Genomic DNA, 121,896 nt, shown 5'->3' on the forward strand with positions numbered 1-121,896 from the left:
TACGCGTAGCTGCAGCAGAAGACAAAGAAATGTGCTGTTTTTCATAATTACTGGATGAGAAACAGATGTGCAGGACACAACTTTGTGGAGCTGCAGCCCTCAAAGTCTCAGCTAGACGGGAGAGGATCCACTGTTTATTGTTTTATTTTTTAATGTATCATTATATTCTCCTCTGCAACGATGAAACTTCACTTTGGGATTCTGCACTTAAATATTGCTTTTTTCTGTCATTTCTCTCTCATCAAATGTGCCATTAACTATCTAAACTAGTTCAGCAGCAGTCCTGGTTGTGAGTTTTTCAGGGCCAAACTGGTAATCCCAGTTTTTTTTTCAATCTGGACTCATTGTGTATTTCTCTTTAACACAGAGGAGGGTTTTCTGTCTAGGATTCTGTCTAATTTAGCTTTTCTGTCTGAAAATTCTTCAATGTCTCTTTTAAAAGTTTTCATGAATCAGTAACTTTTTTTTCTTGAATATTCATCCTCTGTAAAATATCTGCAGCGGATTTAAACTTTGTTCACTTGATTTTGTGTTGGATGCATTAAAATGTAATCAAGATGTTCCAATGAAAGTTTATTTTTACCCATAATTAAAAATGACATCAAATTCATAATGTATAATTCACTTGACAATGTGATGATGTCATTTGAAAATGCATTTACAATGTAGGAATAAAGATGAAGAAATACAAGTTTATATAAAGTATTTCCAATACAATTTAATCTGATATTTTTGAAATCAAAGCTTTAAATCGAAGCAAACTCAATTAGATTTTAAATTGTTGTGTTTTTTGCTTCCATGATTTAAATGAAAATTAATTTAACAATTGTCAGTTCCACTTCATTTAAAGTCATTTAAAATCTTTTGTATTTTCATTTACCTTCAAGTCTTTGGGTAAAAGTCCAAAAGAAATTCCTAAACAGCCCCACCCCCAAACATAATGCATTTTTCATTGCGGTTTTTCAGCCCAATATTTCACCTGACATTGTCATCTGTCAGTGTCTCATCAGGGCGGTTCCCACCTGACTGAATGGACCAAGTTCCTGCACGTCCAGCTGCATCACTGCTCCTGAACACACTTTTCTGTCTGATTGCAGGTTGGAGAGCTGCAGTTTGTCAAAGATCAGCTGTGAAGATCTGGTCTCAGCTCTGAAGAAAAACTCGTCTAATCTGACAGAACTGGACCTCAGCGTGAACAACCTGCAGGATTCAGGAGTTCGTCATCTCTGTGGTTTTCTGGAGAGTCCAGACTGCAGACTGCAGACTCTGAGGTCAGACTCCATGTTTCAGTTTTGTTCAGATCAATATGATGACAACAGATGACTGAATGATGACTGCAGAAAGATGACTGCCCCCCCATTCCCACATTACCGTATGCTGCTGCTGACTGCACTCACTGTGATTCTTAATTATTTTTTCATAGAGGTATTCACATCTATAAGATGTGCACAATTCATGTGATATTTGCATGTCCAGCTGTCGTGTCAGGACTTTAATACACAGATAACTAGCTGGGACAGACTACATTCACACTGCAGGGCTTAATGCTCAATTCCAATTTTTTGAAAAAATTAGATTTTTTTGCAAGGCTGTTCACAGTTCTAATTAAATGTGAAATTTTGTGATATCCTGTGTGACCGTGAAATGACCCAGAAGTGACCCGCATGCACAGAAGAGTACTCAACGGGGAACGACGTCCCTCATTGTTTAACGTTAACAATGGATGTCAACAACAGTGTTGTCAACAGCGGAGCTCTTTTTGCATTATTACATTTATTTTCTCAAAGGATCCAGCACAATAACAATCTTCTCCTTTTAAGAAGTAAAATTAAAAAGGAGGATAGCAAGGTTGTTGGCCATGGCATTTTGTGGAGCAGTGTTAGCAACGTCGGCACAGAGAAACATGTGGGTGCGGAGTCGCTGCAGGACCTGGACTCTCCTCCTCAGGCTCCTCTTGGCCAAAGCAGCTGTCCAACAGTTCTAGTGGCTGAACGCTGGGCTTATCCCCAAAATGCGGTCCAGCTCTTCGTAAAATGGACAGGTGATACGTTGATGGCCACTTCGTTTGTTCCAGTCTTTAACTCCTTGTATTTGGCTCGGAGGGTTTTTATTTTTTGCTGGCATTGGAGCCAGAATTATGTCTTTTCGTTTTGCTGCTCCAAATGATTGGAACTTTGTCAAAACATACTGCATACGGAAACTCTGATTCTCTGAAACATGATTTACAATTGTCGATTCAATTTTCTGCAAGAACCTGCGTGACTCAGGATTTCATCTGTGTGGTTTTCTGGAGAGTCCAGACTGACATGACCACATAATGATGACCGAACACACACACACACACACACTCCCACATTACCGCATACTGCTGCTGACTTCATTTGCTGTGACTCTGAGGCTCCGTTTGTTTTGTTTCTTTCACTCACGTATATCAGGTTTGCGCAAATCATGTGATATTTTTATTAGAAATGAGAAGGAGCTTGTCAGAGCCTTTATGTGAAGAGTGAAACTCAGGCATGGGAAGAAAAAAAGAACAAAATATGGTTCACAGACAATCGCCACTCGATTCCTATTGTTTTATGTTAATAATCCGTTGAAAAGCTTCCATTTGTTCTCTACAAAACATCTGTGTAAGATTAGGAATGTCAGTGAACTCTGAATCTGTCTCCTACAAAAAGGACTGAAACTGCTGGTGATTCAAACCTTTAGCTTAGATCAAGTTTCCAGTTTGTGTTCCAGAGCTCATTCTATTGTCCATATAGTGCTCCCTGGTGGAAGATGTAGTGATCTGCTGTTAACTCACCTGGGGGGTATTCCAGAAAGCAGCTTGTGCTAGTTACCGCAGTAAGTTTGAGTCTAAGGAAGTGGATAACCTCAGCTTTCGGTTCCAAATATGGAGGTATGTTTCAGGGTAGGTCAAGTTGCCATAGCAACTCATGCTCTGAACATAACCTGGTCTGGAGCAGGTTTAGTTGAAGGTTAGTTTGTTTACAGAGAGGTGAAGCAGCATGGCGTGTCCATTTGAAGATGATTTAGTGGATAAAGAAGCTCAGATAATACTTTTTCCACCATGAGAGGGTGATAAGACCACGTTTGGATGTTATAAAGAAACATTTTAACTTTGATCTAACTTAATTATTTACTTCAGTTAAGATAAATCATTTTTTTTAGTTAGGTCAGCTTAAAATAACACGTAGTTTTCAGACAGTTATTTTACTTTCATTCAAATTAGTTCAATTAAGTAGATGTAACTTTGGTGCTGCTTTTAGATCGTCACTGCAAGGGTTTTGTGGGATACCATTCCCTTTGCTTGTCTGGATGAATTTGGGTTTAAATGTGAGTTTTTGACCAAATGTGTTTAGTTGTTTAGCTGTTTTACTGTGTATTGTGTATAGTAAAACAGCTGTGTACAGCTGTTTTATTGTGTACTGTGTGTTATTTTGTCCTGTTGTGTTGAATTATTTCTGCACCATGAGTGAGAGGGAGGGAGAGGAGGATGACTTTATTTAGCACCCCTACTGGTTAGTTTTGCAACATTAAGGTCAGAGAAAATGTACGAGACATTGAGTTTCATATTGCAAATCCATATTGTTTCATTCATTTCATTGTTATAAAAATGAGAATATCTGCAGGCTAGAACTTAGACATATGAGAGTTCAAGAAGTACAATAAATTAAGATGGAAAAACATTTAATTGAATTGGAGTAATATGACATTTAGTTAGATAAATGTGTAAATTTGTGTTGTATAAAAAAATATTGAGTTGGATAGACATAAGAAAGACATTGAAGTAACTTTTCTGACGAAAAAGTGAAGTACATTAATTGGTAACAAGTAATTGAGTTAAATTTATTCAACCCAATTTTTTATGTTCAAGAAGGCAACTTCTTGAACATGGCACTAACATGTCAGAGATGTACTTTGGTGCTCGGCCATGGAGAGACTTGTACAGACTTGGAGAGCAGCTTTGAAGTCTATTCTTTGTGGTACAGGGAGCCAGTGCAGAGACCTGAGCACAGGACTAATGTGATCATACTTCCTGGTTCTGATCAACACTCGAGCAGCAGCAATCTGGATGTACTGAAGCTGTTTTACAGCTCGTTTGGAGAGGCCGGTGAGCAGGCCGTTACAGTAGTCTAACTTACTGGAGACAAATGCATGAATAAGTATCTCCAGGTCTGGCTTTGACACTATGTTTTTGATTTTGGCAATGTTTTTCAGATGGTAAAATGCTGCTGATGTTACTGACTTGATATGGCTGTTAAAGTTCAGGTCAGAGTCCATGATTACCCCTAGATTTCTGACTTGATTTGAGGGTTTAAGAGAAGTTTCCGGTTCCGGGGTTAAGGCAGGACGCGTGGTCGCGGCTCTCTGCGGATACTATCTTCAAATTACTTAAGAAGTTGATTTTCTCCAAAAAGAGAGCTGACCATGCCCCCGAAGAAACCCCAGGAATATGAAGAGCTCAAAAAATCTCTTGACATTATTCAAGAAACGCTGAAAAGTTTTATGGATCAAGTGTCGGCTAAACTAACGCCACTATGGGAGATGATGGAAGAGTTCCGAAGATTTCGGGCTCAAAACGAGCAGGGAGAAAACCGGGTCGAGATTCTGGAGAAAAGACTGGACGATGTGGAACAGCAAGTAAGGATGAATAATGTCATTCTCACTGGAGTACCAATCAAGCCTCGAGCGAAGCTGAATTCAGCTGGAGCTAGCGCTGCTAATACGGAGATCGACGCGTCGCTGGAGCAGCAAATACATTCATTTCTCACATCTAAAGGGATTTCCCTGGATCTCAATACCATCGAGACCTGCCACCTGCTCCCCAGGAGAAAGGAGACGGATAAACCAGCGATCCTCATCAGGTTTGTGAATCACAAACACAAGCTAGCTCTGATGAATCAACGCAAAAACCTGAAAGGTTCGGCTGCTTATCTGAACGACCATCTGACCAGGAGGAATGCTGAAATCTCAAAACATGCACGGCTTCTCAGGAAGCGTAAGCAGATTGAGAACACTTGGGTTAAAGGCTGCAGGATTTATGTCAAACCGCTCGGTCCAGAGGACCGCACCAAGGTTATGGTTGTGAACACCATGAAGGACTTTGAGAAGTGTTTGATCACGGTCGTCTGAATCAACGTGGAGTAATAAATCAAAGAGCCAAATAATTTCAAGAAATATGACACCTGGAATCTTCACTTTCTCCATAAGTCTGACGTCACCTGAATAACAGCAGAGAGTTCTGACCTGCAGACAATTTGACCTCAACTTTCACCGTCGCTGATATCAGCTGAAGAAGGATATGGACCTGAATCTAATGTCTGCAGTCATAACATCGAAGAGAACTATTAACTGTTTTGAACCCAGAAGATCAGCTGTTATCAGTAAAAGAAGAAATACCAACCTTGGACAATCGACAGATTGTGGACCCTTTTTATTTTTTTCCTTTCAGCATTACCTTATTATTAAAAAAAAAAAAAAAAAAAAAAAATTTAAAAAAGTAAAACAAATGATTAATCACTTATTGAAAATTGTTAAATTGATTGACTTTTGATGATATTACTTCACTAGCTCCTAAAATTGATAAAATGATTCAAAAATCTTTCCTAATGTAGCATAATTTTGCACATGTTTTTAACTTTTGATACTTGATGAAATTTTGCTATGATAACTCCTGAAACAGTGTTGTGTCTATTTTACTGGTATAGTATTATGTTTTAAAGCATATGAATGACTTTTAAAAGTAACATAATTTGCATATATTTCAAATGCTGCATTTGCCATGTTGATTTCTAAAGTTATTTTTGACGTAGTACTTAAGTAATTTCATCTTTGGCACGTGCTTTATTGATACCTTATGATTCTTAATTCTGTCTGATTCTGTCTTCTGTCTTCAAGCAATTTTTATTAATTATGTCTAATTATCCTAAGTTTGATTAGTTACTGTATGAATGTATAACTGATGATTATATTGCTTTTGTGTGTATTACTCCTATTTGATTGCTTGAAATAAACCATTTCAAACCAAATTTCAAACCAAGAGACAGAGAATGAAGGTAGCTGCTGACACTTTCTCTTTGTTTCTGTGGGCCAAAAGTAATAACTCCGGTCTTGTTTGAGTTTAACTGGAGAAAGTTGTTCTGCATCCACGTGCTGATCTGTTGGAGGCAGTGGCTGAGTGAATCCACCGGCCCATATTCACCTGTTGTCAGTAACACATAGATCTGAGTATCATCTGCATAGTTATGAACATAAAGTTTTTTATTTCCTTATCATTTAACAATGTTTTTTAACAAAATATTTTACTTTATACATTTACAACTTGAAAAGTAAAATACATGAAAAAAGAAGTTATTTAAAGAAAACTAAACAGCAATGTTTTGACATATTGTGTCATGATGTAAATATAAAACAAAGTAAGTAAATGTTTGAGTTCATAGAATCATCCCACAGAAATTATCTGCGTCAACTCCTGCAGTGAAAGCTGCGTCTAAATCTGACACCCGTGTTTCCATCTTTGACAGATTTTTAAATCAAAGCCCCTCCCCCGCCTCTCTACCTGCTTTTCCACTCTACCTGTTCACCTGTTAGCATCCTCTGCAGCTGAGAGTCGTTTTTTCTCGTGCCCCTCCAGTGTACAGAGAGTATACAAATACGGTCATCATAGCAGCAGGTTGACACAATAGTCAGGGTTATTAATCTTCAGACAAACCAGAGGTATGTCTGAATAAACCCCTTTTGTAATTGAGGCCAAACTTTATTCATTTTAATCATATTTGAAAATCTGTCTTGTTGGACCGGACAACAAGACAGTTAACTGTCAAATGTACAGTTAACTATTTGAACTAGTTCAGATTGTGGTTCCTTAATTTAGATGAAACTTCATTTTACAACTGTAAATTCTTCAATGTCTCAATTAAAAGTTTTCATGAATCAGCAAATATGTTTTGTTGAATCTTCATCCTCAAAAATATCTGCAGGAGGTTTGAACTTTCTTTGTTCATTTAATTGTGTTACATTTTTAATTTAAAGGTCATAACTATTTTTTAGCCCAAAATTTCACCTGAAATTATCATCTGTCAGTCTGTCATCACGGCGGGTCCCACCTGACTGAATGGACCAAGTTCCTGGACCTCCAGCTGCATCACTGCTCCTGAACATACTTTTCTGTCTGATCGCAGATTGCAGAACTGCAGTTTGTCAAAGATCAGCTGTAAAGTTCTGGTCTCAGCTCTGAAGAAAAACCCGTCCAATCTGACAGAACTGGACCTGAGCGTGAACCAGAACCTGCAGGATTCAGGAGTTCGTCATCTGTGTGGTTTTCTGGAGAGTCCAGACTGCAGACTGCAGACTCTGAGGTCAGACTCCATGTTTCAGTTGTGTTCAGATTAATATGATGACAAAGTTGTGTTGACCCACAGTGAGCAGAAATGTCCAGATTCTGATCTGCTGCAGCATCTTCCTGCAGCTGCTTGTTCTCTTCAAAGTTCTGCAGAACAACTTCTTCTTGTCTTCCTGCAGCTGCTTGTTTCAAAGCTGTCTGCTGACATTTGTGCTCCACAAAGTTCTGCTTGCAGCCATCAGCTCTTCTTTGTGTCTTTGCTCCAACAGACTCCTTTAAAGCCTGTGCAGAAGAAGCAGCCGTGCACGCTCACATGCACTCTGAGTCCTGCTGCTGTGTTTCAGCAGATGCAGCTGAGAGTCCAGCGGCTGATGTTTGTGAGCAGACAGTGACAGAGTCCTGCTGCAGCTGGATGCTGCTCTGACAGACACATCCTCCACAAACATCCTCACCTTTTCATCCACAAACATCATCACATCATCCATCAAAGCTCCCAGCAGCTTCTGACTCTTCATTCAGAGCTGAAGTCATGCTTGATCAGGGATCAATGTCCAACATTTGCTGGTGACTCTTCCTCATCACTTCCTTCTTCTCTCTGCTTTGATCTGTTGGATCTGAAAGTCTCTGCTTGAAGGGCTGCAGCAGAGAAGGACTGGAAGATCATCTCCTGAAAACTGGGATGAAGACTTTCCAGCATCCTGCTGCTGAAATTCTCCCATGATTCAGTGCTGTTTGGAGTAGAGCTGAGCAGAAAGAGGAAGTGGACTTTTTCTGCTGTTGCTGCAGAAACATCAGTTGGTTTGGATGCAGCCACAGGCTGATGTTTGACTTTCTCACATGGGGAGGCCGTAATGCAGCAGTAGGGTGGTCGACCCATGATTGTAAGATTGCAGGTTCGATTCCCGCCTTGCACACCCATGAGTCATTGTGTCCATGGGTAAGACACTGAACCCCACCTTGCCTCTGGTTGGCACCAGTGTTCAGCAGCAGAGTGTGTGAATGTGTGTGTGCATGGGTGAATAGGTTAAAAGCGATTTGGGCCTTGTAGGTGGAAAAGCGCTAAATAAGTATACGCCATTTACGCCACATCTGGACTTCTTTCCTGAAGCAGCTGCATGTTGTCCTGAATGTTCCTGAATGTTTTTCTTCTCTTCTTCTGCTGGACTCTTCTGATCTGCTGCTGTTGCTTCACATATTTGGACTTTGAAATGAAAAACATGAACTTTGTCTTTAAACTCAACTCTTTGTTCTGGATTCAGGTTTAGGAGCTGCAGTTTGTCAAAGACCAGCTGTGCTGCTCTGGTCTCAGCTCTGAAGTCCAACCCGTCCCACCTGTCAGAACTGGACCTGAGCTTCAACAACCTTCAGTCTTCAGATGTTCAGCAGCTCCAGGATCTGGTGAAGAGTCCCAACTCCAAACTACAGACTCTGAGGTCAGTAGAGGGTTGGAGTCAGTCCAGCTGCTTCCAGATGTTTGGTCCTAAAGTTAGTCTGAGAGCAAAGATGCAGAGTTTCCTGTGAAGCTGCAGCTTCTCAGTGAAGCTCTGAGGAGAATGATGACAGGCTTCAGGACAACAGTCAGCCAATCAGAGCAGCAGAAGCTCCAACAGGTGAAGATGACAGGAAGCTGCTGCTCTGAACAGGACTGAAGCTCCTGCTGCTCTTTCTGCTGCTGTGCTGCATCACTGACTGACAGACCAGTATCAGGAGACACTCCATCTATGTTTTTTTCTCTTTGCAGGTGGAAGGACTATAGAGTCTGATGTTCCTCCTGGAGGAGCAGAGAGGAGCAGCAGCAGCTGGTCTGCAGAGATGTTGTGACTGGACGGTGTTCCTGGGAGGTGGAGAGCAGAGTGATGGAGGAATCAGAGGAAGTGGAGATGAGTGTCAGAGCTGCAGCAGGAACTGATCTGATATCAGCTTCACTGTCTCTCTCAGCATCAAGTGAACAGTTATTGTGCCGCAGCTCCCCCGGTGGACTGATGGAGAACTACACTTCCTCTTCTCATTCTAACTTGGAGTGTTGATCAGTTGGATTCAGATGTTCAACAGTTCCAGAATCTGGATTAGTCATGAATCGATTGGAAAATTTAAATACATGCTTAAACATCTACATCCACATAAATATTTCATTTGTAATAACTCACAATCAACAGACATTTAACACTTAACATTTAACACACTAGATTTAAGACACATTTAAGACATTAAACATCAGGTTTGTCAAAAGGATAAATAATTGCTTCAAAAAGAAGGGAGAAAGCAAACACATAATCCCAATCCCATCATGCTCAACTGAACTTTGTATTTTATATTTTTCCATTTGGATCCGGTTCTTAACATCTGATAAGTTATTTATATTTTACCATCACAAACGCAGATCATAAAAAATAATAATAATAAAATCAAATGACAAAAATTAAATGCATATAATTATGTCAGAAGGCCTAACATTACTTCAGAAATCACAACATATTACAAATTACGTAATAAAATGATTAATATTTGGGAAATTATTACTTAAGTAAATTGTATTAATCAGTAATCCATTTTATTATAGAGTATGACTTACCATAGAGTGAGCAGTGTCTCAGTTTTTAAAGCTGGGAAAAATAATTAACATCTTGATTTCAAAACCATCAATAACATTCCAGGCTACCACTTCCTGTAAACAAATCTACCAACAAGCATTTGCTCTAAATCACTGTTCAATGACTCACCGTCACAGCTGAACCAGAAAACCCAAGAAAACCAGAACCAGACTAAACCAAAACCATTTCCATCCCATTTGTGGTCAGCTTACATTGACTTCGCCCCCCCTCCCTGACACCCGGAAAAATGTTTTTTCTTGCCCATACGTGTCGACATGTGTCGAGTAGTTTGTCCTGTTCTCTTTTCTCATTAAAAACTTTACCAATCAGGCCCTATCTCCTCTCCTTCCACACTGAGACCTTGTAAAATACATGTTTTATGTAATGGATGGTGTTTTGTTTTTGTACCTCAAAAAGTAAAAGTAAATTGTCGTAGTTTGTGGGGAAGATGGACTTCGGTATCATCTCTGGTACCAATGTAAGCTGTCACGTGGACACATCACTTTGAATACAAAATAAGTTTTATTTTGAAGCAGCTGCTGGTCAGAGAACCGCCTTCAAACTACAGACCTACAGTTCTTCATCAGGGTCTTTCAGGAGCAGCAGCAACACTTTCCTGAAGATCTGATCAACCAGACAGGTCTCTCCCACACCAACATCAATGCTCCAAGTCCTCTGAGAGCAAACCCTAAAGCCTGATGCTGAGACTCAACTTTAGTCTGAGAGAAATGGCATTGAAGGAGACTTTACCACAGAGGACGAACTTATTGGACCAGGATCAAAGAGAAACAAGGAGACAGGTCAATGGACAAATTAGAGACATTTCAGGGGGAAAACTACACCTGAAGTCATTATCGAAGTTCAATTTAAGCAAGAACATTGCAAAAAATTCATGTAAATGAACATTATTAAAACGCATAAAACAGAGTAAAAAGAGGCACAGCAGCCAGAAAGAAAGGCAAAAACCTCCCCCCCCAAAAGTCTAAGTCACGGCACGGCGGCCTAGAATGAAACAAACAGCAAAACTTAACGGCACATGCATTTGGAAGACAATGATGACATGATCCACCCAAATGAAATATGGGTGTGAGCATCTTGAAGATTCTTCTTCCTCTTTCGGCTTCTCCCATCAGGGGTCGCCACAGCGTACAAGTCGCATGGTATATTTGGCAATGTTTTACGCCGGATGCCCTTCCTGACGCAACCTTCTCAAACCGGGCTTGGAACCGGCACAAAGGTAGAGAAGGGAACAGGGAGCAGCCCGGAGTCGAACCCTGGTTTCACGGATGGAAGGCGCCGCAAACCAGCACGAGCTAAACCGGCTCCCGAGCATCTTGAAGATCAGGACGTAAATGAAATTTCCAAAATGGTGGAAAAAATGTTAAATGAAGGAAGCGAGAGCGCTAAATGATGACGGGCTGGTTCACTCTGGAAGAAAATTCTGGAACTTGTGGAATATAACCGCATTTGAACTACCATTTTAATAAAATCTTTTATTTACAGATTGCTCTAATACAGGGGCCTCAGTAGTTCTCAGAGTAGTAAGCTACTCGCCGTCTGTCTGTCAGGGGAGGGGGAGTCTCGTATGGCGTGCGCTATGTTCCTGCGGTCAGTAGAGGAGCATGAGAACAATTCAACAAAAGGAACAGAATATTTCTCAAAGTCAACATGAATGTATTATTACATCATACAATGATTATTTGCTGTGAGGTTCTGAATCAAATGCATGTTGTCATCAAAAAGTAGGCGTTGACAGCTTCACCTATAGGGGATGAATTTTCACAGGCTACTTTGAGGCCCCTGTAATAAACCCAGGAATTCTGAGATACAATCTGGATGCAGATTGGTTCTGAATTTTGGACTGAGGTTGTTTTTCTCAACACTATAGGTTGCAGCCATTTTTTTTAAGTTGAAAATATCAAACTGTAATACAAAACAATGATGTAGGAACTGTTCAGTGTTTTAACCTTGTTCAGCCGCATGTTTCTGAACCCCATAGAGGATCCCCAAGTCCACACTACAAATTCTGTTTTATCCCACGGCCACTTAACGCAACTTTGATGAAGGAGCTAAACCTCCATGAAAGGATGTCAGAAAGGAAGAAGAGAGAAACTAAAGTTGAAGCCATTTCAGCTGAAAAGTCCTGGAACAATAAGTTCAAGCCTCGTTGTGAAAAAAGGGAAGAAAAACAGAGCAGAGCGTTCACTGCTGCACAAAACCAACTCAACTCAACGTCCATGAAGGACATTCAATGCTCACCAAGCTTAGAGAGAAACAGGAGCAAACGCCAAAGAAGACTTTAGAGACAAAGGTCGGCCAAACAAAGACATGAAGGACTTACTGGTTGAAGATCTTCCTGAGAAGAAAAACTAAAGTTCTTTACAAGTCGACTCAATTCCAGCATGAAGGTTGTTTTCTGAGAGTTCTCTGTCTTCAAAGATGGAGGCTGAAGACATTTAGAGGCAAAGCTCTCAAGGTGGCAGAGCCGGATCTTCAAAGCCTCCATGGTCGGCCCTATGGGCTGACAACTTAACCGACTCCACGACTGTCTGAATAAACCCCTTTTTTAATCGAAGCCAAACTTTATTCATCTTAATCATGTATGAAAATCTTTTGTGTTGGACCGGACGGAAAGGAGGGAAGAAGAGAGAGGGATGTGAGGGATGTTAGAAAGGGGGGAGGGGGTGTAAGAGAGTGATTAAGAAGGTTAGAAGGGGGGGTCAGCATAAAGCAACAAGTTGCTGGATGGTTTTAATCATTACAGGTAAGTTCAGATGTACTACAAGTCTATAAGGGCGGGGCCTGTCCACACACACACTCAAAATGTTATAAACATCCAAAAATGTTCACATGTCAACATGTACACAAATAGTGTTCACACACGCATACCTATGCATTCAAACCAACTGGTGTGAAATATTTCATTCAATCACACAAACTATTAGTGTAAAGGTGAGCTAACACCTGTGCTCAGGTGAGTGTTTATGTTCTTCTAAAATGGATGAAGGAATGTGAAAAGAAGGAGGAGGAGTTCCCAGCCATCCCCACACCAAGACCCCCGCCACAGCAGTAGCGGCAGCCAGAAACCCCCCCCCAACACCTGCACGGTAGCAGATAGAGATCAACCGCTCCCTGGGTGATCACATTCGCCACCCAGGCCAGGGCCAGTAGGACCGTCACGGGACCAGCCACAGAGCAGGGAGGCATGGGGGGACAGAGAGTGCAGCTCCAGCCCAACCAGGAGAGCAGCCCCCCCACCGCGCCTGGAGGGCCAAGCGCCGGACCCTAACCCAGAAGAGCACCCACAGCCCCAAACAAGCACCTTACCACCACCCAGGAGTTCCGGGCATCCCCCCACCCCAACCCCAGGTACATGCCAGGACCTCCCAAGCGAAACCCGCCCCACGCTCCAGCCACCCACCCACCTGGCCCACGGTTGGTCCAGGAAGGAGCAAGGCAGGGGCCAGCTGCCCCCACCCAGGAGGAGGACACCCAGGGGAAGAGGGGGTCCACGTAAACATGGCCAGACCAGGCTTGTCCACAGTTGGAAATTTGGCGAGGCCCAGCGCTCAGGGGCAAAGACCAGAACCCACACCACAGGAAATGGACACCCACACAGCCCATTAGACCTCCAGTCAGCTGGAACAAAACGTTCCATTAGACCCTAAAGTTCCAGTTCTAAAGCAGAATTTGACAAACTAAGGAGCAGAATGAAGAATCACTGATCTGAACTCATCCCGCAGAACCGAACCGCACAGCCTCACCGGGAAACTATTAGCTTAATGAGCTGTTTGCCACCTCTAGTAGGAGTGGACACGTGACCAGCCGCTCTTCCGGAATAACGACCAATCTCTTTGCATCTCAGATAGTGGCGCCAAAATGCAACTTTTTTTCTTTCTGTATTGTCAAATGATGAGCGGACAAAGTGTTTGAATGAGTCAGAGCGACATTTAACTGAAAGAAAAAGAAAAGTAACACATGACTAAATAACATCATATAAAAAAATACAAGTATATTTATTTACTCATATCAACCTGACGGTGAAAAAGAAGCACAAAAAGGTCCGGTGTTGCGCTGAAAAAAGCCCCCCTGCACACTTCCACCCTCGGAAAAAATGTCATAGCGCCGCTTGTAGTCTGGACCAGCTGTTGTGTTTTTTTTTAATAAAATCAAATCGTCTGAAAGTCCAAGAAAAACAAGAATGTTCTGGACTTTCTGCATTCTCTCATCCACTGTCTGACACGATGGGGCGCTCTTTCATTATTTATTTATTTTTAGAGAACTTTAAGTTTAACAAAACTTCATATCCAGACATAGTAGAAGAAGAACACAACAGAATGAACTTGGGGCCAATAAATAAGTAAAGTTCAGTAAATGAGAAATAAAATGATGATCAAAGAGAAAATTTGTGAGAATCACAACATCATTAAAATGGGGAAAAGTTCAGTGGTTCACCTGTTATTTAGATGATATTTTTTAAATAAATTTTACGTTTTTACTGCTTTCAAATTCTGGTTTTAATTCGAGGGTTTCATGTGGGCATATTTACATTTATGAACATGGGATTTTTCCAGAAGAAAAATTAACTGGAAGAAATGGACCTCGTTGTTTCATAATAAGTACATAAGTACACATTGTAAACTTAAAGAAAATATAATGAATTTGAACATTTGAACAATAGAATCGTACATTTGTTAAAATTTTAAACTTGAAAGAAATATTGAAAATTTGAGAAAAGAAAACAGTAAATTTGATACTTCAATTAAATAAATATGAACTAAAACTGTTCCCAAATAAAAAGATGTTGTTATAAATGGTGTTTTGTATTTTCAGTTCAGAGCAGAATCAGTCCTGTATGTCACATCAGTTGTACAATGTCTGTTTTTCATATTTAAAATCTGTTTTTTTCATCCACTTTCAGATGGACCTTATTTGACCTCATACAATAATCCAGGATTACAGTGATAGTGGATTTTAGACTATTCGAGTTTATATTGTACCATTCAACATTATTTCTAAACATAAAAAAAAATGTTGGTTTCATTTAACTTCAAAAAGGAAACCCAATTTCCTTCTAAGATACATTTGTGACTCTTAGAAACTCTGTCTTAAAGTGTCACTATGTTGGAAACTGACATGAAAACAGAACTTTAGTCTCCATAAATCTTTATTTCACAGGAATTGGTGGGATCAGGATGTTTGGTCAGTGTTACAAATGATTGATAATAGTGGGAACATTTTGCTTTTTGACCTTTTTTGTAGTGGATTGAAGTGAAATGATAGAAAACTATCTGATAGTTTGATCATCAGTCAATCTTTGCTCCAAATGTTCTCCAGTCTGATAAACAATAATGTTTAAACGTTGCTTCATTCTCGCTTTCTTTATGGTTAATTCATAGTTCATCCACAATTGTCCAGTTCCTTCATACAGTTTTCTTTGTTTTGTTAGAGAATTTTTTCCAACGTCCTCCAAAAATAATGCAATGTTACAAAATGACACTTAAAAAAATTGGGCAAATTCATATTCGATGAGTCAAATTTCCTGTTGATCCAATAAACGAAGAAATTCTTTTGAAAATAGTTCAGGATGTTTACTCGTACAAGGAGCTGTTACGTTTGCTTTTTAGGAAAACAACAGCTCTTCAGCTGTGGAACCAGCTCAGTGGCCTTGTGGTAGAGCGTCTTTCCTGAGACTGGAGGGTTGTGAGTTTAACTCCGGGGCCACACTAAAGGGTGTAAAAAAGGGGACCTCCCTCCATGCTGGACAGTCTGCATTTAGGAGTTGGACCACCAAAGGGTTTCTGAGTGCAGCTGTGTCTGCAGTTCACCTCTCCCCCAGGGGATCCATCAAATGCAGAGACTACAAAGCTCGGTTGGTCAGGTGAAAGATTACCACACAGGAAACCAGGGTTTGATTAAACAATGGTAAAAGCAATTACCATAAGTAAGTAACATCACCCAGTGAGGGCCTCCTAAGTGCGGGTCACCTGCAGCCCACTGCTCCCCCAGGGGATGGGTCAAATGCAGAGACTACATAGCTCGGTTGGTCAGGTGAAAGATTACCACACAGGAAACCAGGGTTTGATTAAACAATGGTAAAAGCAATTACCATAAGTAAGTAACATCACCCAGTGAGGGCCTCCTAAGTGCGGGTCACCTGCAGCTCACTGCTCCCCCAGGGGATGGGTCAAATGCGGAGGACAAATTTTGCACACCTAGGTAAGTGACAGATAGTGAGACTTTATACATCTAGGTGATTTTATACATCAAGCTGCTACAATGTTCATGAATACAATGATCTTATCACACATGACATACTGTCTCACTACCTGGTCACAGGCAATTAAATCAGCATTAAAACCTCTTTTAAAACCACTTTACAAACAATTAAAATACTGGATAAAAAAACCATTAAGATATCATCACTGTGAGATTTCACAAAAACACAAACCGTTAAGCTGGGAAAAAAATCATTAAGTATACAAAACTATGCTTGTTGTATAAAATCATCAATGGTCTGTCATCCCCTCCACTCAGTCAGTTTGTTAAAATAAGATCATTCTCCCAAAGACACACGAGGGTCGGTTTATCAAGACTGCATAGTTCCTCTGTGGAGAAGTGCCTTCAGGCTGAGCGCCTTCTCCGTAACGGCAGCACAAGAATGTTCCTCACGTTATTAGAGACCTCACCACATACACTCTGTCTAAAAAGCACCTAAAGTCTGGTTTATATGACAACAAACATGTTGTGATAAACATTGAACTATATTCATGACTGCCTCTCCTTGTCTGATCTGTCACCTTTGTGTCTTTTGTATTTGTTTATGTTTCTCACTGTTTGCATGTTTTTATGTATTTAAAATGATTGTTTACTGTACATGGATATTTTCTATTAATATAATTATTTGATGCTTTGAGGATTTTAGGTTGACAATTTTAACACCTGTCTGGGGACTACAGATGAAAAACAGCCTTTGGGATAATTCTGGCTCAGTGCAGTCATGCTTTTAATGTGCACTGTCTCTGTTAAATAAATGAATAAATACATTTTATTGATTCTTTTTCACATTTTGATCATTTTGAAGGATAAAAATTGAGTTGAACCCTTGTGTTATCCTAGGCACTTTAACATTGGGAGTGGGGTCATCTAGACCCACTAGACAGTGCTCTGAACCTTTTTTCTTCAATGATTTGTGATCTTCACTGGTGTCCATGGATTACATGAAATCTTTCCACCTTTATCCACCTTTGTCATGGTAGGGAGAACACGTCAATGGAAGGGGGGGGGGGGTCATCTAAGATAGCACAAGGGTTAACTAAAGTCTTAAAAGTGAAAAGATGATCAGGATGATGATTTTAAATGATGGTTTGGTTCTGATTTTCAGAATAATGTTAGAACAACAATAGAAAAGAACAACTGAGAAAACAGTTTTCTGGTTTATTTGTTATCTTTCCTTAAATAAGTCAAAAAACATGCAAACAAAAATCAAAGTTAGCTGTTAGATGTTACCTCTGGTGATAATTCATTCATTCATAATTCATTTATTTTACTTTCAAATGCATTTTTAAAAGTTGAGTCAATAGAACTGAGAGAAGTGATGGATTTGTGACAAATAACCGTTTCCTCCACATGTTCTCAACATTTATTCTACTCCTCAACAAAACCTGGGTTGTTGTCTGGAAGATTTCCATTTCCATTACGAAATCCAAACCAGCAAAATGTTTCCAATAGTGGAATCATCCAAAACTTTGACAGGTACATTTGTTCACCAGATGTCCCTGTTCTTTGTTGGACTAAAGCCTGAAAATCTTCATGTTTTTTGGTCCAATCAGAGCTGAAAGTTCCAGAGATGGTTCTGATTTTCACTCCTTCCTGTTTCTCCATCTCTACTTCTTCTTCTTCCTCCAGTAAATCTGGGAACTTCTCTGTTCTTCAAGAGGCTTGTCTAATGTCAGACGGCGTTCATTTAAACCCATTTAGAGTTGAAAGTTCTCCTCTATGCTGATGACTCTATGCTGTCTTCATCAGATTATCAGAGCATAACCCTTGTGCTATCTTAGATGACCCCACCCTTCCATTGAGGTGTTCTCCCTACCATGACAAAGGTGGATAAAGGTGGAAAGATTTCATGTAATCCATGGACACCAGTGAAGATCACAAATCATTGAAGAAAAAAGGTTCAGAGCACTGTGTGGGTCTAGATGACCCAACTCCCAACGTTAAAGTGGCTAGGATAGCACAAGGGTTAAAGACGCATTCACGTATGGAAGATAAGGAGTTTCTTACAGATAACTGGAAAGCTGCAGCTAAAGTCATCATGGAGACTGGGAGAAGGTCCTCAGTCTTTCATCTGGAATGAGGAGATCAGGAGACTTGGTGATGGATTGAAGACTTTCAGGAGTGAGAAAACGTGGGACTCTGAGAGGAAGGAAGACACGTGTCCTCTTTACAAGCAAACTCCGTCTTGAAGCTCAAACTCTCACAGATCAGATGTTTCTTCTAGTCGTCCTTCAGGTTTACTCACATCTCAGGAGGATCTTCTTCTTCATCATTCTTCTCCGTGGTTTTATGGATACTGTGATCAGATGGGTGGAGAAAGTCCTCTCCACACACCTGGAGGAGAAGCTGCAGTTTCTGCAGAACCTCCAACAGACTCCCAGCTGATGAAGCGGCCTCTTTAGCAGAGAGCAGAGAGTTGATCTGGGGCCTGTTTCAGAAAGGAAGTTAAGTGTAAACTCTGAGTGCGTTAACCCTAAATTCAGGGAAACCCTGGGTTTTCCGTTTCAGAATGGGAGGTTTGTTAAACCAGAGAAAGCAGAGTAAGTCAAACCCGAGAGGTAACTTATACTCGGAGTCAGTGTCCATGGTTACTTATGCTGTGAACCTAACCTGGTCGGGAGCAGGTTTTATTCTCTAAACTCAAGGTTTCTGCCGGTCCCCTCCCCTTTTTAAAGACGAAGCACTATTTTTCGCTTTAACCTTCATTGTCCACATTTCCGTCACACAGAGACGGTCTAAGTGACAAGAATGGCTTGTCCTTTTGTGGAGGACCCAATAGACGAGGAGGCTGCATTAATTCATAGAGAATTATATTTACCTCGTACGAGGATTTTGAGACCTAGACTCATTTTTTTGTCATTTCCCCATACGTTTTTGTTTGAGCGTTACCGTTTTTTGTTGCAGTCAATTACATATATACTATGAAAACAACATTAGGTCTTGCTATGTAGATGTTTCATATATCAAATATTGTCAACAAAGCCTACATCCATGACATGCTCACATTTGATCTGATTGAATTATGTTTTTATACTTCATTTTTAGCTGCTGCCATGTTCTTTTAATTCCTGCAGGATTGCATCTACATGAAAATGAAATCAGGGATATTGAATTAGATTAATGTAACAATTACTCTTTGGAAACACAATTTGCTAGCACTGCTTACTTTCTTAATCCCATATAGACCTATACCACTTGATCAATACAAGGGTAGACATAAGTTCACTTTTAAAAACACAATTCTGTAGCAGCCCATGCAGTGTCTCATGTTCATGCATTTACTACTGCAGTTACGGTAGTGGGACTGTAGGGGGCATGTGTTCTGCTGTGCAAGATTTATAATAAATAGACCTGTGGAGTGAACAGACGTGTGTGTCTGAGCGCCATAATTTCATTCACATCTACCGACACCGAACCCTGTGAGGCAGTAGCGGTTTTAGGCACGGGCCATACGGGCGATCGCCCGGGGCGGAAAAATGACGGAGGGGCGGCGCCAGCGGCTCAGCCCTTGTAAAATACTTTATGCACCACTATTGGTTTTTTTATATCACAGAGTTTGTAACAGCCTGAAACCTGGCGGCGCCCCCGCCCCGCCCTGCGCTCCCTCCTGTCTTTGAGAAGTAGACGCAAATGTGTGTGAGAAGGAGAAGGGAGGGGGCGCGGGGTGAAGAGGGAGAAGGGAGGGGGCGCGGGGTGAAGAAGGAGAAGGGAGGGGGCGCGGGGTGAAGGGTGCAGGTTGAGAGGCGAGCAGGGAGGGGGCGCGGGGTGAAGGGTGCAGGTTGAGAGGCGAGCAGGGAGGGGGCGCGGGGTGAAGGGTGCAGGTTGAGAGGCGAGCAGGGAGGGGGCGCGGGGTGAAGGGTGCAGGTTGAGAGGCGAGCACGGAGCGCAAAACGCATGCGCAAAACCTGGCTGGATCTTCTTCCAGGGGGGCGACGGTCACAGGCCAGGGCTCAGTGCTTGCTGAAAACATAAAAACTGCGCCGCCATGTAGCGAATTGGCGCCCCTGGGTGCAGCTGCACGCGCTCCTGCTGGAAATGTGTGACGAAGGGGGGGGGGCTTCGGGCATAAAAAAGGTATAAAAAAATCATGCTTTTTTGGTTATTTTTGTGTGAAATGCCCAAATAAAAATGGGAAAACAAAACAATGTTTTCACTAAGGTGACAGTTGGTTTAGTCGACAGACTTGATGCCTTTGTGAGGACATTTATGCTAAATGCAAAAAAACATCTGAAATATGGAGAAAAAAGGTCAAAGCTGGTGCCCAATTTAGAAAGAAAAGAGAAGAAGAGGAGAAAAGAGACAAAGAAAAGGGTATTATCGCATAGCTAGATGCACGTTTTCTAAATTCGAATGCTACCTGCCCTACAACAACAACAACGTTGCAGAGGAAAAATCTCTTGTTTGGTCTATCATGACCAAAACTGAAGTAGGCCCACATATTGTAAATAACGTCATTTTTAAGATTTTCTTCTTAAGTGTTTGCTCTGCCTTAACTTGTAACATTAGTTATGATTCGTGTGTCTGTCTGCTCTGCTGTAACACAAAGTTTTTGTTGTGTTTTACTGTTGTATATTAGTTCATAATGTTAAATAAGCTGTGATGGTAGCATGCTGCTGCTGCTGCTGCTGCTGCTGCTGCTGCTGCTGCTGCTGCTGATGCTGCTGCTGCTGCTGCTGCTGCAGCTGCTGCTGCTGTTACCTTTTCAAAACTCCAGTTGATCAAGTCATACCTGAGGTCACCAAAGTGTCAGGAGCAACTCACTAACCTGCTGTTGTTAGTATCAATCATTCAGGGGGGGGGGGCAGATTTCATATGATGACGTCATTGACAAGCTTGCATCAAGGAAGGCCACAAAGGTTAGGTTTTAGTTAGTGTTTTCCGTTCTTAGTGCTGCAGTTACATTTATTCTAGTGTATTATTAGTGTGATTTGTAGTTTATAATATTTATTTTAGATTATTTGTGCTTGATTAAATATTTCCTAACTGTATTTTTGCCATGCTGATAGCCTTTTTTTTTATTTTTATGTTCCGATAACTGTTATAATGCAGTGCAGAATTCTGATAAACATCTTTTTTTTATATCAATTTCTTAGTTTCAGTTACAATAAACGGACAAAGTGACTCTATTGGGGGGGGGGGGGGGGGGGGGGAGAGGAGGGTCTCGCCCGGGGAGTAATTCAGGGTAGAACCGCCACTGCTGTGAGGCCGGCTACAATGCATGTAATAATATTAAAATGACCAACGTTTGCAAGGGGGGAAGGTTAACAAAAAAGTCCTCTAAACATTATCAATGTTAAATGCATTTTCCCCCCAGATTGGTTCTGTACACTATGCAGCATTTCATGCAATTACACCAGGAATAACACTTCAAAAGTACATCTAAATATCGCCATTTTTATTTCACTCCTTACGCTATTTAAAAAGTTATTACAGCCAATATTTTATAACAATGATTTAAATGCAAACTTCCGCATTAACTTGAGCAGCTATGTTTTCCCACGCTAACTGTCTCTGTTTTGCAGATGCAGCGGTGTTGCTTTTCTTCTGGAATATGTGCTCATATTCACTGTAACTCTGCAGCAGCACGTCAAGTTCAGCTGGAGAAAAATACGCAGACCTCTTTTTTTCACGGTTGCCATGGTGACTCGTGATATCTGCGCTCCATTGATAATGGCTTCTTATAGTCGCGGTGCGGACGCTCACCTCCGAATCAGTCCACTCAGAGTTGATTGATCTTACTCAGATCAGCTTCTCTGAAACAGAAAACTCAGAGTTGTCAATCTCCCGATTGACCAACTCAGAGTTCAAGTTCAACCTCAGAGTTGGTTGATCCTCCTTTCTGAAACAGGCCCCTGGTCTTTTGGAACCGACTCCATCCTGATGCTTCACAGCTGAGTTCCTGTCCACCAGGGGGCAGCACTCCTTCAATCCAGCTGCAGGAAACCTTGATCTTTTGAAGAATCTGAAGCCGTTCAGACACGCCCTGTTACTGAGGAACAAGGAAGTCCTTCAGGAATGTGGTTCTGCTGCAGAACATTCTTCCAAACTCAAGCTGCTCCTCCTTCAGCGGCAGAGAAAAAGTCCTACAAATCATCTGAAAGATCCACATTCTTTCAGTCAGAGCTGGGGCCTGTTTCACAAAGGAGGTTAAGTGTAAACTCTGAGTTCATAAACCCGGAAATCAGGGAAACCCTGGGTTTTCCGTTTCAGAATCGGAGGTTTGTCAAACCAGAGAAAGCAGAGTAAGTCAAACCCGTTTCTGAAAGAGAGTTAACTTTTACTCGGAGTCAGTATCCATGGTTACTTATGCTGTGAACCTAACCTGGTCGGGAGCAGGTTTTATTCTCCAAACTCGAAGTTTTTGCCGGTCCCCTCCCCTTTTTAAAGACGAAGCACTATATTTCGCTTCAACCTTCATTGCCCACATTTCCGTCACGCGATCTAAGTGACAAGAATGGCTTGTCCTTTTTTGGAGGACCCAATAGACGAGGAGGCTGCATTAATTCGTAGAGAATTACATTTACGTCGTACGAGGATTTTGAGACCTCGACTCGATGTTTTGTCATTTCCCCATACGTTTTTGTTTGAGCGTTACCGTTTTTCGTTGCAGTCAATTACATATACAAAATGAAAACAACATTAGGTCTTGCTATGTAGATGTTTCATATGTCAAATATTGTCAACAAAGCCTACATCCATGACATGCTCACATTTGACCTGATTGAATTCTGTTTTTATACTTCATTTTTAGCTGCTGCCATGTTTCTTTTAATTCCTGCAGGATTGCATCTACATGAAAATGAAATCAGGGACATTGAATTAGATTAATGTAACAATTACTTTTTGGAAACACAATTTTCTAGCACTGCTTACTTTCTTAATCCCATATAAACCTATACCACTTGATCAATACAGGGGTAGTGTTGCAGCGTGTGTGTGCTGAGCGGGGTGCAATCCACGAGAGACAAGGGGAGGGGCGATTGCAGGTGCAGATGGGGGGGGGTGGGGTGAGCACGGATGAGGAGGACGGAGAAGGTGTCATTCCCAGAATAACTGTTTTGGAGTCATTCTTATTCCGCTCTGGAGGTTGAGGGTTTCCAACGGGAAGTGAACCCCGAAGGAGAATTCCCTTCAGCCCTGAAGGAAATCTCCCCTGCGCTTCTGACCACGGTCGATCGGAAAGACGAGAGAAAAGAAGGAAGTCTTTGCGCAGCGAAAGGTTCAACAGTAGACAAAAGTTCACTTTTAAAAACACAATTGCATGTATTAATATTAAACTGACCAACGTTTGCTAGAGGGGAAGGTTAACAAAAAAGTCCTCTAAACATTACCGACGTTAAATGCATTTTCCCCCAGATTGGTTCTGTACACTATGCAGCATTTCATGCAATTACACCAGGAATAACACTTCAAAAGTACGCCTAAATATCACCATTTTTTATTTCACACCTTACGCTATTTAAAAAGTTATTACATCCAATATTTTATAACAATGATTTAAATGCAAACTTAGGCATTAACTTGAGCAGCTATGTTTTCCACGCTAACTGTCTCTGTTTTCCAGATGCAGCGGTGTTGCTTTTCTTCTGGAATATGTTCTCATATTCACTGTAACTCTGCAGCAGCACGTCAAGTTCAGCTGGAGAAAAATACGCAGACCTCTTTGTTTTCACGGTTGCCATGGTGACTCGTGATATCTGCGCTCCATTGATAATGGCTTCTTATAGACGCGGTGCGCACGCTCACCTCCGAATCAGTCCACTCAGAGTTGATTGATCTAACGCGGATCAGCTGCTCTGAAACTGAAAACTCAGAGTTGTCAATCTCTCGATTGACCAACTCAGAGTTCAGGTTTGACCTCAGAGTTGGTTGAACCTCCTTTGTGAAACAGGCCCCAGCTCTCAGGTTCAGAATCTTGTTCCAAACAGTCTGAATGTTGATGTTTCTGTCAGCAGTAAAGAGGTCAGAGGTCAGAGCTTTCAGTCACCAATGTGATCAGAAACATTCACAGAGAAACTAGGAATGTTCCCTAAAATCAGAACAATGTTGATGTTTGCAGATCAATTCCTTAAAGCTGATGATGTGTTTGAGCTCAAAGGAACATTTCTGCTTTGAACAGACGACCACCACGACCATGAAGGCATCACAGCTCCTGCTCCAAACTCCAACATGTCGGCTGTGATGCAACAACCTGACAGTTGATCTGACAGCAAAGGAATGGATGAGGAAGACAGACGAGAAGGAAAGTCTCTGCAGAGAGTTGAGAGACGACAGGAACAGAAAACAGACTCAGGTGGTTGGAGGAAGATCAGCAGGTATGAGGTGGAGAAGAGAAACACCTGAAGATCCTTTGAGGGAAAACAGAGATTTGGATGTTTGGAAAGATCAATGGGACTCTTTTTCTGGACTTTGTCTAAACTTCCTGCATTGATCAAAGTGTCAAACTAAAGGGTTTTTCTGCTCCTCACATCTTTCTCTGTTGGAATCTGTCAGAGTTTTTCCTGGAAGCTCTGACAGATCTGGAAGATCCACATTCTTTCAGTTTGATGTTTTCTTTGTCATCAAATCTCTTCCTCAAACGGCTTTTCTGACTTGTTCACATTCAGACTTCAATCTGTTCAGTTCTGAGTTTTAGCAGAGGAGAGCCATCATCTAAATCCTAAAAGCATCTCAATCCTAAAAAGAATCTGACAAAATTCCTCTAAAAATCCAATAGAATCTGTAATCAAACTAATGACTATTCATCACCAAATCCACGTCAAGTCATTTTGCTTCAGTTTTAGGATCTTGTGGATTTGAAACGTTGTGATTCTAACAGACATGGAAAGAAAAGCTTCTCAGCTTCACTGTCAGCCATTTTCCTGAGCTGCATGTGAACAAACTCTCTGTTCCTCTGAGTCTGACTGATGATCAGAAGGAGCTGTTTCCAGGAAATAGTCAGGCCCCTCCCTTCAGCTCCATCAGAGTTTCTGCTTCAGTGTCAGTAGATGACAGATGAGGGGGGGTCATGCACGTCTGGATGGAGGAGAAAAGAAAGCAGAAGGTCACATGACCTTCACTGAGGTCAAGTATCTGTCAATCTGACACCTTGAAGCTCCGCCCCTCCTCCCAGTGACTGTCAGGTTTCTGGTTGAACTTGTTCTCTGTCTTTAGTTTCTCTAAACGTCCTGCTGTGTTCATGGGATGTTTCTTCCTCCATCTTCATCTCAAATTCTCAGGTCACTTTACAAACATTGATTAGCTTGATTAGCGTCAGGAAAAAACTTGGGGGGTATTCCAGAAAGCAGGTTATGCTAGCCCGCACGGTTTGTTTGAGGCTAAGGAAGTTGATAACCTCAGCTTTCGGTTCTAGAAATGGAGGTATGTTTCAGGGTAGGTCAAGTTGCCATAGCAACTCATGCTCTGAACATAACCTGGTCTGGAGCAGGTTTAGTTGAAGCTTAGTTTGTTTACAGAGAGGTGAAGCAGCATGGCGTGTCCATTTGAAGATGATTTAGTGGATGAAGAAGCTCAGATAATACTTTATCCACCATGAGAGGATGATAAGACCACATATGGATGTTGGAAAGATAAACTTTTTTATTTTGATCTAACTTAATTATTTGCTTCAGTTAAGATAAATTATTTACTTTTTTGTTAAGTCAGCTTTAAAATAACACGTAGTTTTCAGACAGTTATTTTACTTTCATTCAAATTAATTCAATTAATTAGGTGTAACTTTGGACCTGCTGTTAGAGCGGCACCGCAAGGGATTGTGGGATATCATTCCCTTTGTCTGTCTGGACGGATTTGAGTTTAAGTGTGGGTTTTTGACCAAATGTGTTTAGTTGTTCAGCTGTTTTACTGTGTCTCACTGTGTTTTGCCGAGTTATTTTGTCCTACTCTGCTTACGTCTCTGCACCATGAGTGAGACGGAGGGAGAGGATGATAAGTTTATATAGCACCCCTAGTGTCTAACAATGTAATGGAAAAATCAGAGAAATAGATAAAGGCATTGAGTTCATTATGTAAATCCATTTAGTTTCATTCATTATATTTTTTATAAAAATGAGTATATGTGCCGGCTTAAACTTAGAAATATGACAGTTCAAGAAATATAAGTAATTAAAATGGAAAAAGGATTAATGGAGTAATGTGACATTTAGTTAAATAAATTTGTAAATTTGAGCTGTAAAAAAATATGGAATTGGATAGACTTAATAAATAAGGTTGAAAAATGTAACTCAATTACTTGTTACCAATTGAATTAATTCATTGTAGTTGGATAAGTTATATATATGTGTCACAATGAAAATAAACATGAGATAGAAACTTGTGTGTTTACTTTGTCTGTTCTACTACTACAGGCAGAAACTCTTTCTTTTGCTGATGATGCAGCCGTGTTACTTTTTTGATGGGCGTATCATCTTCATACGCCGTCATTAAAAGCTCAGACTCCGTCTCATGGAAGTATAGCACTCTCTTTTTGTTCTCCACACGTTTCCATGGTGACTAAGGAAATTGACGATCTATTGAGAATGTCTTTATGTACTCACTGTGCACGTGCATTAACCCAGGGTTACCAAGTCGAGCGTAATAACGCCAACTCATATCCGGTCTTTTGGAACCGACATACCCAGAGTAAGCAAGTTCAGGCGGATTTCAGCCAGAGTTCAGGGTTAAAGTCAGGGTAGTTTAAACATGCTTCCTGGAATACCCCCCTGATCAAATCCTGATCCTCTGACTGTGGTGCAGTGGGCGTTGACATAAAAATTTCCTCTTCAGCTGCTCCACCTGCTGCCCCGCCCACCTGTGCTGCCCCGCCCACCTGTGCTGCCCCGCCTCCATCCAGGTGGACTCTTCCTGGTTGTGAGTCAGTGATCTGTGCTGCAGCTGCGTTGACACGGTGAGGGAGACTCTTCTTCCTCTTCATCTCTTTGCAGAAACTGAAGTGAGTTTGTTTCTGGAACTTTGTCTTCACTAACTTGACTGTTTGTTTCTGAATGTTTGGAGAAGATCTTCTTCTTTCTCTGCAAACTCTCATCCCTCTGCTGTTTCCAAAGCTTCATCATTGTTGGATCAACAACATGGAGGACTCTTCTTCATCACCTCAACAACAATCAGCTGATGCTTGTTGTGTTTTTTCATTTCTGACTCCAAACCTTCCTGTTCTCCTCCATCCAAGTCTGTGTGAGAACTCATTACTAAAGTAATAGATTACAGTTCCAGGTAACTGTGTGCTGGAACACAGTAGAGTAATATTTCCTCATTCCATGTTCAGGAACTCTCAGATTCCATCAGACAAACAACCTAGAATAGAAATGTTTGTAGCAGAGAGACTATGAGGCCTTAGTGGATGAAAACAAAGATTTATCTGCTTTTCTTCTCCAACTATGATTTCTATTTTTCATATCATCTTAAATGACTCTGTTAGTCTTCATTGACGCTAAACTTTAGTTGTGTTTTGTCTGTTTTTGACACAGAGTTGTTTGTCTAGTTTTTCTAGTTCTGTCGTTTGTACTTTATGACAGAGTATTGGAGCCTCCATCAAAATAAAAATTGAAATACATCTACTAGAATAAAGTAGTACAATTATGAGAAAAAGGTTGTAATTTTATGAGAACAAACTCGTAGGATTATGGGTAAAAGAGTCAATATTTTACAAAAATAAAGTTATATTTTTATAAGTTCTGAGTTGAGAATGAAAGTCTTCAATTTATAAATCAATAGTCTGTTCACTAAGAAAAGTCTAGGAAACAAACAGGAACCAGTATGGTGAGAGACATAGAGAACATCGTCTTTCATTCAGAAACGCTTTCTCTAACAAGGAAATATTTAGTCTTTTAGTAAGTCAACATTGTTTTAGTATATGTTTAAAGACATTGAAGAGAATTTCAGGACACTGGACGTCTTCATAATAAGATTCTTGACCCACAGAAAGTGGATTTCTGGCAGAACCGTTTACACCGTCTGCAGTATGGCTGTAGAGGTCCAAAGGTGTTATGCTAGGGTTACACAATCAACTCTATTTTTAAAAAGCAATTATTATTATTATTATTCCAATAATTCTACTACTTTATCTTTGTAGTATTTCTAATTTTTCTCATGAATTTATAACTTTATTTTTAAGGTGGTCCTAGTACTCCGTGGTAGAACCTGATTTAATAAAAATGTTTTTTTTTCTGAGGTTCAAAGTCCTGTAGTTCTGTTTGTACTTTTTTTTTAAGCATGTTTTCAGTCTGGAAAAGTTTGTTACGTAAAATAAACGTAACAAATAAAAAGTTGGACCTTGTTTACTGTCTGATAACACAGACAGTTTCTTTGTATTTGTCTGCGATCATTGGTTCCTTCATTCCTGAAAACAGAGATTTGGATGTTTGGAAAGATCAATGGGACTCTTTTTCTGGACTTTTTCTAAACTTCCTGCATTGATCAAAGTGTCAAACTAAAGGGTTTTTCTGCTCCTCACATCTTTCCCATCTGGCCCAGTCACAAAGACAAAAAATGATAAAGATGTTTAAAAGAAAAGTCAGGTTTCTAGTCCATTCCTCTGGCGAATTATGATTTTTTCAAAGAAATAACTGAAATGTGCAATTCCGCCACTAGGGAAAGCAAAGGAAAAGGAAGACAGATGAAACAGCAAATCTCTGCATGTGCCAAAAGCAAAATCTAACAGCTCTGCATCTGGGTAGGATGTAGTTTGGTTCCTCCTGAGCCTCACCGCTGTTGTATTATAAGAATGATCAGTAGTGACACAATAATGACAAAAATGTTGTCAAAAGAAGGTTGAAGTAGAGTGCTGATCTTTATTTGGTGCAGTTGTATTTGTTCACTGAGCTGAATGCCATACCTGCATGCTTGGTATGTCATCAACAGGTCCCAGTGCTCAACGAATATAACATTCAGCACCACTATGAGACTCACCATGAAGAAAGGTTTTACCATTTGGAGTTCAGAAAAGACAGGATTTACCGACTATTAGCTGGACTGACAAAATAACCGTCGGCATTTACTGCAGCATGACGTCATTGATGGAGCAGTGACAGACACCTGATTGCAGACAAGTTGGAGAAAACATTTATGAGTCTGTCAAGATTACGATTGCAGATCCAACATCTCTGAGGAGATTTGGACGCCAAATGAAGGAATCCAGTCATTTATTGTATTTGCGGTCGCTATTGATGAAAGCACAGACATCACCGATAAATGTAACTGTGCACATTTATTAGAGGTGTTGAAGAGACCGTCACAGCTGAGTTTCTAGAGTTGATGGACACAACAGCTGAGGACATAGTCAGCTCTCTAGTTTTAGTGCTGGACAATGGTGGAGTGAACTGGTCACGTGATGTCAGTCTGGTCACTGATGACACCCATTAAAAGTTTGGAAGAAGGCAGGAAACCAGGAAAAGACTATTGGACATGTCATTGGGTTTTGCTCACTTAAATGACAGTAAATGTGTTTCTGCAGAGGATCTGAATCCTGATATTGATGACGTTTCAGGAGAGAAAGGAGGTTAATTCCAAATTCTTATGTTTACAAAAGTTTGCAAGTTTCATTTAATTTAATTTTTCACTGATTTGCACAATTACATTTTGGGCAGGTGTTTCATTTTTTCCGTAGCCCCTCTTGTGTTTATTATCAGATTGATTCAGTGTCAGATGTAAAATATTCAGTCTGTGTAAAATTGAATAAACCAATTTCTTTTAAAGTTAAATGCCCTTTCTTTGAGATCCATTGGCCTCTGTGAATGAATGTGTCATAATAACTGATTACGCTACCAAAAAAAGAGCTGTTTTTTGCTTTTAGGTTACTGGTACATACAGGTTGAATGTGGCCCCCAAACCAAAATGACTTTGACACCCCTGGTCTAAATCCTAAAAACACCAAAATCATAGAAACATGTAATCCTAAACATGTGACCACCGGCTTCCACTGAACCAAAACTCAGTGAATCTCAGAGTACTGAAGTTCAGTCCAATTGAAAACAAACTGAGACTACTTCCAAAAATGGATCAGAGAGCAGTTCCTGGTCCCGGACCAGAATCCACTTGGGTTTATTAAGACTGAATATTTGTGGAAACAAAGTCTGGTTCACTTAAACCAAATGTGTCCAGTCTGAACACTCTACGTTTTCCTCTTATGGACTAAACTCACTGAAGCTGACATCTGATCCTCTGATTGTGTTTACATTGTTTTCACTTTACCAGAAATAAACTTTATTATCAGAAATCTTCATGAAACCAAATCCTCCTTCATAGAAATGAGAACAACTTGGTGGTAAATTTGTCTCGTCAGAAGTTTTTCTTCTGCAGCTGTTCTAAAGGAAAGAACTAAAAACTAATTCAGGACTCATGATACAGTTTTCAGAGAGTAATATTGTAATGGATTACTTTAGAACAAGTAACCTGGAATGTTTTCCAGTTTAGAGGTTCAACAGTGGAATCAAAGTCTCTGTTGGAGCTTTGAGAGGAAGAATTTGATTTCTGTCTGTTTTTATTGATGCTTCATGTTTCCTGAAGTGTAGAAACAGGAAGTTTGTTGTTTCTTTGTCAAAGTGACTGACTGGAAATGTTGCTGCTGCAGCTCCATGTCTCCACCTGGTGGAGGGAGAGCAGAAGTGCAGCAGCTGATGGCAGCTTCCTCTGATGATGATGAGGGTTTCCTCTGCAGGTGAAGGTGGGAGGTGTGTGTGAGCTGATGTGGATCCAGTGAATCCAGCAGCATGGATCAGGGGGAGGACACACAGGAGGGAGCCCCTTCCCCTCTAAGCAGAGATGGTAACCATGGCAACCAGAGCAAAGCTGATAGGTGAGATAAACATCTCCAACTGTCCATTATCTTCTCCATGTCAGAGCTCAAGACTCAGACCAGCAACCTTCATTCTTCACAGGAACCAACCTGGACCTGAACCTGGATCTGTATCCAGCTGTGTGTCCAAAAGGAGTGACGAGTCAGATGATTATTTAACTAAATCCCAAAACAGTCAATCAAGAGTGAAAGAGTAAGTGTTTTTGTCAGGTGCATGTTTTGAATTCAACAGAAAAAACTCCATGTGCTCATCATAGTTTGTCCATAACAAACACCATGTTCGAGTACAAAGGTGTCCATCAATACATGTGGCATCAGGACATCCTATTTAGGAGATTGATCATTGACATTGTAGTTGTTTCAGGCGACCCTCAGCCTTGTTTCTTGGACAATCTGGTAAATAGTGTTCTTTGGAGATTTCACTTGAATTTAATTTAATTTCACTTTAACCTTAATCATCCACAGTTGGTACTTCTCCTTGAAAAGACATTTGTTGTTAAAGCTACATTTCCAGCGTTTTGGAGCTTTTCTCAATCCATGAATAGAAAGTAGAAACTGAACTGATGACAATTCCAGCTGCTGTACGACAACCTGAACTCTCATCACCGATAGCAACAGGTTGAACTTCTGCCACAATTTAAATTCAAATTTCATTTTGAACTAGTTTATTTTTAGGTTTTTGCATCCAAAATATTAAAATTTCATGACTTTACAAAAAATACAGAAGATTTCCTTTTCCACAAACTTTACAAAGACATAGAAATTGCATTTTCCAAACCAGGTTTTTCATGACCGTATGAACCCTGTTTAAAGCTGAACTTTAGACTATATTTGTCCATCAATGACATAAAGGTCAACAGATTTCCATTGCAGTCTAATAAATCTGTTAGTCTTAGTTCAACATAGCGGCTGAGTAGCTCGGTTGGTAAGGTAAGCGGCTACCATGCAGGAATCCAGGGTTCGATTCCCGGAGGGGAAGAAACAATGCTACTGGGGGCAATTACCATATCAATGACGAGCAGTTAACATCACTCAGTGAGGGTCCTTAGGCCCTTAACGCTGCTGCCTCCCGAGCAGCTCACCGCTCCCCCAGGGGATGGGTCAAATGCGGAGAAGAATTTCCCCATTGAGGGATAAATAAAGTATACAAAAAAAAAAAAAAAATGATTTTCTACTCATCAATGTTGTTCTATGAATACAAAGAGTTGATCCACGAGGACAGAAACTGAGGCTGAAAATGAATTAGTAAATCTGAAGAATGACTTGATGGAAATTGGACAAAACAAGCAGAATCCTGCTGATCTGAAAGTCTGTCCTTCAAAATAAAGTCCCTGGAAATGTCCCCTACTGTGGTTAATGCTTCTTTCTCATTCCCATCTCTAATCAGACAGTGACTAAGTCATTGGAGATTTCACTTTCTTTCACTTCATTGACTGCCTGATGGAATTCAGAGATTGATGACATGTAGAAATGTCACATCATTTTAAATATTAAGGTTGATGCCTTTGAAAACAATCATGTTTTTAAATAATATAGTATAATTTGAAACTAATTTTACAGTTAAGATTTATGTTTTTGTCCACAAACAAATCCGTTATTTCAGTAACAATACCTGCATGCAGTTTCACACAGTTGTCGTTTTAACAGACTGTCTCACTGCAGATCAGTCTGTTCATGATCTGAGTTCAATAGTTTAACATGGAAGATAATCTGATCAACCTCCAGAACACAAAAAATGAGTTTCTAATAAAACAATTGTTTTCCCATCAGGATTCTACAGAGATTTGGATCTAAATCCAGCAGTGTTTCCCCAAGGAGTGACAAGTCAACAAGTCATATTTCAGACTGCAAAGACATCAGTCCAGCAGTGGAACAGTGAGTGTTTGTCAGAGTTTTTGGAGGCTGGATTCTAGTTCAGATGATCAACAGTTTCCAGATGAAGGACTTGAGGTCTGGTTCAGTTCTGGATCTCTCTGATCAGACTCACTTGGAGCATCATGTGTGTGATGAGATCTTTTCAGTTGAGTCTTCTGAGAGTCTCTGAGAGACATCAGAGATGTTGGAGAAGAAAACATGTTGACTGCTGACTCTGACTGACAGCAGCTCCAGTCTGATTCCAACCAAATCAGGAGAAAAGTTCCAGTTTTCTCTGGAATTTGGAGATTTTCACGTTGAAAATGTCTGAGTTTGGTTTCATAGTGTGGCTGATTTCTCCAAGTCTGATAAAGTTGACCACGCCCACAATGTGATCGTCCAGCAGGTCATCCACAGACTTTGCTGCTTTGTGCCCAACATTGTCGTCTGGATTGAGTCCCAAATAAATAAACGGTTCATTCTGGTCAATATTTAATACTTCTCCAAAGTTTTTCTCTGTAATGTTTGTGGATAAAGTAGGAAGAACTAAACAGACTGGAGATATTGTGAAGAACACAGTTGTTGATGATGTCATTCTCATGTATTTCTGTGTGACCAGCACAAAAAGTGACGGAAATTCACGTTGACCACACGTAATACCTGCAGCAAAGATGCACATTGCTGCAGGTATTTTAACGTCGTCCCAGGCTAAATGTTGTCTGTACTGTATTCAAAGTTCAAGTCCCGTCAGCGTTCACTCCTAGGTGTGTGAAATGTGTTCCTCTGTTGGCCCCTCCCCCGGGGGAGCAGTGAGCTGCAGACACAGCCACTCAGGAACCATTTGGTGTTTGAACCCTGACCTTCATCATCCACAGTTGGTACTTCTCCTTGAAAAGACATTTGTTGTTAAAGCTACATTTCCAGCATTTTGGAGCTTTTCTCAATCCATGAATAGAAAGTAGAAACTGAACTGATGACAATTCCAGCTGCTGTACGACAACCTGAACTCTCATCACCGATAGCAACAGGTTGAACTTCTGCCACAATTTCGATTCAAATATCATGATAAACTAGTTTATTTTCATGTTTTTGCATCCAAAATATTAAAACTGCACGACTTTTCCAAAACTTTACAGAGTATTTATTTTTTCACTAACTTTTTAGAAATTACATTTTCATTTTCCAAAACTTTTCCAGGTTTTCCATGACAGTATGAATTCTCTTTAAAGCTGAACTTCAGATTCTATTTGTCCATTAATGACATAAAGGTCAACAGATTTCCATTTTAGTCTAATAAATCTGTTAGAATTTAGTTCAACATAAATTTTCTTCTCATCAATGTTGTTCTATGAATACAAAGAGTTGATCCACGAGGACAGAAACTGAGGCTGAAAATGAATTAGTAAATCTGAAGAATGACTTGATGGAAATTGGAGAAAACAAGCAGAATCCTGCTGATCTGAAAGTCTGTCCTTCAAAATAAAGTCCCTGGAAATGTCCCCTGCTGTGGTTAATGCTTCTTTCTCATTCCCATCTCTAATCATGTTTAATGTCGCTTTCCCTGCACAAACCCCACTGCAGACAATGTCTATTTTACCCTTGTCCAGGGGATGTTTTAATAAAGTCCTTGCTTCGACATTACAGGTATACACACTCCACTTCCGGTGTTCCACTCTCAACTCTCAGGTCGGAACCCAAAACTAAACAAGCAATTCCTATTGCTACAAATCAGACAGTGACTAAGTCATTGAAGATTTCACTTTGTTTCACTTCATTTACAGCCTGATGGAATCCATAGATTGATGACATGTAGAAATGTCACATCATTTAAAGATTTAGGATTCAGCCTGATGCTTTTGAGAACAATAAAAATGAAACAGTATCTGAAAACAAATTTAAATATTAGATTCGTGTCTTTGTCCATACACAAATCCATGATTCCAGTAACAATACCTGCATGCAGTGTCACACAGCTGTCAGAAGGGGGCGTTTTATCAGACTGTCTAACTGCAGATCAGTCTGTCCATGATCTGAGTTCAATAGTTCAACATGGAAGAGAATCTGATGAACCTTCATAACAGAAGACATTAGTTTGTGATAAAGCATTTGTTTTCCCCCATCAGGAATCAACAGAGACCTGGATCCAGCTGTGGGTCCCCCAGGACAGACGTGTCAACGGATTTTAATCCAGACTCCAACGACGTCAGTTCAGGAGTGGAACAGTAAGTGTTTGTCAGAGATTCCATAATTTAGGAGCCAACACAGCAAACGTACAGCCTCCATGAAACGTACATTTGGTTCTAAGAACCATTAACACAAACTGGTGAGAGGAACATAAGGACTTTAGGGGGGAATATTTCAAAGGCAGACTGGAGAGGTAAAAAGGTGCCGTACCTGCAAAGGATATTAATGTAAGTACCAGAATAAAAACGAAGTATTGCACTGGCAGCCAGGTCAAAGAGACCAAGATCGGTGTTCTGTGGTCAAACTTCTTTGCCCCACAAATAAATCTGGCTGCTGTGTTTTGGACCAGCTGCAGTCTGGCTATTACAACCTTGGGTAATCCAGTTTTTGAAAAGCTGCAATAATTTAGTCTGGACAACATGAAGGCATGAGTGACAATATCACAGTTTGTTGTTAACATGAAAGACTTAATTCTAACCAGACGTCACATCTAAAAGAAGCAGGACCTGGTCCCAGCATTTATTTCGAGGTGGAGCTTCAGAGCTGCATCAAGTTTCACACCTAGGTTTGTGACCACAGACTGTTCAAAAGGGGCAAGAGAGAGGAGATCAATGCCACGATTTTTTTGACCACAACGGTAAACACAGCTACCTCAGTTTTGCTTTCATTCAGGCCAAAAAGGTTAACCAACATCCACGCCCTAACTTCAATAAGGCAGTCAATTATTGAGTTAATCATGCGGTCGGGTCCCTCACATATAGGGACATAAATTTGGCAGTTGTCTGCATAAAGGTTAAAGTTCACCTTATGCTTCCAAAACCGCATTCCCTGTGGCAGCAAGTAGATGGAAAACAACAATGGGCAGAATTCAAAGGGCAAGTCTGATGGTCTGAGAGCACCATCAGCAGGATCAGTTGGGAAACATTCACTTTTCTGTAAATGTTATTTTTACCCTGATGGAACAGAATTACACTAAAAAACTCCAAACCGAAGAAAGTGAATTTATGGGATCAGTTACATATAATATCAAATCATCGGCATATTACGACAGTCTGTGTTCAATCCCTTCACGAGTAATCCATCTAAACAATGGGGCAGGCCTTAAAATAATAGACAATGGCTCAACTGCAATGGGAAAAACAAAGGCGATAAGGGACAGCCCTGTTGAATACCGCGTTCAAGAGTGAAAAACTCAGAGTGAGTGTCATTGATATGCATACTGGCTTTGGGAAATGTGTTATGAAGGCGAATCCAGGCAATTAATTTATCACCAAAACCTAATTTTTTTAGTACAGCAAACATATACTTACACTCCACTCTATCAATGCTTTTTTAACATCTGGGGAAATATTAATCTCAGGAAGTTCAGCTGAGTGTTTGGAATAGATTAAATTCAAAAGTGTGCGGGTGTTAAAAAACCATCAATGCCCTTTTATGAAGCCATTTTGCTCTTTGGACATTATAATAATTAGAAAAATAGTGGATTGGATTTATCTGTGCTTTTCCAGACACTTATAGGGCTTACAATGTGTCCATTTTTCATTCACACTTGGTGATGGTAAGCTACTGATGTAGCCACAGCTGCCCTGGGGCAGACTGACAGAGGCGTGGCTGCCAGAGGCATGGCTGCCAGTGTGCCCCTCTGACCATCACCATGACATTCATGTGGATTCACAGGCCAGTGGAGCCGACCTTCTCAGCCACCTGAGACATTGCTGCCCATAGACAACAGCACGTTCTCTCCAGACGAGATGCTATAATATCTGGACCTGAAATTAATTTCAGTTGAATTCACACGCCTAGTGATAGAGACTAGGCGTGTGAATTCGTAAGAGTCTGGCGATACGATAAGTATCCCGACAAGTGCCCCACGATACAATACTTACCCCGATCTTATACACATTTTCTTTCTTTTTTTCAAAGTATGACTTGAGAAAAACTCCACCTGAATTTCAATACGTCATACATTGTAAGAACATTTTCAGAATCTGTTTATTTAATGATCACAATGTTTGGCACTGCAACTGCTTCTCATATATAAGCTGCTTTTACTCAAGCAAACTCATAGTGCGTTTATTTTGGTAACTTCCAATATAGAAAGTCAACAGTCAACATTGTCTGATTTCCACAACAAAATATTTCTCAGTATAATAAAAACAATGCAATGAATGTGCCTTAACCAGGTAGCTGAACTAGAATCTATTGCTGGGAGGTTCTGCAGAACTTTGGCCCGTTTTGCCGACAGCATTTTGGTTGATGCTAAGTCCTTTAGCCGCTAAAAAGCCCCACAAGCCACGATTTTATATGATACTGGCAGCAACATGGCACAGAGTTTCAGTTCAGTACCCATCCTAAGTAAAAACTAAGTAGTTCATGTCTCATAACAACAGAACAAGCTGCATCTAGCTGAGATCTATGGAGTGATATTTCTGCCACCATGTTGCACACAAAACTTTCTAAGTTGAACACAAAACTTTCTAATTTTTTTGCTCAAAAAAAAATTTTTTTTTGCACAAAAATTTTTTTTTTTTGCTTTCAAAAACGTTTATTGCGTTTGCAAAACACATTTCTTTACGTGCGTTGTGTCAAATCTCGCTTTTGTCTTATCTTTGATTTTGCTGACTACTTTGAGCGCGACTTAGCGTGATATGACTGCCACTGGCATCGCCAAAAAGAAATTTGCATGCGTTGCGTGTCATCTCACTTTTTTCCCATCTTTGTTGAGTTAAGTTTCAGTTTGATGTGACAAGCTGCCATCAAACAGCTGCTGATTGCTCAGCTGTATTCCAACCAATCAAGTGTCTCTGTCTCATATCGACGGTACTCCGAGGCAGACATTGACTTTGTGTCGGTTCTGTTCGTACGGGGTTCTGCCGTTTTCAACCACTCTGGCCCGTTTGTCTCAGAATAAAGCCCAGAAGGAGCAGCTAAGCAGCTAAAATAAAACAGAGTTTTGTATTTATTCCTGTCTGTGTAGAGACCAACGTGTTTAAAACGTCTGCTGCAAAAAAGAAAAAAACGTCCGAGCTCCGACTCCATCCAGCCGGAAGAAGTTAAACTTTTGAAGATTTGTATCTGAACTATTGTTTTATTTTAATAAATAATTGTTGAAATATTAAAAGAAAATAGCATTTTTGATGACTAATATTTTTAAACTTTGGACAAACGCTCACAAGTTCTAAAACATGAGACACTGGTGAAAATTTACATCAAAGTTAAAAATGCTTCTTCTGATAAATGCATTGAGTTTCCTGTGGTGAGCCATCATTCTTTTGCTTATTACTGCTGTTCATCTGATCTTAAACACGTGTGCAGCATAAAATAATATGTGCTTTAATTTTTTTATTGTTTTGTTTTAACAAACAGACCTTAAAGAAAATCACACTTTTCACTAATATTTTGCTCTGCAGGATTCACAGATCAAACAGACCTGTTGATGTAATGTCAGCAGATAAACTTTACAGTTTCAGGAGATCCTCAGCCATAAATTCACAATATCTGACTTAATAAAAATGAACGAATACTAAAAAAAAGAAAGTATGAATTATGTCGAAATTATATTTAAAAATATGAAAACGTCTTCATCCAAAAATGAGGGTAAAAAGAGCTGCTTCAGCCTCTGAGCCTCGGTAGCAGACACCATGTTAGATTCATATGGCAATGTGATTGGTTAGAATACAGCTGCCCAATCAGCAGCTGTTAGATGGCAGCTTGGTCATGTCAAACCGAAACTTAACTCAGCAAAGATGGGAAAAAAGTGAGATGACACACAACGCATGCAAATTTCTTTTTGGCGATGCCAGTGGCAGTCATATCACGCTAAATCGCGCTCAAAGTAGTCAGCAAAATCAAAGATAAAACAAAAGCGAGATTTGACACAACGCACGTAAAAAAATGTGTTTTGCAAACGCAAAAAAAAGTTTTTGAAAGCAAAAAAAAAAATTTTTGTGCAAAAAACTTTTTGAGCAAAAAACTTAGAAAGTTTGGTGTTCAACTTAGAAAGTTTTGTGTGCAACATGGTGGCAGAAATATCACTCCATAGAGATCTTCCTGTTTGTGTGTGCAGAGCTGCTCAAAGAGGCTCCGTGTTCTCTGCTGCCAACTAGTGGTCGGAGGTTAAAGTGGAAAACAAGAGTCGGACACTGAAAGACACTCATAAATAATTTAATCATCCTGACTGCATTTTGAATGGATACAAGTATTGGCAAATGAACTATCACAATATGTCACCAAAACAATTTTGTCCAACATCACTAGTAGAGACCCCCATGCAAAGGATTCATTAAACATTGATAAAAAATAATGGTGCCAATTTTTCAATAAATTTCTTATAGAATTTAGCCGGAAACCGTCTGGACCTGGAGCTTTCTTGAATATTTCTGCAATATCTTTCTGCAGTGCTGTAAGAAGTTTAACCTTAATGGCTGCAATGTCAAGGTTTGCCTGTGTTAGGATTGGGTCAGGTGTGGCCTGTGGCTCCCATGGAGTCATGGTTGTGACTTGAAGGCTGGTCTTCAGTTGTGTTTGAACATCATTGAAAGACTTTGCATTCATTCCAGACAATTTAGCTAACTTAATAAAACACTCATGGAAAACTAAAGCTTCAAAGTGGTTTGAAGCTTTAGTTTTTAAACCACAGCCGGATGGAAGTAATAGTTTGATGACATGTAGAAATGTCACAGATTTTTAAAAATGAGTTTTAGTAAAACAATTGTTTTTCCAACAGGATTCAACTGGAACCTGGACCTGGACCTGAACCTGGACGTGAACCTGAACCTGGACCTGGACCTGGCAATGAACCTAAACCTGAACCTGGATGTGAACCTGAAACTGGACCTGAACCTGGACGTGAACCTGAAACTGGACCTGAACCTGGCAATGAACCTAAACCTGAACCTGAAACTGGACCTGAACGTGGACGTGAACCTGAAACTGGACCTGAACCTGGCAATGAACCTAAACCTGAACCTGGACGTGAACCTGAAACTGGACCTGAACCTGGCAATGAACCGGAACCTGAAACTGGACCTGGACCTGGACCTGGACCTGGACCTGAACCTAGAACTAGACCTGAACCTGGATCTGGATCCATCAGTGTTTCCCCCAGGAGTGACGAGTCAACAAGTCATATTCCAGAGTCCAAATACATCAGTCCAGGAGTGGAACAGTAAGTTTGTCAGATGCTTGTTTAGAATTTAACTGAAATACCTGCATGCAGTGTCACACAGCTGTCAGAAGGGGGCGTTTAGACAGACTGTTTTACTGCAGATCAGTCTGTTCCTGATCTGAGTTCAATAGTTCAACATGGAAGATAATCTGATCAACCTCCAGAACACAAAAAACGAGTTTCTAATAAAACTAATGTTTTTTTTGTTAGGATTCAACCTGGACCTGCATCTAGATCCAGTTGTGGGTCCTTCAGGAGCGAAGTGTCAAAGGGTCATAGTCCAGACTTCAAAGATATCCATCCAGGAGTGGAACAGTGAGTGTTTGTCAGAGTTTTTGGAGGCTGGATTCTAGTTCAGATGATCAACAGTTTTCAGATGAAGGACTTGAGGTCTGGTTCAGTTCTGGATCTCTCTGATCAGACTCACTTGGAGCATCATGTGTGTGATGAGATCTTTTCAGTTGAGTCTTCTGAGAGTCTCTGAGAGACATCAGAGATGTTGGAGAAGAAAACATGTTGACTGCTGACTCTGACTGACAGCAGCTCCAGTCTGATTCCAACCAAATCAGGAGAAAAGTTCCAGTTTTCTCTGGATTTGGGAGATTTTCACGTTGAAAATGTCTGAGTTTGGTTTCATAGTGTGGCTGATTTCTCCAAGTCTGATAAAGTTGACCACACCCACAATGTGATTGTCCAGCAGGTCTCCCACAGACTTTGCTGCTTTGTGCTCAATATTGTCGTCTGGATTGAGTCCCAAATAAATAAACGGTTCAAACTGGTCAATATTTAATACTTCTCCAAAGTTTTTCTCTGTAATGTTTGTGGATAAAGTAGGAAGAACTAAACAGACTGGAGATATCGTGAAGAACACAGTTGTTGATGATGTCATTCTCATGGATTTCTGTGTGACCAGCACAAAAAGTGACGGAAATTCACGTTGACCACACGTAATACATGCAGCAAAGATGAACATTGCTGCTGGTATTTTAAGGTCGTCCCAGGCTAAAAGTTGTCTGTCATGTATATAAAGTTCAAGTCCCGTTAGCGTTCACTCTCCTAGGAGTGGTAAATGTGTTCCTCTGTTGGCCCCTCCCCCGGAGGAGCAGTGATCTGCAGACACAGCCACGTTCAGGAACCATTTGGTGGTTGAACCCTGACCTTAATCATCCACAGTTGGTACTTCTCCTTGAAAACACATTTTTTATTTAAGCTACATTTCCAGCATTTTGGATCTTGTCTCAATCCATGAATATAAAGTAGAAACTGAACTGATGACAATTCCAGCTGCTGTTCGCCAACGTGAACTCTCATCACCGAAAGCAACAGGTTGAACTTCTGCCACAATTTTAATGAAAATATGATGATAAACTAGTTTATTTTTATGTTTTTGCATCCAAAATGTTAAAACTTCACGACTTTCCCAAAACTTTACAGAATATTTCATTTTTCACAAACTTTTTAGAAATTACATTTTCATTTTCTAAACTTTTCCCGGTTTTTCATGACCGTATGAACCCTTCCATTTCCATTACAGTTTAATAAATCTGTTTGAATTTCATTCTTCATCCAGTCTTACTCCAACATAGATTTTCTACTCATCAATATTGTTCTATGAGTACAAAGAGTTGATCCACGAGGACAGAAACTGAGGCTGAAAGTTCAATAGTTCAACATGGAAGATAATCTGATGAACCTCGAGAAAAGAAGAAATGAGTTTCTAATAAAAAAAAATGTTTTTTTCCATCAGGATTCTACAGAGACCTGGATCAGGATCCAGCTGGGGGTCCAACAGGAGTGACGTGTCAAAGGATTATAATCCAGACTTCAAAGTCATCACCTCAAGAGTGGAACAGTGAGTGATTGTCAGAGTTTTTGGAGGCTGGATTCTAGTTCAGATGATCAACAGTTTTCAGATGAAGGACTTGAGGTCTGGTTCAGTTCTGGATCTCTCTGATCAGACTCACTTGGAGCATCATGTGTGTGATGAGATCTTTTCAGTTGAGTCTTCTGAGAGTCTCTGAGAGACATCAGAGATGCTGGAGAAGAAAACATGTTGACTGCTGACTCTGACTGACAGCAGCTCCAGTCTGATTCCAACCAAATCAGGAGAAAAGTTCCAGTTTTCTCTGGAATTTGGAGATTTTCACGTTGAAAATGTCTGAGTTTGGTTTCATAGTGTGGCTGATTTCTCCAAGTCTGACAAATTTGACCACAATCACAACGTGATTGTCCAGCTGGTCACCCACAGATTATGCTTATTTGTGCTCAATATTGTCGTCTGGACTGAGTCACAAATAAATAAACTGTTCATAGTGGTCAATACTTAATAATTCTGCAACGTTTTCTCTGTAATGTTTGTGGATAAAGTAGGAAGAACTAAACAGACTGGAGATATCGTGAAGAACACAGTTGTTGATGATGTCATTCTCATGGATTTCTGTGTGACCAGCACAGAAAGTGATGGAAATTCACGTTGACCACATGTAATACCTGCAGCAAAGATGAACATTGCTGCAGGTATGTTAAGCTAATTCCAGGCTAAATGATGTATTTCACATGTATTTAAAGTTCAAGTCCCGTTAGCGTTCACGCTCCTAGGAGTGTTAAATGTGTTCCCACTGTTGGCCCCTCCCCCGGGGGAGAAGTGAGCTGCAGACACAGCCACATTCAGGAACCATTTGGTGGTTGAACCCTGACCTTAATTATCCACAGTTGGTACTTCTCCTTGAAAACACATTTTTTATTTAAGCTACATTTCCAGCATTTTGGATCTTGTCTCAATCCATGAATAGAAAGTAGAAACTGAACTGATGACAATTCCAGCTGCTGTACGACAACGTGAACTCTCATCACCGATAGCAACAGGTTGAACTTCTGCCACAATTTAGATTCAAATCTCATGATAAACTAGTTTATTTTTATGTTTTTGCATCCAAAATATTAAAATTTCAAGACTTTACCAAAACTTTAAAGACGATTTCATTTTTCACAATTTTTTTAGAAACTACATTTTCATTTTCCAAAACTTTTCTAGGTTTTCCATGACCGTATGAACCCTGTTTAAAGCTGAACTTCAGATTCTATGTGTCCATAAATGACATACAGGTCTATATATTTCCATTGCAGTCTAATAAATCAGTTAGGATTTCAATCTTCATCCAGTCTTAGTCCAAAATAGATTTTCTACTCATCAATATTGTTCTATGAATACAAAGAGATATTTGGGGTTTAACCTGATATCTTTAAATACAGTCTTGTTTTTAACAAATTAATAATCTATTATCATAAAACTAATTTGACATTTCAGATTTGTGTCTTTGTCCTCAAACAAACAAATTATACCAGTAACAGTACCTGCATGCAGTGTCACCCAGTTGTCAGAAGGGGGCGTTTTATCAGACTGTCTCACTGCAGATCAGTCTGTTCCTGATCTGAGTTCAATAGTTCAACATGGAAGATAATCTGATCAACCTCCAGAACACAAGAAATGAGTTTCTAATAAAACTAATGTTTTTTTTGTCAGGATTCAACCTGGACCTGCATCTGGATCAAGTTGTGGGTCCTTCAGGAGCGAAGTGTCAAAGGGTCATAGTCCAGACTTCAAAGATATCCATCCAGGAGTGGAACAGTGAGTGTTTGTCAGAGTTTTTGGAGGCTGGATTCTAGTTCAGATGATCAACAGTTTTCAGATGAAGGACTTGAGGTCTGGTTCAGTTCTGGATCTCTCTGATCAGACTCACTTGGAGCATCATGTGTGTGATGAGATCTTTTCAGTTGAGTCTTCTGAGAGTCTCTGAGAGACATCAGAGATGTTGGAGAAGAAAACATGTTGACTGCTGACTCTGACTGACAGCAGCTCCAGTCTGATTCCAACCAAATCAGGAGAAAAGTTCCAGTTTTCTCTGGATTTGGGAGATTTTCATGTTGAAAATGTCTGAGTTTGGTTTCATAGTGTGGCTGATTTCTCCAAGTCTGACAATTCCACTTGTTTCTCCTCCAGTCAGTCAGGATTTTTTTCTGTCTTTTTTCTAGAAACTTCCTCTCTGTAGAAAAACATCATCCAGAAATGTAGCTGCTGTGCTCTAACAGCTAAACCATGTAGATCCACATGAATTAGATCAGGTTTTAATATGCTTCAAACTAAATCTAATATTTCTGGATCTAGATTTAGTCTGCTTGAGAAAACCTACATTTTATAATTAACTATATAAAATTATAAAATAAATAACATTTCTGAAAGTGAATTCAACATTAAATCCTTTCATGCCGGACATTATTTCTATTTACTGCATTTTCACAACCATAGGGTTTTGTGTCAGTTATGGGTGATTTTTTGTTTTTTTACACACAAAAGGTCCACCGGGTGTTCGGAGGGCACGTTAACAAAACTGTGTTGGTTGTGATTATTTTTCACTTTTTTCAGTCATCAATCAGCATCCAAAGATCCATCAAAGTCCTCATCTTCTGTATGTGAAATAAATAGCTGAGCCAAATTTCTATCAAACACGCCAGGTTCCCTTTGGTCATCGTCAGAGTCTGTCTTGTTGCCAGGTGGCTCCTCATGAATAAAGCCGGCTTTTGGGCCAAGCTGGAACAACGATTCAAGCATATTATATTATCCCAAGAATCTGTAACTCTCCCGGCATCATATCGTTACCATGGTGCTCCTTGTCTTCTTGACATTGTGACTCACCGGGATGTCAAAAGTCAGCGTCACCTCGTCCATGTTGGTGATGTAGCTTGATGTGTTTGTCTGCGATCTTTTCACTGCAGTAGAAGTGGATAATTAACAGCTTTTCCTTGTAATCTGCTGGAAGTTGTTAGTCCTTGCCCAGATGGAAAGATGACAGCGTTTCATAAATTGAAAGCACCAAGACGGACCTCCTTGAAAATGTTCCATTTCTATTTCCTCTTCAGGCGTTCCTGCCTTTTATGGAAGCGATTCTGTAGCATAATTAAAAAAAAAAAGTCAATACCAGAAATGCTTTTTCATTTTCAAAATGAAGCTGCATTTCTCCCCCAGAGGGAATCAGCCCCCACCACTGCAATGTCATCTGTAAATTTAATCCGTTAAATCTGTTCTTGGGTGTGACTAAATTGAGGGTAAAAGAGTCTATTCGGCTTCTGAGCCTCGGTAACAGACACGTTTGATAAATATGGCATAAATGGCGTATACTTATATAGCCTTTTTCTACCTACAAGGCCCAAAGCACTTCACAGTCACCGACCCATTCACCAAGTCACACAGACACATTCACACACTGCTGGCGGCTACGCTGACAACCTCCCACCAGAGGCAAGGTGGGATTCAGTGTCTTGCCCAAGGACACATTGACTCATGGGCGTGCAAGGCGGGACTCAAACCTGCAATATTATGATCATGGGTCAACCGCCCTACCGCTGCACCACGGCCGCCCCTGAATATGTTGAATTGATTGGATAGAATCTAGACCAATCACCATGAACCCTCTTGATTGTGATTGGCCGTTTGGTGGAACAAACTTCACACTAAACTCTGAGAAGTGAAGATAAAATTAAATATAGGGAGAAAGATGTGAGACAACGCATTTGAAAAAAGTTGTGTCGTAAACGGAAAAATGTTTCTTAAAAGCAAAGAAAAAGATTTTGAAGCAAATATTTAATATTTTTGTTTGCAACTTAGAAAGTTTTTTTCTTAAAACGGAACATTTTGATTGCAGTTTGGGACATTTTTATCTCTAAACTGTGACTTTTGTTCTCAATATGGAGGCTCAAATATCAATGCATATCCAAAGACCCTAAAGGCTTTATCAGATCATAACAAATGTTTTTATTTTATTTCTTCTAAATACAAGAGTGACTTCATAGACAGTAATATGCATTTGAATGCATGTAAAAACGTGTGAATCCTATCGGCCTTATTTTCTTGGCATGATTTTTTACACGGCTTCACAGGATACTTCACTGGAGACATCATTCCTGCATTCCAAAGTCGCCTCCGGAGCTTATACACCGTCCAGACTCGCTCCTCTGTCATCCTGGGAGAGAGTTCTCTGTAGTCAGACAACTCACTCATGTGTTGATCAGCCATGAGTCTCCAAGTGTCTCTATTGGTTTGTTAGGGAGGATGGTGTTAAACGCTGATCCACAGTCCACAAAGAGCATCCCTGTTAGCTCTCCTCTTGCTCTAGGTGGAACAGAGCATCATGGAGGGCTGTGGTCACAGAGTCCTCTGTGGATGTACTGCCTCTTTAGGCAAACTGGTCAGAATCCAGACATGGGGGCAGCAGAGACATTAATGCAGCCTTTGACTCAAAGACAGTAGAGACACTTCAGTGACTCCATAGACATGGACAGAGAACGTGTTGATATGATCTATTGGTTTGCTGTTCTACATCTGAACTGTGAAAGGAGAATCAAATGACAATTTGTAATTTCATTATTTATTTAGATTGTATAAAATATAAATTAATAAGATGTATTTAAGAAGTCCCAAGGTAACTTTATGAATCAGAAATGTAAACACACACGAAAAATACTGTAAATATTCTTACCTGTGTTGTTCAATTGGACCATTTTACACTGGAGTGAATGTAAACTGACTTGTTTGTAGAACATTCTAGCTGTGACATGACTCTAGTTAGTTTGGGTTAAATCCACCAGTACAGACAGAATGGATCTGATTGTTGCTGATTCTCCACAGACTGGACCAGCAGAGCTCAGAGACTCCCAGTGGTCCGTCTGTCCAGCAGCATCAAACACAGCTGGACTCCATCTTTCTGGTCTGTACATGAACAACAACTACTTTCCCGTCATTCTGTCCACAGTCGTCTCCATGCTGCACTTTGGACACCAGTGGACTGTCAGTGTGTCCAACATGGAGCTGATGTTTGGCTCCATGACTTCACTCTGATTGGCTCATTCATCTGGAATTCTGTTGCAGCTGCTGGAGGACAACATTGTCACTTTTGTCAAGAAGGAGCTGAAGAAGATCCAGAAGCTTCTGAGTCACAGGGAGGATGAGGAGGAGCTGGAGGATGAAGATGAAGAGCAGAGGAGCAGCAGAGAGTCACTGATGAAGATCACAGTGAACTTCCTGAGGAGAATGAAGCAGGAGGATCTGGCTGATGGACTGCAGAGCAGTAAGAGGATTTCTCTGAAGGTGTCAGCTGCTGAGAAATTAAGATTTACTGATGTCTGAACACATGGAACCACAGGGATTCAAACCCTCATCATTCAGGGCTGCAGAGAGTTGATTTACTGTTTGTTGTTTTCAATCAGAATCTGCTGCAGTTTGTCGACATGAAGTCCAATCTGGTCTGAAGAAGAAGTTCCAGTGTGTGTTTGAGGGGATGGCTAAAGCAGGAAACCCAACCCTTCTGAATGAGATCTACACAGAGCTCTTCATCACAGAGGGAGGAAGAGGAGAGCTGAATGAAGAACATGAGGTCAGACAGATTGAAGCAGCATCCAGGAAAGCAGACAGAGCAGAAACAAGCATCAGACAAGAAGAGCTCTTCCAACTCCCAGCTGGAAGACCAGAACCAATCAGAACCGTGATGACTAAGGGAGTGGCTGGCATCGGGAAAACAGTCTTAACACAGAAGTTCACTCTGGACTGGGCTGAAGGCAAAGCCCACCAGAACCTCCACTTCACATTTCCATTCACTTTCAGAGAGCTGAATGTGCTGAAAGAGGAGAAGTTCAGCTTGGTGGAACTTGTTCATCACTTCTTCCCTGAAACCAAACAAGCAGGAATCTGCAGCTTTGAAGACTTCCAGGTCCTCTTCATCTTTGATGGTCTGGATGAGTGGCGACTTCCTCTGGACTTCCACAAGACTCGGATTCTGAAGGACCCTAGAAAGTCCACCTCAGTGGCTGATCTGCTGACAAACCTCATCAGGGGGAACCTGCTTCCCTCTGCTCTCCTCTGGATAACCACACGACCTGCAGCAGCCAATCAGATCCCTCCAGGATATGTTGACATGGAGACAGAGGTCAGAGGGTTCAATGATCCACAGAAGGAGGAGTACTTCAGGAAGAGGTTCAGAGATGAAGAGCAGGCCAGCAGGATCATCTCCCACATCCAGAGATCCCGAAGCCTCCACATCATGTGCCACATCCCAGTCTTCTGCTGGATCACTGCTACAGTTCTGGAGGATCTGCTGAAGAGCAGAGGAAGAGTAGAGCTGCCCAAGAGCCTGACTGAGATGTACATCCACTTCCTGGTGGTTCAGGCCAAAGTCAAGAAGGTCAAGTATGATGGAGGAGATGAGACAGATCCTCACTGGAGTCCAGAGAGCAGGAAGATGATGGAGTCTCTGGGAAAACTGGCTTTTGAGCAGCTGCAGAAAGGAAACCTGATCTTCTATGAATCCGACCTGACAGAGTGTGGCATCGATATCAGAGCAGCCTCAGTGTACTCAGGAGTGTTCACACAGGTCTTTAGAGAGGAGAGAGGCCTGTACCAGGACAAGGTCTTCTGCTTCATCCATCTGAGTGTTCAGGAGTTTCTGGCTGCTCTTCATGTCCACCTGACCTTCATCACCTCTGGACTCAACCTCATGGAGGAAGAACAATCACAGATCTCTCAGCCTGAACAGAGCAGTCCAGTCCAGTTGTACCAGAGTGCTGTGGAGAAGGCCTTACAGAGTCCAAACGGACACCTGGACTTGTTCCTCCGCTTCCTCCTGGGTCTTTCACTGCAGACCAATCAGAGTCTCCTACGAGGTCTGCTGACTCAGACAGGAAGTAGCTCACAGACCAATCAGGAAACAGTCCAGTTCATCAAGGAGAAGATCAGTGAGGATCTTTCTGCAGAGAAAAGCATCAACCTGTTCCACTGTCTGAATGAACTGAATGATGGTTCTCTAGTGGAGGAGATCCAACAGTTCCTGATGTCAGGACGTCTCTCCACAGAGAAACTGTCTCCTGCTCAGTGGTCTGCTCTGGTCTTCATCTTACTGTCATCAGAAGAAGATCTGGAAGAGTTTAACCTCAAGAACTACTCTGGTTCAGAGGAGGCTCTTCTGAGGCTGCTGCCAGTGATCAAAGCCTCCAACAAAGCTCTGTAAGAACTCTCAGGAAAATCACCTTCAGTCAACAAATGAATCTGATGGAAACATGAAAGATTCAATAACTGCTGTCTGTCTTTGTTTTCTTCAGACTTGATGACTGTAATCTGTCAGAGAGAAGCTGTGCAGCTCTGTCCTCAGTTCTCAGCACTCAGTCCTCCAGACTCAGACATCTGGACCTGAGTAACAACAACCTTCAAGATTCAGGAGTGAAGCTACTGTCAGCTGGACTGGAGAGTCCAGACTGTAAACTGGAGACTCTCAGGTCAGTTTCATTTAAATGTTGATTCTCTACAAGAAGTTCTGTCTGGTTTTCTCTGATTTAGGAGAAAGTGTCAGATAGACGTTACTAAAAAAGAAACAGCTGTAGGTAGAAAAAAAGCATCAGTTCAATTCAAAACTCCAGCTGGATGCAATCTGATTACCTTTTTTCCTTGCATGTTTTTCCACACCAGACTGTAATGGTGCTTTTATTGCATGTAAAATTAAATGTTTTTACTTTTTCCTTAGTTTGCTACTGTTCTCAGCACTGTTGTCACTTTAAACTGCCACTTTAACCATCTCATTGCTCCCTGCACTGTTTAGACTACTGTTATTCTTCTTATTATTGCTGTCTTTTTATCTATTTTTTAAGTCGTTTATTTATTTATTTTTTATATGCTGCTTGCACTGTGGGGTGAGAGGAAAGCAATTTCATCTGTGCTGTATGTCTTTATGGATGCAGTACATTTGACAATAAAGCCGACTTTGACTTTGACTTTGACTTTGACTACTTATAGTTATTTATGTTTTCCACAAATAAACAGCATCATTTAAAAATAAATCTGTGTCCATGTTAACATTTGTCAGAACAGAAAGAAATTCTGGATTTGATTTGACCTTGTTTGGTTGTTCTTCAACAAACTGAACTCATAACTTCATAAATATCAGCTGCTGTGAAGTCAAAAACATGATCAAAAAACTCACTAACCTGATTTTAGGTTTAAAACAAACTAACCAACCTGTATTGATGTTTTAGGAGAGATATTTTGGGGATTCAGGAAGAGATTATTAAATAATGCATTTTCATTTAGAGGTGTTCACAATCTTCCCGCCCAAAATTTCACCTGGAAATGTCATCTGTCAGTCTGTCATCAGGGCGGGTCCCACCTGACTGAATGGACCAAGTTCCTGGACCTCCAGCTGCATCACTGCTCCTGAACACACTTTTCTGTCTCATTGCAGGTTGGAGAACTGCAGTTTGTCAGAGATCAGCTGTGAAGTTCTGTTCTCTGCTTTGAAGAAAAACCCGTCTAATCTGACAGAACTGGACCTGAGCAAGAACCAGAACCTGCAAGATTCAGGAGTTCTTCATCTGTGTGGTTTTCTGGAGAGTCCAGACTGCAGACTGCAGACTCTGAGGTCAGACTCCATGTTTCAGTTGTGTTCAGATCAATATGATGAGTACAGATGACTGACTGATGACATCACTACACAATGATGACCCCCCCCCCCCATTCCCATATTACTGTATACTGCTGACTGCACTCACTGTGACTCTGAGACTCCTTTTCCTTTTTAATTGTTTCACAGAGATTTTCACGTATATCAGCTTTGCACAACTTATGTGATATTTATTCTGTTAACTTATTCCCCCAAACTTCATTACATTAGGTGAGGTAGGGGGAACAATAATTTAAATAATCTCTGAATACTAACTAGTCTGACAATAAGCCTGTCCAAAGAGGAATTTTTTCAGTCTAACTTTGAATGTAGAAACTGAGTCGGCCTCTCTTCCATGAGCTGGGAGTTTATTCCATAAAACAGGGCCTTGGTGGCTAAACGCTCTACCTCCAACCGTACTTTTACTAATTCTAGGAATCACAAGCAGTCCTGCATTTTGCAAGCAAAGTGTTCTATTTGGGTGGTTCTGGTTCTGCGTTCTGAACAAGCTGGAGACTTCTTAAGGAACTCTTAGGACACGCTGCTAACAAGGAGTTACAGTAATCCAGCCTCGACGTAACAAATGCATGGATGAGTTTTTCAGCATCACTCTTAGAAAGTATATCTCTGATCTTAGCAATATTCCGCAGGTGAAAAAAAATGCAGTTTTACACAAATGAGATATGCGAGCCTTAAATGATAAATCCTGGTCAAATAAAAAAAGCTCTCTAAAAGTTCTCCCTCAGGCTGCAGGGTGGCACAGTGGTTAGCGCTCTTGCCTCCATGCAAGAAGGTCCACGGCTGGGGGACTTGGACCAGAACATTAATGGGGGGCCTTTCTGTGTGGAGTTTGCATGTTCTACCTGTGCATGTCTGGGTTTTCTCCGGGGACTCCGGCTTCCTCCAACCACCCAAAAACATGCTTCATAGGTTAATTTGTTAATCTAAATCAGGAGTGGGGAAACTACGGCCCGTGGGCTGGATCCGGCCCGCCTCCATGTTTGGTACGGTCCACTAAACAATATCAGAGACCCATGCTTTTTATTTTTATCTGGCAACAAGATCAAGACCCGCATAGAACGTGACATTTTATTCCGCCCCTTCTGCAGTCTGTGCTCCAACCTGAAACCCTTAAATCTTTGTCAAACAGACAGTTTTCCCTTTCCACAGCAGTTCATCTTTCCCGGTTTAGCTCGTTCTTTGAGAGCAGGGGTGTCCAAAGTTTTTTTGGTGAGGGCAAAATAACGAAAAAAGAGCAAAGGTCCGGGCCGCACACAAGAGGTGACATATTGACACATGATTACTGTGTATTTTTAACTCACCTATAATGTGAAAAACATTGCTCTCTGTGCCACATAAAACAAGCGCACGTCAAAATGAAACATTCACTCAGACAATGAAACCTCATTCCAACCAGGCAGTTCAGAACGGGTTTATTGAGCAGCTGAAGCCAGCAGATCTTTACATACGTAGCCGTTAGTGTGGTTGACTGGCAGAGTGCACGATTTTGTAGATTATAAAGAGTCGACTGTTTTCTCAGAAAAGTAGACCAAAACAAAGGGCTTATGGGTGACCAACGAGGACAATTTTAACATTAAACGCACACAATTTAAAAAGCTTCATTTTACAATTACATTCTGTGACAAAATATGCAGCTATGAACAAAGCAAAATCCAAAAACAAAACAAGTTATTTTTTACATAAAGGGAATACTTTTTCACAGTTCAGAATGCATTTTCTTCACCTTTTAGGTTCACTATCTCTGTGAAGCGTGCAAACATGGCCTTGCGAACAGCATCCTTGTAGGTGTCAGATGGAGACAGCTCATAGGAGCTTCCTTTACTCCTAAACCTTTGCCCTTTGCTCTTATGAAGCCTGTGGGGAGACGTGAATGTCATTATTAGGAGAGACAGGCAGGCGGCAACCCCTCGTGTAACGCTGCTAATTACACAAGGAAAATAGTGAAGGAGGCCTGAATGGACGGCGTGTGTTGACTCACCGCGATGGGAGTCATGATTGGTGGCGCCCCAAACCCCTGCCTTCCTGCCAGCCCATTGCCTGTAACATTTTACTCCCAATATTGTTGCTCTTCAAGCCATCTGTTGTGGGCTGTTCGTAGTTTCTGTTGATTAGAAATGACAGGATGAGATCAAAGCTCTCAGATGACGCTCGCAGTGACACTCCCCAGTTTTAACTTACACAACTGCACCTGAAGCTTGATAGAATTTCCTTTTCGGTGCAGGAGGTTCAGTGACACCATATTTCCCCCTCCTTTCTGCAGCTCTGTCTCTGTATTTCAGGTGTGGACAAAAACCTGCATTACACACATTCCTGCAGTGAAACATATGCACACGTTCTGGTTCTGTGCAAAGGCCCGGGCCGCACACAAGAGGTGACATGTTGACACATGACTACTGTGTGTATTTCTAACTCACCCATAGTGTGAAGAACATTGCTCTCAGTCGGCGCAGTGATGCTGTACTTTGGATTGAAGTATGGCTGGGATGTCAGGAGAAAGTTTGGTGGTTGAGATACGAAGGACTCCACAGAGATGGCTATCAGTTATTCTGGACTTCAGTCTGCTTTTGTTCTCATTTAACAGAGAAAATGTTTGTTCGGATGTAGCCCGGTCTTAAAAGAAGAAAAGACATTAGTTGTTCATTTAAATAGTATTTTCCATAAAAAATATCTATATTTGTTTAAGTTCTCTTTAGATAAACAGTGAAGTTATTTATGTTAAGTTAAACTGTTGGTAAGGAATTTAACTGAGGTATTATCAGTGTTTTATTATTTGTTTTATTATTTTTCTTAAGTTACTGTGAGTGTATAAAGTGTGCTCAATGTGTAGGCTAACCTAATTGGATGTCAGATTGTCTATCAACGGATTCTGTGAGTGTTATTGGTTTTTGGATTTTAATCCAATCACAACATCGGAGGGCGAGACAACTGGAAAAAGTGTGTGCGTGTCAAACAGACTACGTACAGAAGCTGGAAGCGTGGTTCAAGTTTTGGTGGCAAAACTGTTGTTGGGCTTGCAGGCTAGCTGCCATCTGTTTGAATTTCTGTGCTCGTTCGGCACCTGTGTATGAAGCGTAGCTGCTCTGATGCTTGGTGTCATAGTGCTGACAGACATTATATTCTTTCATCACGGCAACATCTTCAGTGCAAATCAAACAGACACACTTTCCGTTGATATCCTTGACTATTCACTCCCTTGCTATCTTGCCTTTTTTCGGCGCTGCCATTTCTTATAACTCGTGGTAAGCAGGTCCTTCACTTACAGCGGGTAGTATGTGACCTGTTAAGCTGTCAATCAATCTAGCTGAGCTGGACACTGTCCATGTCCCATTCACTGCAGGATTCCAAACAGTCTCAGTGAGCAGGAGGCAGTAAGACAAGCTACGGGTGCAGTATCCTTTCCAGCACAAGTCCATTTGGTTTGATAATGCCAGCATTGAACTTTGCACAGCGGTCATCAACATCTACCCCTTCCACACTTAAGGCCCGTTCACACCGGAACGAATTTCGCGCGCGATATTCGCCGACGTTTAACGCCTCGTGACTAAACAAAGGGCACCAATGTGAATGTGCACACCGACGCGAAAAAACTCCACGCGTCAAAGCGTCACTTTTTAAAAAACGCCTCGGGTTCGTTTTTTGTTTTTTTTGACGCGCCGCGTCGAAATCCATTCGACCAATGAGAATGGCGCTTTTGCACACACGTCTGGAGCTTCTGAAGTTACAGTAAAACACAACTTGGGGGCGCTCAAACAAAAAACTGCCTTGCTGAGCACACATACCAGCGAAGAAGATAGACGCCAAGTAGCGTCTACACTGCCGCGAAGAAATAATAATGGAAATTCTAAAATATCCCCGAACCAAGCACCAGTTGGAGCTACTGGTGCTTGAAATATTCATGTTTTCTTTGTATGATTCTGACAAGCGCGTAAATACTTGCTCTCTTCGTCTGAGTGAAAAGCGACTTTAAGAAGCGTAAAGTTGTGCAGAGCCACCTTGTGTACAGGAGTATTTCTGTTTACATTTAGTGCCATCTAATGTCAGGGAAGGAAATTGCATGTTCGCTCGGCTCATCGTCAGCGAAAATCGCCTGGGTGTGAACACAAAAAACGTGGCGAAAAACGCTGGCGAATAACGCCTGGCGAATATTCGTCCCGGTGTGTACGGGCCTTTAGGGTGCAACAACAAGAAACAAACATAACAGGAAGAATGAACTAAGGTGAAACTACAAAACCGCCATTTGCAAAAAACGTGGGCAAACAGAAACGCTCATGGTGAGCCCTAACTAGATCAAGGGATCGATTCCCACAATCCCCTGCTGCTACAGACCTAAAATGCACATTTGCTTAATTTTGCTTAGTGGAGAAGCACCTTTCTGTGACTGACTCCATCAAGTGTTGAAACTGAGAAGTGCAACTGAGTTGAGCTCAAGCGCCATGTGCGCAGTGGCGCCACCAGGTGTCGGACATCCGACGGTCACTATAAGCTGATAAGCAGTGGTAGCATCAATTGTGCGTTTCATCCCAAATGTACGACGGAGTTTTAGGGCCACGGTGAGGAAAAAAAATTCTGGCCAACGTGGCGAGATTAAAGTCGTCATGTCGACTTTAATCTCGTCATGACGAGAAAAAACTCGACACAAAGTTTCGAGAAAAAACTCGTCGTGTCGAGATAAAAGTCGCAATGTTGCGCGAGAGCAGTGAAGCTGAGTCTTTCAGGAGTATTCAGTGTTATGGCTAATGTTAGTGAGCTAGTGGCTTTGTATTTAAGAGTTTACGACAGAGTTTTATGGCCACAAAAAAAAGTAATTTTATTAGGAGATAAAAACTCGTAAATTTACGGGAAAAAAGTCATAGATTAACAAGGAGAAAACCCCGAAGTTGTCTGTTTATCGGAGCCTATCTTGAAGATGAAAGATGTGGAGCCTTTTGTGAAGCTTTATTTTCGGATTATAGGTTTAAAACAAAGAGATTCTGAACCTTTTGGCGACTCAAAATCAGATTATTGTTAGTGGAGCCGTCTTTCCGGGTCTTTGTAAAATAAGGAGCTCAGAGACACGTTTGGGTGTAGAGGACCGCTGCAGCCTTTATTCTCCTTTTCATTCATGCGTCACGAATCTGTCATCCGATCACCAATGCGGAAGTAAACAGTGTTACATACGCCCACTCCTGCAGATGAAGCGACCCGTTTGATCATTAAAAAACAAAGATGAATGAAAATAGTCTGTTATATTAGCATTACAACGTTGAAAAAGGCAAAAAGTGCTTCTCCTCCTCAGACGGAAGCATCACACAAACATAGAGATCTGGTCTTTGGAGGAGGAAGAAAGGATTCAAGCAAACAGCTGCAGGGACACCCGATGCCGGCTTCATCATTGGGCTCAGTGGCGGTTTTTGATATGGGCGATGTGGGCGGTCGCCCAGGGCGGCACTTCATAGGGGGCGGCATTTGCCGTGCCCAATGTGCTACTATATTCAAAGAGGAAGCTTTGCGCTTTTAATTTGAAATTGCTTCAGCTGCCGACACTTAACACTTTTATTTTAGCACATCAGACTCTTAAGAATGTCTTCATCCTGTTTCCTCTTCACACTTATGGTGCAAAAAAAAATGAAAATAAAAAAAGATGAAATAACTCAGAGTGAAACAACATAGAACAGGCACATTAAAAGGAATTAGGCAGAACAATCATCCGTGCTCAACCCAATTTTGACAAAAGCAGGCAATGGGGATTATTTCCCACAATTACTTGCTCCGACACAGTAGACCCGACGCGCACGTGACCACCGCCCTCTGCTGCAAGACGCTTGCGGCCACACCTCTTTGCGGTAGTCTTTGGAACATTAGTCAAAAAACTCGAGAGGGGGGCGCAACTCGCCGGTGGCTGGCTGAATCACACTAACAGGTGATTGGGAGTCTTTTTCTATCTGACAATCAACTCTGGGCCGCAGCTGTGCCTCCCGTCATAGAGACGGAGCCGCGTGTGTCAGAGGGAAGGGGAGGGGGAGGGATTGTTACGGGGGGAGAAGGGAGGAAGCACCCAGGCGCAGAGAGCGAGAGGAGGCAGGAGGTTGCAGGGGAACGGGGGCTTTAATAAACAAAACTAAGGACACAAAACTAAAACCACTGCAGACGGCAGGCTAGAAACTCGAAACACTCGAAACGGGGAGAGCAGACTAACGTACTAACTAACAAACTATGGACCAGCCCAGGAGGAAGGGAATGACAAGACTTAAATTCATACAGACAACCGAGACACTGGTGAACACAATCAGGAAGGATGGGGAACCAAAGTAAAACTCACAACAAAAACGAAACAGGAAACCCTACAAAATAAAACAGGAAGTTAAACTCAAAACATGCCAGAACACAAAGGAAACAAACCACAAGGGCAAAGAAACAGAAACCGTAACAGGGGTGGTGGGCGCAGACCATTTTTTATGGATTGAGTTTTTTTGGAGGATTTCTCCTGTTGGTGTTGCACAAATTTAGGGAAATGCCAAATATTTTTGGAGTAATCCCACTGATGAGTTCTATGATTTAGTCTTTAATGTTTTATAAGACATAAAAATATTAATCACAATAAGTTTTTTTTTTAGATCTAATCCCTCTGATATGTTTCACAAAGACATACATGACGTCACACATTAAGAAATTATTGCTAAAAATGAAGCAGGAGTCCAGCTCTAAAATAAATGCTCTAAAAAATGATAAAAGAGCAAAAAAAAAAACGGAAATATTTGTTATTTAGGGTTTAAGTTAACTTGTGTTCCTGTTTTTATTCATATTTATGTTAAAAAAGTTCAGTTTAAAAGGTTTAAAAGTTTAGCTTTAGTGTGTTCAGTAAATGTCTATCTTCTTCGGCCCAAAACCTTAAGCATGTTTATAACTTAGGCCCCCTGTGTGACTGAGTTTGACCCCCCTGTAATACGAGTCTAGAAAATGCATGCATTTTTTGTGTAAATTGGCTAAATAGAAGATAGGGAACACAACAGGATGTTGTCAAATTTTGTATGTGTGTGTGTGGGGGGGGGGGGGGGGGGGGGGGCGCCTGTGGGGTTACTCGCCCAGGGAGTAAGTTAGTGTAGAACCGCCACTGATTGGGCTGCAGAGTATGGAGGCAGAGATCCTGCAAACCAACCATCAATAAATAAAACTTTAATAACTTGTAAATCAAACAGATGAGCTTCCAGACGTTTGGAACGTTATCAATAAACATTCAGCTCACCTTCAACTACGTTTAGTCGGTCTGATCTGCTGCTGCACGGCGTTCACCTGCTTCTCTGCATTCTCACTTCCACAATAATCTCGTAAATTTACGAGTTTTTTTCTCTCTCGCGCGCAACATTGCGACTTTAATCTCGAAACTTTATTTCGCCTTTTATCTCGACAAGACGAGTTTTTTCTCGAAACTTTGTGTCGAGTTTTTTCTCGTCATGACGAGATTAAAGTCGACATGACGACTTTAATCTCGCCACGTTGGCCAGAATTTTTTTTCCTCACCGTGGCCCTAAAACTCCGTCGTACAAATGCACAGCCAGCAAGCGGGCAAGTCGCTCTGATCACCTAAATCGGCCCACACCCCCTCCCTTCCCTGTTGTCTTTGAGTGCGCAGACATCTAAAGACGTGCCGCTAGACGCAGAACACGAATACAACGCGGGGTTCACTTCTGCGTTCGAACCCTCAGAACCGCCGAACCGGTTAGACACAGGAGCCAGCAGTAGTTGCTAAAGATGAACTTTCTTTATTACTTTTTCCTTAAGTCCAAAACGGCGACTGAACCGCGCGTGTATGCGCTCCACACACTCACACGCGCTCTCCCCCCTCTCTTTCTGCATCGCGTGAGCACCGGTTTCAGCACGAATGCAAGCACGCACACATGCGCGCGCACACCCGCACACAATCACACATACCAAAACACTACATTTCTTTTCATGCCTGTGACCTATTTTCTGTGGGTCTTTTAACAATCTGATTACTGTTCTGTAGATCACCTGATCTGTATTGTGTGCAAATACTTGTTGCAAATACGCCACATCATTAGCAGTGGTGGATGTGCAAAAAAGGATGTCCCTGTCCCATGCGCCTCTCATTTCATGGCACTATTGGTTGTTGTTGTGTTACCGCAACCTTTTGATGTGTGTTTGTCCTGTTTCCACATAGTTACCTACAGTCATTAGTTGATGCTTGTGTAAGTCAATTTTCAGAGAATGAAGAGAAATTCAACATATATTCTTATTTTAAGAAGAAAAGTACAGCAGAAGGAGGGAAAGAGATTGTAGGGTAGAGACAGAGGTGTAGTGAGGAGGAGCAAGATGAGACAGAGCAGCATGATCCTCAGCCAGCATGAATTTGATTTGATTTGAAATGGTTTATTCCAAGCAATCGAATAGAAATAATGCACAAAAGCAATACAATCATCAGTTATACATTCATACAGTAATGAATCAAACTTTGGATAATTAGGCATATTAATAAATATTACTTGAAAGGGAGTGGAAGGTAGCGACTTATATAATCCCACCCCGTTATACTGTAACCATTTTATAACATGATTTATCAATGAATGACAGAAGAGAATGAGGAAGACAAAGATGAGACGAGGGACTGTCCCTCAGACGAGGGACAGTCAGCATCACTGTTCAGAGAAACAAGGCAGAACTAAACTAAAGGGGCTCCACCTGTTCCTGGACCAACTGGTGAAGTTAGAATCATGTTGCCCTATTAATAAAACTGTTTTATGTTTATTAGCCTGAATAGAAATGTCTACAGAAAGAATTAATAATTAGCATGGAAGGGTATTGTTATTTTTATTTCAGAACAACTGATTTAACTTTTTGTTCACTATAGATTTCTCCCAGTCAGGAGTCGAACAGCCCAAGCAGACACACCTAAGCATGAAATAGAAACAAAACAAATAAAAATATATCAGTAAAGTAGTATCTACTAATGATGTGTTTTTCAACCAGTGTGGTCAGGTGTGCCTTGGGAGATTGCCCTCATTAGCTGATCTAAAAACATTTTCCATCTCCAGGATTTCAGCTCTGTGTTCATCCAAACAGGCCCTGATAAAACACTAAGAAGTAAGGAATATGAGAGATCGTAAAATATTTTTTTTTAGTGTTTATTTGATTCTATTAAAGACATTTTGATGAGAATGACGGTGCCTCGATTTAGCTGCAGTATTAACTGTTTTCTGAAATGTCCAGCCCCTTCAACTGTCTCCAACAATCATTCTTGGAGGCTTAATCACACGTTATCAGTCTGACCAATCAGAAGTGGTTACATTCTTCACTTACTTGATTCAAATAAGCTCATAAGTCTCTCAGTTCTAACAGAAATACCAGCTAAAGCTCGTCTTTAGCGCGGTGTAGCTTTCCACAGAATCCGGTGTCAGACCGTGGAACAAGTGAAGAAAACAATGAAGCTCAGAGACGCGAGTCTGTCTGCCTTCACTACATCTCCCATGATGCATTGGGTTAAAGTGACAGCATCTCTGTGCACAATGAGTCTCTCCTTAACATCTTGAAACAACAACAAACACACATCAAACCGTTTTGAAATCTTCTAACTTAACTTTTATTCCATCTTTTAAAAAAACAGCTGCAACTTCCAGCTTTTTCTGCCACAATTATCACAAAAATGCATGTGAGATTGTGGAGGGGCTGTAGCTCATACAGACTATGATTTTCTTCTTTTTTTTTTTTTTTGGATGCTGGTGTGCCGCAGGATTTTTGTCAAGGTTAAAGTGTGCCGTGGCTCAAAAAGGTTGAAAAACACTGATCTGATGATGTCTACTAGAATCTATAGTAGTATCTACTAAAAGTTAATGTTCTACAAAATATCAGTAGGCATTTAAGTTTCTGTTGGTTTTCTAAAGGTTGTTTTACTACGTTTAGTACAATGAATTTTAAAAAATATGGCTTATGGTTTTTGTTTGCCACCCAAAGATTTAATGTGCCCCCCTACCGGCCACCCCCATGAAAATTTTCTGGAGGCGCCATATTCAATTATATTTTCAGAAATGGCTGCGGACAAATAAAAAGAGACCCGCGGGCCACAGTGTGCCCACAGTGTTTTCCCTGTTTTCCCGCAGTGTTTTCCCTGTTTTCCCGCAGTGTTTTCCCTGGAAAACATAAAACATCTTTCGAGATATTGCCTCCCAGACAACAAGTTTTTTTTTATTTGTAAGATGATTGTAGTCAAAATGACATTAATTTGAATTTTCCTTTTTATCTTGAGTGACTTTGAACTGAGCTAATGAGGCACAAGACAAGGTGCCTTTAGCAACTGGCGTCAAGCCAGCCCTTTCTCGTCGAACGGCTGTCAAGTGAGCCCTCTATTAAAAACAGTGTACATGAGAAGTACATGGGGAGTTTTATCGACTGGTACAAGAGCTGAAAATGTATCATGAGCGTTTTCGGGGATAATTTAGAATGTCCGTCATTATTTCTTCGCGACAGTGTAGACGCTACTTGGCGTCTATCTTCTTCGCTGGTATGTGTGCTCAGCAAGGCAGTTTTGTGTTTTAGCGCCCCCAAGTTGTGTTTTACTGTAACTTCAGAAGCTCCAGACATGTGTGCAAAAGCACCATTCTCATTGGTTGTATAATTTTTGACGCGGAGCGTCAAACCAATGAAACGAACCCGAGCCGTTTTTAAAAAAATGATGCTTTTACGCATGGCGTTTTCCGCGTCGGTGTGCACACTCACATTGGTGCCCTTTGTTTAGTCACGAGGCTTTAAACATCGGCGAATATCGCGCGCAAAATTCGTCCCGGTGTGTACGGGCCTTAAGAACTGTCATTACATTTATATGTATATACAAACACGCCCCCCGCGTAAATATATATCTATACATATATTTAAAAGTCTGATCAGTTAATTTCAAAATAAAACACAATTAAAATCATGAATTGAGGAGTACTTATAATGTTCACAGATGTATAAAAAAACTGCTAGTTTTCAGTGAGTCATTTTACTTCTCACTGATAGTGTCTTACCTGGGGATGTCGCATAATAAGTTTTAGACAGAACTGATGTGGAATTTCAAAATAAAACCCATTGAAATCTGCTATAAATGTGTTTTCGCCATATGTTCACATATTTCAAAAATTAAAACTGCTAGTTTTCAGAAAATCATTTCACTTCTCACTGATAGTGTCCCGCCTGGTGATGTCACATAATAAGTTGCAGACAGATCTGATGTGGAATTTCAAAATAAAACCCAATTGAAATCTGCTAAAAATGTGTTTTAGTTATGTTTTTTTTTGTGTGTTCTGTTAGTTTTTTTAACTAGCAGTTTTCTTTACACAACTGCCAACATTATAGTAAGTACTCCTAAATTCATGTGTGTGTGTGTGCGTGTGTGGGTGAGTGCGTGCGTGCATGCCTGTGTATGTGCGGGGGGTGTATATACATATAAATGTAATGACAGGTCTTACATTATGCTTTTACCTTTAAAAAATAGTACTTTTTGCTGTTACTGTGATGCACAGAAGAAAGCGAAGTGCTATGACTGAACTGTATATATATATTTATTTATATATATTTTATTTTGTATTGCACTTTTGACAGGTCAGGTTTTTTTTCCGTTTGTGTGAATTCACAACCGTCGCAAGACGGCTAGCTGCCATTTTAATGTCTGTTTGTTATGACAGGTGGGCAGACAGAAATTTAATTCTTCAGACACTTGTGTCTGTGACCTTCAGACACACTCAAATATTGAATTGTTCTGTCATTTCTCTCCCATCAAATGTGTCGTTAACTATGCGATCTAGTGCAGTAAAAGTGACATTAAATTCACAATGAATAATTCATTTTACAATGTGATGATTTCATTTGAAAATGCATTTTACAATTTAGGATACAAGATTGAAAAATAGTGTATATAAAGATGAAAAAAAACAAGTTTATATAAAGTGTTACCAATACAATTTAATCTGAAATTTTTGAAATCAAGGCTTTAAATCAAAGCAAACTCTATTATATTTTAAACTGTTGTGTTTTTTTGCTTTCATTATTCAAATGAAAATTCATTTAACAATTGTTGGTTCCACTTCATTTTAAAGTCATTTCAAATCTATTGTATTTTCATTTACCTTCATGTCTTTGAGTAAAGTCCAAAAGAAATTGCTAAACAGCCCCACCCCCAAACATAATGCATTTTTAAATACAGGTCATAGCGGTTTTTCAGCCCAAGATCTCAACTGAAAATTGTCATCTGTCAGTCTGTCATCAGTTAGAGTCCCACCTGACTGAATGGACCAAGTTCCTGGACCTCCAGCTGCATCACTGCTCCTGAACACACTTTTCTGTCTGATTGCAGGTTAGAGAACTGCAGTTTGTCAGAGATCAGCTGTGAAGTTCTGGTCGCAGCTCTGAAGAAAAACCCGTCTAATCTGACAGAACTGGACCTGAGCTGGAACCAGAACCTGCAGGATTCAGGAGTTCTTCATCTGTGTGGTTTTCTGGAGAGTCCAGACTGCAGACTGCAGACTCTGAGGTCAGACTCCATGTTTCAGTTGTGTTCATATCAATATGATGAGTACAGACGACTGACTGATGACATCACTACATAACGATAACCCCCCATTCCCACCTCACCGTATGCTGCTGACTGCACTTACTGTGATTGTAATTTCTTTTTTCACAGAGGTATTCACGTATATCAGATGTGCACAATTCATTTGATGTTAGCATGTCCAGCTGTGCAGTATCTTTATGTCGGGACTTTCTTCCACAGATAACTAGCTGGGACACTAATACTACGTTCACACGTCAGATCTTAATGCTCAATTCCGATTTTTTCAAAAACTTCGATTTTTTTGCAACGCTGTTCACATTTCCAATTAAATTCGAGCTTTTGATCTCCTGTGGGACCGTGAAATGACCCAGAAGTGACCCGCATGCGCAGAATCGTACTCAACGGTGAACGACGTCACTTATTTGTTGAAGTAGCTAACGTTAACAGTGGATGTCAATAACAGTGTTGTTAACAGCGGAGCTCTTTTTGCATTATTAAATTCATTTTCACGAAGGAGCTACCACAATTACAATCTTCTCTTTTTAAAAAGAAAATTAAAATGAGAATAGCAAGGTTGTTGGCCATGGCGTTTTGTGGAGCAGTGTTAGCAACGTCAGTACAGAGAAACGGGTGGGTGCTAAGTCGCAACCAGGAGTGGTGGGATACTGATGTGAGAGGCTTCGCTGATACAGAATTTATCAGTAACTTTCAAATGACCAGATCCATCTTCGATTATGTTTGTAAGTGCCTTGGATTAACTCTGTCTTGAGAAGAGCGTGACAGAGCCAGGCCTAGCCAGGCTGGCCACTACAACTGCAGGACCTGGACTCTCCTTCTCAGGCTCCTCTTGGCCAAAGCAGCTGTCCAACAGTTCTAGTGGCTGAATGCTGGGCATATCCCCCAAAATGCTATCCAGCTCTTCGTAAAATGGACAGGTGATATGTTGACGGCCACTTTGTTTGTTCCAGTCTTTAACCTCCTTATATTTGGCTCAGAGGCTTCTTATTTTTTGCTGGCATTGGAGCCAGGATTGTCTGTATCCAGGCTCTGCTATTTCACTGGAGAGTATTTCAAAATCCGCACGGTTGTGATAAGAGCCGGAGTTTGGCCTGAATAGAGCTGTCACCCCAAATATGAATCCAATCGTTGACCTCGCTTCCCTTCCACTGACTGGTCTCAGCAGCATCGTCCGCCATTTATGTTTATGTTGTCGTTCCCGCCTACTTCAACGCCGAATGATGTCGTCTGTAGTGTATCAATGACGTACGGGTCGGATACATTTGGCCTGGCCGTTCAGACGGAGGTCGCATTTCAAAAGATTGCATCTGTGTCGTTCAGATTGTCATGAAAAGATCCGATACAGGTCACATAGGGGCAAAAAAATCCAAATTGGGTCGTTTCAGCCTGCAGTGTAAACATACCACAAGTGTAATGAACAGTGAATCGAACAATTATGTGACAACCATCATAAAAAGTGCAATAATGCAAAGGTTGGGACACTGTCCTCTCAGGTTAACTGGCCTTCTTTGGAGTCCTGTCGCAACAGTCACAGACTTATGTTTATTTACAATACTTTGCTTGGTCTGTTACCTCCATATCTGAAACATTTACTAGAATTAGAGTATCGTTCAAGATACAAAACTCGTTCTTCACAACTCCTCGAATTGAAAGTTCCAAAAACACGGTCTTCCTAAAATCTTATGTCTTTTCGTTTTGCTGCTCCAAATAAATGGAACTCTATCAAAACATACTGCATTTGGAAACTCTGATTCCACTCTATGCTATTAAACGCAGAGTAAAGGACAACAAACATATTTTAGACTTAATCATTAATTTAATAAGTCTAAAATATGTTTGTTGTTTTCTTCCCTCTCCTCTAAGTGTTTTTAGCATCACATTCATTTTTACAATTGTCGCTTCAATTTTATACAAGAAACTGTAGGATTCAGGATTTCATCTTAGTGGTTTTCTGGAGAGTCCAGACTGCAGACTGACATGACTACATAATGATGACTGCCCCCCCCACCCCCACCACCACCACCACCACCACCACCACCACACACACACCCACATTACCACATGCTGCTGCTGACTTCACTTGCTGCGACTCTGAGGCTCAGTTTTAATTTTTTCACGGAGGTATTTACGTTTTTAAGTTTTGCACAAATCATGTAATATTTTTATTAGAAATGAGGAGGAACTTGTCTGAGCATTTATATGAATGAGTGAAACTCAGGCATGGAAGGAAAAGAAGAACAAAATATGGTTCCCAGACAATCGCCACGCGATTCCTATCATTTAATGATAATGATCCGTTGAAAAGCTTCCATTTGTTCCTGAACGTCACGTCTCTACAACACATCTGTGTAAGTTCAGTGAACTCTGAATCTGTCTCCTGAATAAAGGACTGGAACTGCCAGTGATTTAAACCTTTAGCTTAGATCAAGTTTCCAGTTTGTGTTCCAGAGTTCATTCCATTGTCCATCTTTAGGACTTTGCCACATAGTGCTGCCTGGTGGATGATGCAGTGATCTGCTGTCAACTCACCAGGGGGGTATTCCAGAAAGCAGGTTATGCTAGCTCCCACGGTAAGTTTGAGGCTAAGGAAGTTGATAACCTCAGCTTTCAGTTCCAGAAATGGAGGTATGTTTCAGGGTATGTCAAGTTGCCATAGCAACTCATGCTCTGAACATAACCTGGTCTGAAGCAGGTTTAGTTGATGGTTAGTTTGTTTTCAGAGAGGTGAAGCAGCATGGTGTGTCCATTTGAAGATGATTTAGTGGATGAAGAAGCTCAGATAATACTTTTTCCACCGTGAGAGGGTGATAAGACCACATATGGATGTTGGAAAGAGAAACTTTATACTTTGATCTAACTTAATTATTTGCTTTAGTTGAGATAAATCATTTTTTTAGTTAAGTCAGCTTAAAAATAACACGCAGTTTTCAGACAATTATTTTCCTTTCATTCAAATTAATTCAATTAAGTAGGTGTAACTTTGGTGCTGCTGTTAGATTGGCACCGCAAGGGATTGTGGAATACCATTCTCTTTGCCTGTCTGGACGGATTTGGGTTTAAGTGTGGGTTTTTGACCAAATGTGTTTAGTTGTTTAGCTGTTTTACTGTGTTTTGTCTAGTTAGTTAATTATTTCTGCACCATGAGTGAGAGGGAGGGTGAGGATGATGAGTTTATTTAGCACCACTAGTTGTTTGAAATGTATTGTTAAAGTCAGAAAAATGGTAAATAATGTTTTACGTTGTATATTCATTTTGTTTCATTCATTTTATTGTTATAAAAATGAGAATATCTGCAGGCTCAAAATTAGACATATGAGAGTTCAAGAGGTGCAATACATTAAGATGGAAAAACTAATTGAATTGTAGTAAAATGACATTTAGTTAGATAAATATGTAAATTTAAGTTGTAAAAAAATATTGAGTTAGATAGACGTAATGAATTAGGTTGAATAAATTTAACTCAATTACTTTTTACCAAATGAATTAATACATTTAAGTTGGATAAGTTATATATATGTATATGCGTCACAATGAAAATAGTAATGAGATAGAAACTCGTGCGTTTACTTTGTCTGTTCTTTTTCTCCAAGCAGAAACTCTTTGTTTTGCTGATGATGCAGCCATGTAACTTTTATGATGGGCGTATAATCTTCATAAACCGTCTATAAAATCTCAGACTCCGTCTCACTGAAGTGTAGCGCTCTCTTTTTTTTCTCCACCCGTTTCCATGGTGACTCCGGAAATCGGCGATCCATTGAGAATGTCTTTATGTAAATGGTAAACGGCGTATTCTTATTTATCGCTTGCACACACAAATTCATTCATATTCACACACTGGTGGCGGCTCCGCTGCCGAACACTGGCCCCAACCTCCCACCAGAGTCAAGGTGGGGTTCAGTGTCTTGCCCAAGGACACTTCGACACATGGGCGTGCAAGGCGGGAAGCGCCCTACCGCTGCTCCACGCCGTGTACTTGCTGTGCACGCGCATTAACCCAGGGTTACCAAGTCAAGCGTAATTACGCTAACTCATCTCCGGTCTTTTGGAACCGACATACCCAGAGTAAGCAAGTTCAGGCGGATTTCAGCCAGAGTTCAGGGTTAAAGTCAGGGTAGTTTAAACATGCTTCCTGGAATACCCCCCTGTAAAGTTCTCCTCCTGCATATTTACACACTTCCTTCCCACCAGTCTACTTTTCTCACCACGCATAGCTGCTGCTCCATCAGTTGTTACTGCAACCAGTTTGTTTTTGATTACTTTTCCACAGGCTAGATGAAGATGTCCAGCTGTGCAGTATCAGTTATGTCATGACTTTCATCCACAGTCAGAGAGTCTGCAATCAGGCGCACTAACTTATTTCATTGTTTTCTCATTTCTCTCCTATCAAATGTGTGGTTAACTATCTGAACTAGTTCAGATTGTGGTTCCTTAATTCAGATGAAACTTCATTTTACAACTGTAAATTCTTCAATGTCTCTTTTACAGGTTTTCATGATTGAGCAACTATGTTTTGTTGAATCTTCATATCTGCAGGAGGTGTGAACTGTCTTTGTTCAGTTGATTGTGTTAGAGTTTTTATTTACAGGTCATACCTATTTTTCAGCACAAAATCTCACCTGAAAATGTCAGTGTCCCACTGACTGAATGGACCAAGTTCCTGGACCTCCAGCTGCATCACTGCTCCTGAACACACTTTTCTGTCTGATTGCAGGTTAGAGAACTGCAGTTTGTCAGAGATCAGCTGTGAAGTTCTGGTCGCAGTTCTGAAGAAAAACCCGTCTAATCTGACAGAACTGGACCTGAGCTGGAACCAGAACCTGCAGGATTCAGGAGTTCTTCATCTGTGTGGTTTTCTGGAGAGTCCAGACTGCAGACTGCAGACTCTGAGGTCAGACTCCATGTTTCAGTTGTGTTCATATCAATATGATGAGTACAGACGACTGACTGATGACATCACTACATAACGATAACCCCCCATTCCCACCTCACCGTATGCTGCTGACTGCACTTACTGTGATTGTAATTTCTTTTTTCACAGAGGTATTCACGTATATCAGATGTGCACAATTCATTTGATGTTAGCATGTCCAGCTGTGCAGTATCTTTATGTCGGGACTTTCTTCCACAGATAACTAGCTGGGACACTAATACTACGTTCACACGTCAGATCTTAATGCTCAATTCCGATTTTTTCAAAAACTTCGATTTTTTTGCAACGCTGTTCACATTTCCAATTAAATTCGAGCTTTTGATCTCCTGTGGGACCGTGAAATGACCCAGAAGTGACCCGCATGCGCAGAATCGTACTCAACGGTGAACGACGTCACTTATTTGTTGAAGTAGCTAACGTTAACAGTGGATGTCAATAACAGTGTTGTTAACAGCGGAGCTCTTTTTGCATTATTAAATTCATTTTCACGAAGGAGCTACCACAATTACAATCTTCTCTTTTTAAAAAGAAAATTAAAATGAGAATAGCAAGGTTGTTGGCCATGGCGTTTTGTGGAGCAGTGTTAGCAACGTCAGTACAGAGAAACGGGTGGGTGCTAAGTCGCAACCAGGAGTGGTGGGATACTGATGTGAGAGGCTTCGCTGATACAGAATTTATCAGTAACTTTCAAATGACCAGATCCATCTTCGATTATGTTTGTAAGTGCCTTGGATTAACTCTGTCTTGAGAAGAGCGTGACAGAGCCAGGCCTAGCCAGGCTGGCCGCTACAACTGCAGGACCTGGACTCTCCTTCTCAGGCTCCTCTTGGCCAAAGCAGCTGTCCAACAGTTCTAGTGGCTGAATGCTGGGCTTATCCCCCAAAATGCTATCCAGCTCTTCGTAAAATGGACAGGTGATATGTTGACGGCCACTTTGTTTGTTCCAGTCTTTAACCTCCTTATATTTGGCTCAGAGGCTTCTTATTTTTTGCTGGCATTGGAGCCAGGATTGTCTGTATCCAGGTTCTGCTATTTCACTGGAGAGTATTTCAAAATCCGCACGGTTGTGATAAAAGCCCCGGAGTTTGGCCTGAATAGAGCTGTCACCCCAAATATGAATCCAATCGTTGACCTCGCTTCCCTTCCACTGACTGGTCTCAGCAGCATCGTCCGCCATTTATGTTTATGTTGTCGTTCCCGCCTACTTCATAGTTATGTACAAACCTCCTCAGCACATCCAAAGTTTCATTGATGATTTCACTGAAATGCTCTCAGTTGTGTGCACAGACTTTGATGGTCTAGTCATTACAGGTGATTTTAATGTTCATGTTGACAATGTCAATGACAAAAATGCAAAAGAGCTCAATGGTGTCCTTGAAACCTTTGATCTAATTCAGCATGTGAGTTGCCCCACCCACAACAGAGGGCACACTCTGGACCTGCTCATCACAAAGGGGGTTAATATTCACAATGTCAGTGTGGTTGATGTCGCCCTCTCTGATCATTTCTGTGTATTCTTTGACCTGTCTGTTTCTCCCAAACCACCGCCTGGCCCTGCAGTTGTCCAAAGGAGACAAATAAATGAGAGCACTAGGGCACAGTTTGTAGAAATGGTAGACCTTGAAAACCCCTCTGGTGCCAATGTTGATGAAATGCTGAATTCTGTTACTTCTAGCATCTTGAATGTTCTGGATGCCATTGCCCCTATGAAGGTTAAATTGAGAAAACATAGACAGAAAGCTCCCTGGAGGAACGATGATCTAGTCAGGGCACAGAAACAACAGTGCCGCAGAGCTGAACGACAGTGGCGCAAGTCAAAACTCCAGGTTCATTATGAAATGTATAAGGGGGAGTTGTACGCTTACAACCAGATCTTATGCAGAACAAGGGAAAGGTACTTCTCTGAAATCATTGGAAGTTGCAGCAGCAACTCTCGTGTCCTGTTCACAACAGTAAACAGATTAACTAACCCTCCAACCCAGCTACCAATAGAACTAGTTTGCACACCTAAATGTAATGAGTTTGCTGTATTTTTTAATGACAAGGTTCAGGGCATTAAAAAAGCCATCAACTCCACAACACATATAACTATCGAACGGCCACCTACTCACTCTAAGCTGACTCACTTTGTACCTGTCACTGACCAAACTGTCCAAGAGACCATCACCCGTCTGAGCTTGTCTACATGCTGCCTTGATGTGTTACCCACTAGATTTCTAAAGTCTGTCCTGAACAGTGTGTTGCCATCAATTACTCAAATAGTTAACATGTCTCTTCAATCTGGAATATTTCCAGAGGCCTTAAAAACTGCAGTCATTAAACCTCTCTTGAAGAAGAGCGGTCTTGATCCCACTGTACTGAATAATTACAGACCTATCTCTAATCTGCCATTTTTAGGAAAAGTCCTTGAAAAAGTTGTCTACCAACAGCTCACTGATTTTCTCTTATTAAACAATTCATTTGATGTTTTCCAGTCAGGTTTTAGACCCCATCATAGCACAGAAACTGCTCTTATCAAGGTAACCAACGACATCCGCCTGAACACTGATGATGGCAAAGTCTCTGTCTTAATCCTGCTAGACCTGAGTGCTGCCTTTGATACTGTTGATCATGGGATCCTTTTGCACAGACTCCAAGACTGGGTTGGCATCTCTGGATCTGCCCTAAGTTGGCTCAAGTCTTATCTAGAAGACAGGAAATATTTTGTTGAAATTGGGAGTTGTGTCTCAGACTACATGGCCTTGACTTGTGGTGTGCCCCAGGGATCGATCCTGGGACCCCTTCTGTTCAACCTCTACATGCTGCCACTAGGGCAGTTAATACGCAGTAATAACATATCTTATCACAACTATGCAGATGATACTCAGATCTATGTGTCACTGACAACAGGTGAATATGGGCCGGTGGATTCACTCAGCCACTGCCTCCAACAGATCAGTGCGTGGATGCAGAACAACTTTCTCCAGCTAAACTCAAACAAGACCGAAGTTATTATTTTTGGCCCACAGAAACAAAGAGAAAGAGTCAGTAGCTACCTTCATTCTCTGTCTCTTAAACCCTCAAATCAAGTCAGAAACCTAGGGGTAATCATGGACTCTGACCTGAACTTTAACAGCCATATCAAGTCAGTAACATCAGCGGCATTTTACCATCTGAAAAACATTGCCAAAATCAAAAATATAGTGTCAAAACCAGACCTGGAGATACTTATTCATGCATTTGTCTCCAGTAGGTTAGACTACTGTAACGGCCTGCTCACCGGCCTCTCCAAACGAGGTGTAAAACAGCTTCAGTACATCCAGAATGCTGCTGCTCGAGTCCTGACCAGAACCAGGAAGTATGATCACATTAGTCCTGTGCTCAGGTCTCTGCACTGGCTCCCTGTACCTCAAAGAATAGACTTCAAAGCAGCTCTGCTTGTGTACAAGTCTCTCCATGGCCGAGCACCAAAGTACATCTCTGACATGTTAGTGCCATATGAACCATCTCGTACTCTGAGGACCTCAGGGGCCGGCCTCCTGTTGATTCCCAGAGTCAGAACTAAACAAGGGGAATCAGCGTTTCAATATTCTGCAGCTAAAATCTGGAACAGCCTCCCTGAAGGCGTAAGACAGGCCTCTTCTGTGTTCATGTTCAAATCTAGACTTAAAACATTTCTGTTTAGCCGTGTATATGACTGAAAGGTCCTATCTGCACTTTTCTTTCCTTTCCTTCCTTTATTTTTAAATCATTTTTCAAATTTTTTCTTTTCTTTTAAAGTAAATTTTACGTTGATTATTTCAATGATGTATTGTGATTTTAATGCATTTTTCTGTTTTGTGAAGCACCTTGAATTACTTTGTGTACGAATTGTGCTATACAAATAAACTTGCCTTGCCTTGCCTTACTTCAACGCCGAATGATGTCGTCTGTAGTGTATCAATGACGTACGGGTCGGATACATGTGGCCTGGCCGTTCAGACGGAGGTCGCATTTCAAAAGATTGCATCTGTGTCGTTCAGATTGTCATGAAAAGATCCGATACAGGTCACATAGGGGCAAAAAAAATCCAAATTGGGTCGTTTCAGCCTGCAGTGTAAACGTACCACAAGTGTAATGAACAGTGAATCGAACAATTATGTGACAACCATCATAAAAAGTGCAATAATGCAAAGGTTGGGACACTGTCCTCTCAGGTTAACTGGCCTTCTTTGGAGTCCTGTCGCAACAGTCACAGACTTATGTTTATTTACAATACTTTGCTTGGTCTGTTACCTCCATATCTGAAACATTTACTAGAATTAGAGTATCGTTCAAGATACAAAACTCGTTCTTCACAACTCCTCGAATTGAAAGTTCCAAAAACACGGTCTTCCTAAAATCTTATGTCTTTTCGTTTTGCTGCTCCAAATAAATGGAACTCTATCAAAACATACTGCATTTGGAAACTCTGATTCCACTCTATGCTATTAAACGCAGAGTAAAGGACAACAAACATATTTTAGACTTAATCATTAATTTAATAAGTCTAAAATATGTTTGTTGTTTTCTTCCCTCTCCTTTAAGTGTTTTTAGCATCACATTCATTTTTACAATTGTCGCTTCAATTTTATACAAGAACCTGTAGGATTCAGGATTTCATCTTAGTGGTTTTCTGGAGAGTCCAGACTGCAGACTGACATGACTACATAATGATGACTGCCCCCCCCCCCACCACCACCACCACCACCACCACACACACACCCACATTACCACATGCTGCTGCTGACTTCACTTGCTGCGACTCTGAGGCTCAGTTTTTATTTTTTCACGGAGGTATTTACGTATATAAGTTTTGCACAAATCATGTAATATTTTTATTAGAAATGAGGAGGAACTTGTCTGAGCATTTATATGAATGAGTGAAACTCAGGCATGGAAGGAAAAGAAGAACAAAATATGGTTCCCAGACAATCGCCACGCGATTCCTATCATTTAATGATAATGATCCGTTGAAAAGCTTCCATTTGTTCCTGAACGTCACGTCTCTACAACACATCTGTGTAAGTTCAGTGAACTCTGAATCTGTCTCCTGCATAAAGGACTGGAACTGCCAGTGATTTAAACCTTTAGCTTAGATCAAGTTTCCAGTTTGTGTTCCAGAGTTCATTCCATTGTCCATCTTTAGGACTTTGCCACATAGTGCTGCCTGGTGGATGATGCAGTGATCTGCTGTCAACTCACCAGGGGGGTATTCCAGAAAGCAGGTTATGCTAGCTCCCACGGTAAGTTTGAGGCTAAGGAAGTTGATAACCTCAGCTTTCGGTTCCAGAAATGGAGGTATGTTTCAGGGTATGTCAAGTTGCCATAGCAACTCATGCTCTGAACATAACCTGGTCTGAAGCAGGTTTAGTTGATGGTTAGTTTGTTTTCAGAGAGGTGAAGCAGCATGGTGTGTCCATTTGAAGATGATTTAGTGGATGAAGAAGCTCAGATAATACTTTTTCCACCGTGAGAGGGTGATAAGACCACATATGGATGTTGGAAAGAGAAACTTTATACTTTGATCTAACTTAATTATTTGCTTTAGTTGAGATAAATCATTTTTTTAGTTAAGTCAGCTTAAAAATAACACGCAGTTTTCAGACAATTATTTTCCTTTCATTCAAATTAATTCAATTAAGTAGGTGTAACTTTGGTGCTGCTGTTAGATTGGCACCGCAAGGGATTGTGGAATACCATTCTCTTTGCCTGTCTGGACGGATTTGGGTTTAAGTGTGGGTTTTTGACCAAATGTGTTTTAGTTGTTTAGCTGTTTTACTGTGTTTTGTCTAGTTAGTTAATTATTTCTGCACCATGAGTGAGAGGGAGGGTGAGGATGATGAGTTTATTAAGCACCACTAGTTGTTTGAAATGTATTGTTAAAGTCAGAAAAATGGTAAATAATGTTTTACGTTGTATATTCATTTTGTTTCATTTATTTTATTGTTATAAAAATGAGAATATCTGCAGGCTCAAAATTAGACATATGAGAGTTCAAGAGGTGCAATACATTAAGATGGAAAAACTTATTGAATTGGAGTAAAATGACATTTAGTTAGATAAATATGTAAATTTAAGTTGTAAAAAAATATTGAGTTAGATAGACGTAATGAATTAGGTTGAATAAATTTAACTCAATTACTTTTTACCACATGAATTAATACATTTAAGTTGGATAAGTTATATATATGTATATGCGTCACAATGAAAATAGTAATGAGATAGAAACTCGTGCGTTTACTTTGTCTGTTCTTTTTCTCCAAGCAGAAACTCTTTGTTTTGCTGATGATGCAGCCATGTTACTTTTATGATGGGCGTATAATCTTCATAAACCGTCTATAAAATCTCAGACTCCGTCTCACTGAAGTGTAGCGCTCTCTTTTTTTTCTCCACCCGTTTCCATGGTGACTCCGGAAATCGGCGATCCATTGAGAATGTCTTTATGTAAATGGTAAACGGCGTATTCTTATTTATCGCTTGCACACACAAATTCATTCATATTCACACACTGGTGGCAGCTCCGCTGCCGAACACTGGCCCCAACCTCCCACCAGAGTCAAGGTGGGGTTCAGTGTCTTGCCCAAGGACACTTCGACACATGGGAGTGCAAGGCGGGAAGCGCCCTACCGCTGCTCCACGCCGTGTACTTGCTGTGCACGCGCATTAACCCAGGGTTACCAAGTCAAGCGTAGTTACGCTAACTCATCTCCGGTCTTTTGGAACCGACATACCCAGAGTAAGCAAGTTCAGGTGGATTTCAGCCAGAGTTCAGGGTTAAAGTCAGGGTAGTTTAAACATGCTTCCTGGAATACCCCCCTGTAAAGTTCTCCTCCTGCATATTTACACACTTCCTTCCCACCAGTCTACTTTTCTCACCACGCATAGCCGCTGCTCCATCAGTTGTTACTGCAACCAGTTTGTTTTTGATTACTTTTCCACAGGCTAGATGAAGATGTCCAGCTGTGCAGTATCAGTTATGTCATGACTTTCATCCACAGTCAGAGAGTCTGCAATCAGGCGCACTAACTTATTTCATTGTTTTCTCATTTCTCTCCTATCAAATGTGTGGTTAACTATCTGAACTAGTTCAGATTGTGGTTCCTTAATTCAGATTAAACTTCATTTTACAACTGTAAATTCTTCAATGTCTCTTTTACAGGTTTTCATGATTGAGCAACTATGTTTTGTTGAATCTTCATATCTGCAGGAGGTGTGAACTGTCTTTGTTCAGTTGATTGTGTTAGAGTTTTTATTTACAGGTCATACCATTTTTCAGCACAAAATCTCACCTGAAAATGTCAGTGTCCCACTGACTGAATGGACCAAGTTCCTGGACCTCCAGCTGCATCACTGCTCCTGAACACACTTTTCTGTCTCATTTCAGGTTGGAGAACTGCAGTTTTTCAGAGATCAGCTGTAAAGTTCTGATCTCAGCTCTGAAGAAAAACCCGTCCAATCTGACAGAACTGGACCTGAGCGGGAACCAGAACCTGCAGGATTCAGGAGTTAATCATCTGTGTGGTTTTCTGGAGAGTCCAGACTGCAGACTGCAGACTCTGAGGTCAGACTCCATGTTTCAGTTGTGTTCAGATCAATATGATGACAAAGTTGTGTTGACCCACAGTGAGCAGAAATGTCCAAATTCTGATCTGCAGCAGCATCTTCCTGCAGCTGCTTGTTCTCTTCAAAGATCTGCTGAAGAACTTCTTGTCTTCCTGCAGCTGCTTGTTCTCTTCAAAGATCTGCAGAAGAACTTCTTCTTGTCTTCCTGCAGCTGCTTGTTCTCTTCAAAGATCTGCAGAAGAACTTCTTCTTGTCTTCCTGCAGCTGCTTGTTCTCTTCAAAGATCTGCAGAAGAACTTCTTCTTGTCTTCCTGCAGCTGCTTGTTCTCTTCAAAGATCTGCAGAAGAACTTCTTCTTGTCTTCCTGCAGCTGCTTGTTCTCTTCAAAGATCTGCAGAAGAACTTCTTCTTTTCTGCCTGCAGCTGCTTATTCTCTTCAAAGATCTGCAGAAGAACTTCTTCTTGTCTTCTTGCAGCTGCTTGTTCTCTTCAAAGATCTGCAGAAGAACTTCTTCTTTTCTGCCTGCAGCTGCTTATTATCTTCAAAGATCTGCAGAAGAACTTCTTCTTGTCTTCCTGCAGCTGCTTGTTCTCTTCAAAGATCTGCAGAAGAACTTCTTCTTTTCTTCCTGCAGCTGCTTATTTCAAAGCTGACAGCTGACATTTGTGCTCCACAAAGTTCTGCTTGCAGCCATCTGCTCTTCTTTGTGTCTTTGCTCCAACAGAGTTCTTTAAAGCATGTGTAGAAGAAGCAGCCATGCACGCTCACATGCACTCTGAGTCCTGCTGCTGTGTTTCAGCAGATGCAGCTGAGAGTCCAGCGGCTGATGTTTGTGAGCAGACAGTGACAGAGTCCTGCTGCAGCTGGATGCTGCTCTGACAGACACATCCTCCACAAACGTCATGTCACGCTCCAGTCCGGAGTGAAACCAACAGGTCCGAGGCAAAACTAGTAAAAACCACTCCACAAGGTTTTTGTGAATGGGAAATATGGCTGCTATTTTTATTTTACAGCAGGTAACCAGCAGCAATGTCAATACATGCTCTGAAACCCAAACTCCCCTCCCATGAACCAAAATTCACACTGTTTTATAAGACATGGCCCCTCCCCTGGGCCAGGTGGATTCAGTTGAGGTTATTTGTTGATTTTTGGTCAGGCCCTACAAAAGCCTACCAAACCCAGAGATCGGGTCCTTTGACCCAGGAAGTGAAACTGAAAAAAGGTAAGACACAAGTCAGCAAGACATACAAAATACATATACATAATACACCCAAACAAAGCACCCAAGATAATAAACGAATAAAGTAGTTAACAGTGTGTATATCAGTGTGTGTTGTTATCAGGAACTTGCTCAGATGTTTTAAATGGTTGAATGTGTGCACCCACCCAACCAGCATTAGCTTAGTCCCCGAGTATATGATGTGTATGTGTCTGTATGTTTGAGTTCCTGTGTGGAGTTTCAGTCAGGGGAAACTGCCACATTACCTCCCCCCTCTCCAGGCACCGCCGTGGTGGCCCACCGAGACAGGTAGTCTGCCATCAGATTGGTTTTGCCAGATTTGTGCCATATTTTGAAACAGAAAGGTTGCAGATCAAGCGACCAACGGGTCACCCTGGCATTTCTGTCCTTCATGGTTCCAATCCAGGACAAGGCTTTGTGGTCTGTTTCCAGGTCAAACTCACGCCCCAGGAGATATTAGCGAAGACTTTTCAGGGCCCACTTGATGGCTAAGGCCTCCTTTTCTATGGTGGAATACCTCACTTCTCTGGGCACCAGTTTTCGGCTGAGGTACAAGGGCCTCTCTTTCCCCTGATCCCTTTGAGTCAACACAGCTCCAATGCCAACATAGGAAGCGTCTGCTTTGACTGTGAAACGTTTCTGGAAGTCAGGACTACAGAGAACAGGTGAAGAGCACATTGCAGTCTTTAATGCAATAAAAGATTGTTCACAGTCAGTAGTCCAATTTGACAGTGTTAGGAGCCCCCTTCTTTGTGAGATTGGTTAAGGAGGTGGCGAGAGTGGAGCAGTGAGGGATGAAGTTGGAATACCACCCCACAAGGCCGATAAAAGACCTCACTTGCTTCTTGGTGCGTGGGCGTTGGGCATTACGAATGGCATCGACCTTGTCCACAAGAAGGCGGATTCGCATCCGCCTTCCCCCTCCCCCCTCCAAGCTGGAACCCCAGGTACTGGACCTCTCCCTTGGCCCACTCGCACTTTTGAGCATTTAGAGTCAAACCAGCCCCTTCAATCGCACTCAGAACAACTCTTAAATGCATGAGATGGTCCTCCCAGGACTGGCTGAAGATGACGACGTCATCCAGATAAGCCGCACTGAAGGCTTCAAACCCCCTCAGGACAGCATCCATCAAATGCTGGAATGTTGCTGGAGCACCATGGAGACCAAATGGCATTACTGTGAAATGGTAGAGTCCTGTTGGGGCACAAAAGGCGGTGTACTGCTTTGACATCTCATCCAGTGGGATCTCCCAATACCCCTTACAGAGGTCCAGTGTCGTTATATATTTGGCAGTCCCAACACACTCCACCAGGTCATCTATGTGGGGCATAGGAAAGGCATCAAAACAGGAGAAAGCATTCACCTTTCGGAAGTCGATGCAGGGCCTCTGAGAGCCATCCTTTTTGGGCACCATCACCATTGGGCTGGACCACTCACTCCTTGATGGCTCGATAACCCCAAGATCCAGCATCCGCTGGATTTCATCTTTCAGGACCCCCACCAAGCGTTCTGGGATGCGGTATGGCCTCTGACGTATTGGAGGAGGCTAACAGTTTGTTGCTGCTTGTGGGAAGCAGAATCAGGACCGTCTCACCTGGTTTAAACTCTCTTTGTTGAGCCCGTTTGTCATACCAGTACTTCTGGTCTTGCTAAGCCCGCTCCAGATTGACTTGGACCTCATCCTGGTACCTCTCAAGGCGTTCACGCATCTGGAGGACATAAGACAAGATACCTTCTGGTACTGGTTTCTTGGTTGCCTCCCACTCTTTCTTCAGAAGATCCAGTGGCCCTTGGACTGGCCACCCGTAGAGCAGCTCGAACGGGGAGAAGCCAGTTGATGCTTGAGGCACCTCTCTGTAAGAAAACAAGGCAACCACTTGTCCCAATCACGGCCTGTATCAGCCACAAACTTGCGCAGCATTTGTTGGAGTGTTTGGTTGAATATCTCAACCAAGCCATCAGTCTGTGGATGGTAGGGAGTTGTCCTTATGCCTTTGATGCCAAGTTCCTTCTGTAGTTGCTTCATGGTGCCAGAGGTAAAGTTGGTGGCCTGGTCCGTGATGATCTCATCTGGCACCCCAACTCGAGAGAAAAGCTTGACAAGGCACTGATTATTTTTGGTGTCTTTATGCTTCGAAGGGGAAAAGCTTCTGGAAAACGTGTGGCGTAGTCACAGATTGCTAAAATGTATTTATAACCAGAGCTACTCTTCTCTAATGGCCCAACCACATCCATGGCTATGCGCCGAAAGGGGGTACCAATTACCGGTAATGGGTGTAACGGTGCCTGTCTGACTTTGATGTGTGAAGTGACCTGACACTCTGGGCATGTAGAGCAATACTGTTTGACATCTTTGAACATTGTAGGCCAGAAAAACCGTGAACCCAACCTCATGTATGTTTTCCACTGTCCCAGATGTCCTGCCCATGGTATTGTGTATGCTAGATGTAGAACGAGAGGCCTACAACTAACTGGAACGACTAACCATTTACCTGCCTCCCCTGTAGCTTACAAATTGTCATTTTCAACCAAAAACCAAGATCCAGATCCTCGTTTTCCCTCCCCATTCTCCACCTGCTCATATAACCAAGACAGAGAAGGATCAGACATTTGCAAAAAACTTATATCGTTTGGAATATCCCAGTCAACACTCACAGGTTCAGAATAGACTTTTACATCAGCATTTGTTCCTGTAATTTTGTCAATGCGACGCTGGCATCGGGATTTCCTGGGGCCTTTGGAACCACCCTCACACAGATCACTGTGAAGATCTGGCAGGGGCTCCAAGCCAGCTTTTGTTTGAGACCTTGTAACCACTGCACATATTTCAGGTTCAGTTTGTGTGATCAGATCATGGAGAACCGGCAAATCTCTTCCCAAAACACACTCTACAGACAGTTGGTCAAAACCCCCACCTGTAACAAAAATGCATGGCCGTCAACAGCTATAGTAACCTCTGCTGTAGGATACGATCTCTGATCCCCATGAACACACTTAATTAGGGCCCGAGCACGGAGTGCAAGGACCCTATTGTATCTGTAAGGATTATTATTAGGGCCCAAGCACGGAGTGCAAGGACCCTATTGTAATTCGAATGTTTATTAGGGCCCGAGCACGTAGTGCAAGGACCCTATTGTAATTCGAATGTTTATTAGGGCCCGAGTACGCAGTGCAAGGACTCTATTGTATTTACTCGGATTATTAGGGCCTGAGCAATGAGTGCAAGTACCCTATTGTAATTCAAATGTTTATTATTAGGGCCCGAGCACGTAGTGCAAGGACCCTATTGTATTTACTCGGATTATTATTAGGGCCCGAGCACGGAGTGCAAGGACCTTATTGTATCTGTAAGGATTATTAGGGCCCAAGCACGTAGTGCAAGGACCCTATTGTATCTGTTAGGTTTATTATTAGGGCCCGAGCATGGAGTGCAAGGACCCTATTGTATCTGTTAGGATTATTAGGGCCCGAGCAATTAGTGCAAGGACCCTTTGTATTTACTCGGATTATTAGGGCCCGAGCATGGAGTGCAAGGACCCTATTGTATTTGCTCGGATTATTATCAGGGCCCGAGCACGGAGTGCAAGGACCCTATTGTATCTGTTAGGTTTATTATTATTATTAGGGCCCGAGTACGGAGTGCAAAAGGACCCTATTGTATCTGTTAGGTTTATTAGGGCCCGAGCACGGAGTGCAAGGACCCTATTGTATCTGTAAGGATTATTATTAGGGCCCGAGCAGGGAGTGCAAGGACCCTATTGTATCTGTTAGGTTTATTAGGGCCCGAGCACGTAGTGCAAGGACCTTATTGTAATTCCAATGTTTATTATTATTATTATTAGGGCCCGAGTACGCAGTGCAAGGACCCTATTTTATTTACTCGGATTATTAGGGCCTGAGCAAGGAGTGCAAGTACCCTATTGTAATTCGAATGTTTATTATTAGGGCCCGAGCACGTAGTGCAAGGACCCTATTGTATTTACTCGGATTATTATTAGGGCCCGAGAACGGAGTGCAAGGACCCTATTATATCTGTTAGGTTTATTAGGGCCCGAGCACGTAGTGCAAGGACCCTATTGTAATTCGAATGTTTATTATTATTATTATTAGGGCCCGAGCACGGAGTGCAAGGACCCTATTATATCTGTTAGGTTTATTATTATTATTTTTCTTCTGCCGGAAGAATTGCATCAGCACACACATCTCAGGAGTCGCGAAAAATTTCATATTTTGTGGGAAATTGGCATGGGTGCGCAAAAATGGCTCGACAGCGCAACCTACAATGACTTTTGTCCCGAGCCCTTCCATATGCTTTAACGTACAAGATTGATTTTTTCAGGACATGTTCATCAGATAGAAACCTACAAAAAAGTCTCTTGGTACCAAGCTGTCAGTCGCACAGGAAGTCTGCTATATTGATGTCAATATGTCTTTTTTGCTGCATTTTGGTCAGTTGCAGGCCTCATTCTAGAACGAACTCCTCCAATAGATTCATGAATAATGACTCGAAACTTTGTTTTTGTAAACTAGACCCATGTCCAATGTTAAATTGTGAAGCTTTTAAGTTTTTACGGATGTTTGTGACCGTGGCGGCGCGTCGAACTTGGAGGTCATTACGAAAACACGCCATGAAAAGAAAAATGGCCATTACTCAGCCAGGCATAATCCAATCTGATCCAAAATTGATGTGCATGATTGCAATCTGACTCTGAACACATCTGCAATGAAAGAATCCGGAAAAAGTGTAGCGCCACTTGCTGGCAAAAGGAAATGACATGTTTGACTTGGAGCATCACTGCTCCAAGTCGGATGAGCCGACACACCTGAAAATGACGTCCACCTGTTGAAAAGCCATTGAAGTTTACTCTGATAAAAAACCATAACTTTCAACGCAGGGGTGTGGTCGTGACAGAGCGGCAAAGTTGGGCGTCTCTCCATGCACACAAAAGTTGCTCTCACGTGCACATTCCTTGTCCAATCTCACTGAAATTCAATGGATATAATGAAGCTTCCATTTTGAACCCATGGATATGACAATTTTGGACGAGCTCCATAGCGCCACCTAGTTATTGAAAAACACAGTTTTTGTCGCATTCTTCCCTATCTTTTCTCTGCGCTTCGTCCGACGTGCATGAAATTAAAACTGGAGATACTCAGAAGGGTCCTCTCTCATCATCTAAAATTTCATGGGTGTACATCTGACGGTGCCTTCATAAGGCCCCCCCAAACAGGAAGTGGTCAATTGCACTTACTCATAAAACAAAGCTTCATAGCAAATCAGCCGTTTGTCTCAGGAAGCTGAGATTTCAGAGTTAGATGCCTCTTACAAATCTCCAACTTTGATAAACAGCACTATAGGGTCTACGAGAAACTTCATAACTTTGTTTTTCCTATGTAATTTTGGACTGAACAACTATTTTTAGCATAAATTCTGTTTAGGTTATCAGCACCAAAGACTCCACTTTAATAGGCATTTATGTGCTACTGCTTCCTAAAATTTTTCAGAATTATTGAAGTTACAGGTGACCTCTGCGAGAGCTTTACATCCAAAAAGGTCTGAAAACGTATTTTTAGGCAAAACTACAAACACCTATCATTTTTCATAACTTATCCTTCAAATATCAACACAAAAAAATTTAAAAAACGGTAGGGATCTGTGTTTGCTGCCTTCCATATTTTTTTCAGACTTCTAGGTGAAACAGATGCATTTTATATAAATATTTTACATCACAAAATCTGTGCTTTTTCTGTCTGGACTCCAAACAAGTGTGTTTTATTATAACCTATGTTTCAACTATCCACACCAAGTTTCACAGGCATATAGCTGAACATGTCTAAATGCTCCCTGAATATTTTTTACAGATATAAAATGAACTGTTCAGTCCTAAGATCTTTTTAAGATCTTACATGTCAAAGCCTCTCTCAGTCTGCCCCTGCAGCAGGAGTCCTGTTACAACCCCGCCCCCTCCTGCTGGGACCCCTGCTCTTATGTAAATCAGCAAGCAGTGAGCAGCAGATGAGGAGTAAAAACGTGGGCAAAGACAGCCAGTTCAACACTCAAAGACTTCTTCTTTTATACATCTTTAGTATTAATCATTGTTTTTTTATTTATCCAAAATGCAGTAAACTTTAAATTTTAACTTTTTTTTATAAACAAAACATAGCCAACTTCAATACACTGAAGCAACATAGGATAATAAATATCTCTTATATCCTTTTTTATCAGTGCTGCAACTTATTTTCCTTTCTATACATCCAATGAAATTTAACTACAGCAGCAACAAAAAACACAACTGATAACAAATTTCTCTAAACAATGTTGTGTATATATATAGCACCTTTAAACACCAAACAAATAACAAATCCTCCCAATAAAAGCACAAAAAAATGGAACACAAAATGTGAAACACACACACTCAAATGTTAAAAACACACCTGTTAGCTGCAAAAATGTCCACAAGTCAACATGTACGCAATACAGACAGTGTTCACACATCCACACTTGTGGCTTTAAACCAACTAGTGTGAAATATTTCATTCATTCACAAAAACTATTAGTGCAAAGGTGAGCTAGCACCTGTGCTCAGGTGAGTGTTTATGTTCTTCTAAAATGGATGGTGGAATGTGAAAAGAAGGAGGGAGAGTGACCAGCCATCCCCACACCAAGACCCCCGCCGCAGCAGCCGCGGCAGCCAGAATCCCCCCAACACCACACGGCAGCAGGTAGAGAACATCCAAAGTGGAATTCTAACGATTGCCAGTACAACCTTTAACAAAAGAAGCGTCAGCAACTTCTCTGCATTGCAGAACATTTAACAATGCATTGAAAGTGTCTTTGGACACTGACGATGGGTCATCAGACATACAGGAGCAATGCCCTCATACTTTTCAAAATCACCCTTGTATCCAAAATATCCCACAGAAATTGTGGCTGTGCTGAAACGAATCTATATGATCGTCTATATGATCTTAACCAATATTTATGAATAAAATAATCATTATGCAAAATGCAATTAACTTTAAATTTTATCTTTTTTTTTACAAACACAACAAAAACCAACCTCAGTACACTCCTACAGATGTGACATAGGATGATAAATATCTCTTACATCCTTTTTTATAATCAATGCTGCAACTTCTTTTCCTTTCTATACATCCAATGAAATGAAACTACAAATCAACAAACACAACTGATAACAAATGTCTTTAAAAATAGATATGTATATTTGTAGCACCTTAAAAACACCAAACAAATAACAAATGTTTCCCAATTAAAGCACAAAAAATGGAAGAATTAATGCAAAACCCATATTAGAAATTGCAATTTTGAAAATATACTTTTTTCAGCAGTTTTTAAAAATAAGTCACCACTTCAAACAACTGCTTGGTTGCTTAGAGCTCTAAATATAAAAACAATGCTTTTAAATCACTTAGACACAGATGGAGAACCATATCAACTGGATTGGTAACAGGGTGGCATGTGTAGCTTTAACTAGGTTAAAAACTTACATCACTAGACAACATGCACACAAAAGTTGCTCTCACGTGCACATTCCTTGTCCAATCTCACTGAAATTCAATGGACGTGATGACGCTTCCATTCTGAACCCATGGATATGATAATCTTGGACGAGCTCCATAGTGCCACCTAGATATTGACAAATACATTTTATGTCACAATCTGACCTATCTTTTCTCTGTGCTTTGTCCGATATTCATAAAATTAAAACAGGAGATACTCATAAGTGTGTTCTCTCATCGTTTAAAGTTTCATGGGTGTACACCTGACGGTGCTTGCGCAAGCCACCGCCAAACAGGAAGTGGTTGATTGCGTTGGAGTCAGATAATTATAAATTCATAAAAAATCAGCCGTTTGTATCACGAGGCTGAGAAATCAGAATGAGATGCCTCTTACATATCTCTACCTTAGATATACAGCACTCGCATGGGTGCACAAAAACGGCTCAATAGCGCCACCTACAATGTTTGTTTTCGCGAGCCCCGCCATGTTCTTTAACATACAAGCTTGATTTTAGCAGGACATGTTCATCAGATGGAAACCTACAAAAAAGTCTCTGGTACCAAGCTGTCACTCACACAGGAAGTTTGTTATATTGATGTCAATTTGTCATTTTTGCTGTATTTTGGTCGTTTGCAGGCCTCGTTCTAGAACGAACTCCTCCTAGAGATTTGTGAAAAATGACTCCAAACTTTGGTTTTGTAAACTAGACACATGTTCAATGTTAAATTGCGAAGCTTTTAAGTTTTTACGGTTGTTTGTGACTGTGGCGGCGTGTCGAAATTGGAGGTCGTTTCGAAAACACGCCATGAAAAGAAAAATGGCCACTACTCAGCCATGCAAAATCTAATCTGATCCAAAATTGATATGCATGATTGTAGTCTGACTCTGAACACATCTGCATTGGAAGAATCCGGAAAAGGTGTGAGCATCACTGCTCCAAGTAGGATGAGCAGACACACCTCAAAATGACGTCCACCTGTTGAAAAACCATTGAAGTTTACTCTGATAAAAAACATATCTTTGGGCGTCTCGCCATGCACACAAAAGTTGCTCTCACATGCACATTCCTTGTCCAATCTCACTGAAATTCAATGGATTCATATAAGTCAGCCGTTTTTCTCAGGAAGCTGAAATTTCAGAGTTAGATGCGTCGTACAAAGCTCCACGTTTGATAAGCAGCATTATAGGGTCTACGAGAAACATTTAACCACCTTAATCCCCCTATTGTACTGAAAGCAACTTTTTGGACATTTTGACTTAAACAAATATTTTTATCATAACTTCTGTTTAGTTTATCAGCACCAAAATAAAAAATATATATATATACATATATATGAAATGAACTGGTCAACTCTAGGATTTTATTTAATCTTACATCCTCCAGCCTTTCCTCAGTCTCCCCAGCTGCAGGAGTGGAGTCCCCCCCGGCTGTGTGCTCACATGTAAATTAGCCAGGAGTGGCACACAAGAATGAGAAGTTAGAAAGCCCAGTTCAACACTGAAAGACTGCATTTTCCTTTGTTTTGTTTGTCTTTTATACATCTTTAGCACTAATCATTGTTTTTTATTCATCCAAAATACAATTAACTTTATATTTTATCTTTATTTTTTTACAAACAAAACATATGAATGTGCTCCAAAACAAAACCCAGCCTCAGTACACTCCTACAGATGTAACATCAGACAGTAAATGTCTCTTTTATGCTTTTTTTAATCAATGCTGCAACTTCTTTTCCTTTCTATACATCCAATGAAATTAAACTACGACGACAAACACAACATATAGCAAATGTCTCTAAAAAGATTGTGTATATACAAAATGTACCACCTCTAACACCAAAGAAATAACAAATGCTTCCCAATTAAAGCACAAAAAAGGAAACACAAAATGTAAAACCCAAGTTAGAAATTCCAATTTGAAAAAGATACTTTTTTCGGCAGCTTTTCAAAATCAATCACCAATTCTACTCTTCTGTGGATGAAACAAAGAACTCCAAAACAATGAAGACATTTCTCTAAGTCTCTGTCCCCTTCAGTTTTAAACAAGGTCTGTGAAAATCCACCATACATTGGTTACATGTACTCAGAGACGTGCTAAAAGTGCACAATTGTGCACTTTTAGCAGGTGCACAAAAGTGCACAAGCTCTTTTATATAGACAAATGTTTGTTTACTTAGAGCTCTAAATATAAAAAAAAATGCTTTTCTATCACCTAGACACAGATGGAGAACCATCATGAAGCTGTTCATCACATTTTTGACCTAAACATGTAAACATATGCTTGGCTCTGCGGTTAGGAAATGGTATTTGGGAATCTCCTCATACCAGGAGCCAGCCTGAACATTGGAACATCGCCACAGTGCCCATCCAGACTGGGACAGCAACGGGGTGCACTTCACAGCCGTGAGGCTGCTGTGTTTAACTCCAGCGTCCCAGCAAGGGAGACAACTGCAGCAACATCCACTGACCAAGCTGACAAGCCCTGGCAGAAAAGATCCCCACAAGAAAAACACTGGCTCAGGCAGGCTGGTCAAAAAATATATAGTTTTGCCATAGTCTTGCAGCTCGCAGATCAAGTGGTTTAGTTTTCCAGTAATGTCAGTCAAAAATGCAAGTTCAGATTCACAATGTTCATATTCACCATATTCAACAGACATCTCCTCCAATAGCACCTTAAAAATCCTGTGCTGTTTTGCTTTGCAGCTGAGGTTGTATATGATTTTCACAATAGGAGTCATTATATGTCCAGAGCCAATCACTTCTGCACACCAGGCCTACTGGTGAATGACGCAGCAGTAATGCAGACATTTTGGAAAGTCTGGGTCAGCTTTACAGTGAGTGATGAAACCTGTTTGTCTATTGATCATAGCAGGAGTCCCATCTGCAGTCACTTCTACCAGCTTTTCTAATGGTACCTTTTTCTGCACAAAAACTCCTTCACCGTGTTATACATTTCGACTCCTCTTGTAGTTGTCTGTTAGGGCAGATGTGTCAGGAGTTCTTCTCTTGTGGAAACCAAAAGCTATGCTGTACTGTTGCCGTCCACAGACTCATCACACTGGACGTTAAACCACCTGCACTTTGGAAGATCCCGGTCCAGCTAATTGGCCAAGTTATCAGACATAGCTGACACTCATCTAGACATTGTAGTGGAAATTAGATGAGTTCTATTGTTGTCATCCTTAGGGACAGTGATAGCAATTATCATCATTGCTTGTTTCTCAATCTGAAAAAACCTTTTCTACTTAATGAGAAAATGAGCAGGTCTAAATTAAGGCTTAGATTTAAGAATTTTTTTCATGCTATATGCAAAAGTCTTTGTCCCTTAAGGCAACAGATTACAGTCCCCCCCACCACCCCCCACAGGCTGCTGTCATGTTAACATTAGCTTGGAGCTCCAGAATGGACAAGAAAGAACGACGAGAATAGCTCGAGCAGGGCGTTGCTCACAGGGCACTCCCCGATGTCCTCCACACTGCACTGGTCTGGCTTAATCCAACGTCGATATAAACCTTTCAGGCGCTGGTAGGTCTCTGGGTCATGATCCCACTTCTGACACCAAATGTCAGAAGTCATGTGAGTTAACAGTGTGTATGTCAGTGTGTGTTATTAACAGGAACTTGCTCAGATGTTTTAAATGGTTGAATGTGTGCACCCACCCAACCAGCATTAGCTCAGTCCCCAAGTATATGATGTGTATGTGTGTATGTTTCTGAGTTCCTGTGTGGAGTTTCAGTCAGGGGAAACTGCCACACATCATCACATCATCCACAAACATCATCACATCATCCATCAAAGCTCCCAGCAGCTTCTGACTCTTCATTCAGAGCTGAAGTCATGGATCAGGGATCAATGTCCAACATTTGCTGCTGACTCTTCCTCATCACTTCCTTCTTCTACCTGCTTTGATATGTTGGAGCTGAAAGTCTCTGCTTGAAGGGCTGCAGCAGAGAAGGACTGGAAGATCATCTCCTGAAAACTGGGAGGAAGACTTTCCAGCATCCTGCTGCTGAAATTCTCCCATGATTCAGTGCTGTTTGGAGAAGAGCTGAGCAGAAAGAGGAAGTGGACTTTTTCTGCTGTTGCTGCAGAAACATCAGTTGGTTTGGATGCAGCCACAGGCTGATGTTTGACTTTCACACATCTGGACTTCTTTCCTGAAGCAGCTGCATGTTGTCCGGAATGTTCCTGAATGTTCTTCTTCTCTGCTTCTGCTGGACTCTTCTGATCTGCTGCTGTTGCTTCACATCTTTGGACTTTTTCTAAACTTTCTGATCTTCTTCAGCTCTGAACTCTTTAGAAGAAGTGAAGGATGAAAAACATGAACTTTGTCTTTAAACTCAACTCTTTGTTCTGGATTCAGGTTGAGGAACTGCAGTTTGTCAAAGACCAGCTGTGCTGTTCTGGTCTCAGTTCTGAAGTCCAACCCGTCCCACCTGACAAAACTGGACTTGGATTACAACTTCCTTCAGTCTTCAGATGTTCGGCAGCTCCAGAATCTGGTGGAGAGTCCAAACTCCAAACTGCAGACTCTGAGGTCAGTAGAGGGTTGGAGTCAGTCCAGCTGCTTCCAGATGTTTGGTCCTAAAGTTAGTCTGAGAGCAAAGATGCAGAGTTTCCTGTGAAGCTGCAGCTTCTCAGTGAAGCTCTGAGGAGAATGATGACAGGCTTCAGGACAACAGTCAGCCAATCAGAGCAGCAGAAGCTCCAACAGGTGAAGATGACAGGAAGCTGCTGCTCTGAACAGGACTGAAGCTCCTTCTGCTCTTTCTGCTGCTGTGCTGCATCACTGACTGACAGACCAGGATCAGGAGACACTCCTTCATTTATGTCTTTCTACTTTCTCTGCAGGTGGGAGGGGTGGAACTGATGTTCCTCCTGGAGGAGCAGAGAGGAGCAGCAGCAGCAGCTGGTCTGCAGAGATGTTGTGACTGGACGGTGTTCCTGGGAGGTGGAGAGCAGAGTGATGGAGGAATGAGAGGAAGTGGAGATGAGTGTCAGAGCTGCAGCAGGAACTGATCTGAGATCAGCTCCACTGTCTCTCTCAGCATCAAGTGGACAGTGCACTTCCTCTTCTCATTCTTTTTTATTTTATTTTTTTATTTTATTTTTGTTTTAACTTGTCCTGTCCAACAGCTAGGCAGACAGATGAGAGCTGAGGGCCTCTTGTGTTGGACATATTTTACTTTAACAAGAGGGGTTATTAATCTTCAGACAAACCAAAGGTATGTCTGAATAAACCCCTTTTGTAATTGAGGCCAAACTTTATTAATTTCAATCATGTCTGAAAATCTTTGGTGTTGGACCGGACGGAAAAGGAAAGAGGGGAAGAAGAGAGAGGGACGTTAGAGAAGGGGGGGGGGGGGGTGATAAAAGGAGGGGAAGGGGGGTAAGACCATGAAGCAGCATAAAGCAACAAGTTTACTGGTTGTTAATCATTATGGTAAAAATAAAAAGGTGAACCCCTTAGTGCTTGGATGACATGAGCGCCAAGCGTCGCAGAGACCCAGATCATTCATGTACTGCTGTAGGATACATGCAGAGCGCCATGTACGCTGGTTTGCTGCTGTGCTGAGTCTGTCAAGTTCAGGGTCCAAAACAAGGTTGACGTCTCCTCCTATAATGATTGTGGAGTCAGAGTGAGCTGAGAGTGAGGTGAAGAATCTGTGAAAGAAGGAGGAGTCGTCAACATTCGGGCCATAGACACTCGCTATACAAAAGTCCTTATTCTGAATGGATATATTAATGATTACAAATCTGCCTTCTGGGTCAGTAACTGTATCTTTATGAGTAAATGTAACATTTTTATTAATCAAAACTGCAACCCCTCTTTGTTTGGAGTTGAAACTGGCAGAATACATAACTGGATACTGGGAACAGCACAGGAGTTGACCAGCTGATAAAGATAAATGGGTCTCCTGCAGCAGAGCTATATCTGCATTAAGATCATTCAGGTGATTTAACACTTTCAATCTCTTTGGCCCAGAACCAAGTCCACGCACATTCCAGCTAACGATGTTAAGACTGCTCATAGCTGTTCTAACCGGGAGAGTGCAAGGCTAAATAGTGCGCGTGCCCGCTGTGCGTTCCTGCTACACTGACAAGCGCTATGCGTTGTGGGTGAACGTGTCTTGGCTATGAGCTGCATGTTACGTGCGTCCTGTGTGAGCCTGAGTGAGGTTTTTGCAGTTTATCAACGAGTGTGTGCGGGATCGCGTGTGCATGCTCTTATGCGCGCTAGTATGCGCGCGCGCCCGTTCCGTGCATAAATAAATACTCACCATGGTTGCGTTGACTTTACCTGATTCACATATGAGGACATGGGTAGGGGGGGGGGACAAGAGAAAAGAGAGAGGAAAAAAGAAAGAACAAAAAACAAAAACAACGAAACAACAACAGAAACATGAATGTGAGAGAAAGAAAAAACACTTTTCCTGAGAGGTGTGGATTATTGATGATCCGATTATTTCCTAGTTAAATAAGTTTGCTGGTTTCTTCTGGGCAGCGCAGATGTCAGTGCGCCTCTGAAAGCCTTCAGCACAGCCAGGGTGTTACCTCTGGGTCCCGGAACAGCTTGCCGTTCACAAAACGTTTATCAACGGCAACCACCGCACGGGCTCCAGCAGACAGGTGCTTCCTCCTCAGCGGGAAGAGGATTTTCCGCCGGCGGAGGATCTCGCCTGGAAACTGATCATTCACGCTGTATTGTGTGTCTTTCAGCTCTCGTCCTCTGCTTTTTACCTGCACCTTTTGTTTATAATGTTCAAATTTAGCAACAATAGGACGGGGACGCTGATTGTCCGGCCTCTTTCCTCCGAGCCGGTGAACCCTGTGAAAGGAGATCTTCTGGACCTCTTCCTTGGGGAGCTTCAGGTGGACCTCTATGAAGGACTTAACAATGTTCTCCGGGACTTCTCCTGCCTCTTCTGGAATCCCTGCGAACACTAGATTGTCCCTCATGCTCCTCGCCTGAAGATCCAGGAGGGTTTCCTTGATGGATCGGTTTTCCTCAGAGAGACGGGCGGTGTCGTTGCTCAGGGTCTTCACGGTCTCTCTGAGGGCCTGGTTCTCCGCTGCGAGCTCCTGCACCTGCTGTTGGCTGAACTCCAGAGACTCTCGCAGACCTTGGAATTCCTTATGGAGGATCTCCAGCAGATTTAAACGGCAATCAAGGCTGGAGAGCTTTTTATCAATTTAATCCAGGACAAGCAGCATGTAGCATGTTTTTGGACAGTGGGAGGAAGCTGGAGATCCCGGAAAGAACCCAGGCATGTACAGGGAGAACATGTGAACTCCACACGAGGTCCCCCATTGATGTTGTGTTTTTCATGTCCCCCAGCTGGGACTTGAACCAGAGGCCTTCATGCTGTGAGCAAGATCGCTAACCACTGCGCCACTGTGCAGCCCGGCTTCACATTTAACAGTAATAAACTAATTCTATTTACACAGTAATAAACTAATTCTACTTATTGTTGGGTTTTTCTAAATATTTTAAGGTCTAAAACTTCTAAATGGTTAGAAATTATTTTTAAAAATTCTTTGTAATCATTTTTTTTGTAAGAAGTCCTGCAACAATACATTTTCATTAAAGTTTAAGCTTTTAAAGCTGACTTTTTCTCTTCTTTATCAACAACAAATGATGTATCTATAAATATATTATATATATAAAATATAAAATATTTATATATATGTATAAATATATATAAATGTAATAATATATATAGTGTATAAAAGCTACTTAGACACCTCTAAAAGCAATAGAAATCATTGTCATGTGGGCGTCGTCGACCTCACCAAGATGGCGTCGCACTCCGCCACCGTTGGCCAGGCTTCTAAAGCGGGCGTGTCTCCTCTAGTGATATAACTTATTGGCCGAAACGCTCTATTTCATGAAAGTGAAACGCGCACTGAAGCGTCGTGTCAAACGGGCCATCCCTAAATATTACACTCAATAGGGATGGGAATAGAAGCCCCATGAAGCTTACAAAGGGGTTCATGTAATTGTGCTGGAAAAATGAATGAACCATTTGGGGCTTTGAAACCATACAAAACAGCGGCATCTGGTGGCGGACTGGACATATATAAATGCTTCAACTAAGCTCATTGAAACACTTCAATGTGGAAATGATAATATAAAGAAACGTAAAACAACAAGTGTCACAAGTTGTGACGATTTCTGTGAGAAGTGCTTGTGTTCCATTGTGAATGCTAACTATAGAGTGAGTGCTTGTGAACCAGGGCCTAGCTAAAATGATTGGGTGGGATATATTTCATGGATTTTTATTTAAAAACAGAATATTTTCTTCTGTTCTGGATTTCAGCCTGTTTTGTCTTTGGCTGATGACTTGGCCAGCCTTGGAGAAAATCCTCTCAGCAACACAGAGGAAGCTGGTTTCATTGTCAGCTTGTAGACTATAAAACTTTGTGGGTAACCCAGAATCTCAGTGGGTCCTCAGTTCTTGGGATTTTGTGTTCTTTTAAGAACCTAGAAAGGAATTAATATCCTGTTGTCATGCAGCAGTTTAAAATGATCATAAATGATGATGAGGATGATAGTGTTTACTGCACCTCTGAACCTCAGTTGTGCTGGTCACCTGCTGTTGAGTCCCCACATGCCTGTCCAGCAGGAACCAGAGACCACCACCCTCCTGCTGATATGAAGGACCTTCTCTGGGTGGTGACTGTGACTGTGGCTCTGCTGGAAGTATCTGCTGCATTGTTGCAGACACTCTTTAGAGAGCCGCTCTATGGCAGTGTGGGCAGAGCCTTGGCTGCAGAACCACAGCTCTTTAAATCTAGGGTCCAACAAGGTTGCCATTGATATGGGGGGGGGATGACCATCTCAGAGCTGAAAACTCACAAAGATTGTTCTTCAAGTTAGTGGCCAGTTTCTCACCCAGTGGGTGTGTGATCTGACCACATCTGCTAGAGATGTAATGTTTCAGCATTTTAACAGTTTGAATGACTTTGGAATGACACCCTTTTTTCTGCAGAAAACTCAACTGTGGCCTGTTGAAAAAGTGAAAGAACGCTCAAGCAGTGGTATATGGCCTGGTATTCCTCTGAGGTGAATAACAGCAAGCACGTTTTCTGGAGAGAAAATAACACAGTAAAACAATAACTACAACAAAAGTAAAATCTTAGTAAAAAATCAGTAATCACCTCTTAAATTCATTTATGCTCTGGCCTGGCCAGCTGTCCCTGCATCTCTGACAGCTTCTCCTTCACTGTGGTGCTGGATTTAAAAAGACCAACTGTCAGAATTACAAACTACTGTCCACACAAAGAGTCAAGGTGCTCTCAATCTTTATGTAGTTGTAAGGCAGAATGTGGGGAAAAATGCACCCATTGAAAATAATGTGGCAAGTCTGCAGCCTACAGTGCAGCAGCATGGCAGCCAGACATCACCAGAGAGAGACTCCATCTTGAAAAGAGGTCCTCTTTTATAGGTGGTTGGCTCCACCCCTTGCCATACAAACACAATTAACAATCAAAATCAAACATTTCCTAAAAACAAAAGAACAATTACATGCATTTTCCTAATTACCAAAGCAATAATTAGACAAAGAAGTCCAAACTTTAACAACATTCTTTAAACAAAAATGCAAAATAAAAAGAAATCATTTTGAATTTAAAACAGGCCTGTCAAAGGAAACCAAAACAATAGGTGGGTCCACTGGACATTCAGGATACAGGAAGTACTCCTATGAAATCAGGAAGTAAACAGATAAGACATAGAAAACAACCAAAAACAGAAAATAAATAAAGTGAATTGCAAGAACTGTTGGAAGTTTACAGCTATACAGTGTGTGCACCCACTGATGCTGTCAGAAGCAAATACACTTTATTTAACTCAAATCGTGACAGACTTGTGCTCTGTCACACCAACGATCCTGTGGCCATACTTCAGATGTCCTCTAGTTCAGGGGTTTGGGAAAGGGACTTTTTCACCACCAAATGAAGAATATGTGCAAAACACAGTACGTGCTGAAGAGGTAGTGTATTATCACATGCAACCATGCTGGGAGCACAGTCTGTAACCAGGCCTGTCACCTGGAAGAAAGATTACTACATGTTCACAAATCATGTATATTAGATAGTGGGAGGCCATGTCGATGAATAATCTTGTCTTTTATTGATCTAGCACCTTCCCTTTAATTTCACATTCTTCCATGGAGAGATTTTGGCCTCAGCCAAGTGAGCTGCAGTGTGGGTTTGGGGAAACTTCAGAACCCCCAAGACCACAGAGGCCCGGTCCACCTAGAATGAACAAAATCAACCTGAGATACATAAACCAAAGCAATGCACAAAGCAGGAGATACCTACCTCCTCTGTGATAAAATGACATGTTACAGCCAAGTAGGCATCCATGTTAATGGATGTCCACATGTCTGCTGTCAGGCTCACTGCTAACCTCAGCTAAGGCCTTCTCCTTTGTGGCGTTGTTTGGGATTCATTTGTATTTATGGACAATAGCTCGCCCAACTGTTCAAACACATGTGACATCTGAACCCTGGTTCAACCAAACAATGCATTCGGCGCTTTATACGTCATCAACCATGTGATCTGCGCTAGTTGACACACGCCCAGAACCTCTGCTTCATGAAGGGGAAACAAGGTCTGTGTCAAACGGGCCATCCCTACAAACCACCCAAAATAATAAAGGAGTTGTTAGGAGTGATTAGAAACAGAATAGTTAGAAACTCCCTTTTAAATTTTATTACACTAACTTTTACTTTTTATCACATTAATGGTTTAAACTTGATTCACTATGTATTATCATCTCAAAGTTATATTACATTCGAAGACAGAGCACAACCAAGACTATTGTCTCGCAACATCCCTTTAACATCCTCCCCTTTCATCTTTGTGTGTTCTGGTGTATGCGTTCTGGCAAATGTCTGTGATAACCTCAGAGAGATCTGACACTTTAGGTTCTCTGACCTTCGAACATCTAGCCCGCAACAGTCTGTGGGTGTGTTTTTCACACCATGATCCATCGAATGAGGTTCTGAATATGCAAATGCAAGGTATATATACCAAGCCTATTTCTGAGTTCCTTTGTTCGGACTCTGATGCAAGAACCCTGGTCATCTGTCTGTAACCCTGCGTACAAATTTGTGCTCTTGCGCGGATTAAACCTACAAAAGCTAAGTTTTGTCTCTGAGTCATTATTAATTTATTTCTGTTTGCAAGAAACTGACGGGGTACGAACCTAATATAATACAGTCCTTTCTAGAGAATCCAGTTTCTTCACAGGAGTTGACAACAGAGTGAATGTCAGTGTGTGTCATCATTATCAGGGGAGTCCCTCTGATGATTCAATGGTTGAATGTTTGCACCCACCCAACCAGTATTAGCTGTAGATGAAGTGTATTTGTGTGTGTTTGAGTTCTTGTGTGGAGTTTCAGATAGATAAACCTGCCGCATATAGTAGAAGAAGAACACAAGAGAATGAACTGAGGGCCAATAAATAAATAAAGTTCAGGAGATGAGAAATAAAATGATCATAGAGAACATTAGAGTGAATCACAGCATCATGAAAATGGGGGAAAGTTCAGTAATAATAATATTAATTCACTTTATTTCAGACTCAGATGTGGTCTGTAAAATAAGACAGAACATACAACAAAAATAGAACTTATTTACAAACATTTAAATAGAATATAATCTCTGTGCCCATTGTATTCTCAAGGTGGAGGTGTAGCGGCATGAGCTTCAAAGCAGAATTTTACTAGTCATTTAGATGATATTTTTCAAACAAATGTAAGTTTTTATAGCTTTCAAATTCTTTTAATTTTCCAGAAGTTCACTGTATTTTTTTGTTTCACAAATGAAAAGACGTAAAGAAGGTTTCATGTGGGCATATTGTATTGTGAGCAGCACATTGCACTGTTTGCACTGTTTGCAATACTTACTCTATTTATTGTTCTGACCATTGTGTCATTTTTTAATTTTTGCCTACTGTTGTTCTTTTTTCTACAGTATTCTTAAGTGCTTTATGTTGCACATTAGCACAGAAGCAAATTCCAATTCTGTGAAACTGCTCTGTTCACTGAAAATGGCAATAAATGCTCCTTGAATCCTTAAATATTTACATTCATGCATTTGGAATTTGGCCAGAAGAAAAATCAAATGGAATAAATAGACCTCATTGTTTTTTTGTTAAAGAATTGATTCCAACATCCTGCAAAAATAATGCAATGTTATAAAATGACCCACAAAAAAGTGGGCAAGTTCAGATTCAATGAGTCAAATTTCATGTTGATCCAAAAAGCAAATCAATTCTTTTCAAAACAGTTCAGGAAGTTCACTTGTGCAAGGAGCTGTAACGTTTGCTTTTTAGGAAAACAACAGCACTTCTTCTGGAACCAGATCAGTGGCCTTGTGGTAGAGTGTCCTTCCTAAGACTGGGAGGCTGTGGGTTCAAATCCAGGGCTCAAAACCTTCAAATATGATTTTTAAAAATTGAGGATCAGATATGACAAAAAAAGGTATCCAACAAAAATGCCTGACGTTCCTCGATGCACCACTAGATGGCAGAAACGTCAAGAGTTTCTCACACTTGTGTTAAGAACATCCAAACTCCACCTTAACCTGGTTACCTGGTTATTTAGTATTAATTGAATGCAATATGATTCCATAAATATGAAATTTTTGAACCAGTGGGAGTAAAAGTGACGTCACATCCTTTCATGTTTTTGGAAGAATTTGTAAAATTATGATCCTTTTATATCTTTACTTTCTACATTTACTTCATGTAAAGGTGTCATTTCATTGATTATTTTTGACATTTGAACAATTTTAATGGCTGAAACTGAGTTTAAAAAAAGTCTTCAAACTGAAAAAATGAACAGGATGATGATTTTAAGTGATGGTTTGTGTCACAGTTTTAGTTGCTTTACTTTTGTGTTTATGTTCTGTTTTGTACTGCATAGGTTTGAGTTCATTTCCGGTTTTATTTTGTAAGTTTTCCTTTCCTTTTTATTATTTGGAGTTTTGCTTTTGGTCCCCATCTGTCCTGATTGTGTTCACTTGTGTCTCGTTTGTCTGTGTGTATTTAAGTCTTGTCTTTCCCTTCCTCCTGTACTGCTCTGTAGTATTAGGTCTCCCCTGTTCATGTGTATTTGGTTGTCGAGTTTGCCTGCCTGATGCAGTGGTATTTTAGTTTGGTTGATGTTTTTTAAATGTAGTGATGGGACGATGATACCTCAAGGAGTGTATTGACACACTAAACAAACTGTGTCGGCACTGTATTGATACTGTGTTGGTCACCCAATAGTGACCCCTGCAGTAGTTATGAAATCATTGCAGGTAAAGAAATTCCTTGTTTGTGTAAATGCTAAAACTGAGTTGGTATGTAAAATACAGCAAATTAGAGTAAAAATTCAGAGTTACAACTTTTTAACTTATGTGCACATTTGTCAACTTAACTGTTAAATCATATGAAATAAAAGACAAAAAAGTGATTAGTTCATGAATTTTTATTGAGGAACAAAAGTTTTTGGAGTCTCTTTGCTCCAAGGCGATTTCTCCTCTTATACACCAGCTCTCCAGCCTTGGAAAATACTCTTTTGCATGGAACAGACGATGATGGTGAGAGTTTTAAGTGCAAGTTGATGAAGATGTGGGTATATTTCCTGGTTCCTTTTCCAATATTGCAAAGGATCTTGGTTTCTGGGTGTGTTTGTTTCTGCCAGGTAGCGTTGGACTTGAATAATGGAGTCAGCTGTTGCGTTCCTCTTCTGGGTCTCTGCAACCTCCATATTTAACGTTTTCCAGAGATTGTGCCCTAAAAAATAGTTAATCATTACTTTTTATCACATGATATATCATATCACAAAGAGCCACAGAAATGTATTTTCATACCTGAACTTTACGATACAGTTCCTGTATCGGTCACGTGATTCTTTCTTAAAGCAATACACTCACCGATACGAGGTTTCCCTCTTGAGCTCTCAGCAAAGTGCTGATGCACCAGTGTCGCTCATCCCATCACTACTCTCTGCGCCTGGGTACGTCCTCAACCTTACCCCATAACAGTTTGGTTCTGATTTTCAGAATAAAGTTAGAACAACAATAGAAAAGAACAACTGATAGAAGTTTTCTGCTTTGTCATCTTTCATTAAATAAGACAAACATGCAAACAAAAATCAAAGTTGGCTATTAGTTATTAACTCTGATAATTCATTCATTCTTTATTTGACTTTCAAATTCATTTTTCAAAGTTAAGTCAATAAAACTAAGAAGTGATGGATTTGTGACAAAAAACCGTTTCCTCCACATGTTCTCAACATTTATTCTACTCCCTATAAAACTCTGGTTGTTGTCGGGAAGATTTCCTTTTCCTTAAGAAATCCAAACCAGCAAAATGGTTCAAATTGTGGAATCATCCAAAACTGTGACGGGTACATTTCTCCACCAGATGTCACTATTCTTTGTCTTGAAATTTGTATTCAGGAACTGAGTGGGTGAACCTTACAACCGTGGAAGGGCAGTTTTTCTGGTTGATCTGATTGGCCGGAATTTGCATGTCAAATCCGGTGAGGCTTTAATGGAAAAGAAACGGCGGCTGTAACGTGGATTAAAGTGATTTTCACATGAGAAAAATTCACAGCAAGAAAAACTTGCTGCACTTTCTTACCTTGGTCTTGGGTTGTTGGTTAACGTTTTAATCCACGTTACATCCAACGTTTTTTATGCTATTAAAGCCTCTAAAACAAACGGGTTTGGAGAACAAGTTTGACACAAAAAGCTGAAATTTCTAACTGTGATAGTCAAAGAGCCACATCACACACTGACCTGCCAGACACACACACACACACACACAATTAAAGCCACCTTATTTCCTGTAACACACTCCTCCACTTACAATACAACAGCACTGGATTAAACGGTGCAGTTTTAGTTATGGATGATTTTTTTCTGTATTTAACGTTTAAAAATACCGGTAAAACATGCATGCTAGTGTGTGTTTTAAAAAGGCAGTGGAAGCAAAACTGAGGTGGTTGTGATTTATCTTTTATTTTTTCAGTCATCAATCAGAATCCAAAAATCCATCAAAGTCCTCATCTTCTGTATCTGAAATAAACAGCTGATCTAAATTTCTATCAAACACGGCAGGTTCACTCTGGTCATTGTCAGAGTCTGTCTTGTTGCCGTGCGGCTCCTCGTGAATGATGCCGGCTTTTGGGAAAGCCTGAACATCAGTTCAAGCAGACGGGTTAGCCCAAACTTCTACAATCCATTCACAGATTGTGGCATAACTTACCAGACGCTGCATCCCAGTAAAAGGAGCAGAAGATGGACATATTTTCATTGTAATCCGGTGCAAGCTGCTGCGCTCAAGTCGATCGTTCAACACCGGCAACCTCGCCTTGTTTCCGCACAAACTTAGCTGTGTCTTCTTGACTGTCGGAGTTCTTTTTCCAGCTTCCTCCACTTATGATCCATGGATTCATTCAGCAGCTGCTGGACTCCCATGTTCTTCTACATAGCTGATAGCTGCAGTTTAAACTCTGCTTCATCATCTTGTCTCTTTGCAGACGGCACTTCCAGGGTTTTCAAAACGATGTCCTTCTGCATTATGCACATTCCTGCACCTCTGTACTGAAGGGGGGGGGGGGGGGGGGGGGTCTTCCCTCCTTACCTTCCTCATGTTTTCTCTCCTGCGTCCTCTTAATCAAAGTCACACAACAACACATTAGGGGTGGTGTTTACACTTTGGAGAAAACGCAAGACTTTTATTTTCGCCTCATGGCTGTGAAAGTACAGTATATAGAAACTATGATGAGAGGCAGAGAGTAGCATGTGGCTCAAGAGACGCGGGTTAGCCACTCCTGCTCTGAAAAATTAAAGTCCTGCCCTGCTGCCTCACTGGATGACATGCAAATTTTCGGCCAATGATATCAACAAGTAAGGGACCGTCCCCAAGTGAAAACCGCCCCCCTGAACACTGCGAACAAACAGGAGTGCTGCTCAGTTAAGATTGCAGGCGTGCAGTTATGAAATGCGTGGTCACTCGGTTAGAATTGCGCCTGCGTGTAAGGTTCCTCACTCAGTTGTCTTTACGCTCTTTCAGTTAATGACAGAGATGAAACTCCATAAACGTCCTTCAGGAATGTGGTTCTGCTGCTGAACATTCTTCCAGACTAAAGCAGAGAAAAAGTCCCACAGATCATCTGGAAGATCCACATTCTTTCAGTCAGAGCTGCTCTCAGGCTCAGACTCTTGATCCAAACAGTCTGAATGTTGATGCTTCTGTCAGCAGTAAAGAGGTCAGAGGTCAGAGCAGAGCTTTCAGTCACCAATGTGATCAGAAAAGATGGAAACATTCACAGAGAAACTAGGAATGTTCCCTAAAATCAGAACAATGTTGATGTTTGCAGATCAATTCCTAAAAGCTGATGATGTGTTTGAGCTCAAAGGAACATTTCTGCTTTGAACAGACGACCACCACGACCATGAAGGCATCACAGCTCCTGCTCCAAACTCCAACATGTCGGCTGTGATGCAACAACCTGACAGTTGATCTGACAGCAAAGGAATGGATGAGGAAGACAGACGAGAAGGAAAGTCTCTGCAGAGAGTTGAAAGACGACAGGAACGAGCTTTAGCTGGTATTTTTGTTAGAACTGAGCGACTTTATCAGCAGAATTAAGAACAAGGAAGTGAAGACTTTAAGCACTTCTGATTGGTCAGACCGATGACGCGTGATTAAGCCTTTTAGAATGATTGGTGGAGACAGTTAAAGGGGCGGGACTTTTCCTTGCACAGTTATCGCTGCAGCTGAATCGCGGTACCGTTATTCTTATCAAAATGTCTTTAATAGAATCATATAAACACAAAGAAAAAATAATTTTACAATCTTTCATATTCTTAACTACTCTGTCTTTTATCAGGGCCTGTTTGGATGAACACAGAGCTGATATCCTGGAGATGGGAAATGTTTTTAGATCAGTTAATGAGGGCAATTTCCCACGGCAAACTAGTGTGCCGCGGCACACTGGTTGAAAAACACTGACCTAGGGGAACACCTTTTTTTGGGGCCCTTGTCGGCACCCGCCCTCCATTCCCCTTTTACTTGCATATTAGACACCTTCATTAATCTAGGGTCTTGTGGGTGTGGTCTGGTGGAGGAGGGAAAGGTGAAACGTCTGGACTCAAAACATAAAATATAATAAATAAATAGAATACCATATTAAACAAAAACGAAACTGGGTTTATTCAAATATGCACCTTGGCTACCAGAAGAGGAATAACCTCTTATTGTAAAACTAAAACATGTCCAACACAAAAGGCCTGTCCTGTTGGACAGGTAAAGTTAAAAAAAAATTCCACTTCAACTGCTTAATGTTCTGCCCTGCCTCCATTCCAGGTGGACTATCTCTGGTTCTGAGTCAGTGATTTGTGCTTCAGCTCAAACATGTCCTATTACTGAGGAACAAAGACATCCTTCAGGAATGTGGTTCTGCTGCAAAACATTCTTCCAAACAAAAGCTGCTCCTCCTTCAACAGCAGAGAAAAAGCCTCAAACATCACCTGGAAGATCCACATTCTTTCAGTTTGATGTTTTCTTTGTGATCAAATCTCTGCCTCAAACAGCTTTTCTGACTTGTTCACATTCAGACTTCAATCTGATTAGTTCTGAGCTTTAGCAGAGGAGAGACATCATCTAAATCCTGAAAACATCTAAATCCTAAACAGAATCTGACAATATTCCTCTAAAAATCCAATAGAATCTGTTATCAAACTAATAATTCTACATCATCAAATCCATTTGTTCTTCAGTCATTTTCCTTCAGTTTTAGGATCTTGTGAATTTGAAACGTTGAGCTGGAAGTTTCTGCTTCAGTGTCAGTAGATGACAGATGAGGGGAGTTCATGCACGTCTGGAAGGAGGAGAACAGAAAGCAGAAGGTCACATGAACTTCACTGAGATCAACTATTTGTCAATCTGACAGCTTGAAGCTCCGCCCCTCCTCCCAGTGACTGTCAGGTTTCTGGTTGAACTTGTTCTCTGTCTTTAGTTTCTCTAAACGTCCTGCTGTGTTCATGGGATGTTTCTTCCTCCATCTTCATCTCTAATTCTCAGGTCACTTTACAACCATCCTGCAGCTCCTGACAGTGATTTCACCTACAAACAGAAGCACCGCCCCCTTTTTCATGTCAGCATAAAACCTGACCAGATCCTGATCCTCTGACTGTGCAGCAGTGGCTGTTCACTTGGTAGAAAGCAGGCAGGTTGAGGGTTTGATTTCAGGAAGGCTCACAGTCTGATTCTGATATTAATTTTCCACTTCAGCTGCTCCACCTGCTGCCCCGCCCACCTGTGCTACCCCGCCCACCTGTGCTGCCCCGCCCACCTGTGCTGCCCCGCCTCCATCCAGGTGGACTCTTCCTGGTTGTGAGTCAGTGATCTGTGCTGCAGCTGCGTTGACACGGTGAGTGGAGACTCTTCTTCCTCTTCATCTCTTTGCAGAAACTGAAGTGAGTTTGTTTCTGGAACTTTGTCTTCACTAACTTGACTGTTTGTTTCTGAATGTTTGGAGAAGATCTTCTTCTTTCTCTGCAAACTCTCATCACTCTGCTGTTTCCAAAGCTTCATCATTGTTTATTACTGATCAACAACATGGAGGACTCTTCTTCATCAAGTCAACAACAATCAGCTGATGCTTGTTGTGTTTTTTCATTTCTGACTCCAAACCTTCCTGTTCTCCTCCATCCAAGTCTGTGTGAGAATTCATTACTAAAGTAATAGATTACAGTTCCAGGTAACTGTGTAACAGTAGAGTAATATTTCCTCATTCCATGTTCAGGAACTCTAACAACCTAGAATAGAAATGTTTGTAGTAGAGACCATGAGGCGTTAGTGGATGAAAACAAAGATTTATCTGCTTTTCTTCTCCAACTATGAATTCTATTTTTCATATAATCTTAAATAATTGTGTTTAATCTGCTATTAGTCTTCAATGAGCCTAAACTCTGGTTGTTGTGTTTCTTGTTTTTAGCACAGAGTTGTTTGTCTAGTTTTTCTAGTTCTGTCATTTGAACTTTATGACAGAGTATTGGAGCCTCCATCAAAATAAAAAATAAATACATTTACTAGAATAAAGGAATAATTTTATGAGAATAAACTCTTAGGATTGTGGGTAAAAGAGCCCATAATTTACAATAATAAAGTTATAATTGTATAAGTTATTGAGAATGAAAGTCTTCCATTTATAAATCAATAGTCTGTTTACTAGAAAAGTCTGGGTAACAAAAAGGAACCAGTATGGTGAGAGACGTAGAGAACATCGTCTTTCATTCAGAATCTCTTTCACTAATAAAGAAATATTTAGTCTTTTAGTGAGTCGACATTGTTTTAGTATAAGTTTGAGGACATTGAAGAGAATTTCAGGACACTGGACGTCTTCAGAAGAAGATTGTTGACCCACAGGAAGTAGATTTCTGGCAGAACCGTTTACGCCGTCTGCAGTATAGCTGCTTATAACCCTGGCATAATAGGCTTTATGCCAGGGTTACACAATCAACTCTATTTTTAGAAAAGCATGCCTGTTTCCTTGGTAAATTATGACCTTTTTCATAATTATACGACTTTATCTTTTTAGTATTTCTATTTTTTCTCATAAATATATTCTTTCAAATGTATTGTTCTATTTTTAATCCGGTACCACTACTTCTTGGTAAAACCTGCTTTAATGAAACAGCTTTTTTCTGAGGTTTACAGTCCTGTAGTTCTGTTTGCACTTTTTTCTAAAGGTGGATTCAGTCTGGAAAAGTCTGTTGGAAGAAGACTTTTCAGCTGTGTTAAAATAAACGTAACACATAAAACTTAGACACGTTTTTCTGTCTGATAATCCAACAATCACTGCTTTATATTTGTCCGCAGCTCATCGGTTCCTTCAATACTAATCTGTTTAGGTCACATGACCATCGGCTACGGTGGCCATTTTGGTTCAGTTTTCCACTCTGAGGATGGATTGTATTCAGACTGGGGAATCTCAGAGCGAACCGAAGCTCAGTCTGATTGTAAATGAACAGAGACCACCTCCAAAGATGGATCAGAGAGCGGTTCCTGGTTCCAGTCCAGGATCCACTTGGGTTTATTCAGACTGAATATTTGTGGAAACAAACTCTGGTTCACTTTAAACAAATGTGTCCAGTCTGAAAACACCTAAGTTTTCTTTTTATGGACTAGACTCACTGAAGCTGAATTCTGATCCTCAGATTGTGTTTACATTGTTTTCTCTTTACCAGAAATAAACTTTATTATCAGAAATCTTCATGAAACCAAATCCTCCTTCATAGAAATGAGAACAACTTGGTGGTAAATTTGTCTCTTCGATAGTTTTTCTTCTGCAGCTGTTCTAAAGAAAAGAACTAAAAAGTAACTCAGTACTCATGTTACAGCTTTCAGAGAGTAACATTGTGAAGTAATGGATTACTTTAGAACAAGTAACCTGTAATGTTTTCCAGTTTAGAGGTTCAACAGTGGAATCAAAGTCTCTGTTGGAGCTTTGAGAGGAAGAATTCATGTCTTTCTTTCTTTTCTCCTCATTCTTTGATTTCTGTCTGTTTTTCTTGATGCTTCATGTTTCCTGAAGTGTAGAAACAGGAAGTTTGTTGTTTCTTTGTCAAAGTGACTGAATGGAAATGTTGCTGCTGCAGCTCCATGTCTCCACCTGGTGGAGGGAGAGCAGAAGTGCAGCAGCTGATGGCAGCTTCCTCTGATGATGATGAGGGTTTCCTCTGCAGGTGAAGGAGGAAGGTGTGTGTGAGCTGATGTGGATCCAGTGAATCCAGCAGCATGGATCAGTGGGAGGAACCACAGGAGGGAGCCCCTCCCTCTGAAAGCAGAGATGGTAACCATGACAACCAGAGGTGAGATGAACATCTCCAACTGTCCATGATCTTCTCCCTGTCAGAGCTCAGGACTCACACCAGCAACCTTCATTCTTTACGGGAACCAACCTGGACCTGAACCTGAATCTGGATCCAGCTGGAAGTCCAACAGAAGTCAAAAGTCAATGGATCTTCCTCTCAACTTCAAAGACATCCATTCAGCAGTGGAACAGTGAGTGTTTGTCAGAGTTTTTGGAGGCTGGATTCTAGTTCAGATGATCAACAGTTTTCAGATGAAGGACTTGAGGTCTGGTTCAGTTCTGGATCTCTCTGATCAGACTCACTTGGAGCATCATGTGTGTGATGAGATCTTTTCAGTTGAGTCTTCTGAGAGTCTCTGAGAGACATCAGAGATGTTGGAGAAGAAAACATGTTGACTGCTGACTCTGACTGACAGCAGCTCCAGTCTGATTCCAACCAAATCAGGAGAAAAGTTCCAGTTTTCTCTGGATTTGGGAGATTTTCAGGTTGAAAACGTCTGAGTTTGGTTTCATAGTGTGGCTGATTTCTCCAAGTCTGTCAAAGTCTGACAAAGTTGACCACACCCACAAAGGGAGCATCCAACAAGTCTCCCGCAGACTTTGCTGCTTTGTGCCCAATATTGTTGTCTGGATTGAGTTACGAATTAAATAAATGGTTCATACTGGTCAATATTTAATACTAATGTGCCGAGCGTCTGACTGAGTCATGGGAGGTGAAACTGAGCGGCTGAGCGTGCTACGTGAGGTATTTAATGGCGACGCACGCACTTAATTCAGGAAAAAAAAACACTGGCAAATAGTCAGGGCAAAAACGTTACTTTTATGCTATGCTCCTCTAGGTCCCCCTAGACATGAAAATGGGCATAATAGTTGTTAATGTGTACATGGAACTTGAATTTGTAAATATTTGTTGCTATTATTGTGTATGTTTGAGGTTTTTACCTATTGACTGCTGACTTATTAAATGGAAATTAAATAAATATAGGAAAATGATTTCAAGTGGCAGTCTGAGTAAATCAATCTTCAATGTTGGATGATCAGCCCTTTTGAAGGGTGGGAAAATGTTGGGTTAAAACAACCTGCAACATCAGAATAACTACATAAGGAAAGAAAGACAACAGACCAAAGGTACCTTTTACGAGGAGAGCAAACAGAGATCATACCCAGTAACAATCTCTCTCCGCTCTGGCGCATATTCTGTTGCCTCTTCTTTTATTAAGTTTGTTGGGTTTTCCCTAATTTACATATGCGCTGAGCTCTAAGGAGGGGAAACGGATAAAACACAGCTGTAGTGCCATCAGAAAACATCAATCGCAACATGTCTGTCTTTTCACAGTCTTCCCACATCATCTCTGGAACTGCAAAGCCTTTTCTCATGGATAACTGACACAGAGCGTCCTTTGGTTTCGGTCTTGTCACAGATAACACATAGTTCTCATGCTGATGCTGGGAAGACGTTAAGATAGTCAGTCTCCTCCCAAGAGTTTCACCTTCACTTTCCTGTGAAAAAAACTTGAACACAGACACTTCTGCATGCATGATTATATTACCTGTATAGCTAGGTAATGCATAAAAGCAAATATGAGATAATACATACATTATTCCCAAAGAAAAGCACATCAAAAAATTAGGAAATACTTGACAAATACTCCCCCAACGTTTAGCTCTAACCTTAATAAGACATTGCTGAACAACCACACTTTAACAGAATTATCTACAACAATCCAGTCCTGAATCTTGTAGTCAGTGGATGTATATGAAGGGAAACAGGTAGTCACTGTGCTGTTTGCTGACATGCTGTGTACCACACACAACATGGACCAGGAAGCAAAGGTAAGACTTGTTCCAGGAAGCAATGTCTAATCTGGAATTGTTCATCTGTGATTGACCTGCAATGAGAATTTCAACAAGCAGAAGAAGGAGCAAAGATGAACCATGAAAAAACTATTTTTCAAAAAGTACTAATGGAGACATTTGCTGTGAGAGGATTCTGTCAGTTTTCTAGGTTTCTGTTCATTTAATAAACTAAAATATAATTTAAACACATCTCTAAAAGTATCAATATTAGGGTTTATTGCCTCCATTTACTGCAGTGAATCAGACATTTTGACCAAAGTATAACCAAAACACATCTATGTCATCTATATAGAATTTTAGGTCAGAAATGTTAAAACAGGACAATGAGTTGATGATTAAAAGTCATTCATCCTCTAATCAGTTTTGTCCCTTTTGGGGTCACAGGACTGCAGGAGCCTATCCAGGCAACTTGCGGGCCAAGGCAGGGTTGACATCCTGGACAGGTAGTCAATCTGTCGCAGGGCCACAATCACACAACCATTCACTCTCACATTCTCACCTAGGGACAATTTAGAGTAACCAATTAACCCATTAAGCATGTTTTTGGACGATGGGAGGAAGCCGGAGACCGCAGAGAAAACCCACGCATGCACTGGGAAAACATGCAAACTTCATACAGAAAGGTCTCCGATTAGTGTTCTGTTTCAGGTCCCCCAACTGGAACTGGAAGCGGGGGCCTTCTTGCTGTGAGGCAAGAACGCTAAACACTCTGCCACCGTAGAGCCCTGATTAAAAGTCATTCATACAAATTATACTTGTAGAACGGATAGTGGACACATTTTTTTTAATTAATCGGTCACGATGGCAAGGATCGTTTACAGGTGACGAACTGTCTCACCTGCCCCCCTGACTGCACATTCCTGCTGAGACATGTTTAAATAAGGGACAACCGAACCGATCCCAAAGCAAATTTCACCCGGTAATTTATAATCAAAACTGCCCAATCTGGCAACACTGGTGATCGGCAAGGCAGCTGAGGTGCTGCATGACGGGATCTGTTGGAAATTTGTTACCAAAGCTACACATCTGGATCTGGATCCAGCATCAAAGCTATCCATTCAGCAGTGCAACTGTAAGTGTTTGTCAGAGTTTTTGGAGGCTGGATTCTATTCAGATGATCAAAAGTTTTCAGATGAAGGACTTGAGGTCTGGTTCAGTTCTGTGTGTGATGAGATCTTTTCAGTTGAGTCTTCTGAGAGTCTCTGAGAGCAGAGATGTTTGAGAAGAAGACATGTTGACTGCTGACTCTGACTGACAGCAACTCTGATGCTTTTGTGTTTGCAGAGGTCAACAGGTCACACAGAGAGTCCAGTCTGCAGACTCCAGCTGTGGATCCATGAAGAGTGACCAATCCAAACGTGACCCTATATTCTTCAGAACTGAACCAGGATCTTCAGACTCAAAGTATGAACCAGTTTCTTTTTTTTAATTACTTGAAACAGGGGCCTTTTTGTGTGAGGCAAGAGGGCTAACCCAATAACCCAATCTGGCAACACTGGTGTTTGGCAAGGTGGCTGAAGCGCTGCATGATGAAATCTGTAGTTAATTTGTTACCAGCACTACATATCGCCAAGCGACAAATACCAACACTAAAACATTATCTTGGGGGCTGGATATAATTACACGGTGGACTGGATGTGGCCCACTGGCCTTGACTTTGACAAGTGTGGAATGAAGGAGTCTTGATAAAGTGAATCAGAGAAGAAGGTACGAACAAACCTTCTGAAAGTTGAACCAAAGATACTTTTTGTCCATAAATTACATGACGGTCAAAAGATTATAGTTCAGTCAAATAAATATTTTCCTTAGAATGTCACTGTTCAACCAGTTTTTGATTTTATATATAGATATTATATTTTCTACCAATCAAATTGTTCTATTAATACAAAAAATTTTGTTGAAGAAGCTAATGAGGCTCATGGATCCTCCTTAATCTAGTTTTCTAGGTGATGTCAGCAGTTGGTCTGGTAGTGTTCCTGTTGTGTGTGTGTGTGTGTGTGTGTGGGTGTGTGTGTGTGTGTGCGCGTGTGTGCGTGCGCGCGCAGTTCCATGTGTTTTTTGTTGTGTGACATTAACAAATGTCCAAATGTTTTCAATTGTCCTGACTTCATTTACAGTGAGAATGATATATAAATTATATATATCCAGCGTTCGACATAAGCGGTTATCTGGTTGTCCGAGACAACCAGATGGAGGACAAACAAAATGAACCTGATGGTTGTCCGTGTGACAACCTGGTCTTTTATTCAACATTTTGGTATTTTTTGACTATTTTTCAAGTTTCAAGGGTTAGTTCTTGGCAACCTCTGAATTGAGACTTACGCACCAAATTCTTTCCACCGACAAAAAAGTGTGTGCATGCTAGCAAAGCCTTTCTGTTTGTACATGTGCACTTTCAATAAAGATTATTCAAATGTGTTGAACGGCACCTGACGCGACCGCTAGAGGTCTCTAAAAACATGCAAAAACATTTAAAACACATTCATTAACACTATAACTTTTAATCATTACAGAACAGACTGACATGAGCTGAAAAAATACTTTTTCCATGGGATTGATATGATATTTTACATTTTTACAACAGTCTTTGTATTTTATATTCTTTAAGAAACATTTGTCAAAAACAAAGAAAAAAAGAAAGAAAAGAAATATTTAAACCTGTGTAAAGATACTAGTTATACGGGAGCCGGTTTAGCTCGTGCTGGTTTGCGGCGCCTTCCGTCCGTGAAACCAGGGTTCGACTCCGGGCTGCTCCCTGTTCCCTTCTCTACCTCTGTGCCGGTTCCAAGCCCGGTTTGAGAAGGTTGCGTCAGGAAGGGCATCCGGCGTAAAACATTGCCAAATTTACCATGCGACTTGTTCACTGTGGCGACCCCGGATGGGAGAAGCCGAAAGTGGAAGAAGTAAAGATACTAGTTATAAAGATATTAGTTTAAAGTTTTTGGCAAAATTTTGTGTAACCAGATGCTTCAATATTTAGTAAAATGTTTGTTTTTAATATTTAAAGAGTTTTTTAAATGTCCACCATAAGAGGCAGTTGATATTAAATGTATAGAAGAAATGAAGATGTAAGTACTGACATGTGAGTGGGTTTCGTTGTTGTTGAATATTGGTATCGAAGGGCAACCAAAAATTTGGGCGGACAACAAAGTTTACTTGCCATTTTTCCCCTTTATTTAACGCGGATTTCAGATGTTCCACCAATCCTTAGCTACTTCAGAACATTTTTACACTAAATATTTAAACATAATATTTTTCCAGATCTTAACTTCAAGACATTTTTTCTAACGGGACCTCTTTAAATTTTAGTTGAAGACCCCCCAGGGGGAATCAGCCCCCACCAATGCAATGTCATGTGTAAATTTATGGAAATCTAATTTCCGCATTCAAAAGCAGCCCGCAGAGCTCATACACCATCCAGAAGCCCCTCCTCTGTTCTCCAAGGAGAGAGTTCTCCATTGTCAGAAAGCTTGCTATGAGTTAAGTAGCCATAAGTCCATAAGTTGGTTTGTTGGGGAGGATGGTCTTAAAAACTGTGCTACAGTCCACAAAGAACATCCCTGTTAGCTCTCCTCTTGCTCTAGTTGGGGCAGAGCATCAAGAAGGGCTGTGTGTTGTTGAATTGGACCATTTTACATTGGAGTGAATGGAAACTGTCTTGTTTGTAGAACATTCTAGCTGTGACATGACTGTAGTTATTTTGGGTTAAATCCACCAGTACAGACAGAATGGATCTGATTGTTGCTGATTCTCCACAGACTGGACCAGCAGAGCTCAGAGACTCCCAGTGGTCCGTCTGTCCAGCAGCATCAAACACAGCTGGACTCCATCTTTCTGGTCTGTACATGAACAACAACTACTTTCCCATCATTCTGTCCACAGTCGTCTCCATGCTGCACTTTGGACACCAGTGGACTGTCAGTGTGTCCAACATGGAGCTGATGTTTGGCTCCATGACTTCACTCTGATTGGCTCATTCATCTGGAATTCTGTTGCAGCTGCTGGAGGACAACATTGTCACTTTTGTCAAGAAGGAGCTGAAGAAGATCCAGAAGCTTCTGAGTCACAGGGATGATGAGGAGGAGATGGAGGATGAAGATGAAAGGCTGAGGAGCAGCAGAGAGTCACTGATGAAGATCACAGTGAACTTCCTGAGGAGAATGAAGCAGGAGGAGCTGGCTGATGGACTGCAGAGCAGTAAGAGGATTTCTCTGAAGGTTTCAGCTGCTGAGAAATGAAGATTTACTGATGTCTGAACACATGGAACCACAGGGATTCAAACCCTCATCATTCAGGGCTGCAGAGAGTTGATTTATTGTTTGTTGTCTTTACTCAGGATCTCCTGCTGTTTGTCGTGATAAAGTCCAATCTGGTCTGAAGAAGAAGTTCCAGTGTTTGTTTGAGGGAATCACTAAAGCAGGAGACCCAACCCTTCTGAATGAGATCTACACGGAGCTCTTCATCACAGAGGGAGGAAGAGGAGAGCTGAATGAAGAACATGAGGTCAGACAGATTGAAGCAGCATCCAGGAAAGCAGACAGAGCAGAAACAAGCATCAGACAAGAAGAGCTCTTCCAACTCCCAGCTGGAAGACCAGAACCAATCAGAACCGTGATGACTAAGGGAGTGGCTGGCATTGGGAAAACAGTCTTAACACAGAAGTTTACTCTGGACTGGGCTGAAGGCAAAGCCCACCAGAACCTCCAATTCACATTTCCATTCACTTTCAGAGAGCTGAATGTGCTGAAAGAGGAGAAGTTCAGCTTGGTGGAACTTGTTCATCACTTCTTCCCTGAAACCAAACAAGTAGGAATCTTCAGCTTTGAAGACTTCCAGGTCCTCTTCATCTTTGATGGTCTGGATGAAAGTCGACTTCTTCTGGACTTCCACAAGACTCGGATCCTGACTGACCCTAGAAAGTCCACCTCAGTGGCTGATCTGCTGACAAACCTCATCAGGGGGAACCTGCTTCCCTCTGCTCGCCTCTGGATAACCACACGACCTGCAGCAGCCAATCAGATCCCTGCTGAGTGTGTTGACATGGTGACAGAGGTCAGAGGGTTCAATCATCCACAGAAGGAGGAGTACTTCAGGAAGAGGTTCAGAGATGAAGAGCAGGCCAGCAGGATCATCTCCCACATCCAGAGATCCAGAAGCCTCCACATCATGTGCCACATCCCAGTCTTCTGCTGGATCACTGCTACAGTTCTGAAGGATCTGCTGAAGAGAAGACGAAGAGGAGAGCTGCCCAAGAGTCTGACTGAGATGTACATCCACTTCCTGGTGGTTCAGGCCAAAGTCAAGAAGGTCAAGTATGATGGAGGAGCTGAGACAGATCCTCACTGGAGTCCAGAGAGCAGGAAGATAATGGAGTCTCTGGGAAAACTTGCTTTTGAGCAGCTGCAGAAAGGAAACCTGATCTTCTATGAATCCGACCTGACAGAGTGTGGCATCGATATCAGAGCAGCCTCAGTGTACTCAGGAGTGTTCACACAGGTCTTTAGAGAGGAGAGAGGCCTGTACCAGGACAAGGTCTTCTGCTTCATCCATCTGAGTGTTCAGGAGTTTCTGGCTGCTCTCCATGTCCACCTGACCTTCATCACCTCTGGACTCAACCTCATGGAGGAAGAACAATCACAGATCTCTCAGCCTGAACAGAGCAGTCCAGTCCAGTTGTACCAGAGTGCTGTGAAGAAGGCCTTACAGAGTCCAAACGGACACCTGGACTTGTTCCTCCGCTTCCTCCTGGGTCTTTCACTGCAGACCAATCAGAGTCTCCTACGAGGTCTGCTGACTCAGACAGGAAGTAGCTCACAGACCAATCAGGAAACAGTCCAGTTCATCAAGAAGAAGATCAGTGAGGATCTGCCTGCAGAGAAAAGCATCAACCTGTTCCACTGTCTGAATGAACTGAATGATGGTTCTCTAGTGGAGCAGATCCAACAGTTCCTGAGGTCAGGACGTCTCTCCACAGAGAAACTGTCTCCTGCTCAGTGGTCTGCTCTGGTCTTCATCTTATTGTCATCAGAAGAAGATCTGGAAGAGTTTGACCTGCAGAAATACTCTCCTTCAGAGGAGGCTCTTCTGAGGCTGCTGCCAGTGATCAAAGCCTCCAACAAAGCTCTGTAAGAACTCTCAGGAAAATCACCTTCAGTCAACAAATGAATCTGATGGAAACATGAAAGATTCAATAACTGCTGTCTGTCTTTGTTTTCTTCAGACTAAAAGGCTGTAATCTGTCAGAGAGAAGCTGTGCAGATCTGTCCTCAGTTCTCAGCTCTCAGTCCTCCAGACTCAGACATCTGGACCTGAGTAACAACAACCTGCAGGATTCAGGAGTGAAGCTACTGTCAGCTGGACTGGAGAGTCCAGACTGTAAACTAGAGACTCTCAGGTCAGTTTCATTTAAATATTGATTCTCTACAAGAAGTTCTGTCTGGTTTCTTCTTTCTCTTGGGAGAAAGTGTCAGATAGATGTCCCTAAAAAAAGAAACAGCAGTAGGTAGAATAAAAACATCAGTTAAATTCAAAACCCCAACTGGGTGTAATCTGATTACCTTTTTTTCTTGCATGTTTTTCCAAACCAGACCAAACAGGAGAACATAAGTCCATCCAGGTGTTGATATCTGGGACAAATTCATGTTCTGTGTTCTTTGAAGAAAACATGAATCAATCTCAGAACGGAAGATTTCAATGGACAAACAGTTGCAGCAGATGTCTGATTCTCAGCCCTGGTTCTAAAACAGACACAAATCTTTGCTGGATTAGAGTGAAGAACCTCTGCAGGTAGTTTATGTATGATGCTGGGGGCAGGGCTACCTGGCCAAAGAAAGGTTTAAACCAGAGGTCACCAACATTTTTGGCATAAAGTGCCAGTTTGACATTTTCTCTGTAACAACTGTGCCATCACCAACAATAATGAGAACTGTACTACAAATAAATAGAAAAAATACAAAAACATTTCCAATAGATATAAAATTTTATGGAATTCACAAACAGCATGTCAAATAACTTTAACAGATTGTAACAACTTTTAAATGGAGGTGAGATAAAGCTTTCAAACTATAAATGCTTTATTTAAGACTGTCTTTTATGATTGAGTGTGAGGGTAAATGAAAGTTGTGTGTCATTGTTGTGCTGCTGCCTCTTGGCCAGGACGCTCTTGCAAAAGAGATTTTTAATCTCAATGAGTTTTTATCCTGGTTAAATAAAGGTGGGAAAAAAAGATTTTGGTATTAACTCAAAAAAGTGCTTTCATAACAATATTGCACAGGGAAATAAATCAAAGTTGAAATGGCAATGTACAGTGCTGGACAAAATTGTTGGTTAGCTAATTATAGTTATATACATTTCCCTCAATTGGACAGTGACATTATTTTCTTGGGTTTTTTTTTTTTTTGGAGTGGTGATCAGCTTTAATATTAAATTTTAAAACTTGTTCATTTTAACATTCAGCAGAGCAGAAGGAAAATGTGGGTTTAATCTGACCCCACCCGTCATCAACAATATAATATACTGTTTTTCCTGGGAGTTGTTTGGGTTTGAATCCTGAGCATGTGGGTGAGGTTTTGGGTTTTGACTCTGTTCATGACGGAGATCCCGGCCAGAGCACTACTTTAAGGCCTGGATGAGGTTGCTGTGGTGCAACGGTAGGCAGTCGGCCCCTAATCGAAAGACATTAAACTCCTCGTTGCCTCTGATGCAAGGTTGGTGCCAAAGTTTGGCAGCAGTGTGTGAATGGGGCTGTGACTGTAAAGCGCTTTTTTTCATGTTCTTGGGTCAAAATCCAAAAGAAATTGCTAAATAGCCCCACTCCCAATGAATGCATAATGTATTTTCATTTACAGGTTGTCACAAAATGTTAGCCCAAAATCTCAACAGAAAATGTCATCTGTCAGTGTCTCATCAGGGCGGGTCCCACCTGACTTAATTTACCAAGTTCCTGGACCTCCAGCTGCCATCACTGCTCCTGAACACACTTTTCTGTCTGATTGCAGGTTGGAGAACTGCAGTTTGACAGAAAACAACTGTGAAGCTCTGGTCTCAGCTCTGAAGAAAAACCCGTCCAATCTGACAGAACTGGACCTGAGCGAGAACAACCTGCAGGATTCAGGAGTTCTTCATCTGTGTGGTTTTCTGGAGAGTCCAGACTGCAGACTGCAGACTCTGAGGTCAGACTCCATGTTTTTCCTACTTGCTGCCGTGCGGTAATTGGGAGGATCTGGCTGCTGTGGCGGGGGTCTTGGTGTGGGCACTCTCCCTCCTTTTTACATTCCATCACCCATTTTAGAAGAACAAAAACACTCACTCGAGCACAGGTGTTAGCTCACCTTTGCACTAATATTTTGCGTGATTGAATGAAACATTTCACTCTAGTTGGTTTTAAGGCATAAGTATGCGTGTGTGAACAGTATTTGTATTGTGTACATGTTGACATGTGAACATTTTTGGAGCTAACAGGTGATTTTATAACATTTGAGTGTGTGTGTGGACAGGCCTCACCCTTAAAGTCCTGTATTACATCTGAACCTTACCGTAATGAGTATAATCATGCAGAAACTTGTTGTCTTAGGCTGCTTCATGGATTTACCCCCGCCCCCCTTTTACGATCACCCTTCTATCCCCCCCTCTCTAATATCCCTCTCTCTTCTTCCCTCCTTTCCTTTTCCGTCCGGTCCAACACAAAAGGTTTTCAAATATGATTAAAATTATTAAAGTTTGGCCTTAATTACAAAAGGGGTTTATTCAGACATACCTTTGGTTTGTATGAAGATTAATAACCCCTGTTGTTAAAATAAAAAATGTCCAACACAAGAGGCCTTCAGCTCTCATCGGTGTTGGACAGCTGTTGGACAGGACAAGTTAAAAAAGTAAAATAAAATAAAAAAAAAAGGTAATCACAATTTTTTTAAATCAACATTTTACCTGATTATGTCATCTGTCAGTGTCTCCCACCTGACTGAATGTACCAAGTTCCTGGACCTCCAGCTATATCCCTGCTCCTGAACACACTTTTCTGTCTGATTGCAGGTTGGAGAACTGCAGTTTGTCAGAGATCAGCTGTGAAGTTCTGGTCTCGGCTCTGAAGAAAAACCCGTCCAATCTGACAGAACTGGACCTGAGTGGGACCAACCTGCAGGATTCAGGAGTTCTTCCTCTGTGTGGTTTTCTGGAGAGTCCAGACTGCAGACTGCAGACTCTGAAGTCAGACTCCATGTTTTTGTTGCCGTCAGATTAATTTGATGAGTACAGATGACTGAGTGATGACATGACTTCATAGGCATGACTTGGAAAAAAAGTTCAGTGCTCTGTCTTGTGGGGTCCAGATGACCCCACTCCCAATGTTGAAGTGCCTAGGATAGCACAAGGGTTAACAGGGTGCTGTCTAGTTTAGCTTTGCTGTTGGAAAATTTTTCAATGTCACTTTTCCAAGTTTTCATGAATTAGCAACTTTCTTTTCTCGAATCTTCATCCCCTGTAAAATACCTGCTGGGGGTTTCAACTGTCTTTGTTCACTTGATTTTGTGTCTGATCCATTGAAGTGTGATTTTTAATGATTTTCCTATGTAGGTTTTTCTAACCCATTATTCAAAGTGATCTTCAATTCTAAATGAACAATTCACTTGACAGTGTGATCATGTCATTTGAAAGCGTTTTTTTTATAATTTAAGATACAAGATGAACAAGTACCCCCATACAATGCATAATGCATTCTCACAGGTCGTTACAATTTTTCATCCCAAAATCTCAACAGAAAATGTCATCTGTCAGTCTGTCATCAGGGCGGGTCCCACCTGACTGAATGGACCAAGTTCATGGACCTCCGGCTGTATCACTGCTCCTGAACACACTTTTCTGTCTGGTTTCAGGTTGGAGAACTGCAGTTTGTCAGAGATCAGCTGTGAAGTTCTGGTCTCAGCTCTGAAGAAAAACCCGTCCAATCTGACAGAACTGGACCTGAGCTGGAACAAGAACCTGCAGGATTCAGGAGTTCTTCATCTGTGTGGTTTTCTGGAGAGTCCAAACTGCAGACTGCAGACTCTGAGGTCAGACTCCATGTTTGTCCTACCTGCTGCCGTGCAGGTATTGGGGGGGGGGGGGGGGGGGGGGGGGGGTCTGGCTGCCGCTGCAGCGGGGGTTTTGAAGTGGGGATAACTGGGCTCTCTCCCTCCTTTTCACATTCCTTCACCCATTTTAGAAGAACAAACACTCACTCGAGCACAGGTGTTGGTTCACGTTTGCACTAATATTTTGCGTGATTGAATGAAATATTTTACTCTAGGTGGTTTGAAGACATGACCATGCCTGTGTGAACAGTATTTGTATTGTGTACACGTTGACATGACTGTATGACTACAGAATTATGACACCCCCCCCCATTCCCACATTGCCGCATGCTGCTGCTGACTACACTCTCTGCGACTCTCTGGCTCCTTTTTTCTTATTTTCACATAGATGAATAACGGGTGTGCACAACTCAAGTTCCTGGACCTCCAGCTGCATCACTGCTCCTAAAAACACTTATCTGTCTGGTTTCAGGTTGAAGGAGTGCAGTTTGTCAAAAACCAGTGGTGAAGCTCTGGTCTCAGCTCTGAAGAAAAAAACGTCCAATCTGACAGAACTGGACCTGAGCTACAACAAGAACCTGCAGGATTCAGGAGTTCTTCATCTGTGTGGTTTTCTGGAGAGTCCAGACTGCAGACTGCAGACTCTGAGGTCAGACTCCATGTTTCAGTTGTGTTCAGATCAATATGATGACAAATTTGTGTTGACCCACAGTGAGCAGAAATGTCCAGATTCTGATCTGCAGCAGCATCTTCCTGCAGCTGCTTGTTCTCTTCAATGATCTGCAGAAGAAATTTTCTTTTTGCAACATAGGACATAAATTTTATGTGCAAATTGCGCTTGACATAAACAGACAAGTTATTTAAATGAAGTATGTGGAGGGAGGAAAGTAGGGGGATTAGGCAATCCACAGCACACGTCCACAGCACACGTCTGTCCAGAACCAGGGCTAGTAATCCGTACGGATCAAAGATAATGTACCCCTACTGGCTTCTTTCTTATTATGTCTGTAGTAAAAGACAAATTCAATTTCAGACATCATTTACTTTTGGAAATGTTTGAAGTTAAGTTTAAATAGAAGAAATTTAAAAAAAAATCAAATGAACAGCATTAAGGTGAAATGGCTAAGAGACATTTACAGTCATATTAAATAATTTAATCTCGCAAAAATAAATAAGACATGTTTGTTGAAGTTACATTTTTGATTTAGACAAAAGAAAAACAAATTCAATCTGTTCACTTTGTGTGAAGTTACAGTACAATTAAACTGCATAATGTTGGTCTTTTGTCTAAAATGTGTCAGGCATGCTGTGGTTATATAATTATTCAAAAATGGCTCTGGCACAAACAACATTTAAGAAAAATATTATGTAAAAATGTCATTTTATTTGGTTTTTGTGAGGTTTACATTGATTGAATTCAATCATTGTAGTCAAAGCAATAAATAATTTACAGATTTATCAAACTCATTACAGAAATGATGAAATAGATAGATTAAAAAAATAAAAAAAACACTTAAATCCAATTTGCTTGATTTAGTATAGTGATCATTAACTAAAGTCAAGTACAGTTTGATTTAGTGCTTTAACAAAATATAGAATTTTCATAAACTGTTAAGAAAAAACAACTACCAGGGTAAATTTCAACTAAATTAGTTGAAAAATAATTATAGAAAAGTTTCACCACTTTTAGGAAAAACAGCTGCAACTTCAAATTTTCTGTGCCTCAATTACTAAAAAAAAATGCATGTGTGATCGTGGAGAGACTGTAGTTCAATACAGGCTGCAGAGTTTCTCTTTTTTCATTTTTGGTTAACCCTTGTGCTATCCTAGGCACTTTAACATTGGGAGTTGGGTCATCTAGACCCACTAGACAGTGCTCTGAACCTTTTTTCTTCAATGATTTGTGATCTTCACTGGTGTCCATGGATTACATGAAATCTTTCCACCTTTATCCACCTTTGTCATGGTAGGGAGAACACATCAATGGAAGGGGGGGGGGGTCATCTGGACCCCATAGGATAGCGCAAGGGTTAATGGTGTGCCGCAAGATATTTGTCAAGGAAAAAAAAGTGTACCTTGGTTTAAAAAAAGGTTTAGAAACACTCGTTTCGATGCAGCCACAGGTTGATGTTTACTTTCACACATCTGGACTTCTTTCCTGAAGCAGCTGCATGTTGTCCTGAATGTTCCTGAATGTTCTTCTTCTCTGCTTCTGCTGGACTCTTCTGATCTGCTGCTGTTGCTTCACATCTTTGGACTTTTTCTAAACTTTCTGATCTTCTTCAGCTCTGAACTCTTTAGAGGAAGTGAAGGATGAAAAACATGAACTTTGTCTTTAAACTCAACTCTTTGTTCTGGATTCAGGTTTGGGTTCTGCAGTTTGTCAAAGACCAGCTGTGCTGCTCTGGTCTCAGCTCTGAAGTCCAACCCGTCCCATCTGACAGAACTGGACCTGAGCTACAACAACCTTTATCCTAAAGAAGTTCAGCAGCTCCAGGATCTGGTGGAGAGTCCAAACTCCAAACTGCAGACTCTGAGGTCAGTAGAGGGTTGGAGTCAGTCCAGCTGCTTCCAGATGTTTGGTCCTAAAGTTAGTCTGAGAGCAAAGATGCAGAGTTTCCTGTGAAGCTGCAGCTTCTCAGTGAAGCTCTGAGGAGAATGATGACAGGCTTCAGGACAACAGTCAGCCAATCAGAGCAGCAGAAGCTCCAACAGGTGAAGATGACAGGAAGCTGCTGCTCTGAACAGGACTGAAGCTCCTGCTGCTCTTTCTGCTGCTGTGCTGCATCACTAGCCGTGTTTACATGGGCAAAAGTAATCGGAAAGAACGCCTGATCGGAAAGAAAATGCGTCATGTAAACGCGCCGTTCGGAATACTCTGCCCCTATCAGACACATTCGGATCAGAATTTCTTTCCGATCGAGATAGGTGGGTTATACCGATCGTTTATCCGATCGTGGAGCATGTAAACGGTCATTCCGATCGTGTGTCACTGCTGCTCTGGGTTACGTCACGCATAGATGGTGTGTGGCTCTGCGTAGCCCCGTGAAAAGCGCCGCTCCGCTCTCGCCCCGCTGGCTCTCCCCTCTCTTTCCCCCCGCACGAGGGAGATACGGGGCAGGAGCGCTTCGTGCCCCCCGACGCTCACTCGGTCCACTGGCACCCGAGTGAACAGAGGAGCTGGATTAATAATTTTGTGTCCGAGGGGGGAGGATGCTTTGTTACGTGTGCGTTTTGTTGTTTTGTTATGTGTGGGAGAATCTAGACTGCGAGCCGCCCCGCCGCTCTGGGTTAGCGGCTGCAGGACTCAGGAGGAACCGTGTTCGAACAGAGCTTTGGCCGCTAGCTCACAGAGTGGCTTTGGGGCGGTCTGTGTGAACTTTTCAGAGCAGAAATAAATGTCGCGTGGTGTCACGTGGATTTGTGTTTCCAGTTGTGTCCCGACAAAATAAAGGCTGATGTTATTTCCATACATTTGTGTGCGCTAAGATGCAGATTGATGCGTTTCTCGCACAGTCTTGGATTTTGTGTCCATCAAGGCTAATGTTGTTAGCCCGTGTTAGCATGTCATAAGCCTTCTTCCAGCTCTGTTTCATTCACAAAACAGCACTGATCACACGGATTAAATATAACGATGAGCGAAGAGGCGCTTCATAATATTCATGAAATTAATAAAAGCACGTTTGGAAGATCGTCTCGTATTACGGAGCTGCAGCACATGCTGTGTCTGTGGCAGCACTTTGTTTACAACGGGACCTATTTCCTAATCCAGGTGATTTTACACTACTGCGCATGCCCAAATGATTCATTCCGACTGAAAGTGTGAGCCATGGGAACGTTTGTTCTAATCGGAAAAAGGTTTTCTGTGCCCATGTGCACGGGTGAATTTTAACCCGACCATTGATCCGATCAAGATATTCTGCCCATGTAACCGCGGCTACTGACTGACAGACCAGGATCAGGAGACACTCCTCCTGTGTTTTTTGTCTCTTTGCAGATGGAAGGGCTGGTCAGTCTGATGTTCCTCCTGGAGGAGCAGCAGCAGCAACAGCAGCTGCTCTGCAGAGATGTGACTGGATGGTGTTCCATCTGATGGGGAACTGCACTTCCTCTTCTCATTCTAACTTGGAGTGTTGATCTGAAACATGGGTTGGATTCAGATGTTCAGCAGCTTCAGGATCTGGATTAGTCATGAATTGATTTGGAAAATATAAATACATATGCATACATCCACATTAATATATTCAGTTGTAATAAATCACAATCAAGACATTTTAGCACTTATATATACAGTCCATTTAAGACACATTTAAACCATTAAATATTAGGTTAGTCAAAAGAAAAATAATAAATTGCTTCAAAAGGAGAGGGAGAAAGCAAACACGTAATCCCAATCCCATCATGCTCTGCTGATTTAAAAAAAATATATTTTTCCATAATTATCCGGTTTCTAACTTCTGATCAGTTATTTATATTTTACAATCACAAACACATCATAAAGGTTAAATTAGTATTAATATAATTTAAATGACAAATAAAGTACATATAATTATGTAAAAAGGCACAAAATTACTTCAGAAATCAT

General features: G+C 41.3%; 1 protein-coding gene and 3 long non-coding RNA genes across 8 annotated transcripts; all 4 read left to right on the top strand.

Annotated features, from left to right (window-relative positions):
- The first annotated feature begins 8,646 nt into the window (after nucleotides 1-8,646).
- LOC111948457 lies at nucleotides 8,647-10,267 on the top strand. Its single transcript, XR_002874475.1, has 2 exons — nucleotides 8,647-8,778; nucleotides 9,087-10,267. It is a non-coding gene; the product is annotated as an uncharacterized LOC111948457 (long non-coding RNA).
- A 16,709-nt stretch (nucleotides 10,268-26,976) lies between these two features.
- Nucleotides 26,977-121,496, top strand: LOC110016784 (NACHT, LRR and PYD domains-containing protein 12). 4 transcript variants are annotated; one of them, XM_023961423.1, is made up of 12 exons: nucleotides 26,977-27,145; nucleotides 30,866-31,003; nucleotides 31,086-31,196; nucleotides 32,774-32,878; nucleotides 34,981-35,079; nucleotides 46,891-46,969; nucleotides 47,131-47,329; nucleotides 47,469-49,257; nucleotides 49,353-49,526; nucleotides 115,242-115,415; nucleotides 119,676-119,849; nucleotides 121,309-121,496. In XM_023961423.1, exons 2-12 carry the CDS (start codon nucleotides 30,918-30,920, stop codon nucleotides 121,328-121,330), a joined length of 3,012 nt encoding a protein of 1,003 aa, XP_023817191.1. In that variant the 5' UTR covers nucleotides 26,977-27,145; nucleotides 30,866-30,917; the 3' UTR covers nucleotides 121,331-121,496. The 4 variants fall into 4 exon arrangements, with proteins under 4 accessions (XP_023817191.1, XP_023817196.1, XP_023817199.1 ...); XM_023961428.1 differs by lacking the exon at nucleotides 34,981-35,079 and having other exon boundaries at nucleotides 26,978-27,145; XM_023961431.1 differs by lacking the exons at nucleotides 26,977-27,145; nucleotides 30,866-31,003; nucleotides 31,086-31,196; ... (4 more) ...; nucleotides 47,469-49,257; nucleotides 49,353-49,526 and adding exons at nucleotides 105,498-105,578; nucleotides 108,529-108,648; nucleotides 111,003-111,081; ... (1 more) ...; nucleotides 111,581-113,369; nucleotides 113,465-113,638.
- Nucleotides 68,084-89,641, top strand: LOC111948453. The gene is made up of 4 exons (XR_002874468.1): nucleotides 68,084-68,130; nucleotides 75,557-75,733; nucleotides 88,863-89,036; nucleotides 89,351-89,641. It is a non-coding gene; the product is annotated as an uncharacterized LOC111948453 (long non-coding RNA).
- LOC111948450 lies at nucleotides 102,837-105,353 on the top strand. 2 transcript variants are annotated; one of them, XR_002874466.1, is made up of 2 exons: nucleotides 102,837-102,942; nucleotides 105,260-105,353. It is a non-coding gene; the product is annotated as an uncharacterized LOC111948450 (long non-coding RNA). The 2 variants fall into 2 exon arrangements; XR_002874464.1 differs by having other exon boundaries at nucleotides 102,841-102,988.
- Nucleotides 121,497-121,896: the final 400 nt, after the last annotated feature.

Source organism: Oryzias latipes, chromosome 2 (genome assembly GCF_002234675.1).
Source record: "Oryzias latipes chromosome 2, ASM223467v1".
In the NCBI taxonomy this organism is placed as follows: Eukaryota; Metazoa; Chordata; class Actinopteri; order Beloniformes; family Adrianichthyidae; genus Oryzias; species Oryzias latipes.

Bases quoted from the DNA above. Each gene is read 5' to 3' on its own strand.
- LOC110016784 (XM_023961423.1), top strand. From the start codon at position 30,918: ATGGATCAGGGGGAGGACACACAGGAGGGAGCCCCTTCCCCTCTAAGC. The intron at 32,879-34,980 runs GTGAGTGTTTGT...TTCCCCCATCAG, and splicing joins ATCAGTCCAGCAGTGGAACA to GAATCAACAGAGACCTGGAT. The intron at 115,416-119,675 runs GTCAGACTCCAT...TTCTGGATTCAG, and splicing joins TGCAGACTGCAGACTCTGAG to GTTTGGGTTCTGCAGTTTGT.